This window comes from Heptranchias perlo, chromosome 16, assembly GCF_035084215.1.
Source record: "Heptranchias perlo isolate sHepPer1 chromosome 16, sHepPer1.hap1, whole genome shotgun sequence".
In the NCBI taxonomy this organism is placed as follows: Eukaryota; Metazoa; Chordata; class Chondrichthyes; order Hexanchiformes; family Hexanchidae; genus Heptranchias; species Heptranchias perlo.
Window position 1 is genome coordinate 33,479,095 of NC_090340.1, and position 144,179 is coordinate 33,623,273.

General features: G+C 41.8%; 2 protein-coding genes across 2 annotated transcripts; one reads left to right on the plus strand and one right to left on the minus strand.

Annotated features, from left to right (window-relative positions):
* Positions 1-6,245: 6,245 nt before the first annotated feature.
* On the plus strand, positions 6,246-117,073 carry si:ch211-212o1.2 (uncharacterized protein LOC492735 homolog). The gene is made up of 6 exons (XM_067997915.1): positions 6,246-6,717; positions 29,590-29,709; positions 65,317-65,408; positions 78,162-78,306; positions 104,931-105,143; positions 114,649-117,073. The coding sequence occupies exons 1-6, from the start codon at positions 6,576-6,578 to the stop codon at positions 114,768-114,770; spliced, it is 834 nt and encodes a 277-aa protein (XP_067854016.1). The 5' UTR covers positions 6,246-6,575; the 3' UTR covers positions 114,771-117,073.
* Positions 117,074-129,482: 12,409 nt separating this feature from the next.
* On the minus strand, positions 129,483-135,336 carry LOC137333421 (uncharacterized protein C16orf78-like). The gene is made up of 4 exons (XM_067997572.1): positions 135,328-135,336; positions 134,386-134,527; positions 131,695-132,094; positions 129,483-129,913 (listed from the first exon to the last, which is right to left on the minus strand). Exons 1-4 carry the CDS (start codon positions 135,334-135,336, stop codon positions 129,763-129,765), a joined length of 702 nt encoding a protein of 233 aa, XP_067853673.1. The 3' UTR covers positions 129,483-129,762.
* Positions 135,337-144,179: the final 8,843 nt, after the last annotated feature.

The following is a 144,179-nucleotide window of genomic DNA, read 5'->3' on the forward strand; positions in this document are numbered from 1 at the left end:
TCCTCCTAATCAACTGTCATTTGTTGAAGGTTGCTTTGGCACTGTCTTCAATGACTGCAACAAATTTGATGCTCAGAAATCATGTAGTCAGGATCTGTGTCCTCCTCAGTTAAGGATGGATGAAAGCTGACCCTCCAGAAGGAACTTTCTGCTCCTCCTTTGTCACCACCACCACCTACTCCTTCATGCTTTCACTTAGGTAGAGGAGAGTGCACCAGGTGTGTATTACCAACTGCACTCTCTTTTACCTCAATCTAAAAATCTTCCAGGATGGATCTACCTGAACTGGTACTTTGTTGGTGAGGGATGCTAGCCTCTTCTGTCTCCCTAGGCTCCAGTTCACCTTCACACAGCTCACCTAAACAACAAAAAGAGGAACATGGGTTGCAGTGGTGTCTTGATGTGAACTCTTCAGATCTAGCTTTTAGCAGCGTGAGTAACATGGAATTGTCCTTCTGTGAGTGCTTTAGTACCTGAGGGTGAGTAACTGAGCGAGAAAAAAAGAGTAGATTTTTAGTACAAACCCCAAGCTGGGGGCAGGCTTCCTACTTTCCCATTTCCTGCTCCCTCAATGACCTCTCTACCAAGGATCTCATGCAGCTACAGTAGATGAAGGGGTAATCTGGGCAGGTTGGGACAGGATTTGGGGTGGCACCCCTTCTCCTGCCCATCAAAAATTCAGCTATAGGTTGGGGCAGTATCATGATACACCTGCCCACACACACAATCCATTTCCTGCCCTTTGCATTCCAGCAATGCGAGGCACCAGGAATGGCTATGTGTCCCAGCATCCAGTATTGCTCAGGGCCTCCGAGGGATTTAAATTTAAAAGGGTGGTTTCAGCAATGTAGTCAAGCGCAGAGCAAATCATCAAATTATTTACAACTAACAGATCCAGCAACTTTTTTTGTTGACTTCTCAATGGTCCTCAGGCCCACTTCTCCACCTGTTGGTAATATGTATTGCCCCTACTTGGGAATATGGGATGGGGTTAGGGGTGCGATCATGGCTGGATGGAAGTTTTGCTATGCTCATTATCCGTGGCCCCAAATGGCCTCCCCAGGAATTTGTGGGCTTGGATTTTGTTTTTAACTGAGCATCGTTTAGAGGTGTTATTCCAAATGTTCTTGTTGAAACCGTTGTTTACCATAAACAGTGATCATTTGGAAGTGAATGTCCATAGTCCGTGGCTTTATTTTTTAATTAAGAATAATATAATGTAACTGCCATAAAGTAAACTGGTTTATCTTTCAATATTTGTAGAATCATTTTTGATGCATTTAATTTTAGTCTAAATGCAGCACCATATTTAATGGTGGGGAATTGGAGGGGGAACTGTCACACAACCAGCTCTTAAACAATCAGCAAAGAAGCAAATCGAGCACAAACCTTCACCAGCCTTTACAGTAGAAAAGAAGCCAGACAGTAATGTGAAGGTGCCCTGCAGACAAGCAGCCACTGCTAGTAGCTGTATGAAAGAGAGGAAATGAGAAAGAATGGGGAGAGAGGAATGAGAGGGAAAGTGAGAGGAATTGAAAGAAGGAAAGAGATTGAGCAGGAGAGAATGAGAGACAGAGACGGAATGATAGGGATAATGAGAGAAATGGATTGTGAGACGTAGAATAAGAGAGAGTGAATAAGAGTGGGGAAATGGAGAGTGTGGGAAATAATTGTACAATCCAGGTTTTAATTAAATAGTTGGAACTAACATGTTAACTGTCACATGGCTGAGTTAGGTTTCAAAATTTCTTGCATGCTATACTTGTATCTACTGTGATAATATCAGTGAGCGTACTGTATTTAAAACTTGTGACTTGGGGCAAGTAACTAATTTTTTGATTTTTACACTAGAACTTGTGTTCATGTCACTGACCATCTTGCAAGCCTTTACCTGCCCAATATCTAGCTAAATGAATCGAGATCCAGGAATCAGGTGGAGAACCCTAGTCACTGTACTCCAGTTTACTGGAATGTATCATGAGCTATCAGATAATTTCCTTGATGTCGGAAGACAGAAGAATATAACCCACATCAGATCATAGCTCAGCTAGAAACCAACAGCTTTATTTACTATTAAACATGGAATTGAACAGTAATCAGTAAAAACAGTATATTTTTAGTACTTACAAATTTTACTATTTTCCTCCAAATTTTCAGAACAACAAAAATGTTTCTCCTGTGCTAACTCTCAACATAAAATTAATCTTTGTACCAGGGTCACACTCTTCTCACATGGCAAAATGCTTCCACGTAGCCTCTGATTAACCTTGTATCTCTGCTAATTTCAGATTGACTGGTGAGCTGAGCCTATAACTCTACAAGTGGAAACTCCTAGCCACAGAGTTGTCTGTTCAGGGAATTACAAAGAATCACCGCAGGCCTTCTCACAGACCCATCCCATGATTGACAACTGTGTTACCCCAAACACAGTTGTCAATCAAACCCACTGCCCCCAAAGGACCCCAATGATCTCAATCACATAGAATATTTGTCCCCATCACTTGTGTATTCATGTGCTGTGACCAGCAAATAAATGATCTATTGTAGATAAATATGATTATCAGTGAGTATGTTGTATTTCAGACTTGTGGCTCTTTGTCAACATATAACTTCTTTTACCAGCTCTTGAGCTTTGAATGGTTGTCCACCATGTTGCATGCTGTTCACCTGGCTGCCAAATCCATCAGATTAAATAATGGTGTTTGATTTTCTTCATTTAAACATGGTTTGGGTTTCCCAAAAAAAATTCAGAGCTCAGATGGTAGGCAATGCACCATTTTGGATTAGCTGATTGATTCAATTTAACTGTGGGTGTCCACGGCAACGGAGAGAATTGGAGACTCAAAAAATTAAAGACACTTGGAAGACTGTAATCTAATCTCAGAGTACAGATTTACCATGTCAACTGAATCTATTGTATTACACAATATCTCTCTGCAGCATGCGCTCTGCTTCAGTCAGCTTTTATTCCAGCATAAGTCACTCTGGAACATTCAAAATTAGTCAAATCCATTCTTAGAATACTGTGTTGCAACACTCCAGTAAAGGAGCATGGTGACCTGCTAAAGTGCCCTGCAAACACTTCAGCAGGTTGAAAACAAAATTGTATGCAAATAAATTACTGATGATATGACAAAATTATTATGTCATAATAGTGTCAGCCCTCCAGAATGTTGGCTTCCTTGGGATCAAGGCCCTCTCCATTCACTTCTTCTGCTGAGTGCGCTGGTATATTGGGCTGATGGGAATCTGGTTTGTGGACGGTGACTCCTCAACCCTTACTGAAGCCAGGCTACATGTTCCACCATGCCCTGCCGAAACAGCGAAGGTGGCAACATTGCTGTCATTGGAAAGTCCCATCTTGACCTTTCCCCTCTTAAGTTTTGACACCTTTTCCTTGCTTAAACACAATTTACCCTTTTTCATTCCTCCTGCTTCCACTTTAAGGTCTTTGTCATCTATCACCCTCTGGAGCTCCATAGCGATTTCTTCACTGAAATCTCCTCCCTATTCTTCACCCTTAGATTCTGCACTGAACAACTTCTCCTTGGTAACTTCAATCTTTATCTAAACTCCCCTAATCCCTTTTCCTCTTACTGCTCTGCCCTCCTGTACTCACCGAACCTTAGCTACACGTAAAGTCCCCTACCCACACCAATGGTCAGCCTTTTGACCTTGCCATCAAAGGAAAGGCCTTGCCAAATTCAGGGTTTTGATCATTGACAAGGCCATCTTGGATCACTGCTTTGTCTCTTTTTCCATCCATATGTCCCTGCCCAGTGCACTGTTCCCACTACCCTCCACCCCAGGAAAAAACTTCCTCCCAGCTCCCTCATCAATACACCCTCTAACTCCAGCTCGCTCTGCTCTGGCCTTCTACTTTCCATGATACTGATGCTATTATTGACTTTCACAACAGATCCCTTGACTCTTTGATGTCGTCGTCACCCCAGTCTCTTATCCCTCTATTCCTCTTAGTACAGCTCTCACCTCTGTACCTTCAAGTCTGAAGGCCATCAAATCTGGCTTCAACACCTCAAGAAATGCTTCCCTTTCCATGGCCAAATCTTTCTACCACTGCAGGATCATCCTTGAGGGTAAGTCTAATCCCACATTCCAATAACCAACCACCTCCTTCAACTCCTTAATTGTGCTCCCTCCATCCACATCTTCAGCACCCAAGTGCAAGGAGCTTATGGACTTCTTTGTCTCAAAGATCGAGACTTCTTTGCCTCAAACACCATCTTCTCCTCCTCTCTGTTCACCTCCTAGTACAGCCTCTTCCCCATCCTAGTCCTGACCCCATATCATTCTTCAATTTTTCTCCCATCTCCCCCTAGCCCTCACCAGGCTTATCTCTGAGACCCACCCACGGTTCCCTTAACCTGGTTCTTATTCAAATTTTGAATACTCAACTACCTGTCCTTGCTTTAATGCTTGTTAACATCACAAACTGTTTCCTTTGCTCTAATACTATTCCCCTCCCCTTCGGTGATGGTCATCCTCCCCTTCGGTGATGGTCATCCTGATGATGATGATGATGATGTTCTCCCCATCCCCCTCCCCCCTCCCCTCCCCCATCCCCCCCCCCCCTCCCCTCCCCCATCCCCCCTCCCCCCCCCATCCCCCCCATTCCCCTCCCCCCCCATCCCCCCCCCATCCCCCCCCATCCCCCCCATTCCCCTCCCCCCCCATCCCCCCCATTCCCCTCCCCCCATCCCCCCCTCCCCCCATCCCCCCCTCCCCCCATCCCCCCATCCCCCCCTCCCCCCATCCCCCCATCCCCCCTCCCCATATACTTCTGCCAAGTTAGCAGCTAAGTCACCTCCCCAGGAATGTCCAATTCCAAGTCTTATTTAATGTTAAAGTGGTGCAGGACACAGCATGGGACACATTGGTTGAAGCATACTGCAGAATCCCGCTGCACTGCACAAGGTGCGGTCAGGCTCCCCGGTTGATGCCATGGACTCTGGTTTGAACTCGCGATCTGTGTAAAGGTGAGAACTCTGAACTGGGAGCCTCAATCAGAATCGATTTGTACTTAGACTTCACATGTCAAAACCAGCCAGCATAGATCGACCTGAACCAAACTGAGAGATTGCACAAAGGGCAATGTTTGGGGCACCTCACAGGGCAAATCGTCTAAACTCAGCTCAGCACCAACATTTCCAAACCACTCCCTGGGCGTGGACTCAATAAAGGAGAATTTTCATAGAATAATATAAATCACAGCACAGGAGCAGGCTGTTTGGTCCCCAGGGCCTGTGCTGGTGCTCTCTCCTGTAACCCCATTCCCCCCCAGATCCTTTTATATTCCTCCTTTGCAAATACTTATCCCATTTCCTTTTAAATGATGTTCTAGTCTCTACCTCAACCACCACTTCTGGTGAAGTAGCCTATGGTCTAATAGCCCTCAGTTCAAAAACTTTCTTTCTCCTTCCATCATGCTTCTTCCATTGAGAATCCTCAGTCTCTGTCCCCTTGTTCCCCATTCGCCCACTAGTGGAAACAATCTTTCAGTTTACCCACAGTAAGGTCCCCAGGTTTCACTCACCCCTTTACTGGGTTCCTCCTCACACTGCGCTGGGCCCACTCACCATGTTGCTGATGTTCCTGGCTCTGTAGAAAGTGTTGGTCCCCACACCCCATCCCTCTCTCCCTGACCCTTCCTCTACTTTGGACTCCATTATTGTGCAGCCAGTGATGTGAAGGGATGCTATTACAGTGGGAAATTTGAAGCGCTAAAATCTCAGGTTGCTAGCAGCAACACCTGGGAGATCCATGCCCCATTCCGGGAGACTCGCGGGCAGTCCGGGAGGGTTAGTAAACCGAGATGGGATCTGACCAAGGCTGTGTACAACTGAAGCATCACTTCCTTGCTTTTGTATTCCAACCATCTATGAGATAAAGGTCAACATTCCATTAGCCTTTTGATTACTTTTACGCCAGGGCAGATTACAGTTTGAAATCAAAATGAGCATTTGATGGTCTGAGTTTGGCATGAAATGTCATGGGTGGGGTGGAGAATGTAAAACAAAAAAATACATAGAAACCTTTGTGAACTAAGCCTGTTAGGCACTGGGAAAGATAATGGTCGCATTTATTGATTTATGATCTTTAACTTTTAGAGTCACAGTCGAGGAACTGCTAATCTCCCGTTCTCACTGTAACTTTCTTGCTGTACCCAGTGATCTGGCAGGGAGTGGCGAGGAGCGGAATGCACGCAGTTTGTGTTCAGCAGACTCCACGCCCTTGCATTGCACGCACAGGGCTGCACGTCTCCTCAGTGCTGGTTGCCTTGATCCTCAGCCTATCGCTGGCCTGGCTGCCCTCAAAAAAATATACCGGCGTTCAATTGCAGACAGATCATATGAAAGGCGAGAGCGGTGCAACGGTAGCGAGCGGCGCCGGCTCCTTGCACCAGCTGATCCTCGCTGCCTTGTAGTGAGTCGCGGGGACCCAGGCTCGCGCTCGCAGCTGCTCGAGACAAAGTCCCGGGATAGAGCCCGGGGTGGGGGAGGCTCGAGCCTCTCTCGACCAAGCGGGCGGCCGGCTCTCGCGTCTGTTTTTGCAGGATGGAGGAGATCGAACAGCGGTCCATGGCTGAAGAGGACCCGAACGGGAACGAGCACGGAGCCGGGGCGAGGAGCAGCACAGTCCCGCGCTGGGGCCCGCAGCACGCTGGGGCCAGGGAGTTGGCAAAGCTGTACTCGCCGGGTAAGCAGGAGAGCTTGGGCAACGCGGTAAGGTGCCACTTAGGAACATCTAGAAGAACCTGGGTACATCCACACAGCTGCCCATAACTGGGAGAGCCTGGGCCATACCCGAAAAGTACCACTTGGGAACATCCAAGAGAATCTGGGTACATCCATACAGTCAAACCTAAGTGGGAGAGCCAGGGTTGAGTCAAGAGAACCTGGGCACAGCTAAACATAGCTGGGAGAGCCTGGGCAACTCGAGAACAGTGGAGTCCCAATACAGCAACTACTCTCTAGAAGTTTACAGCTGTGTAGAAGGCCACTTGGCCCATCTTTCTGTGCCATCTCTTTGCTTACCAAAACTAATCTCATGTCCCATGTTTTACTCCATAGCCTTGTACTTTCCTCTGCTTCACATACTTAGCCAACTTTCCCTGAAAAGATGCAATACTCTATGCCTCAACCACTCCCTGCTGGAAAGCATTCATGCTCCAACAACCTTTTGCATATAGAATAGTTGATTTTAGTATTCTGACATCTCAATGACATTGCCAGGATTATCATTTTGGAACTGGGACTCTATGTAGCTAGGGTATCCCAATATGCAGTCTGGATGGTGCTACAGCAACTTGTATACATATGCCACAGCCATGACTCAGTGGTAGTACTCTTGCCTCTGAGTCAGAAGGTTGTGGGTTCAAGTCCCACTCCAGAGACTTAGGGGGTGATTTTAAACCCCAAAGGCAGGTGGGAGTTGAAAATAGTTGTTTTTTGGGTCGCGACCGCAACCAGGCTTTATTTCCGGGTTTAACGTTGGCACGTAAAAGTACAGGCTTCCCACTGGGAATGCAAAGTCTGAAAATGTTGTGGTTGCAATCCAAACAAACAACTATTTTCAACTCCAACCCGCCCCCAACCACTCGTTCTTAGGGTTTAAAATCACTCCCTTGAGCACATAAGTTGCAATACTGAGGGAGTGCTGCAATGTCGGAGGTGCCGTCTTTCGAATGAGATGTTAAACTGAGGCCACATCTGCTCTCTCAGGTGAATGTAAAAGATCCCATGGCACTATTTCGAAGAAAAGCAGGGGAGTTCTCCCTGGTGTCCTGGCCAATATTTATCCCTCCACCAACACCATTAAAACAGATGATCTAGTCATTATTACATTGCTGTTTGTGGGAGCTTGCTGTGTGCAAATTGGCTGCCCCATTTCCTACATTACAACAGCGACTACACTTCAGAAGTACTTCAGTGGCTGAAAAGCACTTTGGGACGTCCTGAGGTCGTGAAAGGCACTATATAAATGCAAGTTTTTATTTACAAACAAAGTCCTGTTTATAATGTTGCTGTAGCCTGGAAATGCTATAGATTAGCATTGAAGTGACGGTTCTGGCATATAGCTTCTTTGATTACCAACTTAAAACCTTGTTGTATTTTGCATATAAATGATGAACTATCTCATAAGTTTATGAACACAGTGGATAATGTATATTTCTGGTAACCTAGAATATAAGTTTGAACCTATACATATATCAAAATATTCTGGCTGACTTTATATCAGAAACAATTGCTGAGAATAGTAATATCCTTCTATGAAAGATCACAGAATCATAACAAATTTACGGCACAAGGAGGCCATTCAGCCCATTGTGTCTGTGCCGGCTGAAAATGAGCCACCCAGCCTAATCCCACTTTCCAGCACTAGGTCCATAGCCTTGTAGGTTGTGGCACTTCAGGTGCATATCTAAGTACTTTTTAAATGGGATGAGGGTTTCTGTCTCCACTACCCTTTCAGGCAGCGAGTTCCAGACCCCCACCTCCCTCTGAATGAAAATTTTTTTCCTCCGCTCCCCTCTAATCCTTCTACCAATCAGTTTAAATCTATGCCCTCTGGTTATTGACCCCTCTGCTAAGGGAAATAGGTCCTTCCTATCCACTCTATTTAGGCCCTTCATAATTTTGTACACCTCAATTAAATCACCCCTCAGCTTCCTCTTCCAAAGAAAACAACCCCAGCCTATCCAATCTTTCCTCATAGCTAAAATTCTCCAGTCCTGGCAACATCCTTGTAAATCTCCTCTGTGCCCTCTCTAGTGCAATTACATTCTTCCTGTAATGTGGTGACCAGAACTGTACACAGTACTCAAGCTGTTGCCCAACTAGTGCTTTATACAGTTCTAGCATAATCTCCCTGATCTTATATTCTATGCCTCAGCTAACAAAAAGGGAAGTATCCCGTATGCCTTCTTAACCACCTTATCGACCTGTCCTGCTACCTTCAGGGATCTGTGCTCATGCACTCCAAGGTCCCTCACTTCTTCCACACCTCTTACTACCCTCCCATTTATTGTGTATCCCCTTGCCTTTTATGCCCTCCCCAAATCTAATACACTTCTCTGGATTGAATTCCATTTGCCTCTTTTCTGCCCACCTGACCAGTCCATTGATATCTTCCTGCAGTCGATATCTTTCCTCCTCATTATCAACCACACGGCCAATTTTTGTATCTTCTGCAAACTTCTTGATCATGCCCCCTACATTTAAGTCCAAATCATTAATATATACCACAAAAAGCAAGGGACCTAGTACTGAGCCCTGCGGAACCACACTGGAAACAGCCTTCCAGTCTCGCGAACACCCGTCGACCATTACCCTTTTCTTCCTGCCACTGAGCCAATTTTGGATCCAACTTGCCACTTTTCCTTGGATCCCATGGGCTTATACTTTTTTGACCAGTCTGCCATGTGGGACCTTGTCAAAAGCCTTGCTAAAATCCATGTAGACTACATCAAATACACTACCCTCATCAACCCTCCATGTTACCTCCTCAAAAAATTCAATCAAGTTAGTCAGATACGACCTTCCCTTAACAAATCCATGCTGGCTGTCCTATTACTCCATGCCTTTCTAAGTGACGGTTTATGCTATCCCTCAGAATTGATTCCAATAATTTGCCCACCACTGAGGTTAGACGGACTGGCCTATAATTACTCGGTCTATCCCTCTCTCCCTTTTTAAACAACGGTACAATGTTAGCAGTCCTCCCATCTTCTGGCACCCAGATGGCCACGTAACTTTTTTATTAAACATTCACATTTACAGGACTCTGTATATCCTCCCTTCCATCAGTAAAAGTATGTGAAGTAGATTCACTCTGTTGGCATTACAGTAAGGGAATCCCCTTGGATTGCACTCCCTTCCTATCTTTGGTCTCAATATGTTCAGCCTGCTTTCAAACAAATTGTGAGATTTCTCCTTGGTGCTAAAACCTACTAAACTGATTGAATAGCAGGTTAGGGTTGTGAGAAGATTGGTTATGGTTGGTCTGAAACCAGACCAAATACATAGACACCACTGGTGGGAAGTAGATGAGTGTCTTTTTATTGTTCCAAGATACTTTCACTTTACTGAGAAAATGGAGAGCTTACATGTAGAGCATATAGGACTCTACAGAGGAGTCCTATAAACATGAATATTTGTTAAACAAATTGTTTTAATAAATAACTAACTACTGGGGACATATCTCTGGGTAACCCCTGGAGTTACCTTCTGCTTTAAATCTTTCAGAAGTTAGCATTGTAGCTAGGCTAAATCCTTTTCTGAATTGAACTTGTGCAGTTCTGTCCCAAATGACACCATGTTGGAGGAAATCATGAGATTCCTGAGTTGATGTATCGAACATCCTGGAATTCTAGGTTGCACCATACTATATTATTAGGTTCTGACTTTTGATGGTAAATTTAAATAATAAGTGCTGCAAACTTTATTTAATTAAAGAGCCTAAAACTAAAACAGCCAATTTTATTTAAATATATAGCCTAAATATACAGCAAGATAAATACTACTTGTAAGGAATAAATTAGGATTCTTCATCAGGCATGAGAATTGTTTTGCCTTTTTAAGTAAGATTTGGTATCTAGTATTTTAAATATAGTTGGAGATGTCACGAGCTAATTACAGGGTTACACCCAGTGGCACAGTTAAGTTAATCCACTGCTCACTATGGAAGTGAGACCACATCTCCGGTCTCTGCTGAATTAGATGATCTTAGCTGGGGTGATAGTTAGGGCACAATAATTGGCCTCAGCACCCTTGGGCTAGGAAGAGGAAAATCTACTATGGTTCTAGTTCCTGATTGTGATTCCATGACCTCTGCCAGAAAATGCGCATGTATGAGTGGCTGTGATGCTTTTCATAGTCTCCTAACTTGCAGAACTCCCTCATTGTCCAGGTGACACATGCGAACATATGAAAAGAGAGACAGGGAAGCACTGGGTGGTCCACTGAGCCTGTCCCAGTCATGAAGCAACTAAGCATCAAGATCCCCAATATTGCCTTCCACCAGCAGTCATGTAATCTCCTGGGAGAGGCAAAAAAAAATGTAAAAACGCTAGGCCAATTCAGGGGGAAAAAATATCTGGGAAATTCGTCTGCAGCCCATGAAGGTGATGAAATCGAGTTCTAGAAGATCAGAGTGACCATGAGGTAAATCCCCAACATCTCGCCTACCTTTCGTACACAGCAAGCAACTCATCCAGTTCCCAGTTAAATACCTGCAGCGCATCCACACTCACTGCATGAGCCAGCAACTTGTTCCAATGGTCGGTGACCCTCTGCAAAAAGAACCTCCTGACGTTTAACCTGGTTCTCTGCTTACACAGCTTGTACGCATGACCCCCTTATTTTGCCTAACCCATCTGGTTTAAATAGTCTGTCCACACAAACATAGTCTCGTCTGGTCTTTATTTTCAATACTTCAATTAAATCACCCCGAAGTCTATGCTGTTCTCGAATGAAAGACCCAACTCTCTTAAACCTATGGTGATAACTAAGGGCTTTTAAATTAGGAATCATTTTCTCTCCTTTGAACCTTTTCCAGGGCCTCTATCATCCTCCATGTGAGGGGACCAAAATTGGACATAGTATTCCAGGTCTTGTACAAGGACTCTATGGTTCTTTTTTATTTTATACTGGATCATCCTTGCTATACATCCTAATATTCTATTTGCCTTCACGATAGGTGTGCACCTTCAGAGACTCGTGTACTATAATGCTAGGTTCTTTTCCCGCTCAACAGACTAATTCTGTACCAAGCATGGTATGCACATGTTTGGTTTTTGTCCTACCCACGTACGTGGTGCTACATTACACATGAATAATGGCCACTTAGGTGAAGCACCAGAGATTACCGAATACATGTGAAACTGTACACCAGCATGAATCAGCACCTTTAAAGGGAGGAGAGAAAATTGGAGGCACAAAAGAAAAGCTAATCTAAGTAAGGCAGAGTGAGATATTGTGTAAATTGGCAGACTTGCAGGTGCACAACAGTTGAGTTTACTCTGGAATAAAAAATACTAGAATGTAGATAACCCTCCTAATGGACATGATGTGGAGATGCCGGTGATGGACTGGGGTGGACAAATGTAAGGAATCTTACAACACCAGGTTATAGTCCAATAAATTTGTTGGACTATAACCTGGTGTAAGATTCCTCCTAATGGAGGTGCTGCGTATGTACACCTAGATACAATGAACACCGACACTGTAACAGATTAATAACCTTTACCTAGTGTTTGTAAACTGATTAGGCCATTCAACTGGCATTGTTTCAGTATAATACTGTACATGAGGAATCAAACCTGATGTATTGAAGAATGAATGAGTTAATAATTAAAATGGGCTTCATGTAAAATCCGCTAATGTGCTGTGTCCCAATGCAGTGATAATGTGCAGGCATGTTTTCAAAGGCAGAAGAACAGTGAAATGTATGTTTCACTGTTTTGTTGTGTATTCTGTTCATTTAATTGTTTTTATTTAAATATAGGGTAAAATGAGGGTGTAACTAGCAGGGTAGATAAGGGGAACCAGTGGATGTAGTATATTTGGATTTTCAAAAGGCATTTGATAGGGTGCCACACAAGAGGTTGTTACATAAGATTAGGGCTCATGGGATTGGGGGTAATATATTAGCATGGATTGAGGTTTGGTTAATGGACAGAAAACAGAGTGGAGCAATAAACGGGTCATTTTTGGGTTGGCAGTTTGTAACTAGTTGGGTGCTGCAAGGATCAGTGCTTGGGCCTCAGCTGTTTACAATATATATCAATGACTTAGATGAGGGAACTGAGTGTGATGTATCCAAGTTTGCTGACGATACAAAGCTAGATGGGAAAGTAAGCTGTGAGGAGGCTGCAAAGGGATATAGACAGATTAAGTGAGTGGGTGAGAAGGTAGCAGATGGAGTATAATGTGGGGAAATATGAAATTATCCACTTTGGTAGAAAGAATAGAAAAGCAGAATAGTTTTTAAAAGGTGAGAGATTAAGAAATGTTGGTAGTCATAGAGGGATTTAGGTGTCCTTGCACGTGAATCACAAAGTTAATATGCAGGTACAGCAAAGAATTAGGAAGGCAAATGATAGGTTAGCCTTTATTGCAAGGGGGTTGGAGTTTAAGAGTAAGGAAGTCTTGCTGCAATTGTATAGGGCTCTGGTGAGACCACACCTGGAGTACTGTGGACAGTTTTGATCTCCTTGCCTAAGGAAGGATATACATGCCTTAGAGGGGGTTCCATGAAGGTTCACAAGATTGATTCCTGGGATGAGGGTTGTCCTATGAGAAGAGATTGAGTAGAATGAGCCTATATTCTTTGGAGTTTAAAAGAATGAGAGGTGATCTCATTGAAACTCTTAGAGGGCTTGACAGGGTAGATGCTGAGAGGCTGTTTCCCCTGGCTGGAGAGTCTGGAACTAGAAGTCATGGTCTCAAGATAAGGGGTCGGCCATTCAGGACTGAGATGAGGAAAAATTTCTTCACTCAGGGTTGTGAATCTTTGGAATTCTCCACCCGAGAGGGCTGTGGATGCTCAGTCGTTGAGTATATTCAAGATTGAGATTGATAAATTTTTGGACACAGTGAATCAAGGGATATGGGGATAGGGTGGGAAAGTGTTGTTGAGGTAGATCAGCCATGATCTTGTTGAATGGCGGAGCAGGCTCGAGGGGCCGTATGGTCTACTCCTATTTCTTATGTTAAACCATCTATTTGATTAGAGCTTAAGTCTCGGTGTGATAAGAGTATATATTCAACGAGAGGAGGATCACATGGCAACACGTGATAGATTTCAGTAACTAGTGTAGCGTAAGGGTTCCCTGTTGCAATCACGGCGTCTTGTCATCATTTACCTAGACATTGGGCAAAAAATGGTACTCTCTTGGTTTTTGGAGACATGAAGTCTGCTTACAGGAATGGTTGGTGATGCTGAATCCAAGAAAATATCACACAAAAACCCCAAACTATGACAGAGGGCCTCTGGTAGCCTACTTGATTAAAATATTAAATCTGAATTTAGAGGCATACTTCTGACTGGTTGTGCAAAAATGAAAGAAAAATACAATCTCGCTTCCAATTAAATTGATTTGACCCAATTTATTCCTCGTTCTGTTGCTTCCAACTTGTTTCTAAATCCAGTGCACCATATGTAGATTGAGTTCATTATAGTTTCCACTCGTAGGTAGCCAAAGAAACACTATTAACAAAGTCCTAATCAGAAGTTCTGTTTTACTCAAACTGTGATCGGTACTGGAGTGGAGCTCAGGTAAGTACTGAACGGTTGTAACCTGAAAGTCATTTATTAAGGCATGACTTCATACCACAGGCATCTTAACTTCTGCGTAGCTGTGGAGATTGTAACTTTAGGGATATCTCACTTAAATGATCATGTTCTACAAGGGTGTCTAATGACATGCCTGCCACCAGTTTGCAATTGCTTCGTTTTCCTCCAATTTTTAGGAAAAACAATGCAAGATGCTGCCTGCTTAGAACAGAATCTATCGAGTGAGGCAGCCTAATTACATTAGACCTGCTGTGTATGTGATGGACTTTATTAAACAATTTTTTAATGATGATTGATAAACATATTGGGATGGTGTACTCTAATTAGAGGTATGTGCTTTTTAAATTATTGACTTTATGAAGTTTTGCGCAATCAGTGTGAAGTATATATTCCCTTTTAAAGTCAAAAGCCTGATACCCTCTTTAGGCTAACAAGAAGTTTGGATGTTCAAGCTAACATTCGTACCTTAATGTATTTAGGCTGCAGAGAGGCAGAATGGAGCACAATCAGCCAGAGAAAACAACAACTATTCTAGTTAAAAGGATGGGATTATGTTGGCTAGAAAGTGACAACATTTCTTTGGAAAAGCTATTTGGAAATGAGCATTACTATAATACTTTATATATCTGTGACTCATCATATTTTAAAATATTGTCATATGGCAATAGGCTAGGGAATGGAATAGCAATCAGATGAGGCAATAACAAATGTTCTGCTCTCCTGAGCATAAGGTAGTTATTTCAATTCCATTTTGGACCTCCCAAGAATTCTGTATAAACATTTTTTTTTTGTTGGTGACCAGGTGTTTGACAATTTTTCTTATTCAGAAAGTCCACAAAAGCCCAATCTTGAACTAGGAAGCCATTGATGCTTCACTATTAAGGTTGTCAGCTGCAGTGAGAAGATTGTAGGAACCAACACATGATCAGATAGTATTTATCCCTTAACTGGTTTAGATTGTGACTCATCTGCAAAGATTTTCATTTTGCTGATAATGTTCTTGAGAAGTGCAGTTGTAATTGAGGCTGCCTCCTTGCTTTATGGGCACTTTTTAAAAAAAAATGTTAAAGAAAATTAGTGCAACCATTCCATTTACTGACTGAAAAGATCTACCTAACTATCTCTCATTTTTAATAAAGTTAATTTATAACTTGATGAGAGCCATATTTAAAAATTGCCTTGAGTATGTTGGATAAGGTAATCACTTGCTGCAAAGGCGAATGTTTTGTGATCATTGCCTAAACCCATACATCCAAGAATATTGAGTTTTGACCTCATTCTTGTAGCATTTGGTTGATCTCAAAGGGGATAGAGTGAAGTTTTCCTCAGTGTCTCTGCTGAATTGGAATCACGTCCAGGTAAAATTGTTTTTGCTAAAGCTTGAAGAGATTGGGTATAATACTGTCGTCGTAGAGTGCACTGCATCAATAAGGCTTTAAAGACTACTTAATGAAGGGAATTCTTTATTTTGTGTGATTCTTGGACACTGGACGAATAGTCAAGCAAAGAAAGTCACCCTCACTCACGGTAGTTTCGTTATTCAAAGGTAATTATTTAATGTTATCATTCATACGAGCATACATGAAGCAAAATCAAACCATACAAATGACTTTTTTATAAAATCCGGCTATACACTTCATAATTCGTAACGTAAATGTGTAATGCCTTAACAATTCAGACACACATCAGGCAAATCATTAATACATATACAACTTTAAACCAAGGATTTTGCTCATTGGGCCTGAAGGTTGATCAGCTCTTCAGTACTCGAGGTCCTCTTGTGTGATGTTCAATTGCAGTGTGTGTTCCTTGTGACTGCCAGGTGGTAAAGAAGAGAAGAGACTGCTCTTCTCTCAGTCTTTTTAAATTGTCGTTTTACCAATAGGACGTAGGATTGGGGAGGGTCATTCTTTTTGTCCAATCACTCCCTGTTGCAATGCCTCAATCATTAACATACTTCAATGATTGATATGATGTGGAGATGCCGGTGATGGACTGGGGTGGACAAATGTAAGGAATCTTACAACACCAGGTTATAGTCCAACAATTTTATTTTAAAATCACAAGCTTTCGGAGATTATCTCCTTCGTCAGGTGAGTGAGTGAAAGGTTCTCAAATCGCATATCTTATATTAGGCTGGGACACGATCACACCAATCAAAGGTGTCGTTGGTGTTCAGACAGGTTAGCCACGGAAAACAGTACATCCCACTATACTGAATACACATTGTGTCAGATTATACAGACAGAGAGAGAGAGAATATTAAAAACAGATAACTTTTTTTTCCCCTTGCTGATGGGGTTACGTGTAGCGTGACATGAACCCAAGATCCTGGTTGAGGCCGTCCTCTTGGGTGCGGAACTTGGCTATCAATTTCTGCTCGACGATTTTGCGTTGTCGTGTGTCTCGAAGGCCGCCTTCGATTGATAGTTTAGGCTTTGATCATGTGACTGGAGACCCTTTGATGTAGAAAAGACCATGTGTTCAAAGGATGGGTTGTAAAAGGCCCCTTACATTTCTATGCCCAGACGTTCTTAATGGTCCTTGCGTCTCCAATTTTGATTGCTTCAGTGGCTTCAAATCCATTCCTGATACCATTTAACCATATGCTGGGTGGAATATTATTTGATGTTTTACAAATCCCATTTCATTTGAACAGATTACCAGATAAGAATGAGAGGCCCATGCTTTTTTTTCACACCTATCATTGCTTTCCTGATCCAAAGTCTTTGATGTATGTTCTTGTTGCCTTTTCTTACGTTACCTCCTACTGTGTTGAAAAGCTTGTGCTTCCAAAAGCCTATATGTTTTGAAAGCCTGACAACGCTTTAAGCTCAAAATTATCCGTCTAGCTTAATTATTTAATAATCTAGATATCTATCCGCAGTACAGTGTCTTCGATCCTGAAACTCACATTTCTCCAATGCCATCAGCGTCAGTGAGGGAAAAACAGGATTTGCGAGAACATAGTTTACCACATTACTCAGTTTGCAGGTTTTCAAATGTCTTGGTTTAAAAGGGGTACAGTTACCCCTTTCCTTCAAATGTCTTTTGTTAAAGGGGTTTTGAACCCCGCATTCCCTCTGTTGACTCTTTGACTGATCCACTTCATACCCTGACCATTCTCCTTGGTTATTAGGTTTTTATCATTGATTCCTGTTTAGGACGAGTCTGCCGTGACATATGCAAAAAGAATATTTCTTTTCCATGTTTTCTGATTAAATGTCACATTATACATAAGCAAATTATCATAATAAACACTAGTATACATTGTGTACATATCAAAACCATACTAATCTTTCTAACCCATGGGTATTATCCCACATCCCACATGTTTCCCATCACTCATGGTCTCTGAGCATTTGTACTGTTAGTTCTATAAGCGCATTGGCTTGTTTCATTTCAACCAGGTGGTGACAGGAGATTAACATGAATCTCCATTACATTGTGTGGTCGCATTAGCATCCGAGTATTCCCTAACCTGGGTAATTTCCGTGGGGGTGAGAAAGAAAGGAGAATAAGTGAAAGGATAGACAGTAGTACCATGCCTGAATGTAACGTCACTGGTGGTTATAAAATACTGACCTTGGGTTTGATAGGCCACATGGATACCAGGCATTCAGGGTCTTCATTTTCCCCTTTATTCATGCTTTGTAAAATACCCTTCGGTTGCTTCCGCATCGATCTATCATATCCCCACATTGATTCAATGTCTAATCTATTCCATGCTGAAGTGCCTGCAGTAACCCCAATACCTATTTATTCAGCTACACCCCTTTTATGTATTTTATGGCCTGGTTTGAGGTTGTGGGGGCCACGCTTGGTCTAAATCCTGACCTGCATTTTGTTGGTGAAAGTTATGTATTATCTCTTGCAGCATTGCTCTATGTAATTTACTGTGGGCCTGATGTCATAGTCCTGATAGAACACTCTGAACACTGGCACCAACTCATAACGGACATCATTATGAACTCCTTGCCGAATCCGGATAATGACTATCTTACATTATATAACCATTCACGAATTAAAAAAGTCACCAGACCATTTCTGGGTCCTGAATTTAAGATTGGGCAGGGTGGCTCCCTCGCCTTGGTCCCAATTTCATTGTTAACTCAAAGGAGCCCAACCCTGAATTTGGAAATCCAAATTTCTATGACCCTCTATTTTAATTCCAATCCCTCTGATAGGTACCAATATATTTAACTCTATCCTGATTATTTCATTAATCAGTCGGTTTCTCAATGGAGCATGTGTCAGTGCCCTTGTTAAAAGTTCTCACTCTCTTGTGCCACATTAACCATTTCATCTCTCCCTGCACGATCCCTGGAGGAATTTTACTTTGCAATACAATCTTTTCATTAACCCTTAAAACATAGATTAAACATTTGCAACCTGGTCCAAGTTGTACTTAACACATTTTTGTTTATTTTTTCTGAACTCTTCTTGGACCACGTTTATTCCCAAAATATTTGAGTCCGTTTTATCATTTCAAAATTATCTCATTTCCAGAGAGCAGCATTATTGGACTGACAGGACTTGTCAACGCACAATTTTATTTCCCCAAAATACTCCCTCTGACACATAAAACTGGACAGAAACCACCTGGACCTAGATTTCTTTTGTTTTAAATTAATTTAATCATTCCCTTATTAAGTACATTTTCCCTTTGAGTGCTTGAACAGCAACTCATCAATTATAACTGTCTTACCAATTTCACTTTCATAAACAAATTAGAACCAGACTTAGTGGTTTTACAGAAAAGACTGAACTGCTTGAAATTACTTTTAATTATTCCTATATCTCCCCCTCCTCAAGCACTCTGTCTTGGAAAATAACACATAACCCTGAATTGGTTAAAACTGAGCCTTTGAGAGGCAAAGTTTTGGTCCAAATGTCACCATGTTGTGACATTTGATATCTGCCGATGTCTGTGGATAAGGTCTTAAATTCCTGATGCCAGTGGATCGCTTCCGCACCAACACTTTCATGGTCCCAAAAATCATAATCTCCTGTGTAAAAGAAAAATAAGAAATCCACTGTGGCTCCTCTTGAGAGCTCAAAGGGTTAAAAATAACAAACAATTCATTAAATTTCTTCTGTCACCCTTTATCCCGGGACCAGAGAGGACTCCATGCACATTTCTGTGAATGAATCTAATTACCTCACTCCAAGAGGAATGGTCAGCAAAGGGAGCACAAAAATAATGCCCAATATTTCTTTCTATCATATGGGGAAATATCCACTTAAATTAAGAAACTTAAAAATCTTATACGCTTATCTAAAGCACTACGACAATAGCACTAAAGGATCTATTTTAAAGAATAATCCCTTTAAACTGAAAAATGTGTCCAGAGGAACATGGGAGAGACTGGCTAGCTTTTCTGTCACTCCCAAAGTTTCTGTCTCTTGGAACTCACTAAGGGACAATAAAACTGCTTATGAGTCAGCAGATGGACATGCTGGAAGCTCGTGGGGTGGGGGAAGTCAATCACAACATCAGTTTTTTTTAGCTGTAATCCCTTTAAAACACAAGTGCTTTAAAGAAGTTCAAATTGATCTTTTCCCAAAAAGTCTTTGTGCTTTTATAACAGTGAAAACCTGCACAAAGATCCTAATACAATTATAAACAATTTTACAACACCAAGTTATAGTCCAGCAATTTTATTTTAAATTCACAAGCTTTCGGAGGCTTCCTCCTTCCTCAGGTAAATGTAAGTGTTGTAAAATTGTTTACAATTGTCAACCCCAGTCCATCACCGGCATCTCCACATCATCACTAATACAATTAAACTTTGGATGATACATTTCAGCGTCTCTGACTTCCAATTTTCAAAACATGAGCCATGAAGGCACAAAAGATTTACCAATTTTATCCATTCGTAGTAATTGAAAATCTGTTAAAGCAGCAGAAATCAATAGTATTCCCTGCTATTAACTTTAAACATTCCATGAAACAATTCTGCAGTACAATCTAACCGCTCCTCCAGATCATTATCAGAGAGAGCAGAGATCTTTTAACCATTCTGTTTATCCCTTCATGGTCACTTTGTTATGACCACCATCAATCACTAGATCAAAGGGTCACTTTCTAACAGTTATCATATTTCAGTACAATCAAGATTAAACATTTAGGGGGTGATTTTAAATCCCAAGAACGTGTCGGAGTTGAAAATAGTTGATTTTTTGGGTCGCAACTGCAAATTTTTCGGACTTTGCATTCCCAGTAGGAAGCCTGTACTTTTACGTGCTGACGTTAAACCCAGAAATAAAGCCGGGTTGCGGTCGCGACCCAAAAAACAACTATTTTCAACTCTCACCCACCCCCAACCCACCCGTTCTTCAGGTTTAAAATCACCCCCATAGAGTCACTTCAAATGTCTCAATATTTTAACACATCAATTTACGCTCACCAATACTCAACACAACTTAAACTTCAAATCATTAAAGCGTTTAAGAAATTCAAAATGCCAGTTTTTCATTTGATAATCTCATGTCTGGAATTTGAGACTCTCACATTGTTTTATAAGAACCAGAATTTTACATGGCCACAATGAAAGACTGGTTTTCACAATTGAATAGGTTAATTAATCTCTAACTCCAATTTTAATTGAGCAATATCAGAATTAAACACAAGACAGAACAGATAAAGTTATCAATATAGCTTGTGCTTAAATTACATCGTCTTTCATTTCGTTCTTCTTCAGGCACGCCTTTGCAAAAAAACTAAAAATACTGGAAATAACTGCTTGCACAACTAAACAAAATCCTTGTTACATTACACAAAAGAGAAAAACACTTAAGCAGTTAAAAAGGGGCCATAGCCCACAATAGCGAAAAGAAAGCACTTACAATGAGGACAGGCTTTTTAAAGAGGCAGTACTGCCATGCAGGCTTTTAAAGAGAAACTGTAGACAATACACTGAAAACAAAAGTACACATTCTGTAGCTTGTAAAACAGTGGAAAAGGGACAGGATCTTCCCCTTTCTCCTTCTCTATTCCATCAGACTAATTTATCCTGGATACAGTTTTTCATGTCTGCCAGATTGGGATAGAGCTTGGCTAGTTCTCCCCCTCCCCCAGATCCTGCCTCCTTGTAGGGGTGCTCCACAGTCTCTGGCAAAATGTCCCTGTTCACCACAGTTGTAACATTTCTTATCAGCATAGATGTTTATTCTGGGTCCCTCCTTTTTTAGGACCCTCATTTTCCCAGGCAGGAGTTTGCACGGTGGGTACTTGCAGGGCTTTTCCTAATTCAGCTATCCTACGTTTACAATGGGAATGAGATATTTCTGGCCCTCGACAGCTTTCTTTGTTGGCGCTAATCTGTACTTGCATGCTTTAAGTCATCACTCTCTAACACTTCCAGTACATTTTGTTCCAATACTTCACAGCTTTGACTTCTTTCTTTCAAAGCCTCTGCACAGAACATTATTTGCCCTAGCCAATGTAAGATGCTCTAACAATTGCTCCTTCTCCTACTGTTCCTTCTTCGAAACATCTTTCAACCTCTTACAATCTTTCTATAAATGTAAGGAGTCGCACAACACCAGTTTATAGTCCGACAGCTTTATTTGAAATCACAAGCTTTCGGAGCTTTGCTCCTTTGTCAGGTCCACCTGACGAAGGAGCAAAGCTCCGAAAGCTTGTGATTTCAAATAAAGCTGTTGGACTATAAACTGGTGTTGTGCGACTCCTTACATTTGTCCACCGCAATCTTTCTATAGGTTAGCTACTTCTGTTTCTAATCCTTGCATTTCCTTCTCATCATTTTTGTTATGATTGCTGATGGTATGTAGCCATATTTCAGTATGTTTTGTTAGTTTCCTTGGTAATACCATTGCTATGCATTTTTGAATTGCTGCTTCCATTGTTATATTTCACCCCTCTCTACCTGTTTCTGATTCTCAATCGTTGGCCTTTAACCTTCCTATTATACCTTTCACCCATCCCTGCCCAGAAAACTATATTTCTGTCTAAAAGTTAGCTCCAGTATTGTTTTAACTCGTTCTGTTACACCTTCCACCCATACGTTATCTCCAGTATAACCCTTTCTGTTAGGACACAATATTTTCACTTTCTTTGTCTGACTATGTCAGTGACTAATTTGGGGTGCCATTAATGTAGGGAATTCCCTACAATACATATATGCCATTCAACTCTCCCAAATATCTTTTCGGTGTCTAGTGGCAATGTCTGTGCTTTTCCTTTATGGCCCAGGTTGAATAGACCTATTACATTATTGACTGAATGTTTCCCCAGCCTGATGAATTAATGTGTTGAGGTAATAGTGTTACGGCTTGCATTTATATGGTGCCTTTATGCTTGAAAAACATCTTAAAGGATCTTAAAGAGGAAAGTTAGGTGGTGGGGCAGAGGGGTTTAAGAAGGAATTCCAGAGTGTGGGGCCTAGCTGGCTCAATTGAGCTTTACTCTGCATTTAACCATGCTGTTCTTAACTTGAGAATATTTGATGCTGAAAACCTTCCATTTCCTCCACCTCAATGAGTGCAAAATTTGACCAATAATCATTTTTTAAAAGTCATTTAGTGGGAGGTCCTTTGTGAAGAAATTGTTTTGGAGCAACTGAAGGATGGAATCTCTTGTGCATATCAGATTATAAAGGGACACCAGCTGTGGAACCAACAAAGCAACTTGTTTCTTATGGAGATTAGCTGGACAGCCTTCAGGTCCAGAAAATCTGTTTGTGAAGATCTAATCACTTCTATCAGCTCCTCCAAGATGTTGTTGGAGACGAATCCATCCTTATCTAATTGAGAAGCTTGTGGGAAATCAAGGCGTCGAGAACTTCTCCTGTGTATAGTTAGCAATGGATTTGTCAAAAATAGCTTGAGGTTAGACAACATCTGCCCATCCCTAGTACAAATCATACAATAACTGTAACATTGTGTTGTGTTTGTAGCTGCAACATAAATAACTTGCTGGCTTGTTCTGTACTTAGTCCATCTTTGTTTTGAGCTCACTGTGTAGGCTGATGAAATTCCTAAGTGATGGGATACTTAGTCAGTACTAGCTACGATTTAAGGGCCTAAGTAATGTGCTCTGTTGTAATCACTTTCCATAATAATTTGAGCAGGTTAGTGTAGAAGGTGGGTTAGCCACAGTGCTATTTCAGTTTTATGTGGTGTGACTAACATTGATTAAACTTTCTTGTGACCTCATAATATAATGTGTGCAGGGCCTTTAGGGAAGATCGATCTCCATGTCCTGATATATGGGTGGCACATCAAACCATTTCAAGTCCATAAGGAATATAGAAGCTTCTTGGATTTCCTTTTACTGTTGCGCAGAGAGACACTGTAAGCATTGAGCACCAGATCGCCTCCCTTTTATCTCATTAATATTCCATTCAGACACTGGTCCCAGCTGGCTCCCCAGGTGAGGGTTGATTCACACTGATGGGCTGTGAATATAAATAGATGCTGAGTCTACAGTAAGAGTAAGCCGTATATAGTTGCATCACATTTTCCAAGCCAGATGTAGGAATAGTCTATTCTTTGTACAGAAATGGAGGAGATATAACAGTTTAACAGCAGTTAAGAAGTAGGAGCAGGAGTAGGCCATATGGCCCCTCGAGCCTGCTCTGCCATACAGTCAGATCATGGCTGATCTTCGACCTCAATTCCACTTTCCTGCCCATTCCCCATATCCCTTGATTCCCCTAGAGTCCAAAAATCTATCCATCTAGGCCTTGGAATATATTCAATGACTCAGTATCCACAGCCCTCTGGGGTAGAGAATTCCAAAGATTCACAACCCTCTGCGTGAAGAAATTCCTCCTCATCTCAGTCTTGAATGGCCAACCCCGTATCCTGCGATTATACCCCCTAGTTCTAGACACTCGAGCCAGGGGAAATAATCAGCATCTACCCTGTCAAGCCCCCTCAGAATCTTATATGTTTCAATGAAATCACCTCTCATTCTTCTAAACTACAGACAGTATAGGCCCATTCTGCTCAATCTCTCTTCATAGGACAACCCTCTCATCCCAGGAATTAATCTAGTGAACTTCGTTGTACTGCCTCCAAGGCAAGTATATCCTTCCTTAGATAAGGAGACCAAAACTGTACGCAGTACTCCAGGTGAGGTCTCACTAAAGCCCAGTACAACTGTAGTAAGACTTCCTTACTCTTGTACTCCAACCCCCTTGCAATAAAGGCCATCATGCCATTTGCCTTCCTAATTGATTGCTGTACCTGTATCCTAACTTTCTGTGTTTCTTGTACGAGGACACCCAAGTTTTTCTGAACACCAACATTTAATAGTTTTTCACCATTTAAAAAAATTATCTGTTTTTCTATTCTTCTTTCCAGAGTGAATAACCTCACATTTCCCCACATTATACTCCATCTGCCACCTTCTTGCCCGCTCATTTAACCTGTCTATATCCCTTTGCAGACTCTTTGTGTCCTCCTCACTGCTTACTTTCCCACCTAGCTTTGTATCGTCAACAAACTTGGATACATTACACTCGGCCCCTTCATCTAAGTCATTAATATAGATTGTAAATATCTGAGGCCCAAGCACTGATCCTTGCGGCACCCCACTAGTTACAGCCTGCCAACCTGAGAATGACTCATTTGTCCCTACTTCTGTCCTTTTAACCAATCCTCTATCCATGCTAATATATTACCCCGAACCCCATGAGCCCTTACCTTGTGTAACAACCTTTTATATGGCACCTTATTGAATGCCTTTTGAAAATCCAAATATACTACATCCGCTGGTTCTCCTTTATCTACCCTGCTAGTTACATCCTCAAAAAACTCTTAATAGATTTGTCAAACACGATTTCTCTTTCATAAAACCATGTTGACTCTGCCTAATCATATTATGATTTTCTAAGTGCCCTGTTATCATTTCCTTAATAATGGATTCCAGCATTTTCCAGACAACCAATGTCAGGCCTGTCGTACCCTGTTCTGTCTCCCTCTCCATGAATTGGTAGTGGTTGTTGGAGGCCAATCATCTCAGCCCCAGGGCATTGCTGCAGGAGTTCCTCAGGGCAGTGTCCGAGGCCCAACCATCTTCAGCTGCTTCATCAATGACCTTCCCTCCATCATAAGGTCAGAATTGGGGATGTTCGCTGATGACTGCACAGTGTTCAGTTCCATTCGCAACCCCTCAGATAATGAAGCAGTCCGAGCCTGCATACAGCAAGACCTGGACAACATCCAGGCTTGGGCTAATAAGTGGCAAGTAACATTCGCGCCAGATAAGTGCCAGGCAATGACCATCTCCAACAAGAGAGAGTCTAACCACCTCCCCTTGACATTCAACGGCATTACCATCGCCGAATCCCCCACCATCAAAATCCTGGGGGTCACCATTGACCAGAAACTTAACTGGACCAGCCATATAAATACTGTGGCTACGAGAGCAGGTCAGAGGCTGGGTATTCTGCGGCGAGTGACTCACCTCCTGACTCCCCAAAGCCTTTCCACCATCTACAAGGCACAAGTCAGGAGTGTGATGGAATACTCTCCACTTGCCTGGATGAGTGCAGCTCCAACAACACTCAAGAAGCTCGACACCATCCAAGATAAAGCAGCCCGCTTGATTGGCACCCCATCCACCACCCTAAACATTCACTCCCTTCACCACCAGCGCACTGTGGCTGCAGTGTGCACCATCCACAGGATGCACTGCAGCAACTCGCCAAGGCTTCTTCGACAGCACCTCCCAAACCCGCGACCTCTACCACCTAGAAGGACAAGGGCAGCAGGCGCATGGGAACAACACCACCTGCACGTTCCCCTCCAAGTCACACACCATCCCGACTTGGAAATATATCGCCGTTCCTTCATTGTCGCTGGGTCAAAATCCTGGAACTCCCTTCCGAACAGCACTGTGGGAGAACCGTCACCACACGGACTGCAGCGGTTCAAGAAGGCGGCTCACCACCACCTTCTTGAGGGCAATTAGGGATGGGCAATAAATGCCAGCCTTGCCAGCGACGCCCACATCCCGTGAACGAATAATAAAAAAAACATTTGCTACCTTCCAATCCGCTGGGACCGTTCCAGAATCTGGAGAATTTTGGAAGATCATAACCAAGCATCCACTATCTCTGCAGCCACCTCTTTTAGAACCCTCAGATATAGGCCATCAGGCCCTGGGGATATTATTAGTCATAATCAGCATAACCTGATGGATATCACGTTGTTATAACAGCATTTCTTCAGCAAATTACTGCTGAATAACATACATTTACTATTAATAAACTAGTATAATGAGTGTTGTAACTCTTTTTAAAGCAGAGTGCAGTATTTTCAGTAAAATCTCCTCTTATCACTGTCCAAATCATTTGGTTAAATTTACATAGAATTCAAGCAATCTGTGAATAATCAGCAAGTTGATAGAGTGTTAGCCCTTTTCTGTTAGATTGACCTTCGATTAAATGCGGTGCGGTGGTCTCAAGAAATTGACTGCCGTTTCCTGCTCGAGCCTCCTGGTAAATATTGCAGTTGGGTTCTCAACATCATCGGGACCTGACCTGCATACACTGAAAAGGACCAAGTCGAATTTGGGCAGGTGCCCTTGTCGCTTACTCAGTGGAGCAGGTGCAAATCAGCCCCCGCCGACTCCAGGGCGGGTAAGTGAATTGGAGGGTTTTGACCACCAACCTGTCCAGTTACCGAGTTACAGCAGAAATCTGTTGGAAAATGGAACCACACAGAGAGAACTTTTTAATTAATAAATTGGCACACTAATCTTGACTCTCCCCATTTGGATTGGAGTACCTGAAGTAGTTATTCGCCTTTATGAATTGAATCGTACCATGATTTAGTCACAGAATCAGAGCAGCTGTAGAAGAGGACACTTCGTTTTGAAGGCAGCAGTTTAACTATAGATTGATACCTTTAGGTTGGGTATTGATGCTGGTAACTTGATTTGGAGCCCCCTTCTCCACCCCTCACTGGAACCGGCTGGGTGAGTCTGATAAGGAAGTTAAGACTCCAATATTCTGTGGTATTTAACTTCTTCTGAAATTTAAATAGATGTTCTAAAAACACCCTTGCCTGGCATCCACATCCTTCTGTTGTAAAATTTAAGCTTTGCTGACTCTTGGTTTGTATTTCTGATTCAGGCAATTCATGTATTGCTTGAAAGTAAAGAACTGTATTGTTCAAAGCTATAGTTTGACTGCAATGTATAAGAAATCTTCAGGATTTGCTGGGAAACATTTTTTAAAATTATTTTTTTTCTCATGGAACTGCAAGCATTTTGGCCCTCATTTCTCTGGAGCCTGAGAGCTGTTTGTCTGATAACAGAGTGAGGGGTGGGATCCCGGCCCTCCTGAGGATTGTGTGTATCCAATTCTATCTTACGGCATTACGGTATCCATCAGGAACAAAAGTCAGCTACACAGGAAAACTAACATTAAAAAATGGTCCAAAAAATCCACACAAGGTTGAAAATGTTGCATTTCTTCAGCTGCTTTCCAGTTGAATTTGGGTTTAGCTACAACATTATCTTTTATTGGCTAATTTGAAAAATGTTATACTCCTACCTGTGTGATCTGTTTCCATTGTTAGTTTCTAGTTTATTAACACAAGTAGTAGCCACAATGAAGCTGTGGTGTACACATCCCCTTTCTATTTAAAGGTTTTGAACAGTTAAGGTTAAAAAGCTGATCATTGCCAACTTTTGAATACTGGCAGCCTCGTTTCAGTATTCAGATTGCCAAAAAAAGGATTACTGGATGTCATTAGTCTTTGGTCATAAGTGTTGCACTTGGAGGCTGTTAGGCAGTCCTATTAAGTATTATCTGTAGACAGCTGATAAATAGAGGCTACGTTATACATCATAGAGTGACATTCTATTTACACAGCTTGTGGGTTAAATCTTGTATAATTTCTAATTGTTTTGGGTCCAGACTCTGTCGGCAGTTTCTTCTACTAAAACATTGAAGGAGCACAAAACACCTGAAGTTTGGTAGGTTCATTGTATGGGCCCAGTTAATTAATCAAAGAGTTTAACAGGACTAGGCCTGGTTTATTAGCTGTAAACAATAACTGTGGTGAAATCCACACCTTGTAAGTCTCTTATAATAGAATTCCTAATCTGAGCCAGTCTGACCTGGTTTGTTCGTGACTTTGCTATGTATTTCACTTTTAAGCCTGATTACATCAGCACATTTGCATCTATGATTCTTGGTCTCATGTGACTTCAGCAGGAGGCATTGAGTGCTGTCGGGGCAAACTCTCCACTGTAGAAAATATGGTCAATTAGTTAACCCGGACTGTCGCCACGAGTCTCCTTTTGCCTGGTTTGAATGGTGTTGCTGGAGCTGTGGCAGCAGTATGACGCCTTGCTTCTCAATCAGGGATTGTTCACAACAAGGCATAAATTGAGGGTGAAAATACAATACAGTTTTCCTGCTGTGTTCAGACTGACTCCATATAACAGGACTTGGTTGGTGACCATGAAAGGGCAGAAAAAAAAAATCCGTTTTGTGTTCAGCCAGCTCACTCTGACAGCTGGAATCACTAAAACAAGAACAATGTTTTGCTTCTTTGCCTTAACTCAAAACATTCTGGAAAAGCTGACTTTCTGTATTGAAAGGAATACAGTAAAGCTGGTGAAACAAGATGAAAATTGGGTCACTTGAATTTTTTTTTTGATTTTTGTAAAATTTTTTATAAAACCGTTTTCTTCGTTGTCATATTTTGTAAGCAAAATGGAGTGACTGCGGGGGAAGGTTAGCTTTGCGGGGAAACAGTTGGTCCAAAAACTGCAGGGGCAGCAAGGTTTTGTATTTCATTTCTTCAAAAATGTGATTGTGTTTGTTTTTAGATTGCTTAAGGTAGAAAATGAAGATCATTTTGTTTGGTTTCAGATTAAATAAAACCCTAGTGTAACACAATATTTCAGGAAGGGTCAGATCATCATTTAAAAACAAACTTTTTTGATGTAAAAAATGTGTTGCCAATGTAATTAAGAGAATCTAACTAAAATTTCTAATCAGCCTGTGGCTTGACAAGTTTTTAAACTGTTGGGGTACAGAAGAGGTAAGAAGCGGTCTTAAACATAAATCCATATCAGTATTAAACATATACAAATAGCACAGCCATCACTGAACTCAAATCAACTGACGACTGATGCTTTTAGTGCAGTGTTCTATGGAGTTATTCTTGTTTTTTAAGTAACTTTGTCAAATCATATAGAATCACCAGTATTAAGATTATATTGTTTTACCTACTGTAGTTTCCCAAAATGAAATAATTTTTTTTTTACCCCTTTGTTCCCAGGTAAACGGTTACAAGAATGGATCTGCGTCATCCTATGTGTATGTTTGGTGACGACCAACTTCTTTTTCCTAATGCTGCATTTTTCCATGGATCACTTTTTCAAATTAATAATAGCCATTTGTAAGTATTTATGCATGCAACGTTGGTGTTACATTGTGCACCGTTCATTTGAACAAACTTATTACGAGTGAATTTGCAGGAGGCAGTATGAAAACGCTGGATTTGTACAAACTAAGAATGAGATTACACAGACAACTCTGCGATAAGGCTGCAGCTCTTTAGTTGGGGGTCCTGTTTTTTCCCCCTCTGTCACTAGCCATTTCCTCTGCTACCTGATTAGTTGCTGCTGTATGAATTACACAGAGGGCTGCATCATGTTTTGTAACAGCAGTGTTACGAGATGAAAGCGTTTCTGTGACATTGGTGTCTGTGTTTTACCTCTAGTTGGACTTTTAGTAGTAGTGTGATGATCACTTTTCTCTGGTAATGTGCACTTTTATGTCTTTAACCAATTACTGTAGAGATTTTTTGGCACCAGTGTGTTTCACAACTAGCTGCTTTTGGCCCCTTGTGCTTCTAATTGGCACGGAGTTGGATAGAATGGTTCCCATGTCATACAATCTCAGATTGCAGTAATCAGAATATAACCGAATAAACGGTAAAGGCCATTTAATCTACCCAACTGTGTCTTGTTTTAGGATCCAGTCTTACCATTTATCATTTCCCAACCGCATATACCTCTACCTTTCACTGAATTAGGAAGTGATCCAATTCCCTTGTGATAGCTTCGACTGAGTCAGATTCTACAGCATTAAATGCGCTATTTCACAAGTCTGTTTATGCAGTTACAAGCAATTAGGGAGGATCTTGAAGAAACCAATCTGAGTTTACACAGGAAGATTTTAAAATACCTGGGTTTTAGCAGTAAAGGGTGGGAAATTTAGTAATATGTGAATTTCAAAGCTCTTCAAATACACCTGGTTTATACTTTTCAGTCGTGTAACAGTTTTTACTATGAAGTCTTCCAGTTCACTGCTATAGGCTATAGTGTCAGCATCCGCATTTAATTTTAATGTACTTTTACATTGACACTTATTTTGTTTGGATCACAGGAGAGTGGTAACTGTCTGCCAACTCCCTGTGTTAACATTGCCAGAACCTGCTGTCTTGCCCTGATATCAAAATCATAGACCAGTGACTATGTGTGTCTATGTTTCTGTCGTTGGGAAAAGGGAGCCAGTTTTAGCAGTGTAATTGCAGGATGGCAATAAATGGACATACTTTCCTGTAATCTGAACTAAACTAGTGCCAATATAAAAGTGGGGGGGGGGGGTGGAGCTCTACATCACCCTCCTCCTAGATGGTATTAATAATGAAGTACTTACACATAAGTTATGAATCAAATATGCTGTCCAAAATTTCAGTGGGAGTGCAGATTGGTCTGCTTAAACTGGTCCTGAGTATACATTGCTCCTTAATTGAAAAAGTCAGTTTGAGAAGGGAACAGTCCTAAGGCACAGACAGTAAAATGAATTATTAGTAGCTTTCTATCACTGAACCAGAAATAATGGCCCAGATTTTGCTGGAGCAGTGCATCTCGTGGTGTGCCCAGTTAGTTGGACTTTTTATCTCACCCTTCAGCTCTTAAAATTTTCTTTGCTCTTTAAGTTGCTGGGAGTGCAAGCTGATAACAGCATGGTGAGGGCAATGGGGCATCTGGGACCTTGGTGAACAACGGGATCAACAGTCTATCTCCTTAACCAATGAGATTTAAGGATTGAGAAAGAAAAAGAGGAATGGTGGAGAAGGAAATAGGATGAATTAGAGTCAAAACAGGTACAGAAAGAGAAATAGAGAAGGAAAGAAAGACTGGATTAAGAGAGAAAGGATAAGTAAGAAAAAAAAAATTAAAATTAAAAAAATCTCTAAGCAATTTCCTACCTGGAGGAATGAGACTCCACAGTTTAAATTGTTCCCTTTCTGGGCTGGGGAGGTTGTTTGGCATTGCAGGAACATAAATCTCGTCATTAAAAAGGCACTTGTGCTGTTAAGTTCCAGCCCTAACTGTCTGTGGCGAGTTTAATTGGCAATTAATGCACAAATGCAGCAATTTCATGAAACTCAGAGATTGAGGGCGAGCTGCCATTTTCGCAAAGCTACCGGCAGAGCAGTGCAAATCGTCCAGCAGTTTGTGGCGAATGGGGGCGATTCGCAATTCACGGGGTGTCTCTTGCGTGCCACAAGGTGCTGGACAATTTACACAAGCGCCACTAAACTTACCATTATTTTAGCAGCAATATCTGAGCCATTGAATACAACAAAATTCCCCACTCTGTCATAACCAGCCAGTGGGTGCATTGCAGCCTTTGGTGGGAGCACATGCCCCTCTTCACTGCGTCCTCCGGTGGATGTACGCGCCCTCCCTTCACTGCGTCCTCCGGTGGATGTACGCGCCCTCCCTTCACTGTGTCCTCCGGTGGATGTACGCGCCCTCCCTTCACTGCGTCCTCCGGTGGATGTACGCGCCCTCCCTTCACTGCGTCCTCCGGTGGATGTACGCGCCCTCCCTTCACTGCGTCCTCCGGTGGATGTACGCGCCCTCCCTTCACTCCCTGTTTGTCCATGAACTCTGAGCCAGCTGCTGTTGGTGTCGTGCACTGCAGTAATGACTTTTCATAGTACTCTGCTTCATACAAGAAAGATGACCACTGTGCTCAGTTGCTAAAAACAGAGCTGCTTGAAGCTATTATTCTTGGTACCAAATAGGCAGTCCCATATATTGGCAGGTACACGGAACAGTTTTAAGCCTTTGTGATTAACGATGGAATCCATCACTTTAGAGAGTCAATTCACAAGAATTTGAAAATGTGCACCGTTGCAACATTGTGGGTCCAAGATTTGGTCATGGAAGTGTTTAGATGTACAACAAACAGAGAAAATGTAGTTGGTGTTTGTGCAGAGGAGGTGGATGCTACGTTTAATGTTTCTATTCATTTGTTGGGCTCAGTTACTGATATTTAGTTTCTTTGAATCTGAGAATTAATTTGAAGTCCTTCAGTGACACAGTAAAGAATTTTTATTTTAAAAGCTATACATATTGAAAGTTTTTTTTAGTTGCTTTTGTGCTCTTTTGCTGCAGCAGTTATCCTCTTTCTGAGTCTAACTTTGGCCCATGCAGTACAGTCTTTCATCCATTCGCCCCACCCCACCCCCCTCACTGTGCTCCACTGTGAAGTAATTTTGATTTTGGACTCTTTCTTTGCCAATCAGGATGTTGGGCTGGAGAACTGCTCCCAAACCTCTGCTGATCCCAGTATATAGTCAGACCCAGAAAGTGTGTAATCATTAGATGGTTAAACTGAAGTTATTTGGCAACTTTGGAATGGCCCCTCACATAGTGTGTGAGAATTCCAGACGCTGGGTGCTGGCACCCACCATTGTGCTTTACAGAAATCCTCCAAGTAGCTTTGTAAAACATAATTTTAAAAAGAAGTCTTAAGCAACATGACACAAAACTTGATCACATTCATGATGTAATTGGTATGCTGCATAGCAAGATGCTCATGAGTAATGTGATTTCCACTCATGGAATAAACTTTGGATTCCATAATGTTTTCTGCATTGATCTCTTTCTGATGTGCTGCATCCTCAAGGTACTGGCCTCACCGAGCTTCTGGCTCTGATACCAAGTGATTAAAAAAATTGACAGCATCAATACAATATTTTTTTAAAAAGTAAATTGAATGTACTTATAGCAAAACTGACATTTCATAATAAGTGTTATTAAAACATATATGGATAAAGCTTAAACCTTTTTATCTAATATTTTACAGTGTAAAAAAAATTGGCAGTCTTTCCTTTTAGTGCCACAAAGGCTTTCCTCTGCTTATTTTCTCCATCCCAAGTCCCACGAAGCAACCGATTCCCCTCTCTTATTGACCATGATTTCTTCACAACCTCCAGCTTCTCCCTAGTTTCATCCAGGCCTCCCTATGGAGCACAGCCAGCCAGCAGCAGCTCTTCCTTGATCTGTTCTCTAGCCCTGAAATAAAATTGCTTTTGGAATGAGCTGCCATCATGCACACATCTCTAGGACTCGGTGAGGAGTCGACTCTATTCTCACGGAAAGAGCAAAATGATTAAAGCATTTATTTAAAAAAAAATTCCCCAACTGAATAAAATACAGATGGTAAAAATGCAATATCCTTCAGGACACAGATACACACGTGAAAACACATGAGAAATAGTCAACTCATGACCAGTCCTACATGTAAATACGTTTTTGTATTCAGCAGTGCCTGCAGGTTATCTATTCTCTTGTGTATTGAGAAATTACACTGCAACAGGGAAAACACCATTTGCAGTAATGGAGTGGGGGGGGGGAGTAAGGCACCATACATGTGAACAATCCTTGTGATGTGAAGCAATGGTGGTTCTTACTGGGAAATTTGCAAAATGTAAGGCTCCAGGCTATAAATTGGTAAGATGAGAAGAATATTGTATAAAATTGGAGAATTGAAAAAAAAAATTACTGGCAGAAATCACTGCCGAAATAACGGAGGAGTTCAACAGCGTTCAGTTTTTAGTGACGCATTGAAGGAGGAAGTTCCAGTGTTCGCACAGGAACAGTAAAACGCGGAAATCCGGAACTTGCTCCTAGTGGTCCGCTGGCGATATGACAGCTTCGAATTAAAAGACCAGCGCACGCTGCAATCAGAGAAATCATTGACAAAGTGCCATATTGTTTATCTGCCCAGCAGGAAAGTAACTAATTACGCCACCAAACAGGTACGCTTAAAAATACCATGATGTGTTTTCCTTTGCAGCACTCTGCTGCTAGGTTTTGTGTTTTTGTAAGTCGTCACAGATAGTTTAGTGGATTCATGCCTACAGAGAACTTGCTTCATATTCATAGAATAATACAGCGCAGAAGGAGGCCATTCGGCCCATCGTGCCCGTGCTGGCTCTTTGAAAGAGCTATCCAATTAGTCCCACTCCCCTGCTCTTTTCCCCATAGGCCTGCAAAATTTTCCACTTCAAATATTTATCCAATTCCCTTTTGAAAGTTATTATTGCATCTGCTTCCACCACCCTTTAAGGTAGTGCATCCCAGATCATCGTAACTTGCTGTGTAAATTTTTTTTTCCTCGTGTCGCCTCTGAGTCTTTTGCCAATTACCTTAAATCTGTGTCCTCTGGCTACTGACCCTTCTGCTACTGACCCTTCTGCCACTGAAAACTGTTTCTCTTTATTTACTCTATCAAAATCATTCCATGATTTTGAACACCTCTATCAAATCTCCCCTCAACCTTCTCTGCTCATTTCAGAGTGAATCCTTAACAGGTATCAGTGTGGGATAACATTGATCATATCTGGCCATGATTTGAACTCTGTCCCAGAGTGAAGGTGGAGTGTTGTAATCCACCCAGTTCCCCAACTGCTGTTTTGTTCTTTCACCCTTGAAGTTATCGGAGATCTTTTCAGCTTTTAAAAGGCACACCTTTTCTTTCATGCGAAAGCTACAGAAATGATAATGGTATTCATCGTTTATTTATTAAATGCAGTAATATTGGAGAAGGATATCAGAATTGCAGCACACTTAATTTCTAATAAAACGAGAATAAATAAGCTTAAAAAATAGTAAACTCTAAGCATTGAATTTGTTGCAGAGATGCTACCGCAGCGCTCCAAGCTGGATTAAATGTCATCGAAGGGATTGTATGCACTGCTGAATAATGCCCAACCAGCAATTCTGCATTTTCCCTCTTAACTTTTTACTGATTTCTTCCCCTCCCCAGGTCTTCTTGGCCTTCATTCAGTAGGGAGAACCAACCTCCCTACAATCACTGACACAAGTTCTGTTCTTCCATCAACACTCTGCCATTTTTGCCTCCCCTTGGGTGATGTCCTCTGAGACCACAAGGTCCCATTTATAGTTGTGCCTACTGAAAACATAGAACTCCTGCTTTGCAGCTGGTGCACTTGAGGGTCAGGCTGTGACGAGGACATGAATTTGCTACCGCACTCGTGTGAAATGAGCATCTTTGTGTCAGTTTGCAAGGAGAACTGAATGACTGTCTTCATTAAAAACTGTGTGTCTTATCCATGCCCAAGCATTGGTAACGTTGCTGCCTTAAAATGAAGAATTACTTCAGAATAGAGAGAGTAATTACAGTGCTTTATGTCCCAGAAACTCCTCCTTTCCATCATTATGGGAACAGTGGCAGGTCACATAAATATAGATTGGAAATCTCAATGCCCAGGCTGTTGCTTCCCAGGTTGTAATTTCTCATATTTGTTGGAGGGTATCTATCATGTTATGTCATAAATGATAAGGACTTTTGTAATGGGCTGCAACACACTTTTGGGCATTTTGTGAATCCTTGCCTCAGCATTTCACCATGTATAGACATGATTTGGATGAAAGATTAGAGAGTTGTATATCAAAGTTTGTAGATGACACTAATTTAGGAGGCACAGTAAGTTATGTAGATGGGAGCAAGAAGTTACAAAGGCACATGGACAGATTAAGTGAGTGAGCAAAACTGTGGCAGATGGTGTTGAATGTGGGGAAATGTGAGGTCATCCACTTTAGTTCCCAGAAAGACAAATTAAAATGTTTTCCTAATGGTGAGAGACTAGGTGCCGTGGAGCAGCAAAGGGATTTGGGTGTCTACATGCACAGATCACTAAAAGCTAGTGCATAGGTGTAAAAAGTAATCTAAAAGACTAATGGAAAGTTGGCCTTTATCTCAAGGGGTTGGAATACAAAAATAAGGATGTGATTCTTCAGTTGATCAGAACCTTGGTCAGACCCCATCTGGAATACTGCTTTTAGTTTTGGGCACTGAAAGGAAAGATATATTGACCTTCGAAGGGGCACAGTGCAGATTCACCAGAATGATATTAGAGCTTAAAGGACATGTTCCATAAACTTGGCTTGTATTCCCTTGAGTTTGGAAGGTTGAAGGGTGGTCTAATTGAGGTGTTTAAAATAGAGATTCAACAAGGTAGATGCAGAGAAACTCTTTCCTCTGATGGGAAATCAAGAACAAGGGGGCATAATCTTAAAATGAGAGCTAAGCCATTTAAGAGTGAAATCAGGAAGTATTTTTTTCATGCAAAGGGTAGTGGAAATCTGGAACACTGTCCCCCAAAAGGCAGTAGATGCTGGGTCAATTGAAATTTTCAATACTGAGATTGATAAATTTTTGTTAGGTAAGGGTATCGAGGGATATGGAGCAAAGGCAGTTAAATGGAGTTGAGGTACAGATCAGCCATGATCTGATTGAATGGCAGAACAGGCTCAAGGGGCTGAACTCTTGTTCCTGTGTTCCGTTCATGCTTCCTCCTTGTGGTTTATGAAGACAGAATTGACCAATTGTTTTAATGAGAGGAAGAGTGTACAGTCAGACTGAGTCTAACACTTGTCAGTAAAGCATGCCCTTTTTTCCTGTCAGCTGACTCCCATTATAAACCTCATCTAACATTTCCTCTTCCTGTTGTGTAATGTGAAGCCACATAGAAAACTCTGTCACAATGCTGGTGGTTAAGTGAGTGTAGCAGAAGCTATAAACTCTGGCAAAACTCAAATGGAAAACTGGCAACTGGACAAATGGCGCTAAACTGTATATATTAATTTAGAAAAACAAAGAATGACTGGCAGTGTTTTTACAGCTGCAACTGACTCTTGGATTTGGTGGATGCTGAACTGCCTAAGCTTCAGTCTTGTGATTCATGACGTCATCCACATTAACGATTATTATATTCTTGTATTATGCTTCCTGCTATTCTTTATTATCATGATTTGACTAACTTCCCAGGAAAAATTCTGATTGGCTCAAATTTTAAATCTTAGTAACACTTAAATCACTCTCAGAGCATATCCCTCAAACTCATTTCTAAATCTTTTCACCAGCCGGTGTGCGCTCCCAACTCTTACATTTATCTCCCCACACCCCTTGCAAAAGTGTAATCTCTGACTTGCTGTGAGTTATTCCACAGGAGACCTTCCAGTATCTATAATAATATGCGCTTCTCACTTTGCAATCAACTGTTAATTATTTTGTGATTAAGCGTGCCATGATTACATCACTGTCATTAGTTGTGTGGGTGTCTTCACACATGAATGCCATAGAGTGCCCTGGTTATTGATGTCAGAATGAGAGCTGCTGTCAGCACAAAAATAAACGCAAAACTAAATAAAACTACCCTGTGGAGTTAACAGCACATATTCTAATAACTGAATATCCTGAAGTGAGTTCAAGCCTTGAATCTCATCTTTGGATAAAGTAGACCATTAGTCTTTGTTGTTATGGTTTATAATGTCACCTGAACTCTGTGGTTAGATTACTGCCTTGATATCACTCCCAGGTATCCATTATTCTCCACTTAGTACACTTTAACTGCTGAAATTGTTTACCTCTATCTTTATAATTACAGAAAACCCTTTCCATAACACTGCTTACCGAGAAGCAAATTTGTATTGAAGGTCATGTTGCATGGAGGATGATTTCAAATAATTTCACTATTTAAATGAGACACACATAATGTGATATAACAAAGAATGTTTGATGAATTGACCTTGAAATCCTCATCCTTGTTTACAAGCCACTCTGTGGCTTTGTTGCACCCTATTTCTGTAACGCCCAGTCGTGTATCTCACCTCATGCCCTCTGGGTTACTGTGTATCTCTCTCTCTATCTCTGTTCCAATACAGAAGGCACAGCCTGCACCAATCATAGCAAGTTCTCTGGAATTCCCACGCAAAACCCTTTACCTTTCTTCATCTCTAGCTATTTTCAAAAGCCTCCTTGGAACCCATCTCTTCGACCTCACCTTCAGTACACCTCCCCTAATTCACTGTCTGAAATGTCTTCCCCCCCCCCGCCCCACTCAGACATTTTGCTGCATGAAATGTGCTAATTAGGCTGACACTTCAGTGCAGTACTGAGGGCGTGCTGCACTCAGTGGTGCCATCGTTTGGATAGCACTGTTCAAAGAAGTTTGAGAGTTCTCCCAGTGTCCTGGCCAACATTCAGGCTTTGTACTCCTGCTTTTCAAAATCACATACCAACCCCCTCCTCAAAAACCCACCCTTCTGCCCTCGCTAACTATCTCCCCATCTCCAACTTGACTTTTTCTCTACAAGGCCATTGAATGTGTCATTGCTTCCCAGTTCCACTACTAAACTCCGCTTCACTCTGGCCAGACTCTATGGTGGAAGCTGATAGAGCCCACGTGCAACATACTAATGACCTGGAGGCTGGGTTCCAAGGTGCATCTTTGTGGTGGGTGGATGTTCCACCACTTTGGAAATGTGCCCTAAAATTGTGAAAGTAGAAAATTTAGGCCCTCGAATGAATGTTACAGCATCTACATAAACATTCCTTCCTATAACTTAATATACCAAATTGTTACCTAAAAGTAATTTGGACTATGATACTGAACATCATGATGTGTGTCACTAAAGGGATAGAACGATCCAGTTTTTAGAATTTATTTGACTCCTACCAATTGAATTTCCCGATTCTTTATTAATTGTGAATGCCGTGTTCATTAATTTAATGAATTACCATTCTCGCAAATGGACTTTTTTTGTTCACTTTGCACCCTGCGGCTGCACTGGGCATGTCCAGACCTTGTACAGAATTCACCATATAGCAGATAAACAGTTACATCCATGAGGCTACAAATGAGTTGAGGTCCACAGCGCCACTGCATTACAACTCAACAGTATCTATTAACGAGTCCCTCAAACACAGCAAATTCCATATTTAGTCCAGCAAAAACAAATGCAGTTTGTAGGATCGATTCATAACCCAAGGACTTAAAGCTGTTTGTTAAAACAGTAAAGCTATGGAGTAAATGGGAGTTAAATAAGTTCTATTTGTAGGAAGCTGGTTGTGGGTAATGCCTTCAGACTTGTAGCATAAGATTACTGACATCCATCATCTGAAGGCAAAGTGTTCGTGCTCTTCTCTGAAATCCAAATACAGCTTCTACTCTATGGATTAAATCCAGGCTGCATGTGCACCCATCAGTTTACTTGAACTGTAGTTTATTGCCATCTTTTTTTAATCTGAGGCTTTAAGTCAGTATTGCATATAACACCTTTCGGTCTAAATTTTAAAATGTAGCAAAAGAATCTTTCTGCACCTTATGTACTTTTATATTCTTTCATGTTTTAGGGTGAGGTCAAGCGCATACTGATCAAATCCTCCAGAGTACAGAAACACAAATTGAAAAAATATCGAAAGCTTTTTTAAAAAAAAATAAAATCAAAAGCAGCAGCCAGTTCCTTTGGGGAAGTTGTTGCAATACAGAATGTTGTCAGTTTACATTAAGATGAGTTTTTGACTCTTTAATCCTCTCCTTGTAAGCTGTGAGGAGGACACAAAGAGTCTGCAAAGGGATATAGATAGGTTAAATGAGTGGGCAAGAAGGTGGCAAATGGAGTATAATTGGGGAAATGTGAGCTCATTCACTTTGGTAGGAAGAATAGAAAAGCAGAATATTTTTTAAATGGTGAAAAACTATTAAATGTTGATGTTGAGAGAGATTTGGGTGTCCTTGTACAAGAAACAGCAGAAGTTAGCATGCAGGAACAGCAAGCAATTAGGAAGACAAATGGTATGTTGGCCTTTATTGCAAGGGAGTTGGAATACAAGAGTAAGGAAATCTTGCTACAATTGTACAGGGCTTTGGTGAGACCACACCTGGAGTACGGTGTACAGTTTTGGTTTCCTTACCTAAGGAAGGATATGCTTGCCTTGGAGGTGGTGCAACGAAGGTTCACTAGATTTATTCCTGGCACGAGAGGGTCCTCCTATGAGGAAAGATTGAGTAGAATGGGCCTATATTCTTTGGAGTTTAGAGGAATGAGAGGTGATCTTATTGAAATGTATAAAATTCTTAAAGGGCTTGACAGGGTAGATGCAGAGAGGCTGTTTCCCCTGGCTGGAGAGCCTAGAACTAGGGGGCATAGTCTCAGGATAAGGGTTGGGCGTTTTAGGACTGAGATGAGGAGGAATTTCTTCATGCAGAGGGTCGTGAATCTTTGGAACTCTCTACCCCAGAATGCTGTGGATGCTGAGTCCCTGAGTATATTCAAGGCTGAGATAGATAGATTTTTGGACTCTCGGGGAATCAAGGGATATGGGGATCGGGCGGGAAAGTGGAGTTGAGGTCGAAGATCATGATATTAAATGGCGGAGCAGACTTGAGGGGCCATAAGGCCTACTCCTGCTCCTATGTCTTATGTTCTTGTTTTAACCTTTCAGCTCTGTCTCTGTGAGCTTTTGCCTTGGGGAGGAGTGGGCGGGGGTTATAAACTAAGCAGTACAGTGCCAATCTTCAAATCTTTGTGCCACTGCGAATAGGCAACCGCCATCCACTGATTTCAAAGCAGATGGGTACACTTCCATCACTATGACAGGATGTAGAATGTGTAGTGCTGCTGAACGCCGTTCGATTTCACAAGTTATACATATAATCTAAAATGTAAGCTTCCTTGATGGCTCAACGAGTTTATTCAGCACGTAGCCACACAGATCACAAAGTCCCAGAATTGTGCTAATTTAACAGATCTCAACGGAGGCAATGGTAGTGATGCTGCAATCCGCCTCGGTGCCCCTGGGTTGAAGAGGAGAAAATTAGCTAGGGTTCCCACACCTGATTGCTATAGAATGGCCCCTGGTAGAAATATGAATATGGATATTTTGTGAACATGGGATTGGGCTCAGCCGTGATTCCACCAGAATGTTACTAGGGCTTAAAGGGTTAAATTACAAAATCAGGTTGCATAAAGTTGTTTTGTACTCCCTTGAGTTTAGAAGGTTGAGCAATGACCTAATTGAGGTGGTTAAAATGAAAAAAGGATTCAATAAGGTAGATACAGAGGAACTATTTCCTCTGGTGGAGGAATTAAGAGCAAAGGGGGACATGATCTTTAAAGTAGAGCTCGACAAGTTAGTGAAATCAGGAAGCATTTTTTTTTACACAAAAGGTAGTGGAAATCTGGAACCCCTCCCCCACCCCACCAAAGGCTATGGATGCTGGGTCAACTGAAATTTTCAAGACTGAGATTGATAGATTTTTGTTGGTTAAGGATATGAAGAAAAGGCAGATAAATGGAGTTGGGGTACAGATCACCCTTGATCTAATAGAATGGCGGAACAGACTGGAGAGGTTCGATGGCCTTCTCCTGTTCCTGTAACTCTGACATTCACCATCGAACCTCACACATGAAGAATGGCCACTTCGGTGGGGTTCCAAAGGGCAATTGGTGCCCATGGCACAGTACCTGACAAGAAGACAACACTTTCAGAAAAGGAGAGGTGTGAATGTAGAAAAAAAATCCATTATGCAAATCCCACCTCTACGAGCTCCTCTTCGCTGTTTGCTAGGAACAAAATACATGAGAGCATTACCCTGTGTTACATGGTTTCTGATGCTGAAAAAAAACAAAGATACTGTTTGTTGTATGAAGAATAATGCATTTTTATAGCATTATTTATTTTTTAACTCTGCTTTCACCTGTTTCCTCATGCTATGAGGGAGTCTGGGATTTGTAATTTCAGTATTTCTTTTTTTAAGATAAAGGAGAAAATCAGGTCATAAAACAAAAACAACAGAAAATATCATCTTGATAGGATCTTAAGATATCGCACTGACAGCCTACTTTCTTCCAAAGACTCAAATTATTCTGTGTCTGTTTATATTAAACTCAGTGTAACATGACCCAACGTACGCACAGGAGACATCAAATTCACTTTACAGTTGACTTGTCTTCACTCAGCATAAATCCTTTAAAAAGGAATGCTGCAAATTTCTGTGAAGCTGGCTGTGGGGACAGTGTTCATCTGTGTGTACTGCAAGAAGTGGCATCCAGTGTTTCTGCCCCCTACAGAGGCTGCTGCTATGTATTTGGTCCTTGTTGGTGCACTGAAAAAATGTTGCCAAGTATTTATGTTTATGTTTGCTAGAGGCAAGATCAATTGAGATAAGAAATGGTGGGGGCTGGGGGGTAGGGGGGTGGGATTTGGTGCATTTCCACTGTTCGCAAACACACTGACTTGAGGTTTTGACAGCCTACTCCTCTTGATACATCACTTGCAGTATCCCACTTAATACTTGCAAGCCGGGATGTCTGTCATTTTGACAGGAGAAGGCAAAGTGTAAATGAATTTCAGCCTTTTTAAGATTTAATGCATGCATGTTGTACTTTTAACAGTGTAAACTTTTAACAGTGTAATGCCGCTTGCAGTATTGTGTCCCTGATGCAAGCTGCAATACTAACTTCACTCCATTACTAATGAAGAATGTGCATACTGATACTGTACCTAGATGACCTTGAGGTGTCATTAATTACCTAGCGTAATGTAAGACTGGAATGCCTCTTATTTCTATATGTATATAGTGCAGTGCTGTAGCTATGTTGTAAATTCACTAGATACTGAGGTCTTTGAGAAACAAATGTTAACACAAGCAGAAAATGCACCCGAGATATAGCATCTGACAGATGATCAATGCAAAGTAAAAATGTATTCAAAAAATGTTCAAATTATTTAATCTAGTTAGCTAATGGACCATCAGCTTCAAAGTTCTCTTTTTTTTCCCTATTGATATTTGTTTTTCTTGTACTGTCAGGAAATTCAAATTTACAATGACCTTTCTGTCAAACCTTAGTTTGCATTGATAAAGACAAGCGTGCCCTACAAAGTTGGGGGTCTCAGTGGCCTACAGGGCTGCCAGGCTTACATACCTTTAGATATGAGACCCAGCAGTCTAATGATTCCAGTCCCTCCTCTTGTGATATCATTTTGGCCTGCTGCCACTGATGTGCAGTTTGACAGTTTCTGACCAGGCTGCTATTGCTAGATGGAGCACTTCCCACTAAACTCCTGACCACTCAACTGGGGAAGAGGGATAACATTACATGACCTGTCTCATTCCTCTTCAAAGTAAGTTTTTGACAGCTAATTGTGGATTGGCATTGGTAGCCAAGGAGTAAGAGACTTTGTGGGATGAAAAGCTCCATGTGTACCAGGAGGGAGAAGATGAGAGAAATGTAAAAAGAAAAGCAATGTTTTACCATAATAGTGAAATTTGTTAGTATATAATTGTCTCTCTTTATCTCCATTTTATTTTTTTTGTCCAGTTTTATTTTATGGCATGGCAGCATATTAGAACAACACAGAAGGGCTGTGTGTGGGCTTGCAGGAGGAGGACTGAACTAGTTTCAGCAGGATGGCCTACTAATGCTCACCGTCTATGCTCACACACAAATAATGGCTACTTGAACAAGTTTCTGGAGAGCAACCACCATCTGTGGAACCATACCCTAGTTAGGAAGTCATTGAGAGCAGGGGAGACAATTGTGGGGAGGGAGGGTGGTTGAGTGAAACAGATGGAGTCTGCCACCCCCAAGTCACTGAAGCGCCCCTCGTAATGGCTGGTTGTCAAGTGCCTTTGTCGGAGGTCTGGGAGCAGAGCAGTTAAACCATCATTGTGGCTCAAATTGGTGTGTTTTCTGAAGTGATCTAAAGAGGGAGAGAGAATACAAATAAATCTACAAGTGGGATTTTAAAAAAGAAATCCTCTCCTCTTTCAGTTTTCCCCATGATGTGCACTTTTCCGTAGCCATTGCCACAGTAGCTGGACCTCCTCCTGAACCCCTGCAAGTTGCCCTGCGACAGGTCACCAGGTGGAGTGGATATTAACCCCTTGGAGTAACTCCATTTTCAATTTTCCCTTCGTTGATGGCATCTTTGGTTCCTACTAAACTGTGGGACACCAAATAGTCACATCATCGCATCAGTTGTCATAATCCACTTCTTACACTGTATTCTGTCATAATTCATTGACTGCCAGCTCCTGGAACACTTAAGTTTCCTGTTCAGTTATATATGATTCCGTTCATTTAATGCGTAATGTTTCTATATAAAATAGCTGCCATAGCCACAGGTAACATAACTTAATATGGAAACACACCAAAACCATGCTTTTGAATCTATTAGTATGTAAGTCCCTAACCAGTGAGCTGATTCTTTGTCACCGATTCAGCAATGATCTTTAGACTGAATCTCTTCTGCTTTCTATCACTCCTTTTAAAAAGTTACACTTTTAAGCAGACAGTCGTTACCTGTTTCCTAAAAAATTTTTTGTTTCTATGTCTCATTTTCTTTGACTCACTTTTTTATTCGCTGCTTTCCATGTCATTGGTTTAATTCCAGTTTGTATAACACATGTAACTGGCAAGTTGTTTATGACTTTAAGAGGGCACTGCTATTTATGGGACTGACTGGAGATAATTTAAACGTTGTTTCCATTAATAGTAACAATAGCTTTACTCATCTGATATTTTCAGTATAAGCTTATAAGATGACATTTTCTGAACGTCCATGGGAAGCTGTCTAAAAATAGCAAGTTGACCTAAATTGGGCAGTTTAAAGTACCCCGAAAGATAACATTGCGCACTCTGTGCACATGTTTCTGGCATAATTACAATGACCTCAACCTTGTTGTTTGTTCAGAAGAGCAAGATACTTTGCTTCGATTTGATTAGTCTAAAAGATGAAGCCCTTTAACCCTTTCCCAGTCAGATATATGAGGACGTTTTATAATTTTTCAATGCTGGTGTGTGATGCAAGGAAAATTGTTAGAATTCAGAGCAGGAAATGGTGACATATATGGACCAAAATTCCTATGTGGGGATTCCTGGCCTGTGTTGAGTTAGTTGATCTCATGTGCGGCAGCATTTTAGTAATTTAACTGGCCTCAGCGTTGCCCCTGGACGAGGAAGGGGATAATCAGCTAAGCTTCTTGCTCCAGATCATTATCCAGTTTCTCCTCCTGGAAACTGCATATGTGTGAACATTGGGTAAGGACAAGAATGGGCCTTCCTGCGATGTCTTCCAGGGCCAAATAACCTGTTGACATTTACTGTCTCAGCTCACATGTAAAGATTAGGCACATGGACCAGATACTGCAGGCTGCCATGGCCTATGACATGGTATTCAGAAAGAGTTGTTACCTTTAGGGAAGGAGAGAAAAGTTTGCCAAAAAAAATATTGATAAGGGATGTTTCATGTATTAAAAATGGTTTTGTACATCAGTCAAATGTAATAATTCAGCTTTGCATGATCAAAGCTGGATATGGATGAGGCTGTGGTGTGTCTATCAGATCATTTAACTGTTTCTTGAATGATTCCAGAATTTTTGCCTCCACTATCCTATCTTCAATTCATTCTACTTGTTGATCATGCTTTGTGTGAAGGATTTCCTGGCATCAATCCTACACTTGCTTTTTACTAGTTTGAAACTTTGTCCCTTTATCCTGCTTTCAGTGTTAATTTGAAGTAATGCTTCAAGTTTATCTTTTCTGTCATTTACTGTTCCCAGGCTAAGCCCAGAGATTCTGAATCTTTGTATAGTGCTGGACTACAAGCTCAGCTTTTCCCTCACATCCAGTTTGTTGATAAGATGACCTTTGAGAAATCACCTGCTTCTGCACCTACTTTTCCCTTTCCACTGCAGAAATCCTAGTGCATGTCTTTAATATTTCAAGACTTGAGTTCTTCAGTTTGTAAATCTCCCTGCTCCTCATTCTATGTTCTACCAATTGTGGCTGCTTCTTTAGCCACTATGCCACATCCTCTAAAACTCCCTCTAGCTTTCAAAACCTTCTTAAAGAACCTTCTCCTTGATTTGTGTTTTCATCCTCGCTGACTCCCACCCCCTCCTCCCTCTCTCCTTCCTGCTCAACACCCAATGCTCTTTAAAGTGCTGTGAGATGTTTCTCTGTACATGAGGAAAGTTATAGAAGTATAAGTGGCAGTTATTATATACTTCTATAAGGTTAGATCTCAGTTTTACCCTCTTTAAGGATGAAAAGCTGAAATTTCTTCAGTTCCATAATGGTAGGGATCAGTCTCAAAGATTTTTTTTCTGAATGGCCTCGAAAGGCCTGAACTTCTCCCTTGTGTCTTGGTGACCAGAATTTGCTAGAGCATTCATGGGAAAGTCTGGCCAGAGCACAATACAGTTTAAGGATGACTCCTCTGGCTTGTGCTCTACTGTTTTGGCTATTGAACATATCATTCTATTTGCTGCGCATTGATTGAACATATTGAATGTCAAGTCTACTGAAAGCCCTAGATCTCTTTTCAGTAACATTCATGGAGTCATTATGCCACACATTTTTCTTCCTATGTGTAGTGCTTTATACTTGTCTGCATTAAATTTCATCTGCTATTGTTCTGCCTGCATTGCTATTTTGGCTAATTTATTTTGTAATTCCCAAGCTACTGCCTCATCTTCTCCTGCTCATGCTGGCTGTGGTCTGAGAATTTGATCAATTTCCACTGAGCTTCTGAATCCAGCTTGTTTATGTAAATTAGAAAAGTAAGGATCCCAATAGCAATCCCTGAGGCACCCACTCAAACCTGATATAACTCCTAACGAGTATCTGCTGCTCCATACCCCTCAGTTAATTTCTTATCCGTTCTGATCCAGGTTAATGCAATCTGACAGATGTGATGAGAGGGACAATGAGGGAACATAGTATTAGATCAGACATAAGATTGTACTCAATAAAGGACAGTAAAGTGAAGATTGTACCATGAAAAGTTATGTATAAAATTTGCTTGAAACTTTGCTCATGAGAAACAATGCTTCCCACAATGGTTGAACCTTTTCAAATGATCCCTGATCTATTTTAGCTAGAGGTGCAGTGTGTACTGTCTTTCTGTATAAGTGCAGTTAATGTGGTTGAAGTTATGAATCCAACTCACTATCTGCATAGTATGTCTCTTTGTCTCACGATTGACCATGTCTCGCTTTGTCAGGTTTAGAAACATCTTGCCTGCTACAGAAATGCCTGCTGTGGCCCTACCGTATTCATGCAGAATTTTCTAAGGTCTTTATCCGCTATATTGGTGGCACAGTGTGGTAGGATGCTGGCTTCTTGCAATAGTTCTTCATGTTATCTAGGATTGCAACGGGATCTTGATAAATTGGGCCAGTGGGCCGATGAATGGCAGATGGAGTTTAATTTAGATAAATGTGAGGTGATGCATTTTGGTAGATCGAATCGGGCCAGGACCTACTCCGTTAATGGTAGGGCGTTGGGGAGAGTTATAGAACAAAGAGATCTAGGAGTACAGGTTCATAGCTCCTTGAAAGTGGAGTCACAGGTGGATAGGGTGGTGAAGAAGGCATTCGGCATGCTTGGTTTCATTGGTCAGAACATTGAATACAGGAGTTGGGATGTCTTGTTGAAGTTGTACAAGACATTAGTAAGGCCACACTTGGAATACTGTGTACAGTTCTGGTCACCCTATTATAGAAAGGATATTATTAAACTAGAAAGAGTGCAGAAAAGATTTACTAGGATGCTACCGGGACTTGATGGTTTGACTTATAGGGAGAGGTTAGATAGACTGGGACTTTTTTCCCTGGAGAGTAGGAGGTTAAGGGGTGATCTTATAGAAGTCTATAAAATAATGAGGGGCATAGATAAGGTAGATAGTCAAAATCTTTTCCCAAAGGTGGGGGAGTCTATAACAAGGGGGCATAGATTTAAGGTGAGAGGGGAGAGATACAAAAGGGTCCAGAGGGGCAATTTTTTCACTCAAAGGTTGGTGAGTGTCTGGAACGAGCTGCCAGAGGCAGTAGTAGAGGCGGGTACAATTTTGTCTTTTAAAAAGCATTTGGACAGTTACATGGGTAAGATAGGTATAAAGGGATATGGGCTAAGTGCAGGCAATTGGGACTAGCTTAGTGGTATAAACTGGGCGACATGGACATGTTGGGCCGAAGGGCCTGTTTCCATGTTGTAAACTTCTATGATTCTATTCTATGTGGTGAGTTTTTGATGTCCGCCATGCCAAATGCTCTTATACATTGATTAGTGACTGACTCAAGAACAGCATTGGGAGAGGCCTGGAAGTAAGAGCTTGAAGCACAACCTATAATAATATCAAATTATAGCAATGCAGGCAGAACAATGGCAGATGAAATGTAACACATGTCCAATCAATGCACAGCAAATAGAATGATATGTTTCTAACCAAAACAGTCGAGCACAAGCCAGAGGAGCCATCCTTAAACTGTATAGTGCTCTGGTTCATGTATCTTTTCTTGTGCAATATGACTCGAGATTAGGAAGAATGAACAAAAGTTTGGTTTTTGAGAAGGTTTTTAAAAGTTGAGAGAGAAAAGCATGCCCATCACCTCTGGCCTTGCTGACGTGTATTGGCTCCCGTTCCCCTAATGACTCCAATTTAAAATTCTCATTCTGGTGTTTTAAATCCCTTCATGGCCTTACTCCTCTCCATCTCTGTAATCTCCGCCAGCCTAACCACCCCTCCACTTAAACTCTCCTTTCTTCTGATTCGGGCCTTTTGTGCATCCGCCCCTTTCTATTTTTATCTGATTTTGCCTCTATGAAACACCTTGGGACATTTTTCTATGATAAAGGCAATATATAAATGCTAGTTGTCGAAGTATTTGCGCTGGCTGTATATAGTCATTTTGGAGTGGAACCAGTCCAAGGGCAGTCTCGTGGAGCTGGACAATGGAGAAGTGATGGAGGAAGATGATGTGCTCCATCATGTCAAATACTGTGGCGAGGCCAAGGAGACGAGGCTGTCATAAGTGACTTTGGCCAGAGCTGTTTTGCTGCAATGAGCAGAGTGGAAGCTGGACTGGAGGGATTCAAGCAGTGCGTTTTGGGAGAGATGGACTCTGAGCTGTGTGCTTTTAATCACCACGAAAAAGATGTATGACAAACCCAGTCAAATTCAAATGTACCTTTGATTGTAACCACAACCACGGTCGGAGTTTCTACTTAAACACAATGAGCTGATTGTGGTTTCTGATGACTCACCTATGCTGGAAGTAGGAAAAAAACAGGGTGTCAGCATATAGATTAGAACCTGCTAACGTCTCTAGTTCTTACAGGTCGCAAAAGAATTGATTAACAGACCTGCCAGGTCTCTGGTTTTTGCTGTGTAAAAAAAAATACTTGTTTCATTATGGCACTGTAATGCAACCCTAGCTCCAATCATTTTACATCTGTCTCATTTTTTCTGATAACAGCTCACAAATGGCTGCAGTCTGATCTTGGCTACTGTGTAAACATACAGCTTTTTTTATGCAGCAGTAGATTGCTCACCAAAGTGATGTCACACAAGATCGGTTCATTCGGATGAAGGAGGGCTTTCAGCCCGTTTGACTTCACTCTTCCAGAATACCACCTATGCCGTCTTCCCATTACAGCATCTAAGTGTTAAATTAATCAAGTCTCCTGGCCACAACCACTCTATCTGGCACCCATTCCAGCTGCTGCTCTCCCTTTGTTTCAAGAAATACTTCCTAATGCCTGTCAGAAATTTGCTCTTCACGACTCTTGTCCCGCTGCCCTGATGTATTGTTTTGGGTTCACTTTCTCTATCCCATTAAAGATCTTGTACATCAGATCCCTATTACAGTTTGTTTTTACTTTGTGTTCACAACAGAAAAGCAGTTTCTGTAAGCAGGCCGATTTTTCTATGAACTGAAATCCAAACCTTTTGAGTGCTGTGAATGGGACAAATAATTACCCCTTAACTATCATATTGCATTTAAGACCACGTGGCATATCCACCACATTTTCCTGTCTATTCTGGAAAGCCATTGTGCTAATCCTAAACTAATAGATTTATATCTAACGCACAGAAGTTGTAATACACAGTAGGGCAATGTGTCTCTGGGCCTTGTGCCTGGGTGCAGTGTATTCTGGTTTCAATAAAGGAAAAAGAAAAGACTTGCATTTATATAGCACCGTTCATGACCTCAGGACATCCCAAAGTGCTTTCCAGCCAATGAAGTACTTTTGAAGTGTAGTTATTGTTGTAGTGCATTGTTGTAGTCAATTTGTGCACAGCAAGGTCCCACAAACAGTAATGAGATAATGACAAGATAATCTGTTTGTGATGTTGATTGAGGGATAACAATTGGCCAGAACTCCCTTGCTCTTCTTCGAACAGTGCCATGGGATCTTTTACGTCCACCTTATGCGGGCAGACAAGGTCTCTGTTTAACATCTGATCCAAAAGATGGCACCTCCGACAGAGCAGAACTCCCTCAGTACTGAACTGAAATGTCAGCCTAGGTTATGTGCTCAAGTCTCTTGGGAGTGCGACTTGAACCCACAACCTGAGTGTGCTATCACTGAGCCACAGCTGACACTCTACATGCATTCAAAGACTGGCATTTCTATAACATCTCTGAGATGTCCAAAACACTTCATACATAGTCTTACAACGCAGAAGGAGGCCATTCGGCTGTCGTGCCTGTGCCGGATCTTTGAAAGAGCTGTCCAATTTAGTCCCAAACCCCAGCTTTTTCCCCATAACCCTGTAAATTAGCCCTCTTCAAGTACATGTTCAATTGCCTTTTGAACGTTCCTTTGGAATCTGCTTCCACCACCCTTTCAGGTAGTGCGTTCCAGATCTTAACAACCCTCTGGAAAAAACTTCTCCTAATTTCCCCTCTAGTTCTTTTGCCAGTATTTTTAAATCTGTGACCTCTGGTTACCGTCCCACTTGCCAGAAGAAACAGTTTCTCCCCACTTGCTCTATCAAGACCTCACATAATTTTGAATACCTCTATTCGGTCTCCCCTTAACCTTCTCTGTTTTAAGGAGAACAATCCCAGATTCCCCTATCTCGCCACATAACTGAAGTCCCTCATCCCTGGTATCATCCTGGTAAACCTCCTCTGTACCCTTTCAAACATCCTTCCTAAAGTGTGGTGCCCAGAATTGTACACAATACTCCAGCTGAGACCTAACCACTGATTTGTAAAGGTTTAGCATAACTTCCTTGTTTTTGTATTCAGTGCCCCTATTTACAAAGCTAGGTATCCCATACACTTTCTTAACCGCCTTATCAACTTGCTGTGCCACCTTCAAAGATTTGTGAATATGCACCCCAGGTCCCTCTGTTCTTGCACCCCCCTCCCTAATACAAAATTAATCACTTTAAACTACAGCCACTGTATTTACATAGACGAATGCAGCAGCCATGAGATGAATGACCAGTTAATCTGCTTTTGGTGGCATTGTTTGATGGAGTAATATTTAATATTCCCATAATTAATGCCATGGGCAATCAACAATGTATCTGCTGTAGTTTTGCCAGTGGGAAGTCTGAGGATATGTTGTTTCCTTTTCCTATGTATTCAATTGTAAACTCACCTTTATAAATTGCAGGATGTACTATTTTGGTGGTAGGTACTTGGTGGGTAGCAGCACCCTGGGCCTGGACATTCCTAGCACTGAGTGTGAGGGCATGTCCTGGAGTTTGGCAAAATTGTGATGAGGATCCAAAGTTTGGCAGAACTGTGATGGAAGTGCTGAGATTGCGCAGCATAGGGGATGGTCCTGGACTTCAGCATAAGGGAGATCCTGGGGTTTAGTGGTACAAATGGAGGTGGTCTTAGAAGTTTCCAGTAGTGCAGTGCGAGAACCGGAGAGGATCCTCTGGTTTAGTAGCAAGTGGGGAGTGGGTTTGTCAGCACTGAAAGAGTAGTCCTGGGGTTTAGCAGTACAAGGAGGGAATTCTATGGTTTGGTTGCAGCAGGAAAGGGATATGGGGTTTGGAATGACTCTTGAGGTGTCCAGGGGTCTGGCAACACTGGATGGGATCTGTCAGCAGTGGAGAGGTGTGCCTGGATTGTGACAGCATTGGGAGTGATACCTGATTCTTTGACAAGGAACTTGTCTTTCAAATCCCGCCACAGCTTTGCATGTCCTGACCACCATTATCTCCTCCATTCTTATGTCCCTACATGCACCCTTTGATCTTCCAACACTGGCTTACTGATCACTTCCATTATCCTGTGAATTCTTATATATGTTCTCAATTCTGGACTCACCCTGCCCATCCCCTCCCTCTTTTAGTATAAATGGTGTCCAATGGCTATTTCTGTGTTCCTTGCAAACTTCCTGGTGGCTGCTCTATTTAGGTGAAGCCCATTATCCCTGTACTAGCATTTCTTATCTGAAACAAATCCAGTTATTGATGTTCAGGCAGCTGTATTGATTCCAGAAGGAGATGCTTGATGGAACTACCAAACTGACCAAAAGCCAGTTGATCATAATTTGTTTCTCCTTCTATTATCCTCAAAGAACAACCTTCCTCCATGAAAGTGGGATTGTTCAAACAACTGACTTCACCATCTCCATCATTACTTTATAAGTGACCAAGTGAAAGAAGTCTTATACTGTGGTATGTTGAACAGTGTCAGTTTTCACTCCTTCAAGTTGAAAGTCTCTGTTGCCTGCGGATAGCTCCATCTCTGTATTGGCTTGTAAATGGATATACTTGTCATCACTGTAGTTGGCAAATTATTGCCAGCCTGGCGTGGGATACTCTCTGGAGCCCTTTCTTGGGACAGCTAGATAGAAGCTGAGTTTTGTTAAGTTCTCAACCACCAGCAGGAAATTTCAGACAGTGCCACTTTGAAAAAGAAATGCAGTTATTGATCAGGATAGGGACATGGTAACTCATTTCCATCGGATGTCTGACATGAAGTAATTTCAATTCACAATGATCCCAGTTTACCAGCTGCATGTTTCATAAGATGTGAAGCTGCCTTTTCACTGAGAAGGAAGAGATTTTAAAGGCAGTGTGATAGACAGAATGGGGCTTTGCAAGGTAAATTCACTTAACACCACCATTGTATCATTGTCTTACAATCAAACTATGTAATATCCCCTTTCATTTGATACTAAGGTCTTTCAGAAATGAGAATGCTCAGAGCCATTTATGTGTCCTGTTTGCCTGTCTGTATTGCTTCAGAAGTTTTAAAGAAAGCTCATGTTTAAATCTTCACAAGTAATTTCTTCTTTGAAACACCTAACAGAAAAATCAACACAGTGAATGATGTATCAAGAACCATTCTATATTTGAATATTAACTTACTGCTTTAATGATTAATCATTGGTTCTACGTTGCATAGTCCCATGCAGTGATTGTATGGTTCAGCACTTTGATTCCTCACATATCAAATTATTGATCTTGGCCATGTCATCCGGAGGAAATGCTGAGCAGAGGCTACTGCTTCTCAGCAGGAAGTGAGGAAACATCTGTTGCTGATTCAGCTCTCTGTGTCACCTCCCAAAGACCAGGTCAAGGTCCATTGTCTTAGCTGGGGAAAAGTGTGGCTAGGGGGCAAATAAAAAAATATATTGGAATAGGGAACAGGAAGAAATTTAAAATATATTTTTTTCTTACCCCACTTTGCCAATGGGGTTATTTTTTTAATCAAACCCTTCATTCATTTTATATTAGAGAAGCTAGAAACTACTTGCTTACGCTTTTGTGTCAGGAAATACTGACTTATCACTGAAATAAGTCGAAGGCTTAAATAGATTTTTAACTAAACTTGAAAGTAATGTTCTTTCATAAACACTGAATTTACTTTTTCTTAAAATAAAACCTATATGAATGCTGATTTAATCCCTTAGGTATTGTGCAAAAGTTGTTAGTCAGGATCCCACCAGATATTTTTTTCCCATACCCAGCAGTCAAGACCTCTCCCATAAGCAAACCAAGGTATGAACCAAAGCATGATCTTATGCACAATTTATCTCCGTTAGTGTAGTGTGTTCAAGGTGAACAATAAATCCCTTACACTGCTGATAGGCTAACTGAAAGTAGTATGAGATACGGGTTCCTCTGACTGACAGACAAGTAACATAACACTTGACAGACCAAATATCTCAGGCTGCAAACGACAAATCAAATTTATTAAGATAGAAAATTAGCAGAAGCAAAAGTCAAATAACAGGAGAAAGATAATGTACAGTTATTTAATTATCGGACAAAGCTTGCTTCACAAACATCTCAATCTCAAAATTTGGAACACGCATCAGGAGGAAAACCTTAAACGTGAAATCAGATAGTTAAAGGGTGTTTTCACTTGCCTTAGTTCATCAGTTGTCTGCTGAACCAGATGTTCACTAAAGAAACCTTGATATGGAATGCCATTTATAGCCCTTATGGCTTTGATGCCCAAATTGGAACAAAGGAAGATCAAAAGGGATAACTTCACAATAGACAAAGCTGCCAATCAAAATAGGATTCTAAAGCAGCAGTTGGCCTGACAGGATTTCCTGGTAGAATATTTGCACCTGTAAGACAAAGCAACTCTTCTCGTACAGAGCAAGATTAGATTTCACCCCCAGGTGGGCAGGCAATCCCAAACTATTAGCTCTGTCTCCTTGCAGTTAGGTCATAATATTAAATGTTTATGTCACCTGTGTGGAGTTGGCAATTGACATTCGTTAAGCAGTTAACATAGACAGAGGTGATTCAGTTCCTCCATTTGAAGTAAACAATTTTACAACACCAAGTTATAGTCCAGCAATTTTATTTTAAATTCACAAGCTTTCGGAGATTTTCTCCTTCCTCCTGATGCGTGTTCCAAATTTTGAGATTGAGATGTTTGTGAAGCAAGCTTTGTCCGATAATTAAATAACTGTACATTATCTTTCTCCTGTTATTTGACTTTTGCTTCTGCTAATTTTCTATCTTAATAAATTTGATTTGTCGTTTGCAGCCTGAGATATTTGGTCTGTCAAGTGTTATGTTACTTGTCTGTCAGTCAGAGGAACCCGTATCTCATACTACTTTCAGTTAGCCTATCAGCAGTGTAAGGGATTTACAGTGTAAGGGATTTCGGAGATTTTCTCCTTCCTCAGGCAAATGTTTGCCTGAGGAAGGAGAAAATCTCCGAAAGCTTGTGAATTTAAAATAAAATTGCTGGACTATAACTTGGTGTTGTAAAATTGTTTACAATTGTCAACCCCAGTCCATCACCGGCATCTCCACATCATCCATTTGAAGTGACATTGACACACATAGAGAGTGTATTTGAGAGACATACACTGCAAGCTGTGAACAAATTAAAATGGCCAGCTACCAAGATTCCATAAGGATATTTTACATTTGGATTTTCAAAAGGCATTCGATAAGGTGCTATGTAAAAGGTTGTTACACAAGGTAAGGGCTCATGGGGTTGGGGGTAACATATTAGCATGGATAGAGGATTGGTTAATGGACAGAAAACAGAGAGTAGGGATAAACGGGTCATCCACAGGATGCACTGCAGCAACTCGCCAAGGCTTCTTCGACAGCACCTCCCAAACCCGCGACCTCTACCACCTAGAAGGACAAGAGCAGCAGGCACATGGGAACAACACCACCTGCATGTTCCCCTCCAAGTCACACACCATCCCGACTTGGAAATATATCGCCGTTCCTTCATCGTCGCTGGGTCAAAATCCTGGAACTCCCTTCCTAGCAGCACAGTGGGAGAACCGTCACCACATGGACTGCAGCGGTTCAAGAAGGCGGCTCACCACCACCTTCTCGAGGGCAATTAGGGATGGGCAATAAATGCCGGCCTCGCCAGCGACGCCCACATCCCATGAACGAATATAAAAAAAAATTCTCAGGTTGGCAGGCTGTAACTAGTGGGGTGCCGCTAGGATTGGTGCTTGGGCCTCAGCTATTTACAATCTATATTGATGACTTCGATGAAGGGACTGAGTGTAATGTATCCAAGTTTACTGACGATACAAAGCAAGGTGGGAAAGTAAGCTGTGAGGAGGACAGAGTCTGCAAAGGGATAGAAACAGGTTATGTGAGTGGGCAAGAAGGTGGCAGATAGAGTATAATGTGGGGAAATGTGAGGTTATTCATGTTCATAGGAAGAATAGAAAAACAAGAATATTTTTTAAATGATGAGAAACTATTAAATGTTGGTGTCCTCGTACAAGAAACACAAAAAGTTAGCGTGCAGGTATAGCAAGTAATTAGGAAGGCAAATGGCATGTTGGCCTTTTGGGGGTTGGAGTACAAGAGTAAGGAAGTGTTCCTACAATTGTACAGGGCTTTGGTGAGACCTCACCTGGAGTACGGTGTACAGTTTTGGTCTCCTTATCTAAGGAAGGATATACTTTCCTTAGAAGGGGTGCAACAAAGGTTCACTAGATTAATTCCTGGGATGAGATGGTTGTCCTATGAAGAGAGATTGAGTAGAATGGGCCTATACTCTCTGAAGTTTAGAAGATCGGCGGATCTCCTTTGCAGGGACCGTCTCTCGCGCGGGCTCGGCCGTCGCCGGGCGCATTTCCTCCGTCGGCGGTGCGCCGTGACCGTCTCTGGGTCAGCTGGGAAGGCCGGAGGGAAGGTGGCTCGTCGCTCCGGCGGCGAGTGTTATAGCCCCCCGGCAGCAGCCTCGCCGTTTCCCGGGGTCGAGGGAAGTGACCGCTGCCGCGCCTTCCCCCTCGCGAGTGGGGGGGACGGGCTCCCCGTGCTCCAGGTGTGACTGTCAACCGGGGTGGACTGTCCTCAGTGCGCCCTGACCGCGTCTTGCCGTCGAGTCGGAAGAGCCACGAGCGGGTGCCAGGGGTAAAAAAGAAAGAGAAAAAAAAAGGGGCATAGATTTAAGGTGAGAGGGGAGAGATACAAAAGGGTCCAGTGGGGCAATTTTTTCACTCAAAGGGTGGTGAGTGTCTGGAACAAGCTGCCAGAGGCAGTAGTAGAGGCGGGTACAGTTTTGTTTTTTAAAAAGTATTTGGACAGTTACATGGGTAAGATGGGTATAGAGGGATATGGGCCAAGTGCAGGAAATTGGGACTAGCTTAGTGGTATAAACTGGGCGACATGGACATGTTGGGCCGAAGGGCCTGTTTCCATGTTGTAACTTCTATGATTCTATGAATGAGTAAACAATTTTACAACACCAAGTTATAGTCCAGCAATTTTATTTTAAATTCACAAGCTTTCGGAGGCTTCCTCCTTCGTCAGGTAAATGTTCAGGAGCTCCTTGAAGTCTACGCATTTATACATCACAGAACAATACATGGTGTTTACAGACTGCCCCTGCAACTGCCCGTTGCCAAGGCAATCACCGTGTTCAGACAGAGAGGTGTCACCTGCAGAACCCCCGAATACACATTCAACAAAAAAACAAACAGGAAAAAAAAACAGAGAGAGGCAGAAACATCCGGAAGGCAGAGAAAGCCAGCAAATGACCCATTATATTAAAAACAGATAACATTTGTTCACTGGTGGGGTAACGTGTAGCGTGACATGAACCCAAGATCCCGGTTGAGGCCGTCCTCATGGGTGCGGAACTTGGCTATCAATTTCTGCTCGACGATTTTGCGTTGTCGTGTGTTTCGAAGGCCGCCTTGGAGTACGCTTACCCGAAGGTCGGTGGATGAATGTCCATGACTGCTGAAGTGTTCCCCGACTGGGAGGGAACCCTCCTGTTTGGCGATTGTTGCGCGGTGTCCGTTCATCCGTTGTCACAGCGTCTGCATGGTCTCGCCAATGTACCATGCTCTGGGGCATCCTTTCCTGCAACGTATGAGGTAGACAATGTTGGCCGAGTCACAGGAGTATGAACCATGCACCTGGTGGGTGGTGTCCTCTCGTGTGATGGTGGTATCTGTGTCGATGATCTGGCATGTCTTGCAGAGGTTACCGTGGCAGGGTTGTGTGGTGTCGTGGACGCTGTTCTCTTGAAAGCTAGGTAATTTGCTGCGAACGATGGTCTGTTTGAGGTTGGGTGGCTGTTTAAAGGCGAGTAGTGGAGGTGTGGGGATGGCCATAGCGAGGTGTTTGTCCTCATTGATGACATGTTGAAGGCTGCGGAGAACATGGCGTAGTTTCTCCGCTCCGGGGAAGTACTGGACGACAAAGGGTACTCTGTTGGTTGCATCCCGTGTTGGTCTCCTGAGGAGATCTCTGCAAGACATGCCAGATCATCGACACAGATACCACCATCACACGAGAGGACACCACCCACCAGGTGCATGGTTCATACTCCTGTGACTCGGCCAACGTTGTCTACCTCATACGTTGCAGGAAAGGATGCCCCAGAGCATGGTACATTGGCGAGACCATGCAGACGCTGCGACAACGGATGAACGGACACCGCGCAACAATCGCCAAACAGGAGGGTTCCCTCCCAGTCGGGGAACACTTCAGCAGTCATGGACATTCATCCACCGACCTTCGGGTAAGCGTACTCCAAGGCGGCCTTCGAAACACACGACAACGCAAAATCGTCGAGCAGAAATTGATAGCCAAGTTCCGCACCCATGAGGACGGCCTCAACCGGGATCTTGGGTTCATGTCACGCTACACGTTACCCCACCAGTGAACAAATGTTATCTGTTTTTAATATAATGGGTCATTTGCTGGCTTTCTCTGCCTTCCGGATGTTTCTGCCTCTCTCTGTTTTTTTTTCCTGTTTGTTTTTTTGTTGAATGTGTATTCGGGGGTTCTGCAGGTGACACCTCTCTGTCTGAACACGGTGATTGCCTTGGCAACGGGCGGTTGCAGGGGCAGTCTGTAAACACCATGTATTGTTCTGTGATGTATAAATGCGTAGACTTCAAGGAGCTCCTGAACATTTACCTGACGAAGGAGGAAGCCTCCGAAAGCTTGTGAATTTAAAATAAAATTGCTGGACTATAACTTGGTGTTGTAAAATTGTTTACAATTGTCAACCCCAGTCCATCACCGGCATCTCCACATCTATGAATGAGAGGTGATCTCATTGAAACATATAAGATTCTGAGGAGGCTTGACAGGGTAGATGCTGAGAGGTTGTTTCCCCCGGATGGAGAGTCTAGAACTAGGGTCATAGTTGCAAGATAACGGGTCAGACATTTAAAACTGAGATGAGGAGGAATCTCTTCACTCAGGTTGTGAATCTTTGGAATTCTCTACCCCAGAGGGCTGTGGATGCTGAGTCATTGAGTATATTCAAGGCTGAGATAGATAGATTTTTGGGCTCTAAGGGAATTGAGAGATATGGGGATCGGGCAGGAAAGCGGAGTTGAAGTCGAAGATCAGCCATGGTCTTATTGAACGACGGAGCGGGTTTGAGGGGCCGTATGGCCTACTCCTCCTATTTCTTATGTTCTTAAATGTATTAAAAAAAACAAGTATTTCATAATTTAAAAACAAGACTGATCTCCAATTCATCACACAGCTGTCATAGATTTTCACAGTTAGCGGACACTCTCACTTAAAATGGCACAAATGCATTTTTGCCAAAGGAAATAGAAACATATTTGTAATCTGACAATCAGACCTGTTTAATATCAAATGATATTTGCATGTCCATCGGTGTCTCTTCCTCCTCACTACTTTTCAATAATTTCTGCAACTTTTCCAGTCAACATGTTTCATGGGGGATTTTTTTGAGAGTGCTAGTCATGTTTCTAGTTTGTGTCAACCCTTCCCTTCTGATTGACTGACTGTTGGCTCAAAAACTCCTTTTCTGCCTGGAGGGGATGGATGAATGGAATTCACGCACAACTTCAGATAACAACTTTTTGGGAGTGAAGTGAAATTTTGACCCTGACGAAGGGTTGCCGTACAGTCCCCAATGGTGAAATATGTCCTCATGGTTGCAACCTAGACGTCTGTTGACACTGTCCTAACTTGATGCAAAATAGAAAATTATTGCATTTCCCAGCATTGTCATCAGTTACCTTGATGAACTCAAAGCAGCAAAAAATAAATTACAAACTTTTTAAATTTTAAATAAATTTAAATTAGGAGCATGGTCTTTTTTTAGTCTAATAATTACTATGGTCCATCTAGTTTGCTTTCTACCATCCTATTAGTGGAATGATACAATGATGATGGAGTTGTTGATTAATCATAGCGATTAGTCTACACCAGACCCAGACATGGTGGAGTGCTTTGGTGGTGGAGTGCTTTGGGAACCATAGGTCCAAAGTTACCTGTTCCTCCCAAGCATGCTACACTTACCACATCATGTCTCAAATTATTCATACTGTATCTCAAAATGTTATTTTCTGAAATAAATCTATCTAATTTGCATTTGAATGAATCAATACTAACTGCTCCCGAGGGAACCTGCTCCATAGATTGACCACTCGCTCACTGAAATATTGTTTCTGCAGATTAGTTTTGAATTTAACTCCCTTTAAGTGCAGACTGCGGCCTCTGTGCTGGACAACAATCATATCACCCCTCAACCTTCTCTTTTCCAGTGAGAACATGTCCAATTTACATAATTGCTCCTCATAATCCAATCCCTCCATGCTCTAAATCATTCTGCTTGCTCTCTTCTGTGTCCTTCAATAGCTGCAATATCCTTTTTGTACTGCGGCAAAAATTATATGAAATCACACTTATTCTAGCATAACATTGATGATAAGAAGTGATATCTTGTGCTGCAAAGCTGGAATCCTGCCCGGGGTCTCTTATTCAGATTTGTTCTCCTACTTAAGTGTTTTAATGGAATGTTGACTGGGCCATATAGTAAGTTGCAAAATTAAAAGCCAAGTGTATCTTATCCAGGTTTCCATTCTCCAGTCTGTCATTTTAAGTGAGGTCTGATACTCGATCTCTACCTAATGGTTTTCATATGTGGCAGAGAGAGATGTTGTAAATAAAAGCCCTAATTCCTGCCATACCAAAACAAAAATGGTTTCTTTTAAGTATCTTTTATCTTATGTATGGTTCCCAGGAAGTTCAAAAATTCCTTTCATTTATGACATTTCTGTTGATTTATAAAAGCTTTAAAACCTACAATAAATATCTAATATTGCTGTTAGCACTCCTGCATTAGTTGTTTGAATGCAAAACCTATGTAATGCACAACGAGATTATATCATGGTTGTGTCTCGAGCTAATTGCCTCAGTTGAGGATAATTCTTAGACAATGTTATATTTACAACTATAATTTAACATGATATAGTGTAGATCAGGGAATGATTTTACTTCCATCCAGGACTCTGAAGATTTATAGACTCACTGTGGGTTGGTAAAATCTCTTCAGGGCAACAAATACATGCAAGTATATTTACTTGAGCTCTCCCCAAGTAGTGCTGACATGCTTAAGGAAGGTGATTTGCATCTGCCAGCTACCTAATCACTTTTCCTGATTAAATCCTTGAAACTTTACCCACATTTATTGACGTACTGTTACATATCTGATCAGTAGCAAAACTCATGTAATTCATCGTTGTTTGGCACCATTTTTGTTTAAAATGTATGTTATTGTCTCACAATTGAACTCTTGTGAGAGAAAGATAAAGTGCACCTGAAAATGTTTCCCAAGGTAACTTATTTTAATATGCATGTTAAACTATAGTTATAAATATAACTTTACCTAAGAAGTAACTGGGAAACTTAACACAGGACATAACCACTATTACCATCACAATGTATTCAAGTAATACATGCATGCTACACAACCTTGTACGGCTATTGCAGTTTTATAGCTTTTATAGGCAACTTTTGATGCGTGATTCAACTTCCATAATATCTGTGGAGTTAAGTATGGGCTATCTGCTGCTCTCCTGTTGCATTATGATCCTGCAACATTAAAACAAGTATAAAAGTACCCTAATGGGACCTGGAGCACGAGAGAGCCATTCCAATTAGGGAGATTAGATAACCAGGTTTTACCTGAACTGGATTTTGCAGAACGACCTGAACTGCTTCACTGTTGTATCTCACAAAACAAATGTCCAAGGGAGAAATTCAAAGCTTGGGGAGAGGGTAGCGGTTTTAGAAAAATACGGAGGAATTGTGTTTGTGACTGAGCTAAATTTGCTTGTGTTCAGCCTTTTTTATGTGACAGCCATGATTTGAGCACCTTTCAACTGTACACTGAGGGAAAGATAAACTAGAAGTCACCAACCTGCTTGCTAAACTGAAGTGGAAATATGTCCTGCGCTTGTGGTTAAAGTCTGAAATGAGTCTGAATGTGTAACTGTCATTGCTTTAAATTTGTAGAGAATTGTCACAATGCGAGGCTTATATAGTTCAGCAGGTTTCTTTGAAACGTCCAAATATGGGCGAGAAATCTATTTTACTAAAATATTTGGAACACACTGATTTTTTTTTTGCCTTTCCCTTTCATTTTAAAATAAAAGTTTCTCCACCTTCACCTTCACAGCTCCATAGTTGATTGCTGATCCTGAGCACCAGTCTGTTGATTGTTATATATGGGTCCAGTGACAATTATCTTTCATTGTTCCACTCTTATCAAAAAAGATGATGCCAGTAAGAATTCAATTTTGCTATGTTTGAAATTAAATTTAAAAATCTTGGAATTAAATATTTTATGAATTTTTAGGCTACATTTGGCACTGTTTACCTTCAGTGCTACTACAAAAAGAGAATTTTGAAATGCATTTGATAAAGGGCCCAGATAAAAAGCTGAATTGGGACCAGGCACAGTGCTATGCACAGTTGAATCATTTTAATGAAAATGATAAGAGTCGAAGCAGCATGGCAGAACGAGTTTGCTGGTGTACCAGCAGGGAAGTTGTGGTGACATGGAGATATAGGATGCAGGTTGGCGCCCACGATTCCCACACAGTTGCATATCTCATTATTTTAAATCTGTGTAACCCCACAACTGGCATTTTTATTTCAGAAGTCCTCATTAAAATAATGAGCTATTTTAGAAATAAAAGCAATAAAAAATGATTTGCTTTTAACGATCTATAATTAGCAGCATAATGAAGTGCATTTGTCTTTGATTTATAAGTTGGGTGGACTATGGTTGTATGTTGGAAAGCCTAACTGAAGTCGTCTTACCTTGGCACTCCTCTTACGTGGTAAAGAACAACATCATTGGTTCCTCCCCATCTTCCTTTGCCAGGAGGAGCATAGTCAATCAACCCATGATTATTGTGAAATGCTAGTAGATCTCCCATGGCACTGCTCACGGTGTGTCAGAGGATACAGTGGCACAGGTTAAAGTGGAACGACAGCACCACCTGGTGCCCTGTAATCTGCAACTACAGTGCCACAGGACCTGTTTACATAGGGAATTCGCATTAAACCTGATTACATCGGCATTTACAATGTTAAATATTGGCATAAAACGTGTGGCCAAAAATTGTGACAACATGAAGTGAAGTTTGTGGACAGAAATGTGTACATATGGAAGATTTTTAATACAATATAGATGTCTTCAAAAAACCTCCAAATAAACACAAGTATTTTAACAAGGACACCTGAAAGAGAGGTTTTCAATTGAGTGATCGCGTAGCTTTAAGTGGCTGACATTAAATTCATCAAATGAGGCCTCATAATAAACTTCATTAGCTTACATCAGACATGATCTGGCTTGGACATTATTCTCCATTGTTAAAAATGCTACTGTAAAGCACTTGTAAACAATTTTACAACACCAAGTTATAGTCCAACGATTTTTATTTGAAATCTACAAGCTTTCGGAGGCTTCCTCCTTCCTCAGGTAATGCACTACAGTGAGTTCTGTGACACTGTAAAGCACTACAGTGCGTTCTGTGACATGAATATTTCACCAAATGAACATTGGTGCCTATGCTGAAGATGAGAGCTTATGTTGCACAGTTGAGTTTCAATGAGAATGTTCATTGTCAAGGTGGCACAGCACATGTTGATGTAGGCTGTGGATTTGGACTCATGATTTCCCTTCCATAGCAAATATCTGATTTTGGCTGGGTTGAGGCATTGAGCAAAGGCCGGATGCTTCCTCAGAAGAAGAAGGAGGAGGAAAAGTCAAACATTGATTGTCCGGTCCATTCCAGAGCAGCGTCTGTAGTTTGGACATGCTCCCTTATGCTGATGGCAGAATCAGAAAGGTAGGACTGCTATTTGGCGTCGAGGTAAGGGAGCTGGTAACCACAGACAGCCGGTACGTGAAGGGTCATTGTTCTGTGATTTGAGCTACAGAAGCTGCAGATATAGAAGTGCCTTTATACATTAGGTCTAAAACCTTTAAACTGCTGGAGCTGTTTGAGAATGGTGCAGGTCTTTACAGATCAAGAAATCACACTGTTCAGTTGAATATTGATTAGGTGCTTTGTCATATATTTAGAAATTTCATTTAAAAGAAAATATATTCACCAAATTAATATTTAAAAGAAAAATATTCCCCACCTTCTCTCCTATCTTTCCACTGTACACTAACCAAAAGGATGAGTGGGTTCCTGATGCCAGGTCCATACAATGCTGGAGTTAGACCCTTTATGCAGTACTTGATTGGTGGTTCTCACTTTGCACTCTTGCTGCCTACCCAAATGACATAGCTGAGATTAGGTGTTCGCAAGGAGAAGAAATAAAAACACATAACGCTGGAAATACACAGCAGATCAGTCAGCATCTAAATAGAAAAGAGAGGTTATGACAATCTCGGTGTGTATCTTTTAGCAGAACAGTTGGAGAATGTGAGGGTGAGTAATAACCCAAGTCCCGCTACATGTCAATGCTTCAATGAACTAATTGTGTTGTGCTGCCAAGCTAACCAATTATAGCAAAAACTCATCATTTTTTAAAAGATTTATTTTTAGTTACACCAAACCCTTGTCTGAATGTGTGTCCACCTTGACTGCATTAACTTGAAAAACATAAATACTTTCTAGTTTAAAAAATGATTTCAATGTATGTTTCAGATCATCAAACATAAGATTTCAATGTCTAGTTACTGCTTTTTATGAAAATTAAGTTTTTTGTTATGGTTTTAAGAAAAAATATAACTATGAAAGTAATATGCTATTTCCTAGAATTTGAATTAAGATACAGTACTTGGATTAAAAAAAAATTCTATTTGAACATTCATAGCTTCAGTCTGTGAGCTCATTATGGATCTTCCAATCCTTTCCATATTTTCCAGTTGCTGGGATTGTTACTGCGGATTTTGCCTCCGGCCTGGTTCACTGGGGAGCAGACACCTGGGGTTCTGTTGATATCCCTGTCATTGGCAAGGTGAGGGCCGACTGGATGTGTAGCATTTAATATGTGCATTGTCTTGTGAGCATGCTGACATCTGGGCCACAATTAAAAATTGTGTCTAAAAATAAGTGCTTTGTTTCTGTGACCCATTCACAATGTTACTTCCTCTTCTCTCACACACACACACACACACACACACCCTGCAAATGTTTCTGATCCTGTATTTACACTCGAATGCAAATTTAAAGAGCTTCATTGTAAATTGGGCATGAAGTGATGTGAACCAAATATACTGGTGACTCCTAGTGAGCTGTACTAACGTCAGAATCCATAGAGAATTGCACTATACAGAGCAAGTTCCTGCACTGAAAGGATCTTTATAGAAAGAGTAGTTTAAGTGACCCAAAGATTTTGTTTGAATCAGATTAATTGAAATCAGCTTGTGGTTTAACTGGGCACAGCTGAGAGCTGCTGAAAGAGGCAGCACTAGAATATAGTGAAGGTAAGATGAAGCTTTTAAAAGGGCTATGTTTTCTTTCAAGCCACACTCCCCGGATCAACATTGTAGCCAGCATTGTTTTTGTAATAATTCTGTTTTTGAACAGTTTTCAAAAATGTGATCGTTTTGTGTTTCTGAAATTGTTTGAAAACATGATGCTTTCTGAAAATTGCAGCATTAACCTTGCTGATGGTTGATACCTTCCATTTGGTTTGTGGAGTTTTTGTCTTGTATTGTACTGCTGCAGATGATCTCTTTGAATTGTTTTGTGTATAATTATTATAGATCCAATAATCTAATTGTGTAGTAAACAGGCACTAATTAATCTCAGTTGTACCATGTCAACTGTACGTCTCTCAGTTGTACCATTAGGGGAAGTACTGAGCAAAGGCCCCCACAGGGAGGGAAAATTAAAAAGTGAATCACGCTGGACCATTCTCATACACCTCCTATGGGCTGATTTCAAGGTGGTGTTGACAAAGCCCTGGGAACAGGTTGTTCGCCCCTCCCCCACTCTATTTTCCAGGGATATGGTGTAGCAACGAGGCCCAAGAAAGAAAGGGGAAGAAAATAGCTTGAAAAAGAGTTCTTCCTTCAAAAAGTGACAGCTGAGACGGAGGGGAAGACCACATGGACTCAGTGCACCCCCAGCAGGACATGTTTTTCTAAAGGGCTGAGATCATGTTACCCACCCATCCCCTCAATCTGGCAATAGTGAGAGTCGAGGGGAATAAAATGTTTATAATGCAACAGAAGGGGCTGATTAATTTTCAGAAAAACGTTTACATAGAAATGCCAGAAATACGGATCCCAAAGTATTGCTTCTTCAATTTGAAGGCAAAATAGACTAAAGTTCAATATGGGACTGTTTGTTTTTTCTCCTACTGGACTACAGAGTCCCCAGTGTAATGCCTCAGTCTTGGAGCAGGGTGTGCATTACAGACTGGAATGCCATTGATTTGAGCTGAACTTAATGCCACCTCATTTAATAGAAAGTGAACCTAATTACACTCTGTGGAGTGAATATTTCGACTGTGGAATCTTATTTAGTGAATACTTTTTCCTATTTCTACAGCACAACTGGCAGCATCAGCTTCGTGTTTTCTGTTTTCTGTTGCGACAGCAATCCAAAACTGCAGCAAGTTAAACGCAATAACTCTCAAACATTGTTTACAGACAGTGTTTTCCCTTCTGAGTCTTCCCCAGTCGTGCCAAATACTAGATGGAGACTGAAAATAAAGACATTCCTCGACCACCTGCAGGGGATTCCTCTTTGCTAATCCAGTGTGTTGGCTCCACTGAAATGGAGGAGTGCAGTGCTCCAAGGAGGAGGCCTACAGCTGGGATTTCTTTTAAAACAATATTTGTTTATTTAAAAACATTAATGACCTTGGGTAAGTACTGGGTGTGGTAATTCATTACACCTGTACGAGTCCCCAACATCAGCTATTTTTAAAAAAAAGACAATTTGTTGTATGAAATGAAATCCTAGTTCTATGGGCTCCTCTGCGAAGCTTTGCATTCATTCTTTGGCTTGTTTCTTTGCAGAATGATCAGTACTTCTTCCAACAATAAAGAGTTGATGGTATCTTCTAATGCCTCTGGCCTAATGTGTGTTTTAGCAGTTCTACTGGGCCAACATCCAACTTGCAACTGTAGTTGGCTGAAATCTAGGATTCTGATTGGCATGTCGGGCCGGGTTGGGCAAAGCGGAAAAAGGTCACCTTGTGGACTCCATTGGGCCATGAGCTGGGGTGTGCAAAAGGCTATCTTGGGGCTCAGGTCGGGGCAGTAAGCGAGGCAAGGAGAGGCAGCAGGGGAGAAACCTTTGGGTGATGTTGATTGGACTCAGGTGGGTGGCCTGCAGAGAACCGTGTCAACTCACTTCAAGATGGAACTGGGAGAATTCATTGGGAGGTGACAAAAATAGCATGACAACTTAGCGACTAAACAGGAAGTATGTGCATAAGCTCGGGTTTTATTATAGATATCGTTATGTGCTATCCAATGTGGAACAGGAGATAACTAGCTTATCATAATTGTCTATTATCTTACACTTTAATCATCTGTTTGAAATGTAGCATCTACTCGATCCTGCATAGCAAAGGGTTCACATCTGCTTGCTCACACATCTCCAGCATAGGTATTGTAGAGATTTTAATTTAAAATGTTAATATTTGCACTGGAGAACAATGTAGCATTGGAACACGCAGCTCTCACCTATTTCAGGTTGTTCTACAAATTAGTTCAAATAAGAAAATATTTTAAACAAAAAAATAACGTGGTCAGTTACCATGTTCTGGAGAGGATTTTTACTGGGCACTTTTTGCCAAGCTGCAGGTGAATAAAATCAATTGACCCCAGAGCCTGGAGCAGGTTTTAGCAAGTCTAGATCACTGGTACCATAAAGGTAACTGAAATGTAACTGTTTTTAGGCAAAATGCCTGTGTTGTATAAATTGAGGATTTTTGCAAGTGCTCCCTTTATATGTCAACCACTTGACTGTACAGCGTAACACTCTTAATAATGAGGTTGCAGTCTAGCTATGCACTATATTCACTGGAGCCTCCCAGTATATTAGATTAACACAGTGGGGACTTGGGGTGATCCCTACTTGCTTCATAAGAGCTGTACCATTACTGCTTACATTTATTAGAGTCTTTCACACTTTAGTGTCCAACTATCAAACAATTAGACTCCACTTAGACTTGTGTGCAAGTTGGTATTAGTTGCAAGCTTGGAACAGAATTGAAGCTGGTCTAAAGTAGAAAATAATTTTGGTCTGATTATTGACCATGCACTGAAAGTAGCCAGTCAGTATGAAGGGTTATCAACAAGGCTGGGCAAGCACTGGAATGCACCTTTAGAGCATTTGATTATTGGTCAAAACAGGTTATTTTATAACTCATTAATAAAGTCATGGTTAGAATATTGTGTGAAATTATGGGCATTAATCTTCAAAAGGAGACTGATGCATTGGATAGAGTTTGGAGAAGAGTTGCAAAGGTGAGACTTGCACAACTGAGCCTATTTCATTGGAGAAAAGTTTGTGTGAAGCTTTAACACACAGTGGTGGATAATGTAAACGTGATCAGCTTATTTAACAGACTGAGCACAAAAGTAACAAGCCTTGTGCAAGACTACAAATTAGAATTTTTTTCAACTGGCAGAGTCATGAACATGTAAAATAGATTCACAGCAAAAACAGTTAATGTTGTTATAAATTGGATAGTCAGGTGGTGAAGGATAAAATACTCGAGCCTGGCTTTCAGTTGCTTCCAAGCCTTTATTCACACAGCTCAACATTACACATCCTTCCATAAATGGATACAAGAGTGTCTCCAATTAATGCCCACCACCTGAATACAATTAACACTAATTGATAGAAACTACAGACAATTAAGATTCCCTTCTCTAAATAAAATTAAAATTAAACTTTATATATACAATACAAACAAAATTTAAAAAATTAAAAACCCTGTACAACTTATTATTCGAAATATTACATTGTGAGGCAACCCTTCTCCAGGACCCCTAATAATTTCTTCATACATGTATTTCTTTTAGTAAAACAATCCAACAGTTGATGGCTTGAATCCACCCATTTAATTTTAGAGATTCCTTTTCTCTCCAGCATTTGTTTCAAGCTAGCAAGGTCAATCCGTAATCTTTTCTCACTCACATTTCTTGTAGAGTGTACATTATTCCACAATGAACGATTGTCTCCGTAACATTCAATGGGTATACTATCTTCAGTACTCCCATTTTTCAGGATGTCACTCAAGATACTTGCCAAATAGAATCCCATATTCACTGCATCAACAAGAGCCAGTGTTTCAGCAGCCAGAGTACTTTTAACAACCCTTTTATATTTTACTAGCTTCCCAAGCTAAAGGACAACATTTCCCATTCTCACCCATAAGAAACACTATGAAACCAGCTGCACTAGAATACCCATCGGGAAGATTAGTACGTGAAGCATTGCAAAAGATAACTAGCTTCATTTTCTTTGGGTCACCTTTAGGATGGGAAATTAATTATGCATTTATCTATATTTAATTTTTGTAATGTTTTGTTTGCCCTTAAAACATTCTCTACTATGGAGTGTTTCATTGAAGTACTTAACTCCAACACATCAAAACTAGCATCTAGTCTAGTCTGAGTGCACAACCAGTTCAACTGACCAATCAAGCTCCATAATTACTCTGTCTCTTTAGATATGACATCACCTTTCTGTGAAGACATAATACAATTAACAGGGATGGGAGAAACACTCTCTAAATAGCACCGGTAATTTAAAGTTATACCAGACCCACTCTGCTTAATATCTAAACCAATATATTTAAAAGCTGCACAGGCCTGACTCCCAATTTCAAATTCTACTCTAATCTTATTAATGACAAATTTCTCAAATTCTGCAGTACGACCCGATAAGAAATCATCAACATGCATCACGAAGATGCCTGAAAGTTTTCAGTTATGGTGCCAATAAAACATTGCGGGATCTGCTTTTAGTTGAACACAGCCTATTTTCAGCAAAACAGATCTCACCGAAAAATACCATGCCCTGGAAACATCATTCAGGCTGTAGACGCATTTGTTTAGTTTCCATAGTTTTCCTTCCGCATCTGCTGCTTCTTTCGGCGGTTTCAGAAACACTTCTCTCTGAAAAGTATCGCCCTGCAGAAATGCGGCTTTTATGTCAATTGACCTACACTCTCATGAATATGTTGCCAAAAGAGCCAAAAACATTTTTAAGATTACCTTTCCAGCAGTGGGAGAATCCACTCGAACTTCTGTATCACCCAGTTTCTCTTCAGAACCCCCTGCTACCAACCTTGCTTTAGCCTTATATGTCCCATCTGCAAGGACTTTTTTTTTAGTACAAATCCATCTATGCGACATAGCTGGTTGACCCTTATCTGTTACCTCAGAATAAACTCCAAATTCTTTCCAACTATCTAACTCCCTTTGTTTTGCCTCCTTTACTCGTTTATCCTCAAGTTTATTGACAGCCACCAAAACTTCACGATCATGAGGACTTCTGCTTCTAGTTCTGTTACGTGACTGTTCTTTGGTCTTTGTTTCATTGTCTGACCTAGTCAAGCTACATCTTCTACTTCTATGTCTGTAGGGACTACTACTGCGAGATCTCCCTCTTTCATCTCTAGTTTGCAGTCGTTTTCTGATGTGAGATTCACTTCTGGACTCCCTATCACTACTTGTTCTCTGCTTTCGTACTCTCCACTCTTTTGCCCTATTCTGCTAGCCCATGGATCTTGCTTCTTGGCCATCATCCTGAACATTCAACCTATATTTAAATCTACCAGTAGCTTTGCCTGCACGTCCCAAAATTGCCACATCCCTCCATTCATTAGTCTCTTTTGGAACATGTAGCACCCGTTACCCACTTTGGGTAATTGTTCTGTGGATGTGATAACTCTGTCATGTGTTTCTTGTTCATTGACACTACCACAGTCCAGCCCTTGATCTACCTCTGTCTGTTCCTCAGGAACCTCATCAAAAAAAATCAAGAACATCTGAGGTACAAGGTGCCTCATTTACTTCTATCAACTGCTCAGAGTCCGAGATTTTAAAATTAATTCCAATTAATCGTGAGGAATGAACCGAAACAGTTTGATTACCATGTTGGACAAGTACTGTCTTACCATCACGACCTATTACCTTACCAGGGCCTTTCCATTCCCTATGACCTTTTATAGTATACCAAATCTCCTGAATTGAACTCTGCCTTAGTGCTCTATGAATTTTCTCTGATATCTCAGTCTTGATATATCTGAGAAAATCCCTAGAGCACTATATATACTCCCTGCATGCATAGCATTTAAATGCTCAGAAAAATGGCACTAAATTGTAGTACCTTCGAGAGCAGGAGGATTATCACAAAGAACAGAAGGTAATTTGGGATTGCACCTATAGACTAGTTGGTAAGAAGTATATCCTCCAACCATCTGAAGAGAATTCTTTGCATGAACTGCCCATGCTAGGGCAGTTGACAATTTACATTCTGTTCGATCAGCCAAAATTTTATGCACCATGCTATCAATCACAGCATGATTCCTTTCACAAAGACCATTGCTAAAAGGGCTTTCAGCTGCTGTATTCATGACCGTTATATTCATATTCTCTCACATATCTCCGAACTCCACATTAGCGAATTCACCTCCGTTATTGGTCAAAAACTTTGCTGGTGTCCCAAGTCCAGTCCCTATCCATTTTTCCATCATTTTATCTGGAATAACCACCTTCTCCTTACTATATATTAGTGTAGAAATACTAAATCTCGTAGCCAGGTCAGTAAAATGTAAGATGAAAACATTTCCGTCTTTGTCCCATACCTTTAGATCCATGGCAACTACCTCGTTAAAGTTGCGTGGTAACAGAACACTTACATTGGGACGTGGGAGCGTCCATCTATACTTCTTACAGATTTCACAGTTCTCACTAATCTCTTCTATTAGCCTCGTATATTCCTAATCAGCTACACCTGCATCTTTTAGCAGGATTTTTAAATGTTGACAAGTAGGGTGGGCAAATTGTCTCTGTAACTTTAAGACAATTTTTTTTTCTCTCTTATCCTTATTGCCTGATGCCATTAATACTTGTCTAACACGCTAATAAGAAACATCAGATTTTATTAAGGGGATACAATAATGCCCTGACTGGGTGAACTGCAAATCAACTGATTTCCCCAAAATGATTGCCTCATCGTGTTCCATGTCAAGTACATTTTTGCCTTTTTCATGGAAGGTATACCCAAAAGCACAGGTATCTCACTAGAGACGACATCTGTACTTATAAAATAGCTTACTCCAGCTATCCTACATGGAATTACCACTCTCTTGAGTGACCTCAAGGTGTTGTAGAACTTTTATATTCCTTAACCTTGCGTCGATCCTCATTACTTAGTGAATCGAGATAACATTTTAATCAATCTACCCCACATACAGTTGAAGTACACGCACCATCTAACATTGCGCAATTAAAGGAATCTGCGACGTACATTCATCACAGGATTAAAACTCCTTGTGACCAGTATAATCTGTTCAAATTCATCATTATCTTCATCCTCTTCTTCAGAACGACTTTCTTCATGTGTCTTTTCAAAGACCCTGCATGTTCGCTCTGGGCAATTTGCTGCATAATGATACTTAGAGTCACGTCACTGATTTTTCCCTTGAGCATTCCTGGGATTCATTCACCCGTTATTACTGTCCCAATTTTGTCTTCTGTTGATATAATTGGATTTGCTGTACCTGCTTTCATCTCCAACCTGGATGTCTTTAATCCGTCCATCATATTGACACCTGTGTCCGGTCTCTTGAAAATTTTGAAACCTGGTCTGGCACCTGTGTTTAGTATCTGGAACACTTTGAAACCTGGAAACCATTGAATCTTCTATTCTTTGTGTCCCAGCGGAAGGCCTCATTTGTTCAATGAAGGCTGAAGGGAATGACTTTCCCGGAATTTTTTTAAGGCAGCTGCCATTTGGTCCAACAGCGTCTCCTTTTCAGTAAAACTGGACCCCAGTTCGGGCCAGTTGCCTGTCCATATGAGACACCTTAACACAATCTAGTATTTTAAATGTTAGTACCGATCCAGGGATTCCCAATTTGAACTTTGTTAACCTTTTGTACAATTTGTTAAAGTCCATGATATACTCATCCATTGAATGACAGATTTCAAAAAATGGACGGTCAAATGCTGACCAGACCTCATTGGCACTTAACAGGTCATCTTCCTTGTAGATTTGATCCAGAAAATCTATTAGAAAGGTAAAACCTTCAGCATTATCCAAAAGATTTGCATCCATCTCAGAAAATACCTTACTCTGACTTTATTTTGTTCAAGAAGTGACAAGGCCAGGCATTGTTTTCTCTTTGATAGAGTAGTAACCCATGTCCACATATCAACCTCATTCTTCCACTGGTCATATGGTTCAAACTCCGAGAACATCGGAAGGAAATATTACCTCGACGCTTTAAACTTGCTTTCTTCCATTTTCCACAATGGCCACTAGGTTTTCAAGATTTTATTTATGTTCAAAATAAATCTTAGTTTCCAACCTCCTCCTTTAGGCAACCATCCTTTGCTACAATGTTATAAATTGAATAGCCAGGTGGTGAAGGATAGAATACTAGAGCCTGGTCTTCAGTTGCTTCCAAGCCTTTATTCACACAGCTCAACATTATACACCCTCCCATAAATGGATACAAGAGAGTCCCCAATTGATACCCACCACCTGAATACAGTTAACACTAATTCATATTAATCACATAGAATGAACAAATGTTATGTTGATTATCACTAATAAAGTGTTGGATAAATGTTTGTTTAAGAATAGCATTGAAGGTTCTAAGGGTAGAGCTAGATTGATGTAACTAACATGCAGGAATGATGACGTCATCTATGGAATGCAACCAGCTAGTGTTGGACGGTTGAGTAGTAAGATTTAATTAATATCTTGATGTTTGATTCTATATCTTTTGAGCATTGGGACTCCTTTAAGAGTTTTATTTCCTTCAGTACTTTATCTGTGGTGAGCCATCTCCCTTAAGAGATTTAGTGGTTTGCATAGATTCAATGGCAAGGCAAATTGTACATGGGGAAGGGAGGAGGAGGAGGTGGTGGTGGTGGGGGGGGAATAAGAGGGCAGTGGGGAAGGGGAGAAGAGGCTTTCTAGCGTCTCGTTGCTTCATAACTTATTCAATTATCTAAATGCTGCAGTTATTACTTGCATTGGGATTTGGAAGAACAACTTTCGGCATTTGACCTTGGACTTGTTTATTGGACAGATTAATGCACATACTGAATGGAGGCTGCCTTCTGCATAAACTCTGGGGCATTTGTCTTGTGACTCCTGACACAAACTGAATGCGGTCTCTATTGGGCTGAAATTAGAAACTAGCTTGAGGAATGTTTTCCTATTGTAGGTTCGCTGAATACTTGGTTCAGTGCTTATAGCTCTATTGTGGCCTCTTTATTCTTTGGTACTTTTGACATTCTAATTTTCTGTTTGTCTTTCACTGTGTTTGATTTTATTTGTTCTGTAGGCTCCAATGTGCTTCTGCTTTTAGTTTGCCCTTTGTGCACTGATAGATCATTTTTTATATTCCATATTTTCTTAAGGGGCTGGCTGAGAACTTCCTTGGAGAACACCACCTCTTTATCATAGTGACATTTAAAAAGTAAATACATTCATTAAAATAGAATTGTTGCAAGAGGGATATGCTCCATTTCGAAGCAAGAAGGTAAGGGAGAAGGTGACTAGAACTTTCTTTTGTACAACGGTACCACATGACCTCCCCACTCCGCCAATTTGTTTACTCCCTCTTCTCCATTCGTTGTTTTTTTATCCTCATCGATGTGCTTCCTGATCCCATGTTTGTGCTGAATTTTATCAGTATCTGTGAGAAGCCACTGTCCAGCCTTGCATCTATTGAAATGAGGAATGTGGTGCAAAAATGTCAGCGTGAGCCCAGTTTTCACTTGTGCATTGGGTACAGATGCAATACTTTTCACTTGGGTTAATATTTCCATTCCCGATTAATGCAGGTTACTTTATGCACTCACTAGGTCACTACTCTTTCAGGCCTCAATACTATGAGCAATATTTGTTCAAGAAGGGAGAGAAGCATAAACTGGATAACTGTAGATCAGTTAGTCTAACATCAGTTGTGGACAAACTCTTGGCATCCGTAAAGTGGTGTACTTCAGGAGTCACTACTGGGACTGCATTTGCTCTTGGTGTATTTGGATGATTTGGACTTGGGCAAAAGGACAAAATGTCTCATCTTATTGATGTGGCTTGTGCATAGCAGCATTTTGAATGTGTTGCACAAATCCTCCAGATTTTGCCCTGAGACCCCCTCTGGAGCCTAACTAATGTCTAGTGTTCCAAGAGTCCAACTTCTCTTTACTCTCAAATCCTTGAACACGTTGTCACCTCCCAAATCCGTGCCCATCTTTCGTGTAGCTCCATGTTTGCACCTTTCTAATCAGATTTCTGCCCCTGCTACAACACTAAAACAGCCCTAATCAAAGTCACAAATTACATAGTCTGTGACCATACCAGTGGTGCACTATCCCTCCTTGACCTGTCTGCAACCTTTGACAGTTGACCACACCATCCTCCGCCAACGCCTCGCCTCGCCTCCGTTGTCCAGCTGAGTGGGACTGCCCTCGCCTGATTCCACTCTTACCTATTGAGTCGTAGCCAGAGAATCTCCTGCAATGGCTTCTCTTCCCACCCCCATACCGTTACCTTTGGAGTCCCCCCTCCTATTTCCTTGGTCCTTTTCTATTTCGCATCTACATGCAGCCTTCGGCGAAATCATCCGAAAACACACTTTGACCAAGCTTTTGGTCACCTGTCCCAATGTCTCCTTCTTTGGCTCGGTGTCAATTTTTGTCTGATTACGATCCTGTGAAGCACCTTGGGATGTTTTACTACTTTAAAGGTGCTATATAAATGCAAGTTGTTGAAGTGTTGTTAAAGTGCAAATGGCAGGAAATACAGCCACGTGGGCAGATGCAGTTTGCCTTGATGGTTCCAGCCCGTGGAAAACAGCAGGAAAGCAGGGACGCAGTGGAGTGCGTTCCCAAGCATATGCAGGTAGTGGACTCTACTTGATCAGTCATCTGCAGGGCACTATCTGCCATGGCCCTTTAGTGCCTGCAAATACACTTGTTGCTTTGTAAACATCCCTCTTTTTAAAAGTGTAATATTTGAGATTTGGATCACTAGCCTCTTCAGTCAAGTGATGTATCCTGAGTCTCTGGTCAGCAATGTTTTTGTCCACATGTGTTACCAACAGCTGTTCCTGTCTGTCACCCAATGCACTCTGCTCTGGCTCACTAATTCCCCTGGGGTAGATGTCTCTGGGCTGGTGCATGCATGAGTGAGTGATGGCACATGCTCGGAAGTGCTGGCAGGGCCAGATGCACTAGGTGTAGTTCATCTTCTTTGAGCATATCTGAAAGAGGACAAGAGAAGCAGAGTTCACGTGTCACTTTCAGTAGAAGGAGTGGAGTTTTATCATGTAGCTTGCTGACAAGTAATGCAGAGTGCAGTAAGGATGAGAAGGAAGAGAAGCAGAATGTCGTCTCGAGCTTGCAGCTACCACATGCCCTCTTACTTGCCCATCTCTGACCCCCTCCGTGGCCTCCCTCCCCAGGTTTAGAAGAGCTTCCTCCTCAGCGGGTGAGAGCGTGGAGGTTTGGGTGTTCACCATCTGCCACAGCGCTCGCTCTTTGATTTTATGGGCATGTTTTTGTTTCCATGAAGTGCAGTAAAACCTAGATCAATATACAGCTCATAATGTGTGTGATGACAGAGTAATTCAACAGGCAAGTGCATTCCAAATGATGCTTTTAGTGGGGTGAATGCATTCAAGGATGTAAGTGAAGGAACCTGGCCAGGTGAACCCTGGGGGTGCAAAGGGCACTGTACTGGCTCTTGCAGATTGTTGGCAAGCTCTGCATACTGCCTTCCATTGGCCCAGTGCTGTCCTCCTTGGGGCCCTGTACTGTTTTGTGCCAAACAGAGCTTTCTTCCTTTGCTTGACTTAATCCACCAACGCTTCCACAGCTGCAGTGGCAAAACTGAGGGCTCTCTGTGCTCCTGTAGACCTGCCGGACATTACTTTTCAAAACCTTTGTTGTTACGTTGCGAATTTGCTTTTGTGCGTGCTTGCCTTTTAAGCTGCTGCAGGTCTTTAAATCCTGCAGAAGCCCACTAGTTCCCACCCCCAGCTCGTGAGCTCTGAATCTAGAGTGTTCCTGGCATCTGGACCTTGTCCAAATATTTTAATTAGGCTGACCATGGAAATTACAGCGGGGCCTGCCCAGTTCACATCTATACGAGTTTAGCTCAGTCATCACTAATTGCACAACATTTGTCAAGCACAGACTCTGTGGCAACTGGAAATGTAATGCTGGGGTGGAGGGGAGGTGGGGGTGGGGGTGATGGGATGGTCCTTGGAACTTATTGCTGCCCAGAGGCACTGGGTACGTAATTGTGAAATGTTGTTTCGTATTACCCTAATTCGCACCACAGTCACAAAAATTGCTTCTAAAAATAATTTATTATTGTGACCAACGACTTGCTTTTCCTTTTAAGCAGACTATCATTGCAACCAGTGATTTAGAAATACTTTGAATGTACATGGTTACTCTTTGATGGTTAGATGTAATTTCAATGTGATACATACAGTAAAGGTCAAGGATTCTGATGCAGTTTTTTTGTTTTTTTTGTTTGTGTACAGGCATTTATACGACCTTTTCGAGAACATCATATTGATCCAACTGCAATAACCAGGCATGACTTCATTGAGACTAATGGAGATAACTGTATGTTTACCATTATCCCACTGGCCCACATGACCTACAGGTTTACCACCAACAGTCCAGGTGAGATTATGTAGTTCTTCGTTGTGACCTGGCCGTTCATTGGACAAAAAAGTTTTCAATTTCATGAACGCAAAAATTTTGATTACTGTGTCACCTCGATAGAGGCCATCCATTCAGCTGCCTCTGCTGCTTTCCCCCCCCCCCCCCCCCCTTCTGCTTGCTCACCATGCCAAACATCCCCTTAGTTCAAGATGTATTCAAGGAGGAGATAGATATATTTCTTAATGCTAAAGGGATCAAGGGATATGGGGAAAAAGTGGGAACAGGGTAATGAGTTAGATGATCAGCCATGATAATTTTGAATGGCGGAGCAGGGCCGAATGGCCTATTCTTGCTCCTATTTTCTATGTTTCCCCGCATGTCCTCTGGCTTTTTTCTAGTTTCTTCCCTAATTGTTCACTCCTCTTCTCCCCGCCCCATGCTCTCTCCATGTTCATCTTACCCATGAGATCAACTCCCACTCCCCTGACTCCATTCCCACTCAACTGCTTACCACCCAACTTCCCTTCCTGACCCCCATGCTAATTGCCATTGCAAATGGTTCCGTCTTCCCGGCATCATTCCTTTCCCTTTCAAAACTGCCATCATCAACCCTCATCTCAAGAAAACGTACCCTGAACACCTCTGTCCTTATTAACTACCGCTCTATCTCCAATCCTCTTTTCATCTCCAAAGTTGTTGCATGTTTTGTCACCTCCCAGATCCGTGCCCATCTCTTCCCGAAACACCCTATTTTAATCCCTTCAATTAGGTTTCCAGCCCCCACCCCTACACAGCACAGAAATGGCCCTAACCCAAAGACATTGTAGGGTTTTTTTTTAAAACTCTCTTCACTCTTTAGGGTAATCAGAGGTAAGATCAACCAATGTTTAAAACTTTTCTAACAATTTGTTTTGTTAACATTAAAGCACAACAGGTTTACAGGTAGAGATGCATAAATCCTTAAGTCAGTCGTTCAACTCAAAACTCAGAATGGTCAAATTATTCTGCTTCGGGAGACTTAGAGGTTAATTCCATGTTGACATCCTGCTTGGTGTTCTTCTGGTCTGTCTCCTGGACTGTCGTCTCCTTTCACTTTAGAAAAACTGCTGGTACTTTTCCCTCTCTCTCTTTCCTGTGGTTCAAACAAGCTGATGCTACAGCATCTGATGTTTACAACAGTTTCCCACAGACTTTCAAGGCCTAGACAGGCAGCTGTCTTATCTTTAACCTCTACCCTTATCTCCGCGAAAGTACATTGTCTCAATTAGCCTTCTAAACCGTATGAAGCAATAATAATACTGTTTGAACTTGGTCAACCGTCCCAGAATACCATCTTGAACAGTCTAGTTTAACAGTTCTGTGTTCTATCCTTTGTTGAACCAAACTCTGTTTCTTTAGCAAGTTAAAAATCCATATCAAAAAATCCAAAATCCTTCAACATAAACAACATTCTCTGTGACTGTGGTTCATTTTCCCTTCTAGTCTCCTCTTCAGCCTTTGACATGGTCACACACCATCCATTGTCCAGCTTGATGGAACTGCCTTTGCTTGGTTCCAATTTTACCTATCTGCTAGTAATTGTAAACAATTTTACAACACCAAGTTATAGTCCAACGATTTTATTTTTAATCCCACAAGCTTTCGGGGGCTTTCCCCTTCCTCAGGCGGTGTGGAAGGGGAAAGCCCCCGAAAGCTTGTGGGATTAAAAATAAAATAAAAATAAAAATAAAATCGTTGGACTATAACTTGGTGTTGTAAAATTGTTTACAATTGTTAACCCCAGTCCATCACCGGCATCTCCACATCATATCTGCTAGTAGCCAGAGCATCTCTAACAGTGGCTTCTCTCTCTCTCTCTCCCCCAGTGTTTCCCTCTCTCTCTTCCCCTCAGTTTTTCTCTCTCTCCCCCCTCCCCAGTGTTTCTCTCTCTCCCCCCCCCCCAACGTATAGGGTGGATAAAGGGGAACCAGTGGACATAGTGTATTTAGACTTCCAGAAGGCATTCGACAAGGTGCCACATAAAAGATTATTACTTAAGATAAAAAATCACGGGATTGGGGGTAACATTCTGGCATGGGTGGAGGATTGGTTATCGAACAGGAAGCAGAGAGTTGGGATAAATGGTTCATTTTCGGACTGGCAACCAGTAACCAGTGGTGTTCCACAGGGGTCGGTGCTGGGTCCCCAACTCTTTACAATCTATATTAACGATTTGGAGGAGGGGACCGAGTGCAACATATCAAAATTTGCAGATGATACAAAGATGGGAGCGAAAGTAGAGAGTGAGGAGGACATAAAAAACCTGCAAGGGGATATAGACAGGCTGGGTGAGTGGGCGGAGATTTGGCAGATGCAATATAATATTGGAAAATGTGAGGTTATGCACTTTGGCAGGAAAAATCAGAGAGCAAGTTATTTTCTTAATGGTGAGAGACTGGAAAGTACTGCAGTACAAAGGGATCTGGGGGTCCTAGTGCAAGAAAATCAAAAAGTTGGTATGCAGGTGCAGCAGGTGATCAAGAAAGCCAACGGAATGTTGGCTTTTATTGCTCAGGGGATAGAATATAAAAACAGGGAGGTATTGCTGCAGTTATATAAGGTATTGGTGAGACCGCACCTGAAATACTGCATACAGTTTTGGTCTCCATACTTAAGAAAAGACATACTTGCTCTTGAGGCAGTACAAAGAAGGTTCACTCGGTTAATCCCGGGGATGAGGGGGCGGACATATGAGGAGAGGTTGAGTAGATTGGGACTCTACTCATTGGAGTTCAGAAGAATGAGAGGCGATCTTATTGAAACATATAAGATTGTGAAGGGTCTTGATCGGGTGGATGCAGTAAGGATGTTCCCAAAGATGGGTGAAACTAGAACTAGGGGGCATAATCTTAGAATAAGGGGCTGCTCTTTCAAAACTGAGATGAGGAGAAACTTCTTCACTCAGAGGGTGGTAGGTCTGTGGAATTTGCTGCCCCAGGAAGCTGTTAGATAAATTTAAAACAGAAATAGACAGTTTCCTAGAAGTAAAGGGAATTAGGGGTTATGGGGAGCGGGCAGGAAATTGGACATGAAGCTGAGTTCGGATCGGTCAATGCCCTGTGGGTGGCGCAGAGGGCCCAGGGGCTGTGTGGTCGGGTCGTGCTCCTACTTCTTGTGTTCTTTAGATTTGTGGTTGGGATCAGATCAGCCATGATCTTATTGAATGGCGGAGCAGGCTCGAGGGGCCGATTGGCCTACTCCTGCTCCAATTTCTTATGTTCTTATGTTCTCTTCCTACCCCTGCACGGTCACCTCTTGGCCCTTTCCTCTTTCTCATCTGCATGGCGCCCCTTGGTGACCTCAAAGCCCAGATTTTCCCTACCCAGCCCGCACAAATCTCCTCCAGTGCTACACCCCCCCCCCCCACTTCTTGAACCTTCCTTTCCTCTGACTCCGGCCTTTTGTGCATCCTCCTCCCTTTGCCTCACCATTAGTGGAAGTGCTTTCAGCTGCCCAGATCCCACGCTCTGGAATAGACTCTAGGTTCAAGTCTTACTTCGCAGACATGAGCACATAATACAGGCTGACACCTCAGTGCAACACTGAAGGAGTATGTGTGTATGTGATCTATGCTGGCTGGACATTCCGTACAATGATTTACAATGAGCTGGGGCAGTCTGGAAATAGCATGTCACACTGGGCTATTGTCAAGGTAAACTCTTTATTGTATTTTGAAGACTTTATGTTCACATTTACGTTTTATGAATCCATCATGCACTTTGCACAGTACTTACAAAAGGACTGCATTGATACATAAAGTATTTTGGCATGGTAGCGGTTGCTTTTTCACTCAGAACGCTGTGGATTCAAATAGTATGCTCTTGGATTCTTGGGGTTCAATTGGATGAAGGAATGAGGGGGTCCTCTCCAGGTGCAGGGGGTGAAATAGCCAAATCTGGTTTCCAGCGTTGTTGGGGATGCACTGTTCCCTATGAGTGAATAGGCAACTTTGCTGTGATCAGTGGAGGATGACAGCCAAGTCACAGGAGGTGAGCACATGCAGATTTTAGCGCTCGTTGCCTTAGCTTGGGGAGCTGCTGTTTTCCTTTGGGCCAGTTTTGCAGAGGGTTGGTGTAAGTGGATCTGGTCCAGGTTTGGCAGCTGGAGATATGGGTGTATATGTGTTAGTTTGTTTGAAGCCAGCTGAACTACTGCCTGTGAGTGCTGATAACTTTGGAGGGTACACTAGTGAGTGAATACTGTTCTGGTTTAGCATTCAGCTTTTTCTCCTATGTTCCTGGCGGGAGATAGGATTGGACTTTGGGTGTTAAGGTAGGTCTCTGCACAGGCCCACTGTTTGGAAGTTTTGGGGAAGCAGGAGAGGAGAAGTACAGTGCTTTTGGAATTGCAATTTTTTTTGTTTAAAAGGCATATTTCTTATTGTGCTAGAGACTCCTTTTGAAAGCACCCGATAGAGAAGCTGTGGGTTGTTTTTTTCACCTTGTCCAAGTTCTTTGGGGATAATAAATTTGCAGATATTAATGCTGGGGCCCAGATCTTCCTAATTGGGCAGCTGGCCAGATCATGACTTCACCAGAAGTCCAGGTAAACTTTAACCCGAGAACGCTTTAAAGGTCAGAATTCATTTGTGAGGCTTTGTGCCAGATGTAGCTGTATTTCTGGGGCTTGACTACTATCCTAATATGGTATGTAACACTTGGCCGCAGCTGTAGAGCTCATAATAGTTTAGCTACTAAAACATCTAAAAATTCTGATGTTGTTGCCAAAAAAATTACACAGTATTTGTAGCACCAGGCAAACACACTGCTATCTCTGGGCCAGGGTCTCAACTGGGAGTGCCTGCATTTTTGGATAACAGTCTGCTTGCTTTCAAAATCATCAAGAATTAAGCCGCAGCTAATAGTCGAGGAATTCTGTTTGTCGACCAAGATGAGGGCTAACATTTCATACTTTGTTTTAGAAGCTGCAACAGACCTGTTTTATTGAACAGATCTTGTTTTATTTTCACCGTTAGTAAAGCCTATATTTTGGAATCTTTTATTTTTAAAGCTATCTTTCCATGTGGTAAATTCCATTGATTTTTACTTCTGCTAATATTGTGATTCTTAAAGTATGCCGGGGTGAAAGCATACTCTTGCTTGGAGCTGCAGACAGTTTAGTCTGGATCTCTTCTTCACACCCTAACTACTTGCTGGTATTTTAAAATGAATTTACTGAGTGGAGATTTGGAGACGTTTGGAAGAAAAACCTGTTGTTTCAAAGTTTCAAAACCTATATAAAGAGTATGAGATGGTTCAACTATGGTTACCATTATCCTTTTAAAAAGGCAGCCTTCTTTGGAATGTGCAGGATTGAGAGGCTTCTCTACATTGATAAGAAAGTTGACTTGTAAAATTTATAAATCATGTGTTACTTTTAAAATGTAAACAAGACATCCCAAGTTTGGCTTGAAAAGGGTTCAGTGACACACTACATATTGTGAAACACTGTTTTTATTTTCCATTTAGTTTTGAAGTCAGGGCGTCAGCTTCCATGTGTACGCTGACGACATCCAGCTTTATCTCTCCACCACCTCTCACGATCCCTGTATTGACTCTCTGTTGTCAAACTGCTTGTCTGACATCTGGTCCTGGATGAGCCGCAGTTTCCTCCAGTTAAATATTGGGAAGACCAAAGGCATCATCTTCGGCCCCACCGCCCACTCCTTCTCTAGCCACTGATTCCATCCCCCTTCCTGGCCAATGTCTCAGGTTGAACCAGATTGTTCGCAATCTTGGCGCCATATTTAACCCTGAGCTGGGCTTCTGACCCCATATACTCTCCATCACCAAGATCGCCTACTTCCACCTCTAACACCGCTTGCCTTCATGCTTATCTCAGTCAATCTTCCGCTGAATCCCTATCCATTGTCACCTCCAGTCTTGGTTATTCCAATGCTTTTCTGGCTGACCTCTCATCCTCCCACCCTCCATAAAGTTTCAAAACTCAGCTGCCCGTCTCCTATTCTGCACTAAGTTCCGCTCAAACATTCCCCCCCCACCCCCCACGTTGCCTCAGGGACCTACTTTGGCTTCTGGTCCCCAACACCTCAAAATTAAAATTCTCATCCTCGTGTTTAAATCCCTCCATGGCCTTGCCCTTCCCTATCTCTGTAATCTCCTCCAGCCCTACAACACTCCGAGAACTCTGTGTTTCTCCGACTCTGTGCTCTTGTACATCCTTCGTCCTATCACTGCCCGCCATGCCTTCAGCCGTCTAGTCCCTACACTCTGGAATTACCTCCTTTTCCTCCTTTAAGACACTCCTTAAAATATACCTCCTTGACCAAATTTTTAGTCACCCCTCCTACTGTCTCCTTCTTTAGCTTAGCATCATTTTGGTGAAGCACCTTGGGATGTTTTTCTACATTAAAGGCACTATATAAATGCTGTTGTTATTGCTGAATTGTGGCGATAAGTCGTGGTCCAGGAGATGATGAAGCTTGTCTTGACACCCGACATCCTCTGGTGATGCAGCCTGTGCTTGACCTCCACCAGATTTGAAATTTGTGAGGAGTATTGCATTTTATGCCATCTCTGGTGGGGCCTCTAAGTAAAGCATAAAGAGAATTCTGCCAGGGTCTGATTTTAGAATGGGCAAAGCAATGGTTTTAACTTCACTAAATAAGCAATGGAATATAAAATGTTGTTGGTAAATACCGAGTAAGGCGGATTCCATTTTATTTAATTTTATTCCACTGCATCATGTTAATTTACAAAGTGTTGAGTAGCTGGGGTTCCCTGCATCACCATCTGCTTGAAAGAAAAGGCAAAGAGAGACATAAAAGCCATTCACACTTCATTCCAAATACTCAGTGGGGGCTACCATGCTGCCGTCATTGCAGTGCTACTCACACCCCATCCAAATGCTCAACAGGAGGACCATCACGCTGCCATCATTCCAGATTGTTTGTGCTAACAGCCATTCCAGATTGTTTGTAAAATCTTTCATTTATATGTAATCAGACTTCAACAAACAATGCTATATTTCTGCTAGCTGTGAGTGTGGATGATCCTGAACAATTCTGGTTCTGTTCCAGATCTACTTGGAGTGATGTGCATAATATGCAGCAATTATGCAGCCCATGAACAGTAAATTCATTTGAAGTGGTCCGTTTGTCAAAATTATACAACACTGTATATGTGTGGACATGGGTCACTATAATACAATGAGGCATCGTCACCAGTCATGGGATTTTCTTCTTTCTTCCTTTTCTTCTTTTACTTTATTTTATCTTTTTTCCAAATTAACTTTGATTTCACTCCATTAATTGTATTATTTCTGCAGCCTTCATCGCCATTAAATATTATTTATCCTCCTTTCTTCCTTATATATTTCCTTTTATTGTACAGGTAAAAGCTGCACCTGATTTCTTCATGTTTAAATGCCTCCACCAGAGAACACTGTGGGATCCTAAAATAGTTTTTAACCCAGATGTGACCTTCATGGGGAGCAGATTTACAGACTAATCTTTCTTAAACAAAGAACATCCCTTGCTTAAACCCAGCAAACACGACAAATACTTGCATCCAAAATAGAAAATTTTCTTCCACCAGCGACTTTGGGTGGTTATGTGGTCACTGTCACTAGGAATGTACAGCATGCATAAGCAATAGATGCATGTCAACTAATAGAGTCTCTGAGTAGAATGAATGATTAAGAAATAAATTCCATCGGCGGATATGACATTTTTTGTACTGGCAAGAGCTTGGTGAGAAAGAAACTAGTGATTATTTACCATTGGGCCACTTCTTGCTGTCTCAGAGTAGAGCTGTCCTATTTTAGCAATCGCAGCTTTGGAATGTTCATCCCATGACATATCCATCTGTTGCAAAAGGGCAATGCAGTCCTGTGTGATGGGACAGATTGACAGATGCCCAGAGGAGTTAGTTTTTGTGCAGACCCACAAAGCAGTGTGGGACAGAAGCCACAACTTTTGCAACTGGCTAGTGGTTTTATCAATGCAATGTTAGTATTCAGAACGGTTCACCCCACATCACAAAGAATCACAACCAGTTATATATATTCCTTGGAAACCAGAATGTACTGAAAATAAACACTCTAGTTTCTGAAGCACATTTTTAAATGTTAACTCTTAACTTGAATTGAATATGAAGATTTAAACATCACAGAAATATGTGGTAGAAATAGGAACTCAACAAAAAATTGGAAGAATAATTTGTTTTTTCTTCCTCCACTATAAATCAGTTCACACCCCCCACCCTTACATCTTTGACATTATCGATCATACCGTTCTCCTGCAGTGCCTCTCTGTGGTCCACCGCCATGGTTTTGCACTCTCATGGTTGCATTCCTACCTGTCTCAATGTAGCTAGTACATCTCCTGCAATAATTTCTCCTCCAGTGCCCACATAATCAACTCCAGTATGTGTCAAAGTTTCATTCTTGGGCACTTTCTACCTTCATCAATCTGTTGTCCCTCAATAACAACCATGGTTGTTGTGTGCTATTTGATTCTATGATTATGTGGGGTCAGATTTAATATATATGAAAATGGTACCTAGTTCTACCTCTTCACTACCACCCTTTGATTCTAAGTTTGTTGCTGTGCTTAAAGACTGCCCATCCAACATGAAGTTGTGGATCAACCAGAATTTCTTGCAATTCAGTATTGGCAAGACTGAAGCTATCTTGTTTAACCTCATCAGATATTCCATACCCTATTCTCTGATCTCATTCCCCTCTCAGAATGCCTACTGAAACTCAACCCAGCAGTTTGCAACCTCTGTGTGTTACTCGATCCTGAGCTGAGCTCCAAACCTCATATCCAATACATCACCAAGACTGCCTACCTCCTCCTCCAAACCATCTTCCATCTCTTCCCCTACCTCATCCCTGCTGTTGCTGAACCCTCATCCATGCCATTGTCACCTGCAGATTCAAGTTTTCTAACACCCTACCAGGTTTCAGCTTTGTAAACTCCAATTCCTCCAAAGCTCTGCTGCCTGCATCCTATCTCACTCACCTCAATTGGCTTCCCATTCTCAGCACATCAATTTCAAAATCCTTGTCCTTCTCTTCAAATCCCTCCACTACCTCGCTCCAACCTGCCTTCACATTATTCTCCAGCTCTCTGTCCCTGCTCAAACTCTCTCCTTCCAGCTCTGGTTTGCTGCTCACTGCTCCCTTTCTCCGTTCTGCCATCAGTGGCATAGATTTTAGTCATCCTACCCCCACACTGTGGGGCTCACTTACACTTTTCTGCCTACCTTCAAAAACCTCCATAATATCTACCTCTTCAGTTGCTGCTCTTTTGGTCACCAACCCCCTCTTATTCCTGCTTGGGTCTGATGCCCAACTTCCCTTGTATGGCTTGCTTTATTGAAGGTGCTATATAAATGTAATTTGTTGTCTATCTGCTTGTGTTTAAATGGACTTCCTTCTGTACACCCATCCTTGACAGGCTGTTAGAGACTGTGTTATTTTTCCCACCTTCCATCACATAGGTTGTAAAACATTTGGCCACCTGTATTTTCACACACACTTTCACTTCTCTCTCTCTACCTGATGTTTGTCTGAAATGGCCTTTTTAATGCACAGCTCAAACCTTCCCCCACCTGCATCCTGTTGGATCTAACTGCCCATTCTGCATACTTCATTCCTGCTCCCTACCTTTCCCTCCACAAATGATACCTCCTCTGGGCCTCAAGATGGGAGGGGCAAAGAGAAACACAGCCAGGGTGATGATGGAGGAGAAACAGAGCACATCTGGGGCTAGCCCTATTAAAGTCAGGATAACAACCTTTTTGGGGGAAGGATATCAAATCTTGTTTTCTCCCCAGTTCCATCCATCCCCTCCTCTCCCAAGTCTCACTGCAAGAAGCACTAACTGGCGCTGAGGAGGTTAGGTAGTTTCCTTGCTTCAAAGCCTCTGCCAAGACTTTGATTGCCAGAGATTGGGAATTTAACCTGCATTCCCCTATCATTGATACTGTATGTTGGTACTCCAACATGAGGTGTCATTGCACTGAACCCCGATACCAAAAATTTGATTAGAAGCATAGGAAACAATGGAAAAACAACCAAGTAAACCGTGGAGCACATAGGAAAATGACCGTATCTTTATCGACATGACAGAATGACAAAAGGGAAACAGTGAATGGGAGCTTGTCTGGGCTGCATTAGTCTAGTTTGTTTGTTTGAGATATGTAAATTGGATCTATGGAGATGGGCCTTATTACAGATTGGTGCTGCTCCACCTTGTTCAGTAGAAAGAATCAGTGTAAACTGGAGCATAGGGATTAATCTCACTATGGCCTGGTGCTGGTCTGGTTTGTTTGTTTGTTTGTTTGTTTGTTTGTTTATTTATTTGTTTGAAAGACAGAGTGTAAGATGGGCCTTTTTACAGATCAGTACAGATCTTGTTTATTTAAGAGAGACAGGCACAAACTTGTGTTGCTTTTTTATCGTTGTGTTGCCGTGTTAGGGCGGCCAACTGCCAATGCACAGGTCCTGTGGAGCTGGTGGCAGCCCCAAAATAAATTTGTTGAATTCACCTAAGGCCATTTTTTTAACCAGGTCTTTCCTTTCCCTGGCCTCAACAAATCTGACACTGTGACTTTGGGGTTGCTGCTGGCTGCACAAGACCCATGCATTGGGAGCCGGCAACATTAACGTGACATAACAGCAATATAAAAGCAGCTATAATGTAAGCCAGCCCAGCAGGGATGGGCCTTACTAACAATAGCTGCTTGTTTTATTATTCTAATGCATTTCAAGTATTAAAAAGAATCCAGGGCATGCAGTTTTTAAAAATATAAATTCTTTTTATACTTTATGTTTACCAAATGCTGTCTTACTCTTAAGGAAAGACCAAGCTGCTTAATTTTGAAAGGTTATTTGATTTGCCATTGTTCTCCTCTACAGTATGTAGCGTGTCATTGAACCTTTTTGTCCTCCCTACAGAAGTCCATTTAAATAGCGGTCCGTTGGTGAAAGCATCTCCCACCGAAGGGAATGGGTAGTGGTAATGAAGCTGGCACTTCTATCAGAATACTGTGTTCAAAGAGGCTGCTGTGGAAATACTGTACTGGCACAATCAGATCAGCTGAGTAACAGCAGTTCAAATGGACCCATTGTGCCAGCAGATTATGTCATCTGAGAGAGGATTTTAAAAGCTCAGATAGTTCGGTGAACGACTATCTGTGAATTGCAAGCACTGTGCGATATTTCTCTTTTTTTAAATTTTTAAATAATAGCTGAATGATTCAAAGTAAGCAGCCCCTGCTCAGTTGCACCAGTAACCACTTTCTAACAGGCTCCTTTGCAGTTCAGAACTACACGTGACACCGTATAGAATAATGTAGTTCAGGTCACACAGGAAAATTGGGGTGAGTCCTGATGCCATTTCCTGCAAGGAGCGCAAGGTCATATCCATTGGCCCATTAACAACCAACAGGGGATTCTTTCTCAATCAGATGTCCAGCTGCTAAGGCCTTTTTCCCAGGAGACAAGAATCCAGATGGTGTTGTTTGAATTCTGTTCCCCAGGGATAATCCCGTATGTGCTTGGAAAACTGATTCACCACATGTTCTTCCTCCCCTCTAGTTTCAAATGGACTTTTGATCTGACCCCCTTCTGTCTCCCATTACTCTTTGCAGGAAACATTATCAGGACCCCCCAGTAAGCAAAGACTATGTAAAAAGTCGGTACTGTTTTGCCTGCAGTGTTATGGAATTCTTTTATCCAGCCCCCAGATGGGAAAGTGGATATAATATTGGTGGTCCTGTTCTTTCATCTGCCTGTGCTGACATTACAGAATTGAAACAGTACTCAAACAAGGCTCACAGACTTGTACTGAATTTTACAGCTATATCCCCCCAGAGGATAAAAGGGGTGTTTTTAAAAAAAAAAGGGGAGAGGGATAAACCTGGTAACTGCAGGCCAGTCAGTTGAACGTCAGTGGTGGGAAAGCTACTAGAGACCATTGTCGAGGACAACATTAATTCTCACTTGGAGAAGCATCGATTAATAAGGGATACCCAGTACAGATTTGTTAAAGGCAAATCGTGTCTGACTAACCTGATTGAGTACTTTGATGAAGTAACAGAAAAGGTTGATGAAGGTAGTGCAGCAGATGTATATATAGACTTTCAAAAGGCATTTGATAAAGTACCACATAACAGACTTATTCGGAAAATAGAAGCACATGGTATTAAAGGGATGGTGTAACTTGGGTACATAATTAGTTAAGGAGGCAGAGAGTAGTGGTGAACGGATGTTTTTCTGACTGGAGAGAAGGATGCAGTGGGGTCCCCCAGGAATCTATTAGGACCATTGCTTTTCTTATATATAAATGACCTGGACTTGGGCATAGGGAGTACAATTTCAAAGTTTGCAGATGATACAAAACTTGGCAACATACTAAATAGTGAGCAGGATAGTAGCAGACTTCAGGAGGACATAGACAGACTGGTGAAATGGGCAGACACATGACAGATGCAATTTAATGTGGATAAGTGTGAAGTGATGCACTTTGGGAGGAATAACATGGAGAGGCAGTATAATCTAAATGGTGCTATTCTGAGGGGTGTGCAAGAGCAGAGGGACCTGGGGGGCTGCATATTCACAAATCTTTAAAGGTAGCAGGGCAAGTTGATAAGGTGGTTAAGAAAGTGTATGGAATACTTGGCTTTGTAAAACAGGACACTGAGTACCAAAACAAGGAAGTTATGCTAAACCTTTACAAATCATTGGTTAGGCCTCAGCTGCAGTATTGTGTGCAATTCAGGGCGTCACACTTTAGGAAGGGTGTCAAGGCCTTGGAGAGGCGGTTTATCAGGAAGATACCAGGGACAGGGGATTTCAGTTATGTGGAGAGATTGGAGAAGCTGGGATTGGTCTCCTTAGAGTAGAGAAGGTTAAGGGGAGACCTAATGGAGGTATTCAAAATTATGAGGGGTTTTGATAGAGCAAGTAGGGAGAAACTATTTCCTCTGGCAAGTGGGACGGTAACCAGAGGTCACAGATTTAAAATAATTGGCAAGAGAACTAAAGGAGAAATTTTTTCACAGAGGGTTGTTAAGATCTGGAACTTACTACCTGAAAGGGTGGTGGAATCAGATTCCACAGGAACTTTCAAAAGGCAATTGGACATGTACTTGAAGAGGACTAATTTGCAGGGTTATGGGGAGGGGGGGGGAACTAAATTGGACAGCTCTTTCAAAGAGCCGGCACAGGGATGACAGGCCGAATGGTCTCCTTCTACTTCTAAGATTCTATGATAAACTTTACTTTCAGAGCCATATCTGCTTTGATTTAAAAATTAAAAGTAGCATCATCTTCAGCAACATCTGCAAACTAACAAACTACCAAGGTGGAGGTTTGAATTGTATAGTGTATATTCTTTGCATGGAATGATGGGACGCTTTTTCAAAAGAGGGCCAACAGTTCAGCAGGCATCAGACTCCTCTCCCAGCTTAGGGAGGAGTACATGAGACTCTGGACAGGGTGGGTGACCACAGAGGCTTCATTCTGTCCAAATTCCCACTGTTTGCTCTGACCAAAGCATTCAAATAATCTATGGGGCACCTGATGAGAAAATCTACCTGCTCCCAAAAGGGGAGTGGGTCAGCAGGTCATAAAAATAAAAGCTGCAGTTGCCTGGTGATATTTTGATCAGGATTCTTCGAATCTGGGAGGGGAAGAGTTTAGTAGAATTTAGTTTACTGAACTGGTATAGAAAACTCTTAACAAAAAGTAAAGTCAGTCAGTGGGAATACACAGATCTAGAGCATTCATTACCATTTCAGTCACATTTTAACTGGTCTGTTTGTGCTAAGGCAAACTACAACTCAGAAGATACTTCTGATTTGGTAACTGTTCACAAAGATAGCACTGCAGTGAGAATTGCATTGCATCAACTACTGGTCATTTAGGACTTCTCAGATCCAGGAAGTGCTCTATTTCTATTACGGTAAGCCTGCACCTCAAGAGCGATCGTAGCTCCATGTTTCAGTCTGATTAAGGCTGGTTCCTGTTAAATGGGAACACTTAACTAAATTCTGCAGCTTATCTACCCATAATGTATTAAAAGTCTTGCATGTGCCTGCACTTGCTGTCAAGTAACACTTTACTCCCTCCTATTTCCATCATGTTTTTCTGTTATGATTAAATAAAAATATTCATTTTACTTATCTCTGATTGCATCCTCTAAGATAGGTAGCATGTTGCTTACTTGTGCCTGAGACCTCCTAGCTGCATCTCAAAGATTGGTAGCACCGTTCTACACGTCATCTCCCACTTTGGAAACACTAAAACATGGCCTCCCAAAGCTGCCAATTGCCTCTCTGCTGTTGCCTCTTGTGGTGGCTACCTTCTGTGGCTACTTCCTCTCTTTCTGCGCCCCCCCCCCACCCCCCAAATGCCACAACCGCTGACCTGACCCAGCTCTCATCCAAGGCTTCCTCTGACCACCATGGTGCCAAAAGCCACACTCTCGGCCATTGTCCTGAACTGACTTGAGGTTTTCTAAGTGTTTTCAAAAGGTTATTCAAGTTCTTGCTACTGGTGAAGTGCCTTGGCTGCCGGCTGGGCATTTCAGGAAAATGTGGATGTGCCGCCCAAGATTTTCCATCCATGTTAATTTAATTCTGAGTGCGAGCTCAGAAAATCAGTGCATTGAAATCCACGTATTGGGAGTAATTTTCACTTTCACCACTTGGACGGTAAACTTGGGGAGGACATCGCCTGTCTGTTCTGTCTGGATTTGAATGGAAATGAAAATCGGCTGGGTTTTATAACTGGCGGGCGATCCGCTCACCAAGTTTACTGCCCAATTGGCGAAGGTAAAAATTACCCCTATTGATTTTTAAAGCTAGTTCCTGGCAATGGTAGTGAACATGGCTTTTGGCACTAACCGGGAGAGGGCATAGCAGTGGGGAGAGTTGCAGCAGTGTAGAAGGGTAGATTTGTTGAAAGCGTTTCCACAAGTCACTGCTGGGCAAACCCTTTAGGTAGTTCCACCTGCTGTGATTGGACTGCCACCCTGAGCACATGGGCATTTCCAATTCCCAACTCCCTGATGGTATCTCTTGGTGTTGCCCTACACTGAGCATCTATGCCTTTCCCACCACTGCAGACCCACCTAACACCTACCACCCGCGTTCCAGTACTCCTTCAACCCCTACTATTATCTCTCTGCTGCCATAGCCATGTCCCTCCCTCCCAGGTCCCACATCCCAGGATTTTCCCAGTGCTCCCAAACATCTACCCATGCTACCCATCTATTGCTCCTGCATCCCCCAACACTGCTCTCTTGGTTCTTGCTGACTCTAACATTCCATTGCTCCGTCACCCCATAACCCTTGCTCCAAAATTGCAGGACCACTATCTCAACACGAGCGACCTCACTACTGCTGCTTACAATGTTTACAGCCTACCTCCCACCTTCCTAGAACATTTTCCTACCAGCTTCCTCTGAATCCTGTTTTCTTTTTAAAAAGAGAGAAAATTAACTGCATAGTTAAACTAATTTTTAATAATAAGCCAGACCATTGATTGACAATTGCCATGTAAATTATGCATAGAGTCATAGAATTTGAGCCCCCAAAAAAATCATTAACACTTCTACAATATTCTGCAATAAAAATGTAATTCGACTTATTCAATTACCTGGTAATAATTGGACATGGCCGTGATATATGTTACATGGGATAAAACAATGTATCCTCAGTCACTGTGAGCAACACCAAGGGGGATCTGCTAGTATAAAATTTAAAGCTCTTAATATCCTTGATGGGAACTGTGTTTGTGTTGTTGTACTTGTTTGCATTCAGTATTTGAGGAACATCATGCTTAACATTCTACACACAGTGCTCATTTGAAAAGCTGGTTTGAGCAGTGTGTATAGGTTACTGCAAGAACGCTAGTTCTTGTAAAGTTGTCTGACACTGAAGCTGATAAGAGCATTTGCTCAGGATATGCTGGGAAGAAAAATGAGAATGGGACAATTGATTTGCAAAATAGGCGGGGGTCAGTGTTAATATTTAGAGTACATGCAGGTATTCCATAGGTACATCAGCATTTCAGTGCTGAGTAAATACGAGTTGCTGTGACTTTGAGATAAACTGATGACCCAAGTAACCACTCTTGTGGTGTGCTCATAGAAGTTAGTGATAGTAGGATATTCCACAACAGGGACCAAATCCTATCCTCACTTCATTTCCATACACGCACCCTACCAGCTGAATCACAATCAGGAGCAGGAATCCTGACCGTTTCCCCCCTCTCCAACTTTGGGATGCTGAGTCCCATTGCAGAGCTCTTACCACTGCCCCGACTGAGATTAGTTAACCAGCAGACTGGAGATCAAATCTGGCATGTCCCTGATATGTCGGCTCAGCCATTCACTACTCTAACCAGCAGAGTCATTAGGGGGAAGCCCATTATTCAATCATTAGAGGAGGTAATTCCCGAGTGGAAAAAACATGCACATCAAATGGGCATGACTGAGAGAGTTTATTCAGCCAGTGACAAGCTGAAGTAATGCCTGTGCCCCTCTCCCCACAGTGAATAGGGGAACAGGTCATCTTAGTCTGATCTTATACACCTTCTAATGGCTCAAGTGACATTGACAAAGTTCTTGGAGAAGATTGCTAACTGCCATCTTGTTCAGGAGCGACACATGTTAACCTTAATTGATCTACTGGATATTCATTAAAGTATTATCTGCTAAAAATACTATTTTTGAATGCAGACCCATAAAAAGGTAGTTGATTAATGAATTATTGCAACCATCCTGTTTGACTCTGTTTTTAAAATACCAGAATTCTACAAAGATAACCAGGCGCCTATGATCTGTAGTAATTTAAAAGCATATACTCACATTTGAACATTAATCTTTCAGGCTGCACCAAACTCCCACCTTGTCTGTTTGATCTTTCCTGTGCATACAGATTCATATATCTGTTCACACCTACTGTATTGATCTGTCCATTTATTCCTCCTTGCACAACAATCTGTTAACTTTACAGAAGTAACATAGCTTATGAAAGAACTTACAGACAACTGCAATACAAAAATGACACATAGGAACAGGTGTAGGCCATTCAGCCCCTCAAGCTTGTTCTGCCATTCTATTGATTGAATCATATTATTTAAGACCCAAGTACAGGATAGCCTAGTGAAAACATAGATGCACTGTATATTCAGTTTTCTTTTATGATTCCTTCAATGCAGATAAACTAATAAAAGAAAATTGTGGTGTGTATGTATTCTCCCTCCAACTCTCGACAATGTCTTTACAAATTGATTCTGTTTTACTGCGTAAATTGTACTTTTGAGAATAGTGTGTTTCCGCACAGTGTGAAACAAATGTGTGTATAACAGGCACGTTTTTCAGCTTTCTGCCTTTTTTCCCCAGTAATGAGTTGTGGGAGGTATTTAATTTGCAGTCTGCTGCAGTCTCGCACGATCACAGTTGATGACCAAGCCTTGACAGTAGAATGTATTGTGAGAAAGGTCAAGAATGTAATTAACACAGCCAGTTTAGAGAAGTGGAATTGTGTGATGTTCAAAAATAACTGAACATCCGAGCCCACCAAGATCAGATCAACCCGTGTTTGTGTGTGTGTGTGTGTGTGTGTGTGTGTGTGTGTGAGAGACTTAACTCTGAGCTATTTGACTAGGATGTGTGAAAATGCGATGTAGGTTCACTATCTGATTTGAATGTGTGTCAAGAATCATCTACTATTCCGAAGAAATAGCTGATCATTTTTGACATACTTGATATTGATTGGATTTAGGTAGGGGTAACACAGTCAGATGCGACATGAACTGTCAGTTAGTGGGACACAGCGTGGGTTGAGGCACAAGCTTGCAGTCAGTAGGGGAATGAAGAGATGAAGAAGAAGCTGCTATAGTCTTGCCTGACCAGGATCAGGCATCCTTTTGTGCTCATTAGGAAATGCAGTAACTCAGAAGCAGGATGATAGCTCCAGTGGTTTAGTGCTCAGATGCAAACTACAATGATGTAAGTCTGATTCCTAGGGATGCCCATCACTCAAACTCATTTCCCTTGAAGGGTGGATCTTCATTCTCCTCAGGTGAGCTGCTAGATGGGATGTAATACAAGACTTTTTTTTGTCATACCTCGTTTGAAATGTCTCCTGCTGGATTGATCTTGGCCCTTGGGCAGCACTGTGCCTGCCACAATGCAGGACAGCATTCTGCTCTGGAGCAGTAATGTGTCCCTCTCTTGGCAGATTGTGCAGGACAGTTATGCCTCCTGTTTGGCTGGCTCTGGAGCAGCAGTGTGCTGAGTATCATGGTGCAACTCTGCTACTAGTTGTGGCGAGGTCTTCAACTGGTTATATCCAGCTTGACCTCTCTGTAGCCTTTGACACGGTTGACCACACCATCATCCTCCAATGCCCACCCTCTGTTGTCCAGATGAGTGGGACTGCCCTCACCTGCTTCCGCTATTATCTATCCAGTCGTAGCCAGAGAATCTCTTGCAATGGCTTCTCTTCCCACTCCCGCATCGTTACCTTAAGGATTTCTCCTTGGTCCCCTCGTATTTCTCATCTACATGCTGCCCCTCAGTGACATCTTCCGAAAACATGTCAGGTTCCACAGGTACCTGGACGACACTTGACCCCTCCACTGGATCTATGTCGTCAGACTGCTTGTCCGACATCTAGTCCTGCATGAGCCAAAATATCCTTCAAATAAACATTGGGAAGACTAAAGCCACTGGGCACTAAATTGGGCTGTGTAGCGCCCGTTGTTTCGGCACTACGCGGCCTCTCGAAGTGCCAAAATGGCGTCATGGCTGCGTGCACAAGTTTCCAGCGTGACGTGCACCGAACGCCATCTTGGTATAGGAGATAGCACAGGCGCAGATGACCAACGCCGGAAACATGTAAAGTAAAGAGAAAATGGATACAATCTGTGTGCAACACTGATTTAAAGTGAGAGACACCATGTTGGACCACAACGCTCAATTCAACGCACAATCTTAACCTCGACCACCTGAACGTGTCTTAGAGTGCCTGGAGGACCCCCACCAGCGCTATTTAGAGAGACCATTTAGGATTTACAGGTTAGTGGCTGGATTATTGCTTCTGGCTGCCGAGACATTAGTAACTGTTTTTGGAGGCCTCCTAGACTTCAATACTAGGACATGGGGACATAGCCTAACATTTAGAGCCACGATGTGCAGGAGTGAAGTTAGGAAATGCATCTACACACAAAGGGTGGGAGAAGTTTGGAACACTCTTCTGCAAACGGCAGTTGATGCTAGCTCAATTGTGAATTCTAAATCTGAGATTGATAGATTTCTGTGAACTAAGGGTATTAAGGGATATGGGGCTAAGGCGGGTATATGGAGTTAGGTCACAGGTCCACCATGATCTCATTGAATGACAGAACAGGCTTGAGAGGCTAAATGCCACTTGCTGCCTCCTGATAGGTCCTGCTTTCTTGCAGAAGGTGTCATACGTGTCTGGGTGATGTGCCTGTCATGCTGGAATAGCTGCCAGTGGGTGTGGCTTGTGAGTTGTGGGTGGGCGGCTTGCAACAGTGGTAATGTGTAAGGGTGAGAGGAAGCATCTGATTGGAAGAATTGAGTACTGATGGAAAGAGTTTGTTGGTATGTAGGTGATGGGGGGTGTAGTCCGTGGAGCAGTGGATGTGGCTCGTGGTGCAGTTGGTAGGAGATGCCACTTGACAGTTGACCTCAGTCACCCTGACCACTTATGTCAAAGCATTGAACTTCTTCCTGCACTGCATCCATATTCATGATGCTGTGCACCTGGCATTGACTTCGTCCCCCACTGCCTCCCTTTTTGGGTATATGTCTGAAGGGCCTCTTGACCCCCCCCCCCCAATTGCGGATATGGGATATCCCTCCTTCTGTCCACCTCTTGCACCAAGGCCTCTAGTGCATTGGCAGAGAACCTTGGTGCATGCACTTTCGCAGGCCTGGTACAAACTCAGATCGGCAGATTGGTGAGGTCTGGCATGCAAATTGGAGGATGTGGGATTTAGTAGTGCTCAACCTTTATTCAATGTTTTAATATAACTCGTCAGTTTGTAAACATAGGGACGGGAGCAGCATCTGTGCTTTGCGTGTGCGATGTCTGATCTCCATTCAGACTCCGTGCATACAGTAGACTGTTATTTTCAGCAAATAACAGGTACCAGCTACCTTTTAAGAGATTTTTGAGACAGCCTGCCTTTAAGAGATTGGAGTTCCCCCTGCTGGTGGAAAGTGTGAATTGCATTGAATCCTCGTTCAATGCTGATTTCCATCGCAGATTGCACGTAAGTCCACAAGCCTGACAAAAGTCTCGTCCTGCCTGAGCAGGGGCCATTGGGTGCGGGGCGCTACCCCCACCCAATAACAGGCCCTATCCAATTTTTCCCCCATTGTCTTTGGCCCCCACCACTCCCTTCCCTAGCTACCGATTCCATCCCCCTCCCTGGCCGCTGTCTCAGGCTGAACCAGACTGTTCACCACCTCGTCGTCCAATTTTGACCCTGTGCAGAACTTCCGACCCCATGTCCTCTCCATCACAAAGACTCTACCTCCGTAACATCGCCCGTCTCTGCCTCAGCCCATCTGCTGCTGAAACCCTCATTCATGCTTTTGTTACCTCCAGACTTAACTATTCTCAGACACTTCCCAACTGCACTGCTGGCAGTACTGGATCAGGATGCTGATCCTATGCATTGGCCATTGGGTGGCATGTGACATGGAAATACCTAAAGGGAGAGTAAATTAAATGAAGTGTGCCAACATAATATCGTACTTTTAAGAAACCTATGAGGAGATGCAGATTTATGAAAATACTTCAGTCAGGACATCATGTCTGAGCCACATACTGAAGACAGGATCATTAAAGGTGAATAATTGCTTTCAGATAGCATTCAATATGTGAAGGAGACAAATTCAGCAAGATGTTGCAGTTAAATGCAAACTAATGCAGCATTAAGAATGTTAATTATACTGCAGCATTCAGGTTAACTGTTCATACCAATACTAGGTGTTGGTATGAACAGTGCAATAGTATTCATGGAGAAAATCCAAACGTAGTGTCGGGAAAAGCCTGTGATTTTTTTGTGTTTCTTAGTGATTAATGTTGGGCATCATTAACTTAGCGTTTCTCTTGGAAGTGTGTAGCAGTTGTTTACCTCACCTACTGCCCAATACTTGTTCAAACCTCCATGGCCATGAGGTGAAGTCTGAGAACAATTTGATGTCTGCAATGAGTTGTCCCGATTACTCAGAGGGATATTTGCCGATATGGACAAAATGTCACCTATTAAAACAAATTTGCTGTCAGTGACAATCCAGCATTTTATTGAAGGGACACATGGGGCCCGATTTTAGGAGGGAGGCAGGTTGCCAGCGGGGGGTCGACTGGGCGCTTGGGTAACCCGCCCAGTAAAATCGGTGGGTTCCCCACGCGATCGTAAGTAAATTGAAGCCACTTACCTTGGCTTCCGGGTTTCACGCTGGAAAGCTGCGCAGCGGGCGGACTGCGCACCCGCATATTAGACTGTCAGCTGGAGGAGCCTATTTAAAGGGGCAGTCCTCCACTGACGTTGCAGAAAGGAGCCAAAATTACAGCATGGAGCAGCCCAGAGGGAAGGCTTAATGATGCCTCACTCCAGGTCCTATTGGATGGGGTGAGGAGGAGGAGGAGAGAGATCTTCTACCCGGCAGACGGAGGAAGTGGCCTGCCTCTGCCACCACGAAGGCCTGGCTCGAGGTGGCAGAGGAGGTCACCAGCACCACCAACATATCGCGCACCTGCATACAGTGCAGGAGGCGCTTCAACGACCTAAGTATGTCAGCCGAAGTGAGTACACTTACTCATTCCCCTACACTCCGTCTGCCACATCACCGCCCCCATCTCCTTCTGTACTGCCAACACTATCACATCACTCCTCGCATCCACTCAAAGCTCATCCTCATCTTACCTGCACTTACTCACCTCTCCAGTACTCATCCTACCACTACCACTCAACCCAATCCTCATCCAATCTCACGGCTCTGTCTCATACTCACTCTCTCTTGCATCTCTTTCACGGTCAGCCTCACCCCACCTGCCACTACCTGTGCGGCAGCCACAGGGCATGCATCACGTATGTGCAGTAGGAAGCATAAGGCAGATGTGTCGTGAGTATGAAGGGGATGCACAAGGGTGTTCGAGGGTTTGTCATGGTTTTTATTTATATTTGATTTCTGATCAACTCACATTACTTATTATCACCACTACTGCTACATCTTGGCCATTCTTGACTGGCTTGTGCAATAATGCCCTTTCATGAGGTTCTCCATGAACACCCTTGATGCCACCCATTGGGTCACCCTACAGTGGTTGTATGTGTAGTTGCACGACTACTTTGTGTAGGTGCCTGTTGCGCAGCACTGTGTTGTGGAGCTCCACATGGCGGAGGTTGACGGCATGCCTGGCGAGGCTGGCGATGTTGCTCGTCCTCCAATGGAGTGATGAATGCAGCAATGGACACCCCCCCCAGTCCTGACGGTGAGAGTGTGAGGGGGTCCACAAAGTAGGTAAATGTGTTTGGACAGCAGAGTTTAGGGTATGATTTAATCATTTGGAGTGTGGCGACAACGGTGTGGCAGGCAAAACTTTGTCTGAGGTGACAGAGTGCCCTGCTGCAATGAATGAGAGTTTACCCCACACCTGTTAAATGGACCTTTGCAGCTGCTGCTGGCTGCAACACGTCTGTTTAAACAGGGAGTGTTTCCCCCAGCATGGGAAACACGCTCTGGGTAGTCCAAAATCCGAATCCTCCTAAAATCTCCAACTAATGAGGTCTGTAAACGATCTCAAGTACCCAGATAATGACCTTAAGTGGGATCCCGCCGGCTTTGATTGCCGGTGGGAGTCCCACATACGGGGGCTGCACGCGCATCGATTTGCGTCATTGGGGAACTCAAAAGTGGGCGGGTTGGAGCCGGGCTTCAGACCCGCTCCAGGAATCCCCAATTTTAGGAGCCCCCCCGCCACGAACACACCCTCTCGGCCATCCGAAAATTGACCCCAGGGAGTTAGGTGAATATAAGAAGCTGGAGAGGCAGAAAGAAAAGTGGAGAGAAGCAGTCAAATCGAACATGTGTGTAATATTCAGTGAAGACTGTTCAGTCAACTGAAACTTAGCTCTAGGGATCTCTATTAACCCTTTCAACTTTAAGACCCAATCCAGGTGACATTATGAATACCTGGTGGGTGAAACCTGTTATTATAGAACCAGCTTGCCTAACTCCTGCTTAGTGTGTAGAAAATGAAGAATCAACCTTTATCAGTGTACTGCCCCAGGTGACAGTTTGTTCATTTTTGTTTTACAGTACCTAGCAATACAGTTCCAAAAACAGGACCATGAAAGGCATCTGTAAAACTACTACTGTTTCAGGAGTTTAAAGCTTTCTCCCAATAATCTTGACCTGTTGCAGTATTATTTCTTTGTATCCAGTACAGCCCCAGTATCAGAACTTGTATTTCAGGCATCTGGAGGCAGCTATTTGGACTGGTCTGTGACTAATTACAATAGCAATACTGATACATTTATTAGGACTCTTTCAAAATCAGTGCAGGTTTTGCTTGGTGACTCTTAAATATTCATAAAAATAAGGGATGTGGCCACCAACGTATAAAAGAGCCTTCACAATTAAAATTTATCAGAGGCTGCACTTTTTGATTGGCTTTGCATGGTCACATAAAAAGGTTTGGTTAATAAAGTTATCAGTTCTGCTAAATCAGAGATCATCACTGTTCTTTTACCTGATCTGTGCAAATATGCCACAGTAAGTAATATGCCTGCAGAGACAAAAGCGATTGCAGGCTTAACTTCTTGTTATTTTGAATTTCATCATAAACAGACTATTAAATCGATATTGCTTCTTTAGTTAAATATATACTTAACTGACTTTCTCACAGGCAAGAAGATTCAAATTATTCTTTTATAGCACCATCTAGTGACAATGTAACAAAACTTCTTTCAGTCAAGTCCCAAGAAGCAGCCATCAATTGTCCAAGTTCTGACTTACACTAATGTAATTGGTCATCATTTTTACTATCAATGATTATTCACCTTTGTAAGGGATTTATTTTTAGTTAATGTGGCGTCTTTACCAGCCATTTATTAACCCCAAAAAGGTGATTATTGAAATTTTTGAAGGAGAGACATTTGATGAGAACAGAGTTAAAATGAAAGTAACTTTTTGAAGTCTGCTCTGTAGAAGGCCAGACCTTTTATAGAATTGGCTCTGATCTATCACATTGCACTTTATAAATTGATAATGTTAAGTCTTATACAACCTCTGGGTGTCAATATTCAGCTCATCGACTGAGTCTGTTGGTGAGACACTTGTTCAAGAAGATGTGCAAACAGAACAACTGTGTTGTGAAATTTCTGAAATCTGAGAGTCTATGATTGAATATTCAGAAGTATATGTTAAACTCTGAACTCTTAACAGATTCTATTTATTTTTAGAAATATGCTGGTATTCTATTCAGCGTTTTGTATGCACCTAGCCTGTTACCAGTTTCGTATTTAGATATTCTGCAGTAAAGCTTCATTCAGAAAATAGAGTCTCACTCAAACTTACTTGAAGACCTTGCATTTTTAATCCTTTTAATACTGTTTTTTTTTGCAGCTGTTATAATGGATGTATACTTTGTCAGATCCAGTTAATGGAACTGTTTCTACAAATGTTGAGCACTGTGTATTCTAAAGTAAAATTTGAGAAATGTAAGGAAAATAGTAGAAAGTATTTCTAAATAATAATGCGTTATAATCTTGCTATAATTGTAGCTTGCTGCAGAAACACTACCTTAGTTCTCAACGATAATGATGGGTCCATCTTGCACTCGTTTTCATCTCTTCTCACCCCCACTTCCAACATGCTAAAGGTTGTTACCTGACCAAGTATGTTATAAGTTGCTAAAGTTTCCATCTATCCAGTCTACTGTAAAGGATGCTTTGGGATGGTTATCTCAGCACATCCATTTATAATACTTTGACGTTTCAAGGGGTGTTAAATCCCAGTGCAGACTCTCCTGTCCCTGAAGAGTGAAGTACTTCAAATATTGTGACATCACTGCGTTTTAACCATGGATCTGTGTGGCAACTGTTAGCGGTTTTAATGAGGCACAAACATCCTGAAATTTAAGTCTTCAATTCAAAGTTTCCAAAAAGAATAAGAACCATGTTCATTGATGCTTTAACTCATTGAATACCGATTGAGGATTTTGACTCCTCTCCATCCACATGTAAACAGTTTTTTTTGGTATATTCTAAGAATTCCATGTTTCTACCGATTTTTACAGCTCAGTGTTTCAATGTCAAATGTTAGAAAATTGCATAGACTCTCACAGCTGTTGCCTGACCAAAAACATTTGGGAATTTTGCAGGCTGCAAAGGACGTGCGATACTCATTAGGTTAACCATATAAAGAGTTGATGTAGTAGGCTTTTGGAACCAAACTGTGCTTTCATCCCAAAACACTGTACAGGTCAGCAACCTCTTTCTTCTCCTCATGCAGACTCTCCTGACAGGGAAAGTGCTGTTGCTGTGAAAGGAATTCATCACTTCTGGTAATAGTAATGCACGCCATTGTACAACCATGTATTTTGAGATTGGCCATTAGATGGATTGAACCTCATGCTTAAACCACTCTCTGGCCCTAAACTAAACACAAAATACAATGAATATTCATTACTACAACACTAGTGAATGGCTGATTTAAAACCGACAATTCTGATTTTTTTTTTTGACCAGAAATCCTCAATTTCTGGGTTGAAGAGCAGATTCTGAATTGTTAGATCAACATCACTAGCAAAACAAGGAAAGTGGTGTGTAATGTTGAAACTTACAATACTGACTTGGAGTCCAGACTATAAATCTAACACTTTCTAACCAATGTGAATAGTATGAATTTTCCAGATGTGCTTGCTACCTTGTTTTTGCAATTTTAAAAAATGAACCTTGCATCATGAGATGCATATGCCTTTTCCATTGTGGCACATTAATGTTTGTAGTCTGATCTGAGTCCAGAAAGAAGAAAATTACTACAGATGTATGAGGCAAGTGTTGCATAATTACATAATGGAAAAGTCATGCTTAGAAAGTAAAAGAATTATTGGTGAACATTTCTACGATACTCCAAAATGGAAGCCAGTCCATGTTGATTATACCTGCCTGGGATTTTATTTGATTACAGTAGACCTCCTGTTACTCTTACTGAACAATTTATAAAATTTGAAATTCTGTTCTTGTATTCCATTAGCTTAGCAGGAAATCCTGTAGAGGTTAGAAGTTGACCTTGGGATTCTGTTAGATTATTATAAGACTTTACTGGATCATGTTCTCCTGCCCCATTTCCCATCACCATACTCTATCCCATCAACCATCATAAAACATAGTAGCTAGATTTGAAGTTCATGTCTAACTCATGAAAAATAATACAAAGAGAAAGTGTTTTATTTTTCTCCAGATTATTAGCCCAAAGGAAATGTATTTCACTAATATTAGCACATATTTCAGTGGGTAGTTTAATTGCTGTAAGATGAAGCTTGTTTTGGTTCCTTTTTTGTTTTCTTTTGCAGAAGCTGTCTATGAATCTTATCCCTGGGACTGCTACGTGTTCTGTTTAGGCATATTTGTGACAATGACCAATCAGATTCACAAGTGGTCTCACTCGTACTTTGGTCTGCCTCGCTGGGTCACCATCTTGCAGGATCTTCACATCATCCTGCCCAGAAAGCATCACCGAATCCATCACGTTGCCCCTCATGAAACTTACTTCTGCATTACCACAGGTGGGATCAGAGTTGCAAATGCTTTTTTCAGAACCCAAGTACAGAGGTAGAAAACTGTACTGCCAACGTTTACTTTTTGAAACCCACATCCTTGAACCAGAACCAGTTTAATTAAAACAGCAAGCCTTGGTTACATTTGTTTTATTGTTTAGTAATTTGCATATGAACATTCCAACAGTGGAGCATTTAATCTATAAATGTAATCTTACCCAAAAGCCAAACTATTTTGCTAATGTAAAGTGAACACTCAACTCTGCTAAACACTGATGTTAATATGAGACCTATAGGACGGATTACAGGATTCACTCACGGCACTTTATTTGTGTTGGCTATGGCTGTAAAAGGGAAATCAACTTGTATCCCACCCTGGAGAGAGATGAGTAACTGCCTACCTTTTTTTTATTGTATTTCTTTGTATTCACGTCTGGCTGTGACATATTAGTGGTAGAATTTAGGCGCTAGCGATGACTTTTATCACTTGTTGGTGGAAATTCCCATCCAAAAGTAGTTGCCATCCCAAGGCTTACGATCACTAAAAGTCAGTAACAATGCTGTCTAGTTTCCACCTGGGATAAAATGTTCCAGAGTGGGATCGATCACTTTCTGCCTGTGTAAAACAATCTTTCATAATCCAAGCTAGATGGAGCTGTTACTGAATTTTGTTTTGTTTAGGTAAAGACATGGCCCACGTGAGTGATGCAATGTAACAACCTGGGTTATCTCTAGGCCTTGTTCCAGTCAAAAGTTACATCATCAGATTTGAAGGATAAGGCCATTTTGGTATATCCTGATCTACAATAAAGGAGAAGTTTTGTGTTTATGTTCTACACCAAAAGCACTACACAACCAGACAAGGGTATAGAAATGGTCATCTTGTCTTGAGGACATTAGGGACTGAGTAGTTTTTAAACTAACAACAGAATTCCTACTTTTGGTTTTTCAGACTGTCACAAGAAAGCCAGGCCCATGTTTTACATCCAGAAGTATCCAACTCCAACATCCTCCTTGTTGAGGAAGCTAGGCTCACTAACAGCCATCGGAAAAAATGATGAGTTGTTTTGTAGGACACCAACGATGAGTGTATTTATGAACAATCCACAGGAGAGAGCATCTGTTTCAAGGGAGAATGTGGCCTAACAGCCCTCTTCTCTCTTAGGAATTTAATGTTCTCAGTTCTTAGTAAGCAACACTCTCCACATCGAATTGTTAATAACCTACTGTCAGTAGTAACAAATAGACTTGAATAAAACAGAACCAGCAGAAAACAAGAAAAATTGGCTGCACAGGGATCAATCAGGGATTTACAGTAGCCTTGAAATACTGCTTTAGTTACAGCATTTTAAAAAGACTTTTTTTCAAAAAAAGGAAATGTTTTACACGTGTCTTTTGTTCAGCTGCAATATGTTAAAATTTGGTTTAAAATTGGATTGTAATATTCTACAATACACAAGAATAGGTGATTACCAGGGACCAAATTGAAGTGCTGGTTGGACTTACACATTTCTGATTCTAAGTGAGGTATACCACAGTAGAACCATTAACCTGACCATTCAGTACCTTAGCCTCTCATTTCCACTGTTTTAACAACTTCATCTTCCTTTTTGTTTCAAAAAAAAGTTGTTGCTTGTAATTAAATGGCAGGATTTGCAATTTTTCATCAATGATGAAACTACCTACAGTTTTTCAAATAATTTAATCTCTGAAGAAAACTGGTACAGTATTGGGGGAGAGGCATGGGATAGTTTAAACAGGATGGAAGCTTGTTAATGTTGCTGTTAAGGATTGCATCCATTGAAAAACAAAATATCTTTAGCTCTTGGAATTTAATCGAGAAGGCTCTGAGGTATTGGGGTTCTCACTTTAAGGCCCTACTAGATGTTGGATCTCAATGGTACTGTTGTTGTAATGAAGGATATGGACTTTCTATGGTAGCAACACTGATGAAATTTAAGGTTTTATCTCTCTGTTTGTCGTCCTTTGTGTTTTGTAGAATCTGTTTTTCTGAATCTTGCTTAATGTATTATATTTACTGTCTCGTTTCTCCCCCCCCCCCCCCCCCCCCCCAGGTTAGATTGAGGCAAATTACTCTTGGATTATATTGTTTGCTGTGCTTATCTACGACTGCTATAATAGAAATATTTGTGTTTCTTTGCTCTGTTCTTCCTATATATTTAATGTGCGAATGATACTCCTAATTTACATGAATTGTTAGGCTGGATGATAGAACAGTACTTTGGAACATCATTGCAGTGCACGAAAGAGAACTGCAATATCGGTCCATGCTTCTTTGTCATTCTGGCATCCCTTACACACTGGATCTGGGGAATTGCATGTTCTTTAATTTCCTGACATCATCAGAACCTCCCCCCATGTGACTCCCTGTTCCTGCCCTGTTTAAAGGCCCAGGACCTGTTTTATAGTCAAGTCCTTGTTCGCTCTTTCCGCACTTGGAAACCGACAAAACTTGGAAAAGCCAATGAACAACTTCAAAAAAAGCTGACACAGCTTCCCAAAAGCTGACAGTTCAGAAAACAACCTGAATAAAAGTCTATGACCAAGGCTACTGCTCAAGTACTGAATAAGTTAAATTCCTTTTTCTTATAATGGATTTCAACATTTTTATTAGTGTTTTGGGATCATATCCCACAATTCACTTTGTTTTTCTGTGAAAACTGAAATCTATTGGCCTCACACATGAAAAGTAGTTACGATGGGACTGCAGTGGGGCATGAACCTGTCAGGACTTCAGCTACAGCTGTACCCAATATTTTATCAGCTGTATTATAATAGGGGGAAAAATGAAGTTCACAAGTGCAATTTTTGCAGTGGTAGATTTAGAATGTTTTGAAATGGGAAATGAGTTCTAATGATGCAAAATTTACTTCCTAGGAGGATCTGGCGTCATGACCCCATCCAGGAAATTTTGATTTTTGACCCATTTTTGGTGCATTTTCCAGTATTTTGAAGTGTACTGTGACTCAGCATTTGAAGTCAAACATTATTCTGGAATGTTTAAATCTAAAAAGTTGTTCCATGTCATCCTTGACTCTTGATATTTGCATCATTAGAAGGTGATGTAGAGTGCATATAACACAGCAGACTGACTTGTGCAGGTGCCATTGCTTAATGAGATAATAATGGTCTGCAGGTTTACTTACAGCATGCTAAATCATTGAAACAGTCAAATAATAGAACATTCTTAATACAAAAAACATTAATGTGAAGAATATAACTTTTTAAATTCTGTACTGTTCCTCGAGTGCAGGAAGATGTCTCATTGCACTTTAAATTGAGGAAAAAACATAACAATTAGTCAATAAATTATGGCATGCAAGCAACTCTCCGACATCCAGTGCTCTACTGCTCCAATTCACAAAGGTGTTAAAATTGGATCGCCATGTGGTGAAGGATAGAATACTAGAACCTGGTCTTTAGTAGCTTCCAAGCCTTTATTCACAGAGATTCCCCTTACACATACCCCACACCCTAGCTAAGCTCTCTTTTATAAAAAGGATACAGGAGAGTCCCCAATTGATACCCACAACCTGAATACAATTAACACTAATTGATATAAATCATACAATTAACAAAAGGAACGGTATCCTTTCCAGTCCAAGTTCAGAGACACTGCACCCCATCCAACTCCCAACCATTTCACTGAGGCACTGGCCTTGATTATAACTCTCCTCGCCTGGCGGAAACCAGGCAGGGGGGGCATTTAAAATGAACCGGGGGACATCTTTCCTGCCCCTATCTGGACGACTGCAATTTTAAATTGCAGGCGGCAATGACACCCACCCAAAGCACCTTTTAAATATGCAGGCCAGGCTCTGATAGTGTCATCAGGTCCCATCTGCTATTTTAACCTGAGACTTAAGCTGGGGAGCAGTGGTGATTTCCCTGCCAGGCCAAACCTGCTGGGAACAGCAGCCAGTGCCAGAAGAGGCCCAACAAGGTAAGCTTTTAAAAAATGTATTTTTAGTTTCCTTGTAGACTAGGAGGAGCAGGAGAACTTGGGCCCCCACTGCCCTCACCCACTCCCCCCGACGGGGATTCCTATCCCAGAGCCCGCCAATGGATTTACCTTGTGCCGGGGACCATTCCGTGGGTCTCCTGCAGGGGTCCCCTACCGCCTGAATTCCCACTCTCGTCCAGCCAGTGATTTCTGCCAGGTGCGACGGGAGTCCAAACTTGCGTATGTAAATGAGGCCCAAGCCTGGTATTCTGATTTCTGAGTTGCCTGCTTCATAAGAAACTGATGTTCACTGTTTGGCATCAGACCCAGACTCATGTATAAGGACATGCTATGTTTAGAACTCACTACAAACCAGAGAATGGCCTACAGAGTATGCACAATAACTGGTAACTCCAACTTGTCCAAAACGCAGCTACCTATAACCCTGTAGTGCAATAAGTCTCAACCATTACCCCTATCCTTGCTGACTTACACTGGCTCGCCATCTGTGTGTTAAATTTAAACACCTCATTCTTGCTTTCAAATCCCTCCATCTGTTTGACCAAGGTTTCGGTCATGTCTCCTTATCTCTCCTTCCATAGCTAGGCATCCTGTCTATTATGAAGTGACTTGAGATCTTTTGTATAATATTAAAGGATTTTTATATATGCAATTTATTGTGTTAAGTGTAGTCGCAGCAGCCTCAGCGGTAGTAATATAGTGTAGTATTGCCCAGAGGTTAAATGGAAATCGTTGTTACTGTAACAGCTTTCTGAAAATTGACGTACCCTCTTATGTTCTCCTAATTTTCAATTAGCAGAAGAACAAACACTCTATCAGATCATGTGACTTAGACTGTAAACCACCAATCAGATTTATCAAATGTAAGGATTAAACTGCAGCATAAAGTAAATATAGCAGATTTCATTTGATTATGGAATATTTGCTTTAATTCTTCTCAGATGTACAAAAATAACAAAAGATGTGACACTTTGCTAATTCTCTTAATTGTACTAAACTTAAACCAGCATCTGCAAAATAAAACTTATATATGTGATTTTGTCTACCCATCATGGAGTCTCTATGTGCCACCTCCATACAGGCTGCAATGTAGTGATACAAGAAGAACTAATTAACTGCTGCAAAGGTGTCTGAGTTATACTTTCCATTCCTTTGAAATTCAACCAGGGACCAAGGAAATCAAGTCTGTATCTTTCACGGTTGCATAAGGCTTTCTGAACAGCCACAGGCCTAAAACAGCGAGGATTATTGCTGGCCTGGACCAGCCCCTCATGTTGGGCCACTAGATTCAAATTAAAATAGAGTTGAATATCTTGGCTTCAACCTGGGATCAAATTAAACTCTTTTGAACACTTGGATAGACTGTGGCACATTGATTTAATATTAAGCAATTAATATACTTGGCTATTTTAAGAACAAAATAAGTAGGGACACAAAGTTGCAATTAACCCATTAGTTTACTGTTTCACCGTAGCTGTTTGGCTCCAGGAGTGAATGTCCTGGCTTAATGAAATTTATAATCCTCAAGTTGAATTGTTTTCAAGAGAATCTATTTAACCACAAAAGGAAAATAATACACCATGAATAAAATACTCCATTTTCATCACCATCTTCACTTTATTCTTTAAACCCAAACCCATTCGAGACCCTGTTGGAGAGAAGCTTTCTTACACACTTTAAATCTCTCACTGTAGGTCTTTATACAAGATATTTCACCCAGCTGTGTCAGGTTGCCTGGTGAGTGATCAAATTAAATGAAACTAAATAAGAATACGTTGTACAGCGATGGAGAATACAAGGAATTACTGATATTAAACAATAATTAAGAGACAGTAGTGGGCTGGATTGGTTTCCATCCTAATCCATTTCAAGGAATGCTTTTACCAGATCAGATTTCATTTTCAGGGTGCAAATTACCAGGAAGGAGTCCTTCCTTTTGGCCCTTCTCAGTTTCCCAGGTCTCTACAAAGTGCCTTTCAGTAGTTGCTGAACACGTACACCTTCAGCGTATTCATGTGTATTCTGGTTAGCCTAAACTTCCAGCTGGGACTATCAGGCTGGTGGTCTAGCAAGTAGTCTATACCTGACAGTGGTTGGGTTTTTGGTCAGTCACAGGAAGTTGAAACTGAACTACTCACACAAACTTGTGTTTCTAGGGGCATGCTTTTGTACAGTCAGGCACAGGATCCTGACTGCACCCAAGAACAGATTTGAGATGTCGGGGACTTCATATCTTCCTTGGAGGAAGGCATCGATCTAACAGCCTAGAATTTCATGTGGATATTGGGGCTTAAAGCAGCCCACAATTTGGAGTTCCCAAAGTGTGTTGGTTCATGAGAGCCCTTCAGTTAAATTTGCTCAGGCAGTGGTCTCCCTGCAGACTCTTCTGTTTCATGTAGACAAGGTATCAATGGTGGACTCGGCAGCATCGACTTTCACAGGTTCTCCTTTGGGCATTTACCCCCCCCCCCCCCCCCCAATATTTCACAATACCACATCACCATTGGAATGGGGGGGGGGAGCTAATCTCCAAGACAAATGAGTGTAAGGTAAGTGGGCGTTCGTACAGTCCAATCACTTGGAATTTTAGGCAGGATGCTGTTGCAGCATTTTCTATCCTTTACCGGGGGGAAGTTAGTATGTATTTGGTTAGATAGTACCTCAATAATATGTACATCAATAAGTGGGGAGAAGAGGAATTCATTTTTGTTTGTTATGTTGAGACATAACCTGGATAATACCATGGTTCCTAGCCCAAGGAATATCTCTCATCCAATTCCCGGTGGTAGTAGATGACTTGAGGATGATGCTCCCAGTTGCCTTACTGTCCATCCACAGAAATGGAAGATCCATCCTCAGATGAATTGAGAAATGTTCTGCAAATTAGATTGAGCTATTGGCAATCTCAAAAAATCTTGATCTCTGTCAGTTCTGCTCCAGGGTAACGGGTGCATCCATGTGGAAGCAGGATAGCCTCACCTTTTTCTGGACACTGTTGTTTCTGTGTGTTCCCTCCCTCCCCTGGTCTCCAAGGTACTGTAGAAAACATGGGCAGATCAGGCAAAACTCAACCTGGTTATCCTGCACTGACCTGTCAGCAGTGGTTTTCTTGTGATCTTGGCAATGATATCAGCAACATAAGCCATCTATGCCATGTCTGCTTGAACTAGCAATTTCACCTTCTGTTCCTGGTACCTGGCACCTGCTCAAACATGTTAGAAAATCTGAGCAAGAACACTCTCGAGGACACAATACAACTTCAGTGCACCGAACTTCTTAATAGCCCTTTATGATATGTGTGAATACCAACTGTTTGCTTTTACAGTGCTTTCCCAGAGTGACAGCGTGTGATGTATGTCCTCTTGTGCTTCATCTATGTGCTACCCTAGTGGAAGTAGTATGTGAGGTGGTTGGCTGTTGTGTCTGTTCAAGCCTCTTGGGATTGAGGTGTCCCTTGCTCCCCTTCAGCTGGGCCCTGAGAAAGACCAGCTGCAGAAACTCTATTTCCACAATTGTAGGGGCACCCTGAACTTGTGCATTTTCTGGCACATGTTCAGGCATTGGGAAATACTGTTGGGAGGTTCCAAATGTTCCTGAGAGATGCATAATCATCTGTGCCCATTCCACCCATACCATCACTTAACAATGATCAGTGTGACAGCAGACCCAATGGCATCAATGAGATCATTAAAATACTGCCTCATGGTTCTCTCTAGCCAGCCCCCAAGAGGCAGCCAAATTCCACTTGGGAATTCAAGGCCTCTATGGCAGTAGTCTTGAGTATTCACAACATTGTAAAACCACCTTACAAAGCTGCATATGTGCTGCTAGTGAACTTTTTCATACAAATCACCACCTTCAGTATGCTGCTTGGCATGGTACCCAATGCTCATAACGTATCCTTTTAACTTTTTAAAAAAACAGGTCCTGTGAGGTCCAGGTCCCCAGACTTATCAGCTGAAGTGGGACAGGACATGACTCTCTGGATAATTAGATTGTGCTCCTCCTTAACCACGACCAGCTGCTCCTCTTCACTTGTGCTTTGTGTCTAATTCATTGCACTCCATTGTAGCTCACTGTCTCAATCCAATGAGTATCTGAGCTGGTACTTCAGAGAAATAGAGTGAATGCCAGTGTGTGCTAAATCATTAGCATACCTGGTGGCACAGGGGCCTGGGTTGCCTTCCTCTGGAAAGCTAGAGAAGGAGAAGAGGATAACAGTTTGCACTGGTGTCCTTATAAGAAACCTTCAGATTTGGCTTTCAGTAGGGAGTGACATAGTGAAGTGCTTCAGTATATGGTTTGTTGTCAGTGAGTGAATGATGAGAAGAGAATATTTGAGCTGGGGGCAGTCTTCCTACTTCATCTCCAGTGTCAGCCATTCACTGTATTTGTAGGTTTCCTCCTCATATGGGGCTAAAGGATAAATATTAGAGGTCCTCTCCTTTAATTGTTTTCTCTCACTTTCTTGTTATGGGTTATCTTCTCCTGCAACTAGAATAGGATATGTGAGGAATTTCAAGAATCATGATGGCATGCAGTAATACCCAGATATCACCACGATGCTTGTGCATTAGTTGGGGAAATTCTTTTGGACTGAATGTTCTTATAGATTTTTGGACTCTAGGGGAATCAAGGGTTAAGGGGATCAGGTAGGAAAGTGGAGTTGAGGTCGAAGATCAGCCATGATTTGATTGAATGGCGGAGCAGGCTCGAGGGGCCGTGTGGCCTACTCCTGCTCCTATTTCTTACGTTCTTATATATGTAAGGGTGAGAGTGAAGAAGCACTTACAGTTGAAGGCTGGGGGTGCAATATACACCCTACTGTATAATGAGCATTCATGGTGAGCTTTGAAAAGTACTTTAAACTGTGTGAGGGAAAGGTACTTATAAATGCTTAGTACACTGCATTACGGAAGGTAATGATGTACTCTTCTGCCTTGCTGAACGAGCAAGATCATTAAATTTCTTCCAGGTGCGCACTCAGGCCACACAACTTTTCCCATTGTTCTTGGAGTCTTGCAATGCTCATTGTGAAGAGGATCTCTTCTATCTTACTTCCTTCAGTAGCATTGTAATGGTCTGAGCTGAGAATTGGTCTGGGCTGCTGAACTCCTTCCAGTCAGTCTTTCACCAAAGAAGTGTGTTGCCTTGCTAGCAAACCATGATACCCATCCCTTTAAGTAGCTGCAGGCCTTTAAATTCTGCAGCAGCACAAGATTTCCTGTCTGCTATTGGACAGGCTCTCAATAACAGTGTTTTTGATGGTGGAAGCTTGCCTACTCTGTTAATGAAGCTGACCCTGGAAATGCACATGGGATAGAAACACGAAAGGTTGAAGTAAATTGAATTAGCAAAAAGACCACATTAATGATATAAAAGTTGGTAAAGGAACACAACAGACTTTAATGAGGAAAATGAACTGCATTTGTCCAAGATACTGAAGTGTGGTTACATTGAAGGTCTAAAGGTTTGTGACGTTTGAGACTACACACTCTGATGCATGTAAATGTCTTTTGTTGCACTCAGGATGGCTGAATTACCTTCTGGAAAAGATTGGATTTTGGCGGCAGTTTGAGTATCTCGTAACACATCTAACTGGACACAAGCCAAGGACTGATGATATGAAGTGGGCCCACAAGATGGAATAAAAGACTGTAAACTGACTAATGGTATGTTGGGCAACTGAAGAGGCTGAGCCATGCCTAAGAAGAGAAGAAGCTTCTGATTAATTTCCCTAAACCTTGACCAGCACTTAGAAACTTGCATCGTTACAAGATGGCGATGTATGTTTGAAAGACTTGTTTATATTTGCAGATCATTGCTGCCATTCATATGAGCTGCTTATGAAGGTGTAGACATAATTTTAGAAAGCAATCCTTTGCTTACCACTTTACTATAATGCACAAGTTGCTGACCATGCAGATATTTTATACCCAGTATATCGTCAAAAATAGCACCAGCAGCATTTTAAGCAAATGAAAAGATCAGGGTACCTTTTTAATGGTGAATTTTTAAAGACTATGGCAAAAGTGACTGTGTCCTGATCAGCCTTAAGCACTGTTAAATTGATTGTTATCCCTGTAAATTGCAAGATCCCGTATGGGCACTTCATAAAAAGATTATTTGTGTTTAGTAACTATATATTTGTTTTTTTTTGTTTTTGAGCACTGATATTGGTGATTGCTTTATGTGAGGTAACACATAATATAGAACCAAGACAGAGAGGCCTTCACACTCCTAATGTAGCTTCACAGTTGCATCATTGTACAAATAAACAAGTGCATCGCTAGAAAACTCTGCTGTTCATTTTGGTTGTGAAACAGCTCCGATAAGGAACTACAGAGATGAGTTAATAGGTCCATCTGGCACTGGTTTAGCTTCTGTGGAGATAGATCTTATACCACACATAAGAATTTATGTGGTCCCAGAGGCATGGAAATATGCATCCTATGTGGTCTTCCTTATCAGCTGCAAGGACCTGTGACAATATTCTCTCAGTCTCATTCCCTGCAGAAACCACAGATGTTACGTTTATATTGTAGAACCACTTCTACTTAAACTGATCCCGCAGTGTGCTTTGTCTTCTGGTGCCCCGCAGTCCGTCCTGTTTATACTGTGGGGTAAATCTGAGATTTAGTGCCAACACTGAAACAATTGCGCATGTGTCTTTCTTGCAAAGTCCTGACTGCAATTTAGTTTTTCTGGCCGTAGACTTTGTTAAGGTCCATATAAGACACCATGGATGCAGCCAGAAATACGACAACATATCGCAAGCATTTCTAGTGGCAGCAGCCATTTATATTTGCTTCTTACAGTGCACAGAAATATTGCCCGACGGGCTGGTGCCGGAGGCACTAGTTCCAGCTCATTTATAGTACAGTGCTGCTACTAAAGTTCGAGATGCCTCTGGTGATGGTGCTGAAATATAAATGTGACGTTACTCAAGCGATGCAGACCCTGTACCATCACTATCTCACTTTGGCAGCTGCAGTTGGGACTTCCTCCTCTCTCAATCTAACTCTTATTCCTCTGTTGTGTCCCATATGTCAGTTTAATTCTTGCGCATGTCCTCTATCACACTCCCTCTTTCTCTCTCTTTACTTATACACACACACACACACACACACACACACACACACCTGCTTCTTGGCCTTATCAGTTTAATATCTGTTATGCAACATTCTAACTTAATCTCTCCCTCAGTTTCTTTCTCACCTGTTTATTAACTTTTACTCTAGTCACTATCAGTTTCTCTTGTACTGTTGATTTATCTAGGACTGGGGAAGATAAACTTCTCTACTCCTCTTCTGTCACTTTGGTCTCCCCACGCTATGCACACTAAATGTAATTACAATTTATAGTTAATATAAATATATAATACGAATTATAGTATTCCAAAAAATCACAAATATAGCACTGCATGGAGGGATAAAGTATGAATTATATTTCTACTTCCCTGTTGAGCTATCATGTCAGCCCACTTGCGTGGATACACTCATTATACTGTTTATTGACAGTTGGCAGAATCCTTATGTTCATTCATATATTCTTTATTCAGAAAGGATTCATTTTGAATGTTCTAAGGGATCATGAAGAATGTTTGTGATTTGCTAATGAATGCACATATTTTCCAGGGTTCATTAACTTTTCAAATGAAAGTGACACAGGTTGATGAACTGGGTCACTAATTGAGAGCTATTTAAATGGACCTGCACTTTCTCGCAGGCTTACCAGGACCACAAAGCTGCTTCTGTTAAACGGCAGCGCAAACTATTCGCTTGTTTCACTGTGATGTCGGTCAGTCCTCTGCTTCTGTTCTAATTTTAACACCAAGAATGTTTGAAAATGTGTGACTGGAGAGGGAGGGATTAGCAAGACTGGGTTTACTTTTACACTTGGAATATGTATCAATTATCCTCAAGTCAAGTTAATAAACATTTCTTTGCCATTCTCTGATTTTGAAAATTCAAGCTTTTTTTACTCACTTGGAGCTCAAATGGTTTAAAACCGAACTGTGATCATTGCACTATCTTAAGGTTTCCAAAATGTTTCTCTCCATTAAAGTTTTAGTAAGATTTTGCACTCATTGCGTTTTATTTTATAAGAACTATTCGTATATTTGACAATTTGGGTCATATTTACTTGTCAATTTTAGTGAGTTTATGGCGTAAAATGAGTATGCCAGTGTTTTTAGAGGTGAATTCTGGGGTGGGACCTGTTTCTGCCCCATTATAGTTTTACTGTAACTTCCATTTGTGATCTAGGGTCTCATGGGAGTCACTAGGATTTATTAAAATGAGGAGGTACAACATTGGAGTCCACAAATCCCATGCTGTTGGCTGCATCTCTGGATCTTGTGCCTGGGCAACCTGGTGCCAACCCATACTTGCCACTTGCATGGTACTTTGAGGGGGAAGGCTGGATGGTTAGCATGTGCTGCTGTACTGAGAAATGGCAGCCTCATGCAGGTCAACTCCAACCATTGCCATTCACCTGGGCTCTGAACCTGTGTTTCCACTGACCAGCAACCTGGCTGTTCCAACAGAATCCATCAGATCTTGAAAGTCCTGAGAGACAGCAGTTTGTATCCTGTTCCCCCAGGGACTGACAACTGGTATGCAGGGTCCTATGTGATCTTGCTACTGGAGCTGCAGTCTGCTTCCATGAAGAAGCAGGCACCGACTAGTCTTGGGCTGCTTCTGAGATGGGGGCTGCCACAAATCCTAGTGAAGCTGCCACATGTTCCATTGATGCCTGCAATAAAGCAAAAGTTTCTATGATTTTGCAAATGAGGGTTGTTGACTCCAGAGTCACAGCTGTCAGTTGCCTTGCAAGCTTGAAAACCAATCTCCTTTTCCAGACCACTACCCAGGAGATCTAGGTCCCCGAACTCCAAAGCCATGGGCAGCTTGAGTGGTCTTCTCCTCAACATCCTCTTCCTCAACATCCTCATCCTCATCGTCATTGTCATCATTATAGTCCACCACAAAGAATTTTCTTTGCTCCTGCTTGTCATCATCTTCCTCCTTTTCATCATCTTCTGCTCAGGAAAGGTGTGGAAGCTTCTGGCTGTCTGCTGCTTTACAGGGATGCCATAGCAGCTGTCTAGGTGTGCATCCACTAATTTGCTGTCTGCATTGTCTCACCAACCTTGCCATTTCCCACAGCTAGAGCAGTGTCTCCCCTCCAGCTCCAACGGCCGCTCCTCTTAGGAGGGAGAGTTATCTCTCTGATGTCTGAAATATCCCCTCCAGTTCCCTGCAGTTCATGGCCATCGTCTGCAGGTTTCTCCCATAATACGATTGAGAGAATTGTGTGAAGGTTAGCGTTTGAGAGGAGTCTCCCAGGCATCAGATAGCTGGTGTAATAGATCTGCTGGCATCACCCTTCTAAAGTGGAGAAAGAGGATTTAAAGTTTTGCATGCAAGTAATTTCTGTAGGAGAGGTGGTAGCACATACTATAAGATTTTGAGTGAATGCTTTCCTTAATCACAGAGCCGTGTGAAGAGTTACTTGTGCAGCTATTAATTTTAAAGATTGAACTGTGTGTCGGTGTCCAAGGAAGAAAAGGGACAGTGGCCAGTGTGTTACTTTGCCTGCACTCGTCAGGTCATTGAACTTTTTCCAGCACTGGTGTAGGGCCGGAAGAGATGCACTCAGTACCACTGCCACCTCCCACCACGTGGCACATGAAATATTTTTCTAAGGTTTCCTCCCATGCGTACCCAGCAGTCTCCTTTGCTACATTTCATCCAGGAGCATCTGACGGTTGGTATAATTGAAATTTTGTGTTCACTTGAAGACATGCTTTAAAAGTGGTACAATAGCACACACAAACCATTCATTCCAGCTACTCAACTCATTATGCCAAACACTTTCCTACTTGCCTGCTGGTCCTTCATCCTGCTGCTGTGATCTTCAGTCATTCTTGGCTTTTTAAAGGCAGCAGTCCTAATTTCCAAACCTTCCCTCCCCTACTCGCCTCAGTGTACTACACCTGTGTTACACTGGAGTTGTGATATTGAACCACCAATGGATGTATAAATGGGCTGATCAGCTGACCGAGCAATTTGCAGCAGTGGTGAAGTCCCACCTCTAGGGCACTACACTGATCTAAATGGTCCAGTGGATTTTCGGGGTCAATTTATCCAATAATCTAGATTTAGCCACCAGATTATCCTGTTCTTCTCGTGAAAGGACAATGGCAACCACAATATGAAATATTGCCAAGAGGTCACCCTATTGTTGAGTTTGCTGGGGTTTTTTCCAGCCCATTAGTAGCAGCTCTGAGCTCAATGTAAAGCTAAATTAACGAAGGAGCGGCCACCAATAGTGGAGCAGAGGGAGAAAGAAGGAGGCTAGTGTCGGAGGAGCAGAGTCCGTATGTAGGGACGTATGGCTGGAGATAGTGTGGGGCAAGGCCATGGAGGGATTTGAAGATGTAGGCGAGGGTCTTAAAGTTAATTAGCTGGGGCGCAAGGATCTAATGGAGAACTGGGTAAATACCCAGACTCTCTCATTTTGGATGTGTTGTAGTTTGTGGGGGCAGAGAAGCCTGCACCCTCCACAAACTAATCTCATCAGAAGAGATAAGATGGTACATGGATAATGTAGATACAAGTATGTGCAATGTTCTAATTACTGAGGTGATTTAATGTGCTTGTTTCCTGTAGCAACTAATTGTAATGCTCTCATTTCCTATAGTGGCTTGTCATCACATTCTACAGTGCTGAGCTACAGCACTTTTATCTCTCATGGGCTTTGCTGCAATGCTGCTTTTTCTCACAGGGATGCTTTCATTTCCTGCAGTAGTTTCTTAGGATACACTGTCATATCTCACAGTACCCTGCCTGTATGTTCTTAATTCTTTCAATCACTCAGTTTCTGACTATGCCTTGGCACATCCTTGTGTTCTTTTTATCTCTCTTTTTCTTCCCTTCTACTAAAGACATTGAGTCTCACTGGGATATGGTTCCATGAAGTGTCTTATCTTCATGTGTGAGCCCAGATGGTGACTCGGCAAGTTATTTAACCATGGAAGATTCTAGAGTTGAATCCAATGCAGTTGGCACCTGACATCCACATACGTGTACTTGGCAGCTGGAGTCACCGAATAACATTCAGGAATGGGAACCCTGGATGATTTTCCCCTCCCACCCCAGCATGTAGCCTAAGGTACTAGAGACATAAGAAATAGGAGCAGGAGTAGGCCATCTGGCCCCTCTAGCCTGCTCCACCATTCAACAAGATCTTGGCTGATCATCTACCTCAAAGCCATTTTCCTGCACTATCCCCATATCCCTTGATGCCTTTAATATCTAGAAATCTATCAATCTCTGTTTTGAATGTACTCAATGACTGAGCCTCTACAGCCCTCTGGGGTAGAGAATTGCAAAGATTCACCACCCTCTGAGTGAAGAAATTTCTCCTCATCTCAGTCCTAAATGACCAACCGCTTATTCTGAGACTGTGACCCCTGGTTCTAGACTCCACAGCCAGGGGGAACATCCTCCTTGCATCTACCCTGTCGAGCCCTGTAAGAATTTTGTATGTTTCAATAAGATCACCTCTCATTCTTCTAAACTCTAGAGAATATAGGCCTAGTCTACTCAATCTCTCCTCATACGACAATCCCACCATCCCAGGAATCAGTCTGGTGAACCTTCGTTGCACTCCCTCTATGGCAAGTACACCCTTTCTTAGGTAAGGAGACCAAAATTGTATACAATACTGCAGGTGCGGTCTCACCAAGGCCCTGTATAATTGCAGTAAGACATCTTTACTCCTGTACTCAAATCCTCCGACAATATCATCACCCTAACCCAACTGCGATTAGGTAACTCACTACAGACCGAGAATTAAATATGTCTTTATGGCTTAATGCGACAGCATGCACTGCCTTCACCCACCAGACTATTGGGGCAGCTGCTTGTGTTTCTTGTACTGACTTTCTGTGATGCTCACTGTTTCTCTCAGCGATGTACCTTCACATATGATGCTCTAATTTCTTCTGATTTGCCATGTCACTCTCATGCTTGTAGAAATGTTTGGTGTCTCTCAGGAACTTGCTACCGTGATCTAGTTTATTATGAATCTATCATTATCCAATCGTGCTCATTCCTCATACTGAAATTATTTATATACATATATGTGCATCCTTTTGATTATTTTTCTTAGGATACAATGGCAGATGATTATTAAACTGCAGAATTGAAAATGAGTTTTAGCCTTGATGTGGTGTTGGAACATGTGAACTCTACCTGGCATTCCATGAAGCAGAAGTGTCACCATTACTGTAGGTGGGGCAGAAGAAACAAATAAGCTGCAGTTAAGATGAGGATGTACCTGAAGGTAAATTAAACTATGTTAAACTCTGCAAAAAAAAAAGTAAACATCAACAACAACAACACACTTGGACCCACTTCTGTGAAATGGGAAAATATGGATCACAGGGAAAGGTGAACACCAAGTGGCATTGTAGATCAGCTTCAGCCATTCTCCAGCAGAGGAACTCTGCAAGTGGGGGGTGGGCTGTCCCATAAGACGCTGCTGGAGTTACTCTGCTTCATTCTTGTGGACCTTAAGGTCTGTAGGAGGTGTCTCTTGACTATTGGCCTTTTTGCTGAAGCAGCAAGGAAGAGGGAAGGGCAAAATAAATAGCAGGAAAAAGATAAAAATTAAGAAACTGTACCTGAACTTAGAGGAGGATTGAGCCGACTAACATCAGGAAGATTACCATGATATGTCTTACTGGGGTTTGCCATTTCATATTAGCCTGCCACCAATGTCTATGACCAAATGAGATTGTCAAGACCTGTTAATAGCGGGTCTTCTCTCTGAACAGTGTGGAGTCTTCCATTTTTCTCTCAACAAATTTAATTCGGGATGGGGAATACATGCACATCATTTCTCTTATGTGCAAATCAGAAATACTGGATTATTTTGTGTGGAGTAATATTACTGTGTGTTTACTGTTCATTGTGGTTTACATTGTGCATACAATATTAGACAGCTTTAACAAAATGCCTGTAGTTGACTGAAACACCAACTAAGACAATTATTAGAGGGAGGATCTCATTTGAATAAGTCAAATTAGTGGTCCTGCTTTATGATGCACTAAAAATGTGCTAAATTAGAGGTAGGGTTCAATACCTCCCACTGTATTACATTGATAATTGATTCATTATTTAATTTTATTTTTGTAACTATGAACGTCCTATGGGTCAACTGTGGAGCATCATTATCCTTTAATAAGATGTAACAGCTGCTGAATTTAAATTTAAGCAATAGGTGATCTTTGAAAAAAGTTTTGATAAGTGTATGATGCAGCTAATTTAAAGGGACACTCACGATATTAAGCAATTTCAGGGTACGTAACATTTTGTGGCAAATTAAGGACCGGATAAATCATTTTCTACACCCGTATATTCAAGAAAGTAGGAACCAGAGGAACATGTGCCACATCTCTTCAGACAGTGCAAAATATGGGGAACAGGGTGTGAAATTTGCCTCATGTAAGGTGCCTAACAGCATGTATATTTATTAAATATTTTTTTTATTCGTTGATGGGATGTGGGCGTCGCTGGCAAGGCCAGCATTTATTGCCCATCCCTAATTACCCTTGAGAAGATGGCGCTGAGCCGCCTTCTTGAACCCTTGTGGTGAAGGTTCTCTCACAGTGCTGTTCGGAAGGGAGTTCCAGGATTTTGACCCACTGACGATGAAGGAACGGCGATATATTTCCAAGTCGGGATGGTGTGTGACATGGAGGGGAACGTGCAGGTGGTGTTGTTCCCATGTGCCTGCTGCCCTTGTCCTTCTATGAAATAGTAAAAAAGGAGGCAGAAGTTGTTGTTCTTGTCCGTTTTAAGGAAAAAGTCATATTACTATTTGTGAGATTTGCCCAACTTCGGATAGACCTGTTATTTCATGTTTCTGTTTCCCTCCTCGGCTGCTGTGGTGAAGTATATTACAGGCAAATGCTTATTCTGAAGTAGCTTCCTACACCTCAGTAGGAGTAAGCACTGCCAAATTGTGTGTGAGGTAGGGGGTGATGATGCAGTTGTCTATTGCTGGCAACAGACCATGAATGAAGACCGTAACTTGAGGAATTGATTGAACTATCTTCCACAGTAACTTAATTTAAAGTACTTGATTCATGCAGCGATGGGCTGCTGCCAGGAGACAGCCCAGACATCTAACTCCATAGTGAATTGGGTGATTTGTTTCATTCCCAGTGGGGTTGGATTTTGGGCACATCCGGAAGATGTGAAGGATTGTGTCTCTCACGTTCTGCAGGGACTTCAGGATTCCATTTGAGGAAAAGGGCAGGGGTGTGGTGTGTGCAGTGATTTATCTAAATTTGTCCCTTTTCCAATTTATACAGGATACTCCCATGATCCATTGGGATCTCACAGAGGTGGGGAATGACTAAAACAGATGTAGTGATGACAATTTGTGCCACTTTATTACATGACTAGTGATTATTGTCACTAGGGCATGTACATGTGCCATTTTTTTGTATGTAATTTGCAAGTATTTACCATAACAATCTGTATTTCCATGGTGCCCCTCAAATGCAGAGCAATGTCTGAGTGCTTGCATCAGTCATATTTTCAATGCTGAAAGGAAGAAATTTGCCACTTTGGTAAGAAAGTAGTAAAGCAGTGACTGTTTGCAAAATTCTATTGAAAATAAAATGTACAAAAGGATAATGATACAAGCCTGAATTTAGGTTTATGTTGGCCTGAGGCATTTTGCTGACAACTACCTCTATAAGTTAATGAATGGGAAAGGGTTCACTTCAAACTGTGTATACTGTATTCTATAATTGTAGGTAAAAATGTAGAATAAATGGTTTTACACTTGCAGCAAACTAAATGTTGAAGGCAAATTGTTTCCACACAATCGTATGAACTAAAGTTTTCCTCCACTAGCTGGTGCTAAAGCTAAAGCAATGTGGTGAAGAAACAACTCTGATTCCTGAAACAATGCATTTGATAAAATCAGAGTCTCCTGTGAAGCGCCTTGGGACGTTTTGCTACGATAAAGGCACTATATAAATGCAAGTTGTTGTTGTTGATTTCATTGCTTTACGCCAGTCACACAATGCTTTTATTTGTTTCCCAGTCAGTGTTATAATGTAAAGTAGATGTATATAAATAATTTTGCAATGTGACTTCTAGTGCCTCAAGATGCTAAAGTGACAGTTTTGGCAGTTGTGAAATGGAGATACATAGATATATAGCACCTGTAATTTCCTAAATTATTTTCTATGTGGAGGGGAAAGTTAATTTTAAAAGAATAATTAGCGATAGTACTGTTACTTTGAACCAAAAGTTATTTCTTTTTAAATTTTGCTTCTTTATTTGTACTTATAAATTAATTCAAATTCTCAGCCCCTTAATGTTATATGCTTTGCTTAGATAATATAAAAGGACTTAATTTACGGAATAGGATAATAAAAGGACTTCACTCTACTGTACAGAATGATATGCAGTGTGCTAGACCTTTCTCGATACTCTAAATAAAAGTCAGCCTGACAAGACCTGGTCCTTTGTAGAATGTTCAAAAAAAGGGTGTAAGGATAAACCCGGCAACTGCAAGCCAGTCAGTTTAACCTCGGTGGTGGGGAAGCTTTTAGAAATGATAATCCAGGACAAAATTAATAGTCACTTGGACAAGTGTGGATTAATAAAGGAAAGCCAGCATGGATTTGTTAAAGGCAAATCGTGCTTAACTAACTTGATTGAGTTTTTTGATGAGGTAACAGAGAGGGCTGATGAGGGCAATGCTGTTGATGTTGTGTATAAGGACTTTCAAAAGGCATTCGATAAAGTGCCACATAATAGGCTTATCATCAAAATTGAAGCCCATGGAATAAAAGGGGCAGTGGCAGAATGGATACAAAATTGGCTAAGTGACAGAAAACAGAGAGTCGTGGTGACCGGTTATTCTTCGGTCTGGAGGAAGGTGTACAGTGGTGTTCCCGAGGGGTTGGTATTAGGACCACTGCTTTTTTTGATATATATTAATGACTTGGACTTGGGTGTACAGGGCACAATTTCAAAATTTGCAGATGACACAAAACTTGGAAGTGTAGTAAACAGTGAGGAGGATAGTAATAGACTTCAAGAGGATACAGACAGGCTGGTGGAATGGGTGGACACAAGGCAGATGAAATTTAATGAAGAGAAGTGTGAAGTGATACATTTTGGCAGGAAGAATGAGGAGAGGCAATATAAACTAAATGGTATAATTCTAAAGGGAGTACAGGAACATAGAGACCTGGGGGTACATGTGCACAAATCTTTGAAGGTGGCAGGGCAGGTTGAGAAAGTAATTAAAAAAGCATACAGGATCCTGGGCTTTATAAATAGAGGCATAGAGTACAAAAGCAAGGAAGTTATGTTGAACCTTTATAAAACAATGGTTTGGCCAATACTGGACTAGTGTATGCAATTCTGGGCTCCACACTTTGGGGAGGATGTGAAGGACTTAAGGAGGGTGCAGAAAAGATTTACTAGAATGGTTCCAGGGATGAGGGACTTCAGTCATGTGGATAGACTGGAGAAGCAGCGGTTGTTCTCCTTAGAGCAGAGAAGGTTGAGAGGAGATTTGATAGAAGTGGTCAAAATCATGACTGGTTTAGATAAAGTAAATAAAGAGAAATTGTTCCCGTTGGCGGAAGGGTCGAGAACCAGAGGTCAGAGATTTAAGGTGATTGGCAAAAGAACCAAAGGTGATGTGAGGAAAAACTTTTTTACGCAGCGAGTAGTTATGATCTGGAATGTGTTGCCTGAAAGTGTGATGGAAGCAGATTCAATTGTGGCTTTCAAAAAGGAATTGGATAAATATTTGAAGAGAAAAAATTTGCCAGGCTATGGGGAAAGAGCGGGGGAATGGGACTAATTGGATTGCTCTTACAAAGATCCTGCACAGGCTCGATGGGCTGATTGACCTTCTGTGCTGCAATGATTCTATGATTTGGTCTGGGCTATTGCCAGAAAGAAACAACCAAATCTACCACTGTAGGTACACCTCCTCTGGATCCATCTTTTGTTTCTTACTTGTTTCATTATCTTCTCCTTTTGCTTTGCACCATCATCACCGTTGTCATTTAATCACTCCTGCCCTCCACCCTATCACAGACCTCTCTACCTTTTGTTCTTTCCCTGTCCCCCTCTTCCCTGGCTCAGCACTTCTTAAAAGTTGCTCATCTCTACAGATCTCTGAAAGGTTATTGGCCTGAAACATTGGGCCAGAATTTGCAAAATAACAGCGAGTTTAATGTCGCTCGCCGTTGTTAATGTGTAAATAATCCAGTGATTTGTAGCGAGGAAGAAATACGGCATGAGTTGCGAATCACCACAAATTGCTGGATGATTTGCGCTGTTCCGCCGTTAGCCTCACGGAAACGGGAGCTCACTGTCAATCTCCCTGTGAGTTTCAAGAAATTGCTGCATTTGCACTGTTAAAATGAATTAAACTCGCCACAGAAAGTTAGGGCTGGTACTTAACAATGTAAGACCCTTTCAAGGATGAGATTTATGTTCCTGTAATGCCACTCAACCTCTCTGGCCCAGAAAAAGAACAATTTAAATTGTGGAGTCTCATTCCTGCAGGTAGTAAATTGTTCCTCGAGGTTTTTGAAATTTGAAATTTGAAATTTAAAAAAAAAAATTTCTTACTTTTCCTTTCTGTCTCATTTCTCTCTCTCTCTCTTAATCCCCTCTCTTTTCCTCTCTTTATATCTCTTTCTGTATCTAATTTGATTCTAATTTACCCTATTTCCTTCTCCGTCGTTCCTCATTCTCTATCCTTGAGTATAATTGGCTTAGACTGGTGGTCCCATCGTTCACCAAGATCCCAGGTGCCCGTTAGCAGCTCGCACTCCCAGCAATTTGCGGTGCAAAAATTTTTCAAGCGGAACGGTGAGGAATTTTTTTTCAAACAAACGGATGCAAATTCTGGGCCATTAACTGTTATTCTCTCCACAGATGCTGCCTGACCTGCTGGGTGCTTCCAGCATTTTCTGTTTTTAATTTACCACTGTAGGTATGCTGCATTGTTGGCAATAAAGCTATCATTTTAAATATTTAAACATTTTGCTGGCAGCATTCTAATGGCAGAAGTGTCACACTGCCACTAGGAACTGGGCAAAAGGGGGAAGAGACAATCTGGCCCAGTGGCAAAGTGTGGTCTGTATGCAAAAACATTTTTTTTCCATCCCCCTCCAATGTTATGTGAGCAAACAGTTGGAGATCTGTCCTCCAGGCACACTGCATGTCATTCTGTATAATAGAGTGAAGCTCTTTTATTATCCTATTCTATTTCTAAGCAAAGTATATATAAAAGCAGCCATGGCCATAAAAATGGAACGCAGAAAGAAAAATTAATAATTGTTGGTGCAGTGATTTAAAAATTACCTCCATTTTTAAATGGTTTCAAAAATACAACTATGTAATTAAACGCCTTATGCCAAGTGAAATCACACATTTAATGTGCACTTCAATGTGTCTTTAGCATAAATCACCATCACACTTTCCACATCCTCATCATGTACTCGTACTGTTCAATTCTCACCTTCTACTGTAAAAACGGATGCAAAATAAGCATTCCTGTCAGTTCCTCACACTCAAGTATGGGATGACCCCTTTCATCTCTAAGTGGTCCCACCCCTTCTTTGAGTCTTCTTTTATCTCATTTGTGCTTTAAAATGAAAATCAATGTAAGTTATTGCCGTAACAGTTGAGATTAGAAAGAATATCTGTTCTAATAAAGAGTCACACCTGAAACGTTCTCTCAGAATTTGACTGATCGCTGTGAATTTCTGGCATTCCCATTTTTGCTTCATATTTCCAACATTCACAGATTTTCTTTTTGTCTAATTCTGCACATCAAAAACAGAAAATGCTGGAAACACTGAGCAGGTCTGTCATAACCTAGAAATCCGAGCACGGCCAAAACCAGGCGTGCAGGGAACAATCCCCGTGCCTGAATGGATAGGCCCGGGCGCATATAATATTGGGCCTTGTAATATTAGGCCGCTATGGCCTTCAGGTAAGTCCTTCAAGAAGTCGAGTGGGAAGGGTGGCGACAGGGAGGATAGCGGTGACCAGAAAAGGGAGAGTTGTGGCGACCAGCATCGGGAAGGGTGGGTAACGGTCGCTGATAATCGGGGAGGGTAGAGGCCGGGGATTGGATGGGTAGCAATGGTGGGGGGGGGATGCAGTGGCGGCAATCAGGTTGAGGTCGCGATGGGGGGGGGGGGGGGGGGTGCGGAGGGCAGTGGCCGGCAGCAGCCTGCGCGGTTTAATGGTGGGGTCGTGAAGATTGTGCTCAGGTAAGTATATTTTAAACACTTTGTTGGTGGTGGCATGCAGTGGTCCCTTTAAGGACAGCTTGTTAGGTCACATGTAAGCCTGGTTTTCCTGAACGCAGCTGGCCCAATATTGCAGACCTCAAACATGCATTAGGCCCCTTATTTGAATATGTAAAGGACCTAACGCCGGTTTCAGGCATAGGCCCACGATGCCTATTTTTTGTCTACACCAATATGGCGGGCAGTGCACTTGCAACTTGTAATGAGCGTGCGCTTCCTGCCCGCCATATTAGATGCTTAGGAGGCCGTGTAGCGCCCGAAAATTGGCACTGCGCAATCGAATTTTTAGGCCATCATCTGTGAAGAGAACAGAGGAGTTAACTTTTCATGTTCTGGTGAAGGGCGTACACCTGAAATGGTAACTCATCTGTTGTTGCTGCTGAGTATTTCCAGCATTTTATGAGTTGTTTCAGATCTCCAGCATCTGCAGTTATTTTACTTTTGTTTATGAAGCCCATCAATATCCTCAAATTGTCAGTTTTCTGTAAAACAGGAGAAACTCTGCTATGAATGATGTTACAGTTTAAATACTAGCTGCGGGTGCTGAATACTTGGATCTTTATTTTAATAATGTACCAGGTCCCTCCTCACTTCCCTGCCCCAATGTTAAAGTTAAATTAAGTCATCGGATCTTACCCTAACACCATAATTGCGACAATGGTCCCATTATAATTGACAATATTTAGACAAGTTGTCCTCGTTTCCTATTTGCTTGTACTTTAAAACAGCATGAACTATTGTTAATTTTAAAAAAACTAAAATGGTAGCAAGCATGGAGCAAACAAATTTAATATTCTGAATTATCTAGGCTTTGAAAAATTATTTAATAAACAGATTGAAATATTAATAAATGGTTGGTTCGGTTAGCTATCTTATCTTAAACATGTACCCAATGTGAAGGCAAAAGTGTCTTATTAGTTTCTTTTGGAAGGACATAATTGTTCAGTGTTGACAACAAGAAACTGATCATCTGAAGCCCAAATATAGAAAATTTTATTTGAACCATAGTTACTCAGCTGAGTTTCTGCACTCACACGTGATTCTTACATGTAGGTTACACAACAGCTGAGAAATTGTACGAATTTTGGCTGAAGAAGAGCAATAAAATAGAAATGATCTCAAACTGGACAGTGAAACCTCATTCTAGTTAATTCCGGTGGGCACTAAAATGCCTCAAAATCACAAAGATGGAAGTTTGAGGTGTACTGACAAATAAAAGTAAATAAGGGTGATTTAAAAAAAATGACTCTCTTGCATTACAGCATGTCAGAACTGTAGGAACGTGAAAAAACCCCATCGACATTGACCTCAGACTCTTTCATATGCGGATGAATATCGACCTGGAACCCAGAATCTTCACATTGTTTCAGCAAGGTAGAAATGTTGTTTTGAGACAATCGCAAATATCTGGAAAAAAATATATAGTTAATAGTGTGCAATGAAAGGATGGATAAACCTGCTATAAACTATAAATCAAACTCTTGATGTTTGTTAATGGCAGCCATTCCACAGGGAATCATTCTTCTACCACTTGGTGTAATTTCTCAAGACTGGCTCTTAGTTCATAAGCTATCCTTAAAATGATATCCTTACAATCAAAAAATTCTGGTGTACAGATTTAATTTTGCACAACCAACATCGGGCATCCATTATGCTGATGTGCCTTTGATGCGTCATTAATTACCAACAATTTCTTTGCTCTGTGGTCAAATCACCCTGACATAATCAACCACTACTATGAACAAAGGCGAAGAAACACAAAGTAATGGATAGTTGAATGGTGAATTACAAATATATATGGGGTCACTGCTTGTTCAGCTATGGGCTAGTTTGTGTACTTTTCAGCTGTGCTACTCCTGCACATACTGGCTTAAAAGGTACACAAAGGCACATATACATTTGTGTCTTACCTCTATCATTCTTATATCATTTCATATTTAATCTTGGTGTTTTTTCATTACATGTAACAGATACATTTGAATAAGATATGTACATCCAATTCTTAATGAAACTGAATACTAACACTAAAGATATCTAAAACTACATACTAGGCTAAATATGTGTTGAAAATGTAGTAATTATTTTATTTGTTATTAGTTTATATCTGTTTTTGCTAAAAATAAACTACATATCTCAACATTTCATAATTATTATAGTTGTAGTGTAGTGGTTATGGTGCTCGACTAACAACTCAGAGGTTGTGAGTTCAAATCTTAACATGGCATGTTGTGAAATTGAATTCAATTAATCTGGTCATTTGTGGCTAGCACCAGACCAATGATAGCTGCTGAATTGTCATATAAACCCAACTAATTCACTAATGTCCTTCAGGGAAGGAAATTTGTAAACCCTTACCCAGTTTGGTCTACGGGTGACCCCTATCCCACACTGTAATTGACTCTTGATGCCTTCTAAAGTATCCTAACAAGCCACTCAGTTGTCAGAACAAATAGAGATGGGCAATAAACATGCCTTGCCAGCGTTGCCCACACCCTGAGAACAAACTGTAAAAACTATTAGAATTACATATGCAATTCATGTATTGTGCTTTCCGCTATAAAGAAAAAACATTGTATATGTAACAAGTATTTCAGTAATCCAAGAAAATTGGTTGAGACTGCATTGTAATGTTGCTTTGGTGCTAAGATGTCATACCCATGGAGATACAAATTTTCCACTGTTATTTCCCCACAAGTGTTACACAGTGGGTATGACAACATCCACTCAAAGTTACGATAACAATTAATGACACCCTGAATTTTGCCACACTTCTTAAAGGTTCTAAACACCTTTACATAAATGTAATCCTTGGTTATTGTTTTGATTAGTAGATGCCAATTGAACCACATCTCCCCTTTAGAATAATATAAACAGTATTTGCTCTGATAAAAAGTGTAAAAAAGTATACAAACCAAGGCAAAAATTGTTTATATTTTATACCCAATAACCCAGACTCAGGGGAGTTTTCACTGCAGCTGTATCAGGTGGTTGAGGGAACTGGGAAGAAAAAAGGATTTTGCAAATATTTTTAAGGCACTGAAAGAAAATATTAGTGTGCATGTTGTGACAGTTCCAATAATTCTGGCTTGAACATGAAGCTGTGTCTGTCACAGGGTGAATCAGGATGTATTAAAATCATTTGATTTGCTTATTTTGTTTTAAATGGTCACTACAGTCATTTTTATTACCTGCATCTTAGAACCTCTTCAGGTTTGAGTGTTTCATAACTTGTTGATTGAGCTTTAACATCCTCATTAGTGACCTTTGCAAGCATCTCATTTAGCTTTTTATCAAAGGAAAGAAATCCAAATAAGGCTTCGCGTGAGTCATTTAAATGCTTGCTTCCACCTGTAGAAAAGACCTTTGACAAAGAGGGCATTCTTGTGATTGTCCCACGACTGCCGAGACTGCTGGGGATCTGGCTGGAACGTGAATAAGTGCCGCTATATTTACTCAGTTTGGACAGATTGACACTTCCTGGCACACTGTTTGTATTCTTGTTTGGGCTATCCGTGTTCCTTGACGTTGGTGTGTTAATTGGCAAACTTAATCTACTAAATGGTACTGAAAATTTTGAAGTTGACTGTCCTGCAGGAGAAAGATTTTATGTTTGTAATCCCTTTGAATCGAAGGTTACATCATGTAAGTAACAATATTCAATTTAAGACACATTATCCTCAGTCTCCATTTGCTACAGCATTTTACATTTTCTTCAAAGAAAATGGAAACAACATGAAATTACACTGGGTCCAAAATTCAACAAATACTGTCTCAGGAACGTAAACCTTGATCATCCACAAAATTTGACTGTAAGTAAAAAACCAAAAATATTCTTTCTAACTCATTTCTTTACCCTCTTTCCACACTTACTTGCCTCAGGTACAGTTCCACATGCACCAGTGGTGCTCCGGTACTTTGCATAAGTGAGTGTTCTACATGAAAACCATTACAGCGAGCGTTGACAGACTGGGCAACATTGGCAGACTGCAAGGATTGAAATTGAGTCTGATTCTAACCTCACCTGATATCCACTCATGCACGCCCAGCAGGCATCACTGGATAGGGACCAGAAGCAGGAACATGGGCCAATTTTCCCCCTCCTTTGCTCATTGTAACCCTACTGAGATGGACTAACTCAGAATAGATCAGAGATTGAATCTGGAACATTTCTGATGTGTAGTGCTGAATTCTACACCATTCAACAATTGTTCTGTTGACTGGAGATCACATAAACAGCTAAATTAATATACAGATTCAGGTGACACTATGATTGTTAAATATTAAAGAAAGAACTTGCATTTATATAAGCGCCTTTCACGAGTGCTTCACAGCCAATTAAGTACTTTTGAAGTGCAGTCACTGTTGTAATATAGGAACACAAGGCAAGGAAACATGTGCACACCAAGGTCCCATAAACAGCAACGAGATAAATAACCAGATAATTTTTTTTTAGTCACGTTGGTTGAGGGATAAATGGTGGCTAGGCATCAGGAGAACTCGCCTGCTCTTCTTCAAATAGTACCATGGGATCTTTTACCTCCATCTTAGAGGGCAAGGAGGGCCTTGGTTTAACATCTTGTCTAAAAGACAGCACCTCCGACAGTACAGCACCACCTTAGTACTGCACTGAAGTATCAGCCTGGATTATGTGTGCAAGTCTCTGGAGTGGGGTTTGAACCCGTGACCTTCTGACTGCCATCACTAGTGCTACCACTGAGCCAAAGCTGACAAAAATGTTAAATATTGATGCTAAAGGACAGAAATTGTGATGTTCTACTGCTGATAGGGCTACAACGCTGTATCTTTGAGTCTGCACCCTGCACTCTGAGTAATGAGGAAAGAACAGAGAGACTTGGGCTTTTCAGCCTGGAAAGGAGAGGTGATATACAACATAGTAAATGGTACGGAAAAGGTTAACCTGGAATACTACTTTAAATTAAATAGGAGGAGTAGGACAAAGGGACACAGGTTCAAATTCACAAAAGGTAACTTTGGGATTGGTATCAGAACGTTCTTCTTTACGCAGAGTGAACAACACATGGAATGGACTTCTGGACCAAATGGTAGAGGAGAAAACCCTGAAATCATTTAATAAATAATGAGATGTAACAATTGGGGGAGTGGAGCGTTGTTCTAGATGGATGAATTGTGATGGGCCTAATGGCCCTCCTCATCCGTAAGTATCTTGCGTGATCTTTCAATTCAAAGATCATACTGGCAGTCATAGAACATTCAAACTAATAGGAAACCTTTTGAGCACAAGATTTAGGAATAATTATCTATATTATTTTGTTGGCAAATTATTCCAGTGACATGGTTTTTTTCCCACCCCACTCTTCCCTTCTTTCTTGAAGATAGTGATCATTCTGGAGTATAGTTCCACCAGCAACTCTCAATTACCTCACCCAAATAGCCATTCATTATGGGCAAGCCTAGAGAGTGAGCATTGGCAGGCTATTTGCCCATCAGGGACATGCCAGTAGAGCCTAATCCTGTCCTTATGAGACAACCATAGATGCACACTTTTAGCACGGGTCACAGGATTGTGATCAGGAGTGTAAATCCTGGTTGATATTTCCTCTTCTTAGCACAGGGACAATTAGGTCAATTGTACTACTGCCACCATTGCCCCAGTTGAGATCAGCTCAGTCATTACGGTGATCAAATCTGCGACCCTCCTGACCTACATGACTGAGTATAGTGCTGGTGCATTTACCCACTGTGCCATCAGGATGCCTTTCAGCTATAGTTATAAAATAGTTTCACTGCTTTAGTAACTGCACAGTAGAATTATCAACTATCATAAATCATGCACAGCTACTTTATTTACATGATGTGATACTGCAAATCAAAAAATAATTTATTTTCGCTGTTCCTACCAATCCTTTTTGGGGGGTTCTGAAGAAAGCTCGCAAACTTAGGTAGATGGTCTCCAAACTGACTTCCTAAGGCTCCTGTAGATGGCTTTACCGATACTTGGCGTGGGTCTGATGGCGTTGTCCTAGAAACTTTTTCTGGCAACTTTGAAAACAAAAAGTTACTGTATATTTACTAGATTTTACAATACTGCTTGCCTCTTTATGACAAAAATGCAGAGGGAGAGACAGGGGTTAGTCAACATTGTTGTGCCCATTTGGCATAAATCAGGTGCAACAATGACAAATTTAGCAGTGGGCAGGCCCATGCCCGATTTATGCGAGCACCTGGGCTACTGCCAAATTTGGCATGACCTTCTTTAGGCTGCCATGGCAGTTGCCTGTAATAAGCACAGACCTCCTGTCAATATTGAAATGAGGCTCCTGCAGCCATTTCCGGACCCGTTCATGAAATTTGTTTAAACTGTGCTGCACAAGCTCAGACCACTTTTGCAGGCTCAACTGTGGCCTAACCTAGCGGTCTTTAAAGGGACCATTGGAGGCTGCGGAAGAAGCCTGCAGGTAAGCTCTTCCTGCCTCCTCATTAAGACTACGGCCACTGCCGGCCTGCGCTTGCCTTCCTCCCGATCGTCTCCTCCTCAACCCCTCCGCCCGGACTTTCCTACGGGCTTTGGCCGGAGTCTGAGCCAGCTGATATTGGTCAGGCTCGGGGCGGGGAGTTGTGCCGAGTTGTTCGATTGGCATCCACAGCTCACCGTGGTTATGATGGTGAGGCCCGTGGACCAATTGAGGCGGGTCCTTGGGCCTCTCCATTCTGGCGTGCACTGGATAGTGCCCAGTTTCGGGCTCTAATGCATTTAGGCTCCAGAGTGTGTCCTTGTTCATTTTATGTTACTTTAATTTTCAAAAAAAAACACCAGTTGAATTTTGAAGCCAGCTAATTACCTCACCCATGTTTTGTTGACATAAAAGGCCATTACTAATTGCGTACACCTGTGAGACAGAGATTGTACTTCTAATACCTTGGCACATAGGCAATTTCTTTCCTCCTTCTGATTTGCTCTTTTAAAAAAAAGTTGAATTTTGAAAGCAAAGAATACTCTTGAGGGAAGCAGATAGGAAGAATGGGAGGGGAGGACGGAAACTGATTGAGAGTGAGGGGGCCTCTGCCCTCTTGGCATCACCCTTGGGGGAGAGTGGATTGAGGATTATGGGTGAGGTGAGGGATAACGGACCAAGGTGAAGGAGAGGATACAGGGGTTGAGTTGGTAGTTCAAGGGGGAAAGGGTAGGAGTAGTGATAGGATTGAGGAGGCTGATAGGAAGGGGTTGGGGACATGATGGGATCGAAGGGGTGGAGGGGGGGAGCATGAGGGATTGGGGAAGGAATGGGAAGGGAGCTGCTGAGGCCTACATTTTCCCTACCAATCCACCCCAAATGCTGCCTGCAGCTATTGATGACTGCTTTCCCTGCCATACCACTCACCAGGAAGGAGAAAAAAAAGGGGTGAATTTCCTCACCGATTTCAGCATATTAACAGTGCTGAAAAGTTAGGTGGGCAAGGAAGAGAGGAAAAACTTAGTCAGTGTATTAACTTGCCAGCCCTGCTCAGGTCGTTGAACTTTTTGCTGCAAATTCTGCAGTCCTGGGAGTGAGGGAGTTGGCAGTCAGTGCTACTGCCAACTCCCTCCAGGTGACACGAGGCTTGGTGGTACGCATACGCAGGAGTCTGTGCCTCCTGCCTTCAGTCTCCTGCAGTACGGCTTATAGGTCTATATCACTGAAGCTAGTATCACTGTAGTTAGAATGTGGAACTCATCAGCACAAGGAGTAGTTGAGGTGAATAGCATAGATGCATTTAAGGGGAAGCTAAATAAACACATGAAGGGGAAAGGAATAGTGGGTAATGCTGATAGGGTTAGGTGAAGAGAGGTAGAAGGAGGCTCGTGTGGAGCATAAACCAGCATGGACTAGTTGGGCCGAATGTCCTGTTTCTGTGCTGTCCATCCTATGTAATTCTATGTAAGTTCTGTATCCTTCTCCTGGATGGAGCACTGCTCTGCTGTCCTCTGAGCACCGATGGCATTTGAGTGATCATAATTCTGTCTAAGTATAATCAAAATCTTGATAGGGAATGCAGGGAAATGATTTGAAAGAGAAATGAAAGAGCAAAGCACTGTTACTGTCTTACCTGTTGTCCCCCAGAGTGCAGGCTGTGAACGATGTTTTTTAAAGGCTGCACAGGAGTTTCCGCTGCTTACACCCATTTTACACCAACGCTTGCACCAATGGGTATGCAAATGAGCTTCTCCAGGAAACTTGTGTGTAATTCCTGCTATCCACTGGTGGGCGCAATGATTTTCTTAAAGGGGCAACATTGAGGAAATTACAGGCCAGGGAGACAATCGGGAGCATAGATAGAGAAGCGAAAAGAAGAATTAAAGGGCGAGAAGTAGAAGAAAAGAGAGACACAGAAGCAGAAGAGAAAGACAGAGAGAAACAGCAACACAAAGCCAGAGAGTGACCATAATCTCCGACTTACCATGAGCAACACCATGGGAGATCAACTCATATGTTAGAAGTATAACAGGCTAATATTTTATCTGTTATATATTGATATTAGACATATTTAATTTCATTTTGGTTGTTCGGTCTAATATTTAATGATTTCTCCATAAACATTACAAATCCTATCTTGGGTTTTGATATAAACAATGGACTGGAAATTGCTTTTAAAGTAACAATGAGCCTAACACCACTCACCGTTATGAGTGATGAAATCGAAGAGCAAGTTCCGGCGACCGCTCGTGCTCAGTCAAACGCGGAAATTGCTCTTCCTGGTTCACTGTGACCTGTCAGCTTCGCGTTAAAGAGACCTCACTTCTGCAATCAATGGACCAGTGCCAACTTGCTGCACTTTCCAGCTGGACACAAACTAATCTTGACACAAAACAGCTACGCTGAGTTTTTTAGGTCTTAACTAAGTTTAACAGTGTAGTATTAATGACTACCAAACAACCTCTCTGGCACTAAAAATCATTTTTTTAAAATGTGTAGTCTCATTACTCCTGATTTTAATAGTTTTTGGACGTTTTTAAAAAAAAATGTTCAAATTAAAAATAATAATTTTTTTTTACTTTTTCCTTCTGTCTCTTTTATCTCTGTCTTTTAGTCTTACCCTCTCTTTATTTTGCAGTCTCTAACTGGTTTTACAATGATTTTATTGTTATAGCTTTCACTGCATGGTTTTGACTCTTTGCGGCTTGTCAAGGATGCTGCAGTCTGGTTGAGGGGAGAGATTGCTTCTTTTGCCTCTCCCACAAGTCCTAGATTCCCAGGAGTTAACCCTGGACTGTTTTCAGCTCACCGTTCAAGGAAGTTGCTGCACAAAAGCCCATGCTAAGCTTCTGCGTGAGTATAAATCTATGGAGCGGCGAGCGCTGTTCGTTCGCCGTTTGGAGCAATTTACGGGCCAATAACATTGTGAAACTGTATAATTAATACAATAAGATAATTACAACACACCTTTCGCATGTTAGTGAATATCTTTTGAGTTGAAATGGTCTTCAATTTTTCCAGACTTTTTTCAACTTTTTCTTTCTCCATCCTCCTTGACTGTTCATTCAGGACGTTCATATGCTCTAAAGCTCGTGTTGTTTTCAATAGCTAAAGTGGAGAGGAAAGGCAAGCAGTAAGTACATTTGCAGCATATTATCACCACTAGTAGATCTCGTGTGGCAGTGTTCATGGATAATGCCAGGAAATGGAGCAGTCATGTATGGATAGGAATATGATAAAAGGAATATGATAAAAGGAACAGGATAGTTGGCAGGCAATGCAACATGAGTCTGGAGGGGCAGGGTTGGTTCTGTACCAATATATAGCGTGTTTGCACTTTTATTGTATTGTTAATTATTACATTAACTTAATCGATAGTTACATTTTTTTACCTGTGAAAAATTACTGGAAATTTAACTCAAAACTTCAAGCTTCCTCAATTTTCTTGTTCAATACCAAAAATAAAATCACAGCTGCCTTCAAAATGTCCCTGGGCTTTAGTGTTGTCAGTCATTTTCTATCGTTAGACTGGAGGAGGGGATTGCAAACAGCAAGTCTTAACGTGTTCTGTGAATGATTGACCCTGCCCTCAGTCATAAAAGAAACCCTAAAGAGCTATACATTCCTCGCTGCTCCAATATCCGGGAGTAATTTTCACCTTCACGGCCTGGGTGATAATCTGGTGGAGCAGGTCGGCGCTGCCTGTTGTCGATCCCATCCGATTTTCATCACATTGATTTCAAAGGGAGCAAATTTGGGCGGGTTCTACAATGGGCTCCACCAGATCACCGCCTAGGTGGTGAAGGTGAAAATGACCCCCGTGGTGTTTTTCATTAGACTGAGGAAGCCTTTAACTGCATTCTGGGAGTTGTGATCTTTCACCTGGTTGAGCCTCTTCATTTCGCCTCGCCAAGGCTTCTTCGACAGCACCTCCCAAACCCACGACCTCTACCACCTAGAAGGACAAGAACAGCAGGCACATGGGAACAACACCACTTGCACGTTCCCCTCCAAGTCACACACCATCCCGACTTGGAAATATATCGCCGTTCCTTCATTGTTGCTGGGTCAAAATCCTGGAACTCCCTTCCTAACAGCACTGTGGGAGAACCGTCACCACACGGACTGCAGCGGTTCAAGAAGGCGGCTCACCACCACCTTCTCGAGGGCAATTAGGGATGGGCAATAAATGCTGGCCTCGCCAGTGACGCCCACATCCCATGAACGAATAAAAAAACATTTAAAGAAGCCCCATGTTGAGTGATATCTGTGGGAAGAAGCAGAATTCATGTCCCAGGTGCCTAAAATGGGGCAGGCCTCTGGAAGGAAATGTTTTTGGAAAGAATTCAAACACAGAAAAGGCAACTAGAATGATTCTGTTTAATAATTTTGTTGTGTTATGTTATTGTTATGCTGGAAAACTTGTGTAGTGCTATGATCCTGGGTTACTGACAAAACAATAAAAAGCATTTTCAAAAAAATATTTAGGTCCTAAATGGGTCCATGTGTGCTTTTGTGTCCTAGAGGCAGCATCTCCATGAGGGAGGGAATGGAAATTGCAGGTAAAGGCCTTTAATAACCCTAGAAAGGCTGAATATTTCAACAGCAATGGGGGGTGCAGCAATTCCCCATTTGGCAGACTGAGGTAACTGTCAGGTATCTGTCGTAGATGTGAGATTTTGTGACACTTTTAAAGCATACCTTCAAGTGGAGAAATTGTCAGAGCAATCCAAAGATAGGGAGCAGGGCATTGAAAAGAGACCGAAAAGAAAAACACAACATTTTAATGAAACCGACCTACAAACCCTCCTGGATGAGATGCAGCAAAGAAGACAAAGACTGGGAGGAAATAGCAAAAAGATGTCTGCTGTGCCATGTGGAGGGAGGTGTAATTGGCACTGAGTGCCATCTCTCTCACCCCCACAACTGCAAAGCAGTAGAGGATAAATGCTGACACCAATTGGTTGGGCTGAATATCCTTTTTCCATGTTTTAACTTCTTTGTTTTTCTATGTATAAGAGTAGGCAAGGTAATATTGGCTATTCTGTCTTTTCTTCCTTGGGCATCAACAACTGTTCATCTTCTAAAATTAATAGCTGCACAAGTAACCCTTCACCCTGCACTGTAATTAAGGGATGATACCAGCAGATCTATTACAGCAGCAGTCTGATTCTCTTGCCACCTTTGATGCCTTCATTCCCAGCAAAATCTTCACCGTCTTCCAAACCCCTCCATGGACCTCCACCTTCACTCGTTCAAATCCAACTCAAGATGGGTTAGCCATCCATCGTCAGATCTTGCTGGACCACATCAGGATCTTCTCTGCCACAACCTCCCACTGTTCTAGGATCAACCTGGAGGGCAAAGATAACCCCAGGCTTAGATTTTCCACTACCAACCTCCTCCTTAAGCTTGTTCCCTGCCCCCTCCACCTCTAACAAGTGCAAGAAGCTCATGGATATCTTTGTCTCCAAGATAGAGGACATTTTTGCAGCTGCCTTGTTGCTTCCTCCCCCCCCTACCCCTTGCCCACAGAGCCAAATCTCCCCCAGCAGTCCCACCTAAGCCCTGAACCCCGCTGCTCCCTATTTTTGTACCATCTCCTCCCATGCCTTCTCTGAGCTCATCTTAACAATGAGACCCACCCCATTTCCTCAAACCCTAGCCACTAAACAGCTGACTACCCAAATTCCCTTCCTGGCTCCTCTGGTAGCTGAGAGCATAAATGGTTCCTGCTCCTCAGGCACTGTCCCCTCACTTTCAAATGTGCCAATATCAGCCCCCTTCTCAAAAAGCCCACCTTTAACCTCTGCAATCTAACACTCCATCTCCAATCTTCCTCTCGCCTCTAAGGTCCTTGAATGAGTTGTTGCCTCTAGATCCATCCCAATTTCTCCTACACAACCACAAGCAGAGATGTCTGGGTAGATGATCTTAGCCCCAGGCCGCCTTGATGTAGTTAGCACATCAATTAGAGTTAAAGCATTTAGGAACGAAATCAGGAAGCACTTTTTCACACTAAGGGTAGTGGAAATCTGGAACTCGCTCCTCTAAAAGACTGTGGATGCTGGGTCAATTGAAATTTCCGAGACTAAGATCGATAGATTTTTGTTAGTTAAGGGTATCAAGGGATATGAAGCAAAGGCAGGTAAATGGAATTGAGATACAAATCAGCCATGATCTAATTGAATGGCAGAACAGGCTCGAGGGGTTGACTGGCCTACTCCTGATCCTATGTTCCTATATTGAGAGCTCCCAGCAGCATCGCCAAGCGCACATAGAAGGCCCCAGATCGCAATGGAAACTACTGCTCTGCCATTACAAGTGGAAACCTGGTTAAAATGGGCCCCGCCCCAGAATGCTCCGACAAAATTGTTGGCAAGTTGCTTTCAAGACCCAAACATGCCACAAATGGTTGGTAAATTCAGGGCTGTAGTGATTTCATTGGTTTCTCTTCTCTTTGGCAGTTGTTTAATTGGTAGTTGTTTACCAACTACGGATGCTTGATTGGTATTTTTCATACCTGCTTGCTACTGGATCATTGGTAGGTTCCTTAACTGTCCAATTGTGATTTGTTGCTTTTTTATGAATGATATTTGAGCCAATCAGATCCAAGTCAGTGTTTGTTAGACAATTCCAAGCGTGAAGATTTTCAAGTATGATAGTGTGATACTTGGAGATGTGAGGAACGTGCAAGACATTTACTTATATAGATGATCTAAGGAATTAAGTTAGGCTTATGAATATTTATGTGTTAAATGTTGTTCATCAATAGTTTTTGGACAAAGTGGATTTCCTATAATTTTGTAAACAGGGCAAGCTCCCTAGTTTTTGACCAATTTCAGAAAAAGGTTTTAAACAGGCATTGGGCCCTTAATAGCATAGTCAAGGGGCCCAACGCCAGTTTTACCCTGATGTCAGGGACGCATCGAGAGTGCTTAAACCAATATGGTGTTGGAGCTGGTTCCGGAATGCTGTGTGGCGCGGGAGGTTGGCTCCCTAAATTGGACCTCTGTGTCTTCGTTTTCAGCCCAGAAAATGGACGTAACGAGGTGCACTTTCAACCCCATGGTAGCTATGGGGCATGCCACTTTTCAAGAGAGTCCAGATTGATTTCCTAAGAGACACAGCAAGTATCTCGTACATGGAACTGTCCATCACAAGGGTATAGCCCCAGGTAGTTAGCTGAATTAAAGCAGGACAGTTTCCTCTGTGACCTACTAGCATACTGCTATTAAAACCCTAAATGCAAAATACATTGTTCTTGCAAGAGATGTAGAGGAATTACTTAGTATAGGAAACTAGATAGAATCCAGATGCAAATGGGGTGACAAGTTAAAGGTAAGCAAGCAGGAGCAGACATGATAGCACAGGCAAAAAGACTATGCCATCTGTTGCATAGTTCATACATAATAAATGTTATCTCTTAATCTCTTTGCAGGAGAAGCTGGCGTTCAATAGGAGCGTGTCAATGCATTGGAGCTTACATTAGTGGACAGTGTACCCTACAAGATGATTATGGACATTCTAAATGCTGAAGTTTTGGAAGGATTGGGCAAGGCAAAGTGGAGGGCTGTGCGCATCCTGTGTACTAAAATGTACATCTGAAAATGGGAACACACACATGCCAAGCACCAGTGATGATAAATGTAAGCCCGGTTGATACTGCAACCATTTATATTTCTGTGTAGATATTCATTCTGTGCTTTGTTTCTTTACACAGAGATACCACATCCCAGGGATACTGTGAGGGGATCTTCCACTGGCAAGGCTGCACCACATCATAATGTGATCAATCACATCCTTCAAGTAGCAGCACTGAGACACACATCTGGAGGATGTAGATAGTGACAGAGAAATGGGGTCGCTAGGTGATGTACTGTACACGAATGATGAAGGGCGTTGCAGAGTGGAGGCTCTGCATGGTAACTGGCAGAGCAGAGGAGCTTTAGGAATCAGATCCATTGAGCCTGCTTTAAAAAGGATGTTGCATGAACTGCCGTAGGACTACTAGTTTCTTGTCTCTACACACCCAAATGTTACAAGCTGGCTTAGGTAGTGTGGAGGAATCTGTTACTCAAATCTGTACTGCAAAACAATGGGTGCTGCATTGATCGAACAGTTGCCTGCCCTGCCCCTGCACATTGAGTATCTGGCAATGTTAATGGCACCTGCAGGATTCAGCTGGAATTTGACTGCACGAGAAACTTTTCGCTTGAGCTGTAAAATATTAAAGTATCACTCTCTGACTTTTTACTAAGTTTCTCTAAATTTTTGAGAGCAATCTGGCTATTGTTTTTGGTTATTATTGAACAGGGCAGACTTGGCGTTGTTGGTAGATGGAAGAGATTTGAACAGGGAGTGGAGTTGGGCTCTGATAGTATTCTCAAGGATCGTATAGAGGAAGGAGAGATTAGAAATGGGATAGTAGTAGGAGAGGACAGAGGGATCAGAGTGGGTTTTTTAAGGAGAGATGATGACAGCAATTTTGGAAGTGGGGGGTAAGGGAACAATTGACGTCTCCAAGCACTGGGCTGAGGATCAGCAATAGAGTCATGAAGAGGTGGGTAAGCTTACGGTGAAACTGTGTTCTACAAGAAACTCTAAACTTTCCCAAAACTGGAGAAAGAACTGAGGGTTACCAAGGAGGGATCAAAGAAGCACAGTTTGCTTGACCCCCTCGGAAGCCTTGGTATTGTCAGTGTTAGAATCACTGAAGCATAATTCATGACCCAATTTTACAAACTTTAATCTCAGATTTCAGTCAATAAGGAATAAAAAATGAATCAATCTTTGAATAAGATTTGTTGGGATTAACGAAGAAAGGATAATCTGAATGTAAACGCTGTAATCCATCAATGCCAGGTCCTCACATCAGTGATGCAAGGCCAGAGCCATGCGAGACAAGTAAGCTATGATACTAGGCAGCTTATCCACCCAAGGGTTAATACATTACTGATATAATTGTAGTAGGACATATCCATAGCACTAGAACAAGAAAAAGATTAGCGAAATAAGGGGGAAAGTCATTGTTCATGCGGTAAACATTTAATTAAATAACAGGTGCAGCAGCCAAATGGATGGAAACCAGAAGGCAGTAACCTTGTTCAGTTGTTGAGGTATGCCCAACCACAAATGTGTAGCTCTCACAAATCAGAGAAGTAAATGCTTATTGTTTCTTGTGGAAGTTAATTGACGTGGCATCGAAAACAGTTTGGATGTAAAAATAAACCAAGTGA

Bases quoted from the DNA above. Each gene is read 5' to 3' on its own strand.
- si:ch211-212o1.2 (XM_067997915.1), top strand. From the start codon at position 6,576: ATGGAGGAGATCGAACAGCGGTCCATGGCTGAAGAGGACCCGAACGGG. The intron at 6,718-29,589 runs GTAAGCAGGAGA...CTTTGTTCCCAG, and splicing joins GGCAAAGCTGTACTCGCCGG to GTAAACGGTTACAAGAATGG. The intron at 29,710-65,316 runs GTAAGTATTTAT...CATATTTTCCAG, and splicing joins CAAATTAATAATAGCCATTT to TTGCTGGGATTGTTACTGCG.
- LOC137333421 (XM_067997572.1), bottom strand. The intron at 132,095-134,385 runs GTAGGAACAGCG...TTTCTCCTGCAG, and splicing joins GAACCCCCCAAAAAGGATTG to GACAGTCAACTTCAAAATTT. The intron at 129,914-131,694 runs GTAATAAAAATG...ATTTTTTTCCAG, and splicing joins GAAGAGGTTCTAAGATGCAG to ATATTTGCGATTGTCTCAAA.